Source organism: Streptopelia decaocto, assembly GCF_964273445.1.
Source record: "Streptopelia decaocto genome assembly, chromosome: 4".
NCBI lineage: Eukaryota > Metazoa > Chordata > Aves > Columbiformes > Columbidae > Streptopelia > Streptopelia decaocto.
This window is the reverse complement of record NC_138658.1, coordinates 20651238-20795416: the sequence shown is the minus strand read 5'-3', so window position 1 is coordinate 20795416 and position 144179 is coordinate 20651238. Positions and strand designations below refer to the sequence as shown.

The 144179-nt window shown below is 38.1% G+C and overlaps 2 protein-coding genes across 15 annotated transcripts; one reads left to right on the top strand and one right to left on the bottom strand.

Moving 5' to 3' along the window:
• Window positions 1-39614: 39614 nt before the first annotated feature.
• On the bottom strand, window positions 39615-79204 carry LOC309439461 (uncharacterized protein). 14 transcript variants are annotated; one of them, XR_014183993.1, is made up of 6 exons: window positions 79002-79204; window positions 78053-78145; window positions 73482-73567; window positions 69178-69290; window positions 55534-55621; window positions 39615-40233 (listed from the first exon to the last, which is right to left on the bottom strand). XR_014183993.1 is itself a non-coding variant. In XM_082052073.1 (5 exons), the coding sequence occupies exons 1-4, from the start codon at window positions 79017-79019 to the stop codon at window positions 69203-69205; spliced, it is 285 nt and encodes a 94-aa protein (XP_081908199.1). In that variant the 5' UTR covers window positions 79020-79204; the 3' UTR covers window positions 39615-40233; window positions 69178-69202. The 14 variants fall into 14 exon arrangements, 5 of the variants coding, with proteins under 5 accessions (XP_081908199.1, XP_081908200.1, XP_081908198.1 ...); XR_014183994.1 differs by having other exon boundaries at window positions 39659-40233; window positions 69178-69507; XM_082052073.1 differs by lacking the exon at window positions 55534-55621.
• Window positions 79205-112608: 33404 nt separating this feature from the next.
• On the top strand, window positions 112609-119341 carry LOC309439445 (uncharacterized protein). The gene is made up of 6 exons (XM_082052042.1): window positions 112609-112768; window positions 115125-115322; window positions 115900-115923; window positions 116528-116607; window positions 117269-117457; window positions 117898-119341. The coding sequence occupies exons 1-5, from the start codon at window positions 112723-112725 to the stop codon at window positions 117401-117403; spliced, it is 483 nt and encodes a 160-aa protein (XP_081908168.1). The 5' UTR covers window positions 112609-112722; the 3' UTR covers window positions 117404-117457; window positions 117898-119341.
• Window positions 119342-144179: the final 24838 nt, after the last annotated feature.

The following is a 144179-nucleotide window of genomic DNA, read 5'->3' as shown; positions in this document are numbered from 1 at the left end:
ATGACATGTTTACTCAGAATGGAGTATACCAATCACTATAATTGTATGTTTTCTGCTTTAATATGAAGTGTTTTCCAAGATTAAAATCAGAGTTCATAGTCAAAGTAATAGGTCTAGGCTTTAATGATTTGCAAACAGAATTATATACCTACTGTCTTTGCTTGTGAATTTGTGAACTAAGGGTCAATGTGAGGGCAAGCTGTATCTTGCTGAAACATAGACAAGTGTGACCAAAACATTAAATTTATTTCTTTTTTGAATCCTCTTGATTTATTAAGGGAGAGGACAGCAAAATAAATGAAAGTGTAGATCAGAGCCAAGATTTTAATCTTCACTGGGTGTCAGATCTGGGTAGCAAGGTAAATACTTTGTGGTTGAATGACTGTCAAGGAGTAGCTGGGGCGATTAAGTAGCTTGATGTAATGTTCATCTCAGTAATTTTGATCGTGACTGGAAGTGTTTTGGCCACAAATATGAAGAGGTGCAAAAGCCTGTTTGATGTTACAGGACATGGATAAAGAGGCTTACAATCTTTTATGTTGGAAATATTTGTCTGTCAATCATCGTCAACAGGCATTCAGATTCTGTTGGCACAGCAGTATTACAGTTGTTTCAGCTTCACTAACATGAGTTTGTTTTACATTTCAAGGGATTTAGCTAAAAATCAGTAATGAAAACATAATACATATGCCCATTTACCATGTTGGTTTGACTGGTACAGACCAAACAGCTTCTTATTTTATTGCCTTGAATGTGTAGGGTATGCTATGGGTGGGCTATTCCATGGTTAAGACAAACTAATTTTTTCCCAATTGAAGGCAATCACATTACATTTTTATGATGTAAAGCTTGAATAGGCACAGATGTCAGTTGCTTGATCTACCAGATAGTTTATCCAGGGTGCTCAAATAATAGTTTGCCTAACTTTGAGGAAACTATTTCCTAGGTTTAAACAATAAGTATACAGTCTTTCTGGAGAAACTATAGATATGATTTGAACATGTAAACAATATAGATTATATACCCCTTTACCATTTATTTTACTAGCAGAGTTTTCAGTTGTCTAACTGGAATAATATACAATTTAGATACAGAATATAAAAAATATGAAACCTCTGGTTTAATAGTGATACTAACTGTGTGCTACTAAATCTGTTTTTTTAGCCCAGTAGGCCTTTATATAGTTCAAATAGGCCTTATACTGAACACTTTGGAAAGAATGAGGAAGTTTACAGATTTTGATCCTCCATGCAAATCTGTTAGAACATTTTTCTTAGTCATAAAATATAGTGCATTTGCTGGGTCCAAGTACAAGGCACATGAGTCCCAACTGGCTAATTTGTGTGGGAGCGCAGGTCTTTCATCTACTCACCTCATTTCAGGCCACTATTTTTTCCCTTTATCCAGACAACAGCCTTTTCTGTTTCTACCATAAACGCCACTCAATGAACCAGCCACTAGGTCATGCTCAAGGGCAATGGAATCTTGTTTTCCCCTCCCAAACATCTAGCATCACCTCCACGGTGACTTCAGGTGCTGTCAGGCCAATGAAGTTGCTTCACAGATACACTTATCGTGGTTGGTATAAAGAAAATTCTTATAGATGTAAATTTATGAAACTTCTAAACATTTACAGGAGCAGGATCTAGAGGCAATTGTGGAATTTATCTTTTTTCTTCTAAAACTTCTCTCACTTAAAAAAAATATGGCTTATTTTATCTCTGTGGAATTAAACAATATTGTAAAAAGCCTCCTAAGATTCAGCTTTTCTAAAACCAACTATGGGATTGTATCACCTAATACCTTCTCCCTCATGAGGACAACAGCAATTGAAATACAAGATACTTTGTCTTTCTTTGTGCACTTTCATCAACAGAGATTATTAGTTAACTTCAAATTTTGCTTAATGAGATCTTTTCTCAGGATTATATTTCAGGGAAAAATGAAATAATATTTAATGAAGATTGTTGTCTTGGAAAACAGACAAAAATGTTCATTTTCATACTTTCAGTGTAAATATAAATTTTAATTGAAAAAATATAATCAAGAAAAAAAGTTATTAAAATGCTGCAAAACAGCAGAAGCCTCTGGGAGATCTTCACGCAGCAGAAATCGTGGATTTTTTTGGGAGCAATTCCTCAGACGCTAGTTTGAAAAAGAGTCTTTTGTATGGAAAAGATCAATAGAAAATATCATGCTGAAGCATAAATCCATTTACTTCATATGGGTGTTTGTAGCTTTTCCTACAGCCTTTCTGGAAATTAGAGAAGACATTTGCATTTAAATAAAATTCTTTTTGATGGAAGACTTTTAAATCAGGAAAATGACGCCTTAGCATTTTAAGCTTATTTGAAGTATGTTGCACATCTAAAATGACTGAGAACCATTGACTTAAATAGACATTACCTAACCCTGAAAAGTCTGTGTTTGTGGAATTTGATGAATATATGGAGAAATACATTTACTGCAGCACTCTTTCCACTGGCTTAATCAGTCCTATGGAATGACCTCACCTTGATGATTCTTTCTCCAGGAGCTTCCCTTTGAAAAATTTCCTTGCTTTTGGGCAATAGATCAATTGTGATGGTACCAGTCTCTTCCAATGACCACTGCTTAATTTTGTAGCTTGTACCAGGCATTCGTGACCTGTTCACACTAGGGGACTTTGGATGTAATCTTGGAAACAGCAGGAGAGTTGAAAAGCCAGTTAAATCCATAGTCTCTGTTGAAGGCATGGTACAGTACTTATGCTTTAGACAAATTGTGGAAGAGTGAGCCAAGAAATAAAGGCCATCTAGCAACTCAGGTACAGAGCTAGGATTAGAATTTAAGTCCATTGAATCATGATTTTAGATTCTGTTCACTATATCATACCTGTTTTCTGAGTTCTGGCTCATCTTTATCAAACCTTGTTACTGACATGCAGCTGTAGGTCTGACATGTGGCCTGTAGGTCGCTGAGCATCTGGCAATTGAAGGAATGTATGTTAGAAAGCAAGGTGAGAAAACAATTAGGTAAAGTGGTGAGTTAATCGTATTTTTATATATAGGATTGTGGAAAATGAAACTTGTGGTTGGTATTTATCATCAAAAGCTTCCATAAAGGCCCAGCTGGTTGCTAGGAATGACCATGGAATGAGTATTTGTCTGACTGCCAGCTTTTGGTTGAAGAATGGCAGAATAAAGTTGCTACCTACAGGGATATTTTACTGATCTGTATTGGAGGCTGAAGGAAAGGACTTTAAGAACACTCGAGGCTCATCCATTAAGGATATTAGACACAGGGCTACTGGGAAGATGATGCTGAGGAAAAGATCAAAGAGCATAAAACCCAGTAGCTTCTGAGAAGGAGGATTAAACTTAGATCTGCAATAAAACTTTTCTCTGCCTGAGAGGTTTAAAGGAAGATCTGCTATGAAATTAATTTAGTCATTGCTTCTTAGCTGTGAATAATAAGTAAAAGTTTATTAAATCTCTCTAAAGGGATCTACAATGACAAACTGTGACTGGAGACTGTCTTGAAATGAGGTAGGGAATAACTTAAAAACTCTTAAAAATAACAGATATTCTATAGGCATTCTTTCCATTCTCAGTAACACTGTTCATTTTGTTTAGGTTGGGGTCAGACCTTTGTGGATTGAAGCAAATTTTGCCTATGTTTTAAGTTTAAGCATAGTCTTATCTAAAATCTCAAATAGAGATAGGAAAAATCATCCTGTGTAAGTGCTTGTCTCTCTGAATCTACTAGAAATAGAGTTGAGATTGCAAATTTAGTCCAGGTGCAGTTATTAGAGTTAGGTGAGATAAATGCCACTCATAATGTAATACATTTTTAATGAGTGTCAAAGGTTTATTGTTCTCACTTACTGGATTCCAGTAGACCAGACCATGTTCTGTTTATCTGAGACCTTAGAGGCAAGATTTTTTGTGTTTACTTGTACACTCTGTGCTGAATGTATATGTGCTATTTAATAAATACTGTCTGAGTGGGATACCTTACAGTGTGTAACAGCTTAGGTGTTATTCTTAGATTCACATAAATCACTCATGAGAAAAATTAGGCAAATACATGTAATAATTGATAGAGCAGCTTGAGAATTCAAAGTTACATGAAATCAACTGAAAATTGCTGGTATTGATCTGTGACACAGCAACTGTGCACATCCATAATTTATTTCATGATAAAAGAAATGGGGCGTGCATACTCCACCTTCAGACTTTTTCATCTGTTCATAACTTGAGCATGCAATGATCGATCCAGTGAGAAATTACGATATCGTTACTGTGTTTAAGCTTAAGCCTACTGATGGTATGTCATGGTTGGGTTGTATTTTCGTCAGATAAATTTATGAGACTTGTGGAGTAAATTGCTACTGTGTTACCAAGGCCTGCAGATTTTTGCCCAAACAGATTTGACTTGGAAAAACACACGCTTTATTTGCTCTTTCTACAGCATTTCCTTAGGCCAGTTGCTGTAAAAATTTCAAACTCAATATTTAATTACTAATTCCATTATTTTAAGTGCCTTGTTTAATGTGCTCTTTTGCATTATACCAACATTGAGGTTAATTACGTTAATTTTTGCATGCAGTGCTCTAAAACAACATGCAATAGGTTCTCTAGAAACAACAGATGTGTAGAAGTAACTCTCTTCACCACCCACATTATGAGTACCACAGTCTAAATGCTTTTGCAATGAACATAAAAAAACGCTGATCATGAAAATACCATTAACGTTATTTATTTTGAAATTGACACTGCTTACTTTTCACACTAACACCCAGATTTATCTGTGTATCTCAGATAACCCAACACATACAGAAATCAGCCTAAAATGTCTTTTGCTTCACCTCTCTTCTATCCGTTTAATTTTTGGAAAAGGTGAAGAAAACATATATTGAGAAAAAGAAATCAACTAAGGAATTTTGTTTATTATGATTGGACAGCTGCAGTTGGTCCACTAAGGATCACTTTATGTTTTATTTTGATTGAGGAGATACCAGTCTGCCAACCATAATTTGTACAATGCTGCTATTGCCGTTGAAAACAGATGACCTTTTGCAGCTGACAGTGGTACTAATTAAGGTGTCATTGCTTGGCAAAGTTTTCCATCTCTGACATAATCAGTGCTGGGTTTTTTGTTTTTATTTCTGTATATTGATGTGTTGCCAATTTATCAGTTAGCCTTTGTCAAGAATTATAGTGTCCTCCCTTAACTTACGTATGGGTTAATTCTAATCTTCTTAAGTTAATCACATATTTAGTAAATGTTGCTGAATAATTTGCACATGTGTTCAAAGTTAATAATTTTGCTGAATCAGGATTATAATTTAATTTTTCATAACCAGACTTAGTTGGAGAATTAATATTTGTCCAAACCTTTTTTTTAAGCTTTCTTAGGAAAATGAAGAGACTCTTTTTTCAAATATCCATCTTTATATTCTTCGGTCTGTAGTCTTTGCCCATGTGGTTATGCATCTTGTCTAGCCTTTTTACTATCTTTTTATCCTATAAGAAGACATAGTCATGCTATTAGTCTTCAGTTTGTTTCTCATTTCATGCCTGGTTTTCCATACCAGAAGACAGACATGGAACAAAATTATGCTATCTTGTGTGAATCATAGCTACTGAATTCAGTGATCATCTTTTTCGTTGCCTATAGCTCTACTACTAATTTTAAGTATTAAAGAGAAAAGCAGAATGCCATTCTACAGCCATCATGTAGATTATGTCTTCTTTCTGGATTGTGCAAATTTATTTTGTACTGGAGAATTATTTCACTCAAACTGATGCCCATACATATGTTTAATTTAAGAAAAAAATCAATATGCCACTGAGTTTTGAAGAAAAAAGCAATATACTGGCTTCAGTTTATAAAGGCCATGATTGCTGTTCCAGCACCTCTTATCCTTTGCTGACTTTCTCCAGATAACAGGGGCATGTGAGAGAGAAGTATTTTGATGCCCGTTTGTTTTTCATCAAACAAGTCTCAAAGCTGAAAAAAAGAGCAGCCTTCTGGCCTCTCAAGAGGAAGTCAGTTAGTGACTGGAAGGATCCTGGTTCTGGAATTTGCTTAGATGGAGTTCAGATTTATTAATTTGTTAGTCATGCTCCAAAACCAATTTAAATGTACGTTATGTATATTACAAGTAATTATTTGGGGGGGAAAAAAAGGACAGTAAGATATGGCAAGCATGGTGTAAAATACTCTCTAATGGGCTTTACTAATTGTCAGCTCCAAGGTAGTACTCTTGCTATAAAACAATTGTTTGAAAAAAGGTCTAAAACATTTACAGAGCAGCAATATAGCATTGTTGCAATTCTGCGTCCCTGCCAGCTGAGAGGTAAAGCAAAAATACTCTCAGAAGTCAGAATCTCCTGAATCACTGCACTACCCTGTGATGTTTCTCTAGGAAAATATATGTTTAGAATATAAATTTTTAAGGTGTTAGTAAAGCCTGCTTATCTAATTTTTACTCCACTATTGATTTAGTGGAAGTTTTGCATATTTTTATAGGATTTAGACTTTACTATTTTGTCAAAAATTATATCTTTTTAACTAAATCTTGAAGTACTTTTCAGTTTGTTTAGTTTTTAAATTCTCACCTTTGGCGAAGTTAACAGTAAGAACTGTGAGTTCTGTATCACTAAATACTTAGCAAAATAGTAATATTTCAAATTATTATTTTAAAGAGTTATCACATAGACTTCTGCTTCTCTGTGTAGGATGCTAAGTTTTTTCAAAGTACTAGACATATTCTTTACCTGAAACATTTACAATCAAATATAAAACAGGGATGCGTGTTTTGGAGAACAAAATAGGGAAGAAACACGTGATTTACTTAAAAACATATCCTGTAGTACTTTTATTTCATCAAATCATGGAATGATTTGTGCTGGAAGGGTCCTTCAAGATGATCTAGTTCCAACCCCCCTGCCATGGGCAGGGACACCTTCCACTAGACCAGGTTGCTCAAAGCCCCGTCCAACCTGGTCTTGAACATTTCCACGGATGGGGCTTCCACAGCTTCTCTGAGCAACCAGTTCCAGTGCCTCACCTCCCTTGTAGTGAAGAAGTATTTCTAGTATTTAATCTGTCAGGCACTGGACTACATGGATTTCAACACTGAAAACTGACAAAAGACTAATGACTTAGAGGAGTACCTGTTCTTCTTTACTGTATAGAGCCTCTGCCTTTCTTGTGACTCTGTTAAATAGTATTTTGACCAAAGGTATCATAGTTCAGAATTAAAACTTATAGCTTTAATACTTCCTGAAGAAATACCTGAGGTTCTCTCTTCAGCCCTGGCCAAGGCCATTTAATGAGGCATGTACTTAAGGATGGGAGTTGCTCCACTGATGTCACTAAAATCAAGTTTACATTTACTTGCTTAACAGAACAGGCTTCTGAGGTAATGCTGATGTATTTAGTTTTGGAATTTGGGCAATTTAGATTTAGTCTGGTTTTGAGATATTAGTACTGTGATCCTGTCAAACAATCTATTTCAATACAATTATTTAAAATATATAGCTTATACAAGTGACTCACCTCTGTATTCCAGTTTTAGAGATAACTGAAACGGGACCACTGTGTCTCAGTATTGTCTGTGCAGAATTGCAATGTATTGTCAATAATTTTACAATGAAAAGTATTGATAGGAGGAATTCTATTTTTATTTGCCATCTGCTTACAATTCTTCAAGTGCCAGGACAACATATCTTGCACCTCACTTGTGCTTATTTTGAGGGGTTATTTGTTATGATGCAAAAACCAGAGCTGACACAGGAATTTAAAATCTGTGACATGCCAGCAGTTCTACAACGCACTGGATCTAGGGTTGCCAAAAAAGCACAAAAAGAAATGCTATGCAGTGGTGAGATTTCCGAAGAGAGAAAGGCTGGAAGCTTGCCAGAATACTTTCTTCAAAGGACTGCATGTCCTTGCAGGGCCTGTTGTCCTTAGTTGCAGCATGTTGCAGGGAGCATGACTCAGTAATGTATTTTCAGTTTACTGCCACATTTGTGCAACCCATCAGTTTTCAAAAGTGGCTATGATCAAATAGGAGCAAGACCAGGCCCTATGCCTTTATGTGTTTGTTCAGTTCATTTCAACTAATTCCAACAGGTTTTTGCTGCAAGACGTGTGACTTAACAAGCAAATTATTCACGCTACAGTCTTCCTTGCTTTTTCTTAGGAACATGCTGCAGTCCTCCAGTCATGTACTTTGAAGTCTAGTTATGTTTATTGAGTTTTGATGAAACTGTCTTGTAATCTTGGTTTCTATATCAAAGTACTGGACAAAAAAAAAAGGAGATGTCTGGATGTGTGTCTCAGAATTATTTAACAACATCACTGAATTCAGTCTTTAGCACTCAAAGAAAACTACAGTAATGACTGGTTTGGACAAGAACTTTTTTTTATTTGCATAATTTTGAAGAGGCATCTGGTCAAAAATAGCACTTACGAAAGAAGTCAAGTTAGCTGTGATTGAGAGTACAATGAAAATGAAATGACATATCAAGAAGGCATTGTTTACAGGAAATAATGGGTTATATCCTGGACTGTTTCTATGTGGGGAAAAAATAATATAATGAGAATGACCACAACTGTGGCTCATACATTTGCCTGGACACAAGGGGTTAAATTATGTGTTAGCAAGAGACTGATGGATTGGTCTTGCTTTCGAGCAATACCATGGTGATCTCTTCTTCTCTCTAATTAAACCAGTGTACCTCTTAAATGTTGGTTATGCACTGGCTGGGTGCTGTCTCAGGTCATGTAGTTGAAAAGTCATGGCATATCATGACAACGTATTTCTTCATTGTGGATTACAGATATTGTTGACATACAGGTTGTTGTCTTCCATATGAAGTAATAATGACTGCCACTGAGACACTGCATAGGAATTGTGAAAAATAAGTTAGATTCAATGAGACAGCTCAGAAAGAATAAAAAATAGGTTAATGATACCTGAGTCAATCAAATTCATATTCTGGATTTGATCATATTTAGTGAACAGAAACAATCCCCTATGATGTGCTTCTGCTGTTCAGGGAGTACTTTTTGTCATCTCTGACCAACCACCCCAACAGCACCATGCCCTTCCCCTTTGGCGACTACATCTCTCAACCAGCAGAACACTGAGAACAACAGTGGTTGGTGGTAAGCAGAAAAAAACACAAGTTTTTTAATGGACCCCTACCAACAACCCAAAGCAATGTACACACTGAAAATGTCTACACTTCTAAACCCCCAAATATGAGGGAAACCCAGGAATGAAGAGAGTGCTCCAGCTAGTTCCCAATTGCCATTAGATCTATCACCACTTGTTATTGCCCACCCAGTTTTCACTGTGCACTTGACAATTTCTTATTAGTATTCATAGAACTGCATGCAAAAGTCAAAACCACAGATCACTAGGATATTTATTAGGAAAGGAGACTCTTGAATAGGAAATGTGATTAAAACAATCTTCTAGCAATATATTATCTTGACCTCTGCATATGCTTTTGCCAACTTTATGATGGAGCAATGTTGAATTGAGTGGGTGGTGTAAGCTAGGAAGGATTATACAGGCCAGAAGGAACAGATCCTCTTTCTGTTGCACTCCAGATATTTCTAATTTAAGGTTTTCCATAGGACAATAGTTTTGGAATAGTACACACAGTACTTTTTTACAGGACTTAGTGGACTTCACTGAAACATATGTTCAACTTTCCCTATTTTTCAATAAAGATTTTTATGTTGTTTCTTCATCCCAGCTTCTGTAAACAGGCCCCAGATAATGTGAAGTGAATTATATATGGAGTATGTGGGAAGACCTACATAGGGTGTGTGGCAAGTCTTCTATCTGAGGCCTTTCAAAGCAGGTTCTTCCACAGGAGAAATGTGGTAGGTTGTAGGAACAGTGGATGGTGAAAGGGAACTGGCAGGCATATATTCACATGGAATATATTGTCACTCCTCTGGGTTTTCTCAATAACTTGAACCTCTGCATCTGACTCGCTTTGTTTTATGATCCCTCCTTTTGTGTTCTTCGTGTTCCTTCTTCTTCAGCCTGTCTTTGTCTGCCCACACAGTTTGTTTCTGTAATGTACTTTATCTTTCTAGTAGGTGAAAGCAATACGCTTTCCGTCCACTGTTGATATATCCTTAGTGCTTTCCCCTTGCTCTCTGCTGCTTCCTCAATTTCAGTATATTCATATGTCAATGGATAGATATACTGTGCTTTTATATTATATGCCTTAGCCCACATGTGCCATCTGATTCTTGGATTATCTTGAAGCGTGTAATGGACTTCCCTTTTGCATTCTGAGTTCTCAGATTCCTTCCCTGCATTTCTATTGCTAGGCTTTTCTAAGAATACTGAATAAAATCTGAATAAAATACTGAATAAATCCTGCTACACATTGAAACTGTGAGATGCCTTTCAGAATACCATTTGTAATTACATTTGTCATTCCACAACATTTGGCATACTGCTGCTGGTGGCCTACTTGTTGACAAGTAACAGATTTTGTGACAGGCCACACAATATACCATAAAATACTGAGTATCAACACTGGGCAATCAATCAAACTAGCTTAATAATACAGAGATTATTATTAGAGGAATACCAAGTATTCATAGGACCCTACGCAGACATGGGTGGTTTTGCAAACTCATGCTGCCATTAGACCATCCAGGCCTAGTGTTTTAATACAGGAGTAGAAAAGAACTTCTGTGTTTCTGTCTTGTCAAGGAAAATGGGGGAACCCCTAAATAAGGGAATAAAGGACAAAACTGGCTGGTCTAGCAATGAAAAAACACACCAAGTAGCCAGACTCAGAAGAGCGCTTGCACTTTGATTTATGCTTTGTAGCCACTACTGTGTGTTTGCAAAAAAAGGGCCTAGAGAGGGAAATGTTTGGACTATATTCACTTGATGTAGAAGCAGTGTGGGAACTAAGCACTTATTTTGTTAAACTGTTGTTAAAGTGGGATAGAAATCAGTTGCAGTCTCTTAGGTAAGCTTCCACACAACTAATGTATCCCCAAAAGATATCGTTTTTCAGGCAGCTAGCTGACTTGAGAGCCAGCAAGACATTTGTTTTAATCCAAACTTTATTTTCAAAGATTGTGTATTTTATAATAATGTGCTAAGAACAGCTTCTTACACTATGAAAGTTCACATGGCTCTTCTGAATGGAATGTTTGACAAACTTGTATGCTGCTATACTTGGAGTTATGTATAAATTAACCTGCATTGATTCCTTTACTGCCATTTTTGGAGTCCCATGTGTTATCACAATAGATTGTTTTAAGGTAAGCTCATACTATCTGCAATGCAGTTAATAACCGTTTTGTAAGGTGGCATATGATTTTTGCCTTGTCAAACAGTAAGTATTCAAGAGAAAGTTTTAACCTGAAAGTTGATTAATTAAAGAAAAAAAAAAGGTGGAAGGCACATGAATTTTAAGTTTGTGGGTAGAAGAGGGTGAGTGATTCATTCTGTAGTAGTCTCTGAGGAGCAAAAAAAGTGTTAACTATGGAAGAAGATAATTAAAACCCAATGTCTGTCATTTAGTCTGAACTGCAAATGTCTACAATGTTGAATCATACTCTGACTCACTTTAAAATGGAGAGAAACGTACACACTGATGGTGAACTAGTCCAAACTCTGGTGCTAGCAGCTGTATGGAAATAACCAACACCTAATTGACATTGTTAGCTGCCTTTCCCTATTTTCCGAAGATTATTCAGCAAGACCAACAGGTCAGAAGAAACAGGTTGGTCTTTGCTTATGCTACCATGCTGCACCTACTAAGTCATAGTAGGTGCAACCAAGACTTCCCAGAAACCAAGAAGCAGTTGTATTCTTCACCTTTGGTGAAAACATTCCAGAAAACAACTGTCTCTTCCAGGGAAAACTAGAGGAAGAAAAGACCACTGTTTATGGCAGCTGGAATAAAAGGAAAGAATGACTGAAGGAGAGAGAGAAGGAAATGACGAAAGACTGGCAGGGAGCGATACTTCAGGCCATGATGGCCTATGTCTTTTTACCTAGGTACCTGTAGCAGTTGTCTGGTGCAATGTAGACAAGTTCAGCCTCATAGACTGCACTCCTTTGCAGCTAGGCCACTGCCTCTAGAGGTGTTGGACTATATGAGCGTATGCCTAGGAATCTTTACTACAGTGCTAGTTTTGGTGAAATGGCCTGGTGTGCTAGGGGAATGTGAACAGTATTGGAGATACCAGTGCCCAGGTGCACAACTACTGCAGTTCTCCGTTTTTCCTCTAACAATCCAGAAGCCATATGATGACTTAGTAGGAACTAGAAACTTATTTGAAGAGCCTGTGAGAGTTACTCTTGCTTAGCTGGGGTTGTCCAACAGTTTCCAGAAGGACGATGTCTGTATTGGGTCCAATGCAAATTGCCACCTGGTACCTAAGATGTTGCTGTCTACAGCAGTCTGGCCAAGCATGAAGATGCCCAAATTCTCATTACACAGCAATCTTTTATATACCCCAGCGTGTTGTCCACACAAAGCCACAGTGGTCTACTAGAGTCTTTATTATGAGGTGCTAGAGTCCCTTTCATTGATATAATTATAGTCCCTTGGGAAATGGTAGACATACATAGGCATAAAGGTGTTAGTGACAGGTGGTGAACCCAAATGTAGCCCTGCTCATGTGGATGTAGCTGATACTATAGACAAATAAAGCTTAGTGATGTGGGAACTGTTGGTTCAAGCCGGTAAATATGAGCCTGAAGTCTGACACAGCTACTAAAAGACATACAATTGTAGCCAAGAACATCCTTTAATGACTCCATTTAGATTCAGTCATAAATCCTTTGGACACAAAACAATTTCCTAGTTTGTTGTTTGTTTGTTTGTTTTTTCTTCATAGTTCTCATGAACAGTATTCAAACAGAAGTTTTGGAGAATTGGTACCTTATGTTGGTAGCTGTGTAGCTCATTAAGATTTATGTTTCAAACCAAGCCCAGATAAATAATTGTCAGTGGTAGTTTCTGCCTGGCAGTCTTTTGATTTCAGATTCATTTAGAGGTGACCAAGAAAGATGACATTCGTACCACAGGAAATTCGAATAGTTCAACATCTTTGTTCCAAATTTGTTGGAAAAAGTGAAACACCAAATGAAACACCATTTTTGGTTCTGTGCTTAACTACGATGATTAGAGTTCTCAGTGGAAGACCTTTCTGAAATTTCAATTTTTATAAAAACTCAATGTGTTAAATGATTTGAAAACTTATCTCCTTATTTAAAATATCCCTTTCTTATATTGAAATTAAGCAAAATGCCATATCCTCATGGAATTTCTGCTACAGTTTTCAATTAAGTTAAAACAATATCTCCTAAGAAGGAAAACAAGGTCTGACTCATTTATGGGTACTTGCATGCTAGCCAAAATGTTGAGGTGTTACAAAATTTTCAAAGAATATTATATTTTCTTAAATAATTTTTTATGCCAATATGAACCTGACTTACTAAATGTTTGGCAGTTGGCATAGAAACAAGTCTGTTCTATTGCAGCTACATTCACTGAATATTATTAATATGTGTGCTAGCTTTGAATAGAAGAACACTTCAATTTATTTTTTTTTTTAAAGAAAGAGTTCTAAAAATATCAGGATGCTAGCACTGTGAGGCAGGTGTGTGCTTACTGTGACCTTGATGACACATATATTTTAGAAAGCATAAAATCTGGCTGTTAAAATATTGCTACTAGACCATCAGGTTTTTAGTGAGTGTCTTAGATTCTCATCTTATTTATGAATTAGCACTGGAAGCCCTGTTATGCTGGTCTAAAGATTTTTACCTTTTCCTGAATTGCCGTTAAAAGTGGAACTGTACTTGTCCTTACCATTTCACTGGACAGACATCTGTTAATACAGAAAGCAGAAGTCACCCCTGGGAAGGGTAATACAGGGTGTTTCAGAAAGATGGACCAAATTTCAAAGTGGTACTGATAGGGCAAGTTAAAATTTGCAAATCTCTGATTTTATTTAAAAGTCTGAACCTCTCTGGCATGACTAAATGATCCCTATAAAATACCAGTGGTGATAGTGGGGAAGAAGGTAGCAGTCCAGGCTTTCAGGGCAACCTGGATTTATACCTTGAAATAACTACCAATGCTTGGCAGTAATATTTGACAGTTAAATTACTACTGACGTCTCATCTTAGTGCCAAAAATTCTACAGTGCTTTCCCAAATGGAGATGAGGAAATTTACAGTCTACTGTTCTTGAGACTTTTTTCTCCCTTAAGATTATAGGACATGCTCTTGTCACTTTTGGCCTCTTGATTCAAAGTAATTGGACTTTGGCAATTTTACTTTTCCTCTTTCTTGGACTGCTGGGTGTTTTGCGTGCTTGCATGGTTATCCGCTGGAGGTTAGCACAGTAGGTTATTTTGTTGCTCGATGCCTGTACACTGGGGTGGCCAAACTTTTTTGACGTGCTGGCTGCACAGTGATTTACAGATTAAGGCTCTGGTCTGCAACGGTGCCAGCAAGGCTGCTGTTTTCTCTTGCTGACACATTGCACTGCTTTAAGCCACAAACTCTTTGCTTACCCTTTCAGTCTTAATATAGTTCTTATCCCACATTTCCTTTTGGTGCAAAGCACTCCCTTATTGCTGCTTTGTGCTGGGTTCCTCTCGTATCTCTGCCTCACGTAACTTGTCAAAATAACAGAACAAATAGAAGCAGCTGGCAGCGGCCTACCTGTCTTGCAAAGAGGCCACAGAAGGAGCCATTTCTGCTGCAGTATGGAAGACAAAACTGGGTCAGACATTGTCCTTAGGTTAGAGTGTGGACATCTGTGAGGAGCTGTATTTAAAACAGGTGCTCTTAAAAGAATACATCTGTGTTTTTCTCAAAGATTGCAGAGGTAGATGGGCTTGTATTTAGTGTACCAAAAAAAAAATTAAAAAAACCCACCTCAAACATGGGAGCACTGGCATGTGTACGGGTGTATCTTTGAGATTCTTGAAGGAAAACCTGACTTTATAAGAAAATGTGAAATGAGAGGTAAAGTGTCGTAGCATTTGTTTTCCTAGTTTTACTCAGTAGGTATTAAGGACAGTTTTACCAGTTCAGAGTCAAGGGTCCATCTGGTCTAGCGTTCTGCTTTCAACACAAGTGCTTATTTCAACAGTATCTTGGTTTTGTCAGCCCTAAGACAGTGTCTAGGGAAGATTAGAAGTAGGAACATATGTGATCCCTCTACTACTTTTTCAGCCACCAATAAATTTTAGTTCAGGATTTTGGAAGCCTAGTGTGACTTGCCTGTTTAGTTGCCTGCCACAGATCTTTCTCTCAAGTCTTTATCCAGTCTTTCTTTGAGTCCATGAAAACATTTTGCTTTCACACCCTTTGTCAAGGAGTTGTAAAGAATTAGTACTCCTAGCATGAAAAATAACCTCTTTTTGGTATTTTATTTGGTTGGTTTTTTTGAAGGTGGCTCCTAGATTTTTTTTTTTTTTTCCTAACAACTTACAGATCTGATTAAATGTACTCTGACTTTTAATTTATTTTACTTTGATTGTCCTAAAGGCCAAGGAGGACTGTGGGCTGTACTCATTATTACCATCATTTCTCTTGGTAGTTTTACTAAACTTGTCCTTCACCTTTCAGAATGAATCCAAATTCAGGTATCGATGTAATGAAGGCAGAGCTATTATGGGGGTTTGTAGGAATGGATTTCTTTTTAAAGTTCAATTATGGTTATGGGGAAGAATTTATTATTCGATCACTTCATTTCTTGTCAAAGGCAAGCAGAGAGGATAAGAATTTTTTACTGTTTCCAGACACCATTTTCTGTTTTTCTGAATGAAAAATGGGCAGAATGTTTGAGTATGGGCCCAAAAGAGACTGGTCGGGGCCATTCAGGCCAAGTAGTGTGCTCAGAGCCCTGCCATATCGCATGCACTATATGGCCGATGTACGCTTTTGCAGAGGTAACCCTCAAAAGATACTTTTTGGTCTTAAGTGAATTAGGAAAGGGTGAACTGATTTAGAAAAACAAACAAACCCAGTCTGTTGTTTTAAAATGTTTACAGACTAGTTCCAAGCCTTTTTCAAATGTTTGCATTGATTCAGAATTGTTTCTTTATTTTATTTTGCTTTGTCCCTTCTGTTTGGGTCTGTTGTACTGCTCTGGTGGTCTTATGTTGGTGGTAAGAAACAGTATAATATCCTCCACCATGTCTGTCAGCCTGCCTCTGCTTCTTCAGTGTTCCTGCTGAGCTTCTGGACTCTTTTAAGTTACTGTAGGAACTGCAGTAAAGTTGCTTAAATGATTTAAACCTTATGAGCAGGACACACAGGTTTTAGGGAGCATCTTCCACTCAGTCCAAATATTCAAATTCAACTTAAACTTTGTACTAGCTTGAAGTGTGTCTGGTTACAACCAGGAATAGGAATGCCTCCTTCTCCAGCAAGCAGAAGGAAAATTCCTTCAAAATATTATCGGTGGCTCTTTGGAAAGAAGATGGTGGCAGCAGTGAGACAACTGAAGGCACCAACGTACAAACACTTGTGCTTCTCATTAGGTATTGAAGGTGAAGAACAGTTTATATTTTGTTATTTTCTCTTGTGCATCCGTATGGTTGCATTAAGGCTTAGGACTGCACTAGAGTTCTCTACAGGGCCTTAAGGCATGACTAACGTAGAGACTTCAAATAAGGGCTTAAAACATTTTGTAAGCTGAAGATTGCTCAATATTTTGTCTATCCCCATTAAAAAAAAAGGTCCCTGGCTTTAGTTTATAATGTGGTCAAAACCACAAAGAATCAGTAGATAAGTAGTAGCTCGTGAGCACATTAGAAAGGGACATTTCCATCTTAGAAGTGGTTTTCAGTAGAATAATCTAAAGATATAGCCACGGCATCTAATGTGAAGAGGTGTCTGAAATGCATCCAGGAGAACACATGAGTGAATCAAATATGTGGAAGGCTAATAAAGACTCCAGGAGGTCCTGAAATTTAAAAGAAATACCAGAAGGACTGTAAACAATAAGTGTTCAACAAGTGCTGACTTAAAGCTACTGAAGATATAATAGGTTTAAGTTTACTGCTAGGAATGATGAAGTATAGAAGGTCTGGCTTTGATGTGTGGCCAGAACCACCAGTATGGTAATTCCTGCCACTTTGATGTGGGTACCTGGGCTACCGATTTTGGAATTCTGTGTGGTTTTAGTCAACCTGGTTTCTGCCAGGTCCAAAACTGGAGGGGAAATGTGTTACCCATAAAAGTCAACCACAGAAAAAGTCAACCACAGGAGAACTAGTCAAATTACATTAAGAGTCTCAACTGAACCCATGAATGTCAATACATAGCATGAAATGATGTTCTTGACATGATTTGTTGGGCCTAAGTGGAGTACTTTAACACTATTTGTAGCAAGTTTTCTGAAGGGCAACAAAAATGATGGCCTCTGACACATTGCTCACTTTGCTCTTGCTGAACTAAGGTATCTAGAGCAACCATCTTAATGGAGGCTGCTACTGCCTTGGTAGAAGGAAAGCAGTGGTTAAGGTTCCATTATTTCTCTTTGATTGTTATTTCTTTGGAGCTATCATGGGCCACAAGAAGTAATGCAAGGAACAAAAAGGTCATTATAAAATTGTGTGCTTTGCAGCATTTTGATTTGCAAGTTTCTACAGAGGTCATTCTTGAAACATATGATGCATTAAGTTGGCATAGGCTTTCTTACGCAAGTGTGTGTTCATGGATACTAGTCAGAGGAATTCTGAGTCCTGAGTAACTGTATAGTTTTAAATGCAATATGGTAAATAAAAGATCATTCAATAATGCTTACATGAAGCTGCATCAGAGCTGGCAGTTACACCTCAAGAAACAGAATCCAGAGTCATAATTGAAAGTCCTGTAAAATCACCATCTTAGTGTGCAGCAGCAGCCAAACAAACAAAAAAACAAAACAAAACAAAACCAAACAAAAGCCAATAAGTTGCTGGCATTTTCAGGAAGGATACAGAGAACAGGCCAGAGAGCCTAATTACCTAAAACCTTGATGTGCCCACATGCTGAGTACTGTGTACTTCTGATTTCTGCATTTCAAGAGGAGATAGTGGAGGTAAAAAAAGGTTCATAGGAGAGCACTTAAATGATAATGGGGATGGAGCATGTGCGTTATGAGGAGCAACAGAAACATCTAGGACTGTTCGGTTTGAAACAGAGAAGGCTGGAAAGGATTATCATCAAGGTTTACTAAGACGTGATAAGATGAATGCAAAATGTTAGTTAGCTGCTAACATGGTGATGTTAGAATTAGAAGGCACTGGTTGAAACTAACAGGAGATCCATTTAAGATATAATAGATAATGCTTTCTTACAAGGCAGATAACTAATTTTGGTATGTGTTGCCATGAAAGACTGTGGAGACAGTGTCAGTGAGTTCAAAAGGGCTTAAATGAATCTGTGAATATAAACATAAACTAAAACATAAACATACGTTTTAAACATATAAACATACACTGAGCAAATTAGACAAGGAGGTATTCTTTAACATTCCTGGTCTGGAGATTTTGGTTGTTGAGGAATAGGGAATGACCCCAGATAAAGACTAGGCTTACGTATTCTCCCTAGTTAGTATCTCCTGTTGCTGCTGTTGAGGATCCCAGGCTAAGATGGACCATGGGTCTCAGTATGACAGTATGACATTTCCCTGTTCTTATATTTTTAAATGTAGATGTTAATAAGCAATGATGGGAAACCTATTAACTGTGATTAAATTACATATTTCCCAAACTTAGTTTAATGAAGAAGTTAGATCGCTAACCAGAATGCTTCTTAGACGTCAAATAACTGAAGCTGAAAAGAGTTTTAAGAATTAAAGATGTTACATTGCAATTTTTGATATTATGTGTATACTTGCTACAGAATATTGATGATTTGCAGCAAACAAGTCATTCCCATTGCCTCCAGCTGCCACTTTTAGCTGCTTTTTTATTACTATGGTTATATTACTCTTAAGTACAGAGGAGAAAAATGCCCACAAAATAACAGAATAGTTTTGGTAGTTCTTGTGATTCCAAAGTCAGAGAGGAAAAAAACATTTGCGTATTTGAATTCCTAACCTTTTGCTCTGGAATTCTTGCACCAGGGTGTTTCATGAGTATTCTGGCTTCAGACGTGTCAGAAATATCACTGAGATAGTCTCTCTTGCAGATATTTGATACTTCCACTTCCCAATGAGGTCAGAAAGTGTGGAGAAGGATATTTTACTTCTTCGTTTCAACTAACCTAAGTCTTTGAAAGCTTGGAAATAAAACTTGGTTGTCACTCAGCACTCTGGCATTAGAATAATTGTCATTATACTTACATAGTCATAGTCCAGGTGATGCTAGGATCTAAGCATTTTTCTTTTATCCAAACTAACTTGTTAATCTTCAGTAATGGAGACCTGCAGTAGCATTATGTGATGTACAAAATAGCTGAATATACATCTGCTGGCTTTTATACTTATAAATGGTTTGTGCAATTTCTGTAAGAGAGTAATTTGAAAGATATTTTTACAATTCAGCCAGTAGTTTCCACCATGACATCTTTGTCTGTTGGAAGGAACTTCTTTGACTTTCTGAGTTTTGTACTGGACTTAAAATAAGCAAACTAAATTTTGATTGATAAAGACTAGCTTACTTCACCTGCAAATGTTCTGTAGAAAGCTTATGAGCTAAATAACATGGAGTTTGGGGATGGTAGACTATGGACATTATACTATGCAATCATTATTGCCCAGTATGTTGTGAATATCTTTGTAAAAGACAGGCACCGTGGTGTGAATATCTTTTCAAAAAGTATGTACTGTGGAAATAATGAAGTTGAATACTGCTGTTGGTAATATTGAACATTGCCTTACGGCACTGCTTACCTCATACTACTGCTGCTATTCTCTGCTCATGATGTGCAAAAGCCTGTCTTGACTTCAGTACTAGAATGCATCTATTTCTAATATTGAGCTTCATCATCCTATCTTCTAATTTATTGAGGTGTTTATTCAGGAGAAGCAAAAAGAACAAGATGAACAGTAGTAAGTGCAAGAGCCATTTCTGTCAGTCTAGTTGCTGGCTCTGCAGAATTTTTTTGTTGTTCCTACAGGATCTCTCCACTATATACAAGAAATAAGTTTCTAATTTAAAGCATTTAGGTATCTAAATTGTCAGTTTGAGGTTTCCTTTAGAGAAGTAGTTCCCAACAAGAAGCACGTTAGCTTTGCTCCTGTGCTAATTTAAAAAAAAAAAAAAGAGGGAGTTGGGGCTTTTGTGGGAAGAAATAATTTGAAAGTATTAAGAGTAGTTATTTAGTAGCATTAAAATAATGAAAAGCAGTATGATTCTTTTATTTTCTGCTACAAGAATTTCTTTCTTTTTTTTCCCCCAACTACGTGAAATTATGATTTCCTTCTTCTGGTGGAGTATGGCATTAAGTTGCCCATTCAAATCTGGAGTAATTCTTGATCACAACCTTTTGATGCATTGACACAGAAAGCAGAAAATTGTTTTATGTGTTACCTTGACATGCCAGTCTTTAAAATTATTTTATTTGGTTTGTATACAAAGATCATTTTCAAAGAAAGTTGGTGAGTTCTGTCTCTCAACTGGACTATCATCCACAGGTTTTTCCTCCTTTTTCTATTACTCCAGCAGAGTGCTGGTCTTCCCTGAAGTTATCCAGTACATGCCTGAAAGAGATTAAGGTGATCTGCAGGGGTAGGAGATATTTCATCAGAATTTATTACTGCTCAAAGCCACCATCATGTTTTCCACTTAAGTCTTTGGTGTTAAAACCCATGCAAATGGCTAATACCGTGACGAGTTAGAAATGTTGTAGGTGTTCTTCATGAACTATTCCAAGACAGACCACAAAGAACCAGCAGCTGAAAACTCAGCTAGCTCACCTTTAGTCTTTTGCCATATTGAAGCCAGGTCATAATTTGTGCTGTGCAAGGTACAGATAAACTATGGGTATGGGTCTGCATATCTTCTGCTGCTGTCAGTTAGCATAGCCTAACTTAACTGAGTGGACTTTCTCAGTTTTTGTCCACCTAAGGGAGAATATAAGATATGAAGGAGCTCTGGAAGGCAACCCAATTATAAGAACTTGAGCAATGAAAGCAAAGGAAAAATAAAGCAAAGCAAAGATGTTATGGATAGTAGTGAGTGACTGAGTCATGCAAGATCTCCAAGTGAAAAATAGTCTCTTCAAAGATGCCATGAAAGTATCACTTCAAGGTGAAAGAATGTAGATATTTGTAATTAACCATAAGTGAGCGGGGCTTCCAGCACTCTTACCTAAGTAAACACTAGAGCTTGATGGGAAATGGCTTCCTGTCATATAAAATGTTGAGATAAAAAAATTTCCTGTTCTGTATCTTTGGCAGGATAAAACAGCTGAGCTGACTCCAAAGCTGGGTTGTTACTGTGACCCAAACTAGCTCCTTTTAATTAGCCTGAGTGTTCTTATATTGTAGTACACTTAATAAGAGTTTGTTGTGAAAAGAGAAATTAAAGACCCCTGCCATGGAATGAACTGATATGTCAGATTTAATGAAGAAAATCTCTGTTCAAGGATTTCTCTGTTCTGCCTGGTAAGAGTTTCTGCTGGCTGAATACAGGAATCTCACGCCACTGAATCAGGAGCTAGCAAGTATATTGTCAGTATTGTAGCAGTAAATAACGGGGACATAAGACAGATACCCTAAGACTGCCAGGTTGCTGGGAGACTTGGCTGCAGTGTGAATCCTTCTGGTTCATACTGGTTCAAATTTGTTTGATGTTTTACATGGTAGGCAAAAACCTTTGCCACCGAGGTATTGTGTATTTAAATGAGGATACGTATTTCTTCCTCTTCAGTTTTCATCAGAAATTCCGTTCAGGGTGTGAGATACCCTCTGCCTGTTTTATCAAAACCAGTACATAGTGACTGTACCATGATTTTCAATATCACTGCTCCACTAGCCTATAGACCAACCACACTTTTATGTCTATAATTCTTTCTACTCTTTCTTTTGGGTAGTTGCAGATGAAGCATGAGACATCCTACACATTTAAAGAAATACACCATTTCTGCTTTGGTCATTGTTTTTAAAAGATTCTGTAACACCAGATTGCAGGTTCCAGTGTGAGCATGGAGTTGTTTGGTTAAAAGGGAGTATATTGGTAATTCATAGAATTAAGAAATAAGTACACACACAGACCATTAATGCACATTTGTGGCTCTTTTTTAATTAACAAGTTAATATTTATTTAACAAGTTTAACCGGAAAAAAAAAATCTTCAAAAATATTCACAGCGAGAGAAGTCCCCATTGCCATGCCATGTATCGCGTTAGCTGTCATTCATATTAGTCTCTAAGTCTGAGTTTTGATTTTCCTGGTTAACTCAAATAATGCTGAAGATAATGAGACTCACCAGTGGCACAAATAGTGCATCTTTTCAGATGTCACTTCAAGATCTGTCTTGATGTTGCTGTGCAAAATAACAGTAAGGTTCTAACTTCAGGAATATTAGCAAGATACCACCCCTGACTGTCAAGAGTCATCAGCAATGCTTTAGAAAGTTGATTGCAGATTCTAATTCAGAGGGTTTTGTCATCTCATATGCTCAATTTCCATCAGTCTGCTCTGCCATTTTGAGTGAGAATAGTGGTTTTCTATATATCAGCTGTGAACCAGGGGGAATGCTGCTATATAATTATTTGGTTCAAACCAGTAAGAGAGCACAAACATTCAATATGCATTTTGGGTTTTTTGATAGAGTGTTAATGATCTTGTCATGGGTATTTTTCTGGAATTTTCGCTGGTCATTAATTTTAGAGAAAATATTTTCCATATAAATTATTATAAACCCCGTAATTTGTAGTGATGCAGTAGCAAATTTTAGGCTGTCACCCAGTGTGTCATCTTGAAGGAATATACTATTCGCAACTGGATCTTTTTCATTCCTAGATGTTGTTGGCAGTTTCAAAAGTATTAATGTATTTAAGCCTATTTTAGGAGCAGGTGCAGAAACCTGTGAAAATCAGGCCATTTTTGTTAATCTTCTAAACAGGTATGTAGAAACTGAGGAATTTAGGTTGGTGTTGAAAATAATAAACCTGGATTTTGCAGTTGGTTGCATATCTGAATACAACTGTTTCTCTGAAGATCATGTAACGTAGCTATTCTTTATATCAGGCATCAGCTAACTTGAGGGAGTGCTCAGATGGAGGGTGAGTAAAACTGAGGGCAAGCTGTGTGTCCTTCATGTGATCATCTTTAAGATGTGAATCAGATGTTTGAATCTCCTGACTGAGCCAAGAGATTCTCTTCTCAGCTATGTTGGAAGGAAACATTAAGTCTGTCTCAACTGAAAGTCCGTCTGGAAGACCCGTGAAGGATAGTGATACTGTAATTTACCATCTTTGCTCATTAATGGTTTCCTACAGGATAACCAAAATATTTGAAAATCATTTAGTAAAAACTCTGTTCTTTCTCAGACATAGATGACTGAAAGAATGTTCTCATAAACAAGGAATTGCTGTCTGTTTCTTCGTCCGAAAATGATACTCAGTGATGAATATCTTCTTTTTCCTGGCTTAAGTCTTCTCCAAATCTGTATTAACTACCATCTGTTTTTACTGGATTCTGTATATTTTAATGAATTCTTCAAGTGCCACAAACCCAGGCTTTAATGGACAAATATTTTGAACCTGTTAATAACTAGGCTTATGCATTATACATTGCCAGTGCTTACTCACTATAGAGAAAAACACTAACTGAGAATATTAAATGTTAAATTGGATAAGAATAGTTTTATAACCCTTAAGACATGTTCTACTGCAACGCAGGCTGCAACAAAGGCAATAAATACAAAACACTTAGAAATTTTTTTAAAAGAGGTTTTTATATTAGGGTCCACTTACCTTGCCATCTTTACCAGGGGGAAAAAAAAAAAGTAGTGCTAATATCATTTTAAACATGTGAAGAGGTCTCTTTCAAATATATATCTAAATATATGTATTGCCTAGTACACTGAATATGATAGTGAAAAAAACACGTGGTGCAGCATATGAAGAAGCGCCACACCGGTCTTGGGATAGGTATAGTATGGCAAAATCTAAGTTCCTGTAATTCACTGGAATTTGAAGATTCTCATACAGGACAGGTTACCTTTCACTCATAGCAAACAGATTTTATACTGCAAAAAAGCATTCCTTTGCATATAGGTAAAGCCTCAGTCTGGCTTTTCTTGAATGAAACAGATTGCGTGTACAATTTTAAAATATTCTAATGTCTTCCTTTCCTGAAGTAACAAAGCTGTTAGTCTTTCTAGGTTAATTGAAAATGTTTACAAGTGGAGCAGTCTCCTGCACTACCTTTCATGCAGGAGTCACTTCCACAGCTCTGGAAGTACTCCCGTTTAGTAGGTTTTCAGTAGAGATGTTTCATGGTCGGAGGTATCTCCAGGACCACTGTAACTCTAGGAGGTAGTGCAAATACAGTATCACTATCATTCACTTCTCTTTAGAGCCCCCTCCACAAGAATACTAAGCAAGCGGCTGTACTAGGTATGGCTCTTTCTGTAATAGCATAAGATCTATGCATTAAATTTGTGTCAATCAATCAGTAAATATAGATGTTTGTGGTGATATTGATACCCAAAACACATGCATTTTTATGTTTTTCAGTAGTTGCATGAATCTCACAAAGATACTACAAATCTTGCTTAGGAGGGAGATGCTATTATTTGCATTTTACATACAGTGTTTCAGAGACTGAGCCATTACAACGAACAGTTTATCTGAAGTTGAATTAATAGTGCAATATCTTGCTTGGCATCAGTTGTTTGTTGAAGAAGTAGAAATTTGTCAATGGATGACCCACCTTTTTCTTTGTACTTATTCTCCTAAGTTTACTTGATATAAGCACTTCCCAGAGGCATTTCCTACTCATTGCAGTTCAGTTGAACAGTAAGCTGTAATCATTTTAACTTAAAGGAATCCTCACGCAGCATCCAGCATTATCTGTTACTTTAACATAGAGAAGACAACACTTTCTATTAATGTTTACTGTTGTTTTGACTAAAATACTGCTTCAGAATGTACTGCTCGAGAAAGTGAAATAAAGTTCACTCAGTATTGTAACATGCAAGTTAATGGAATCCTTAAATTGGATTCTGCTATCTAACCGAAGTTTTGCCTTTATGACTCACATTCTTTAAATTCATATGCTCTTGTCAAGACTAAAATAATTGGTGATAATACGCATATTTTATAAACCCAGAGATTTAAAGCAGAATCTTTCTGAAAGTTCTTGAAGAGCCCATGGGACATTTTCCAAAGATTGCTCCAAATTCTCTGTGCGTTGCTCATATAAATCACATTTGCATCAAAAAGATGCCTGAATAAAGCGAACAAACTTTGAGGCTACAAAATTTACAAACTTAGGAAATCTTAATTTCATTGCCAGGTCTATGACAAAATTCCTGTCATGTTAGTGGTGCCAAGATTTCATTCTTTTATGCTTCCTAGAGGAGTCGGGCAAACAATTTCTTTTAGGACATTGACAAAATAAGCCCCTCTTAAATTCAGGGTGTTAAAAGCTTAGTGTTTCTAAGTTTGGCTATGGATCCGGCTTTTGCACAAGTTCAGAGGATTGTTTCTAATTTAAGGTTATGTCTGCTTATAGTTTAACCATATAGTAATAACTGTAATACCTTAACAGACACTTTGAGGAACTTAGAAAAGAGGATAGAGTAATAATTGCTGGCTTGTCTTTCATGATAGTTACCAACAATTAAACAGTTTAATCACTGATCAATAATAGTGAAGACTGTTATGCTGAATGGGATTTGGTGGGATATGCGATGCTTTTGGTCAATAAAATTTTCTTGAGGTCTGTGCATCAAAATATAGCATCAATGTACATGTATATAGGATCCTAGACTGTTTTAAGTCTGAATGTCGTCTAGTCCAGTCCCCTTCTCTAAGCAGGTCTAATGACTATGTTTTATCAGGTTGCTCCATGCGTCACGTAGCAAAGCTTTGAACACATCCAAGGATAGACATTTCATAGCCTAACTAGCTTATTCCCTGCATAGCCACTGTATTTTCAATATTTTGCGACTTATATGCAATCAGAATCTCATTATTTTTTACTCTATATTCTGCAAAGAGCCTGACTCTTTTCAAAATAGCTGCCCACCAGGTAGCTGAAGGCAACGATTAGAAACCCTAAGACTTGTCTTCACAAACTCAGCTCTCAGGTTCTTCTCTAATGTCATGTGCTCCAGACTTTTGGTGGAGCCTCTATAAACTCTTCAATAAAAGAACATACTTTCTGCATTAATAGCCTTTGAAATGGGACTTTTCATCTTTAAATCATTATAAAAGAGAAGCTGTAAAATTTTCTCTATAAGATTACTTTTTATTCCCGTTTGAGAAATAATGAAGCTGAAGTAAATTACTATGTAAAGGTTGCTAATCAGGATAATGGCAGATCTGAAATTAAGCCAGAGTCCTGCTGCTTATTTTCACATCCAACAATTGAGTAAAATGTTTTCTTTTTTTGGTCCCAGAAAAACTGTCTCAGTGTCCGTGAGTTTATATTTAAGGAAATTCCAAGGCAGCTATATATATATATATGTACTAGGTTTTTGTATCACTCTTATTTTCTAGGTTTCTTTTGGTATAACTAAAAAGAGGCTAACTTCTTGCGTAGCTTTCAGCTTCTTTTCCTTTAGGTAAACCTTCCTCTGCTGCTTAATTTGGAAAACTTTTGTCCTTCTGATTCACTTTCCTATGTACAACAGTCAAGATGTGCTGCACCTACAAGGAGTCTTACAGTAAATCACAGAACTTAGGGACTTAAAAGTTACCATTCACGTGTAAAGCTGACATAAATAATTTTTCAGCTGCCTTAGGCCCTCTCCTTCACTGCAGTCCCAAAGAGATAACTGCTGTGCTAAAGAAGACCCCAGTACTACTTGCTGGCTTTAGAAGGTTCAATTCAATAGGAGGTGGCTGTATTAAAGAGCCATTTATGCTTTGTTGTCAAGGAGAGCTTGCCAGGGGACCTAAAGGATCATTAGCCTTCACTTAGCACCATACAGCGTAGCAGATGCTTCATGATGCGTGACAAGGAAAAGCTTTAATGGTGTGTCAAGATATCCCAGCCTCATCACTTTATTTTTTAGTGATCCGTTGCTGTCTAGCAATGATTTGCCATTTTATTGATAGGTGAGCTTTTACCTACATGTGCCAGTGATGACAGTAGGAAGAAACAAAAGAAGCATTTCTGATGACGTTGCATATTTTACTCCAGCTTTTAGTAACTCATTCTCCTAGGTAGAGTGATTTGGTCCTTAGACAGAAATTAAATCCAGAAATGTAAAATCCTTGAGCTTTTAAAATTCCATGTGGCTCAATAATTGTGAGTGCAGACAAGCCAGACATTTATTTTAGAAAATACCCAGAATTTTAAGGAGCATCACAATCATTGACTTCCTTTGTGCACTACAGTTACTGAAGAGTTATCCACAAATATCAGATGTGAGCTACATGAGGACCCTTTCTCAAAGCTGATATGCATGGCATCTCAGGAATAGATGGACACAAAGAGTAGTACCTGGGGTACTTGTTACACAGAATGTTCCTTTGCAGTTGTAGTCTTTTGTGATTCCTTCTATTTCAAATACACATAGCATGTGATCTGAGGAAGCACAAACTACAGCACAGACTGCCTGAAGAGATTGTAGATAAAGCTTTAAAAACACCAAAAACCCCAACAGAAAGGAAGACCTTGGAGTGAAATTGGCTGGGTAGACGATATGTGACTATCACAGGTTTTACTTGGTAAACAGGACAATTTTGTAAGAGCATTTGCTTGAATTTAGCTACTCTTTTAACCATCACGGTGGCCCTACAATGTGATTTTCCTTCCTTTCTCTTATTTAGACAACTGTGTCTTCAGTGCTATGTAAATCATCTGAGTTAATCTGAGAAGTGAAGGTTTCCAAGTAAGAGTGGCCACACCCTGAAGTCATGGCATGTGAGACAGAATGCCTTCTATTTAAGGAATTCTTCATTTCTTCCAGAGAAAATCCCTCAAAAACTCATGCCTAGACATCTTGGCCCCCTGGAGAAATGGGAATTTGTTATGTCATCTTGACACTAAAAAGTACTAATCTACATTCTAAATGTGGTTACAAAGTTTGTGTCCAGGGTGGACAAATGGATTTCACTGCCACCCAATAGCTAAGGAAGTTCTTTATCCCAGGGAGAACATCTATGTCTATTTCTTACTTGCTCCATTTGAATGAGATAAGTTTAATAGTATTTACACTGTGAGAGAATGGAAAACTCTGAAATTGGTTAGAGGAAAAAAAGGAGCAACAAAGTAAACTACAATTAAAATTCCCACTCAGGGAACACTGTTTTTAGGATGATTGGGGTTTTACTAAACAAGATTTTCAAGATTCCTGATACCTCTGTCTGACTCTTTCTGAAGAGAAATCTTTGCATAGGTATCAGGTAGTGCATGCACAGAGAGCCCAACAAGGTCATTCTGTATTCGATCAACTGCACATGTACTGCCCAGATAGTTTGTGCAGATGCAGACCAGGTCTACAGCTAAAGCTTCTCTTCTGAGCGTCGGTAAATCTCTGACAAATCATCAGAGTCGACTTTATCTGCCCAGGCAAAATTTACAGCTGGAAAAAGGATGCAATGGCTGGGAGAACTAAGATGTACGGTATCTCAACTTTAGTTTCAACATAGGAAAATAAACCAGAAATCATCACCAATTTTTTTTATAGATGCTAAAGTGGCCATGGTACCACAAAGCAATGAACTAATGAAAAGTCGTTCAGTTTTTCTTTGGAAAGATCTGTTTCTTTCAAACTGTCTTTATTTACAAAATCTAATTCAGCCTGCCTGAAAATGCTTACAGTTCATGGTACATTCTCCTGCTTCAAGGTTTCCAATCATTTTTGGTGTGGATCACCTCAAAATAAAGAAGTGGTTGTACATAGTGCTTCTTAACATGCTTGCGGTCACACAAAGTATGTTTCATCCAATTCATGATCACAGTGGGACCCTCCAATTTGCAACTGTGCAGACAGGGTCTTCTGTTTTAACAGCATTTAATTAGGATTTGGTAGATAGAAATGATGAGGGGGTAGAACTGTATTACTGAGCAGAATTTTTGTGACCTCTGCAATAAAGGTCTGTGACTTAGCTGTGCTCATGAGCCAAATTTTGCAATCTGTCAGGACAGTCCTGTCAGGATTATATTTTTCATAGCCTCTTTTTAAGGCCTTGGGTATGTGACAATTTCAAAATGAATTGTCTAAAATGAGACTCATAGAAGACTGAAACAGAGTGATTCTTTAACAATGTGTTTCAGAGCTGCATTTTATTCACATTAATTTTGATATATGTACATGTAAGTATCCTGAAATCTAAAGTGTGTGAGTGTATCAAAGGGAGGTTTCCTAACATATGTTTCCAGAGTAATGTACCCTTGTGAAGTAGAGAATTTTAAGGAAATTATGTCTTTCTCAGAGAAGGGATCACTAAAGTTACTCACATCACTATCTGGTTACTCTCGTATCAATCCAATAGTGTTTTGTTTTTTTTTTTTTAATAGGCAAAAAAATAAAATAAAAAGAACAATGGATCCTTACCTGCTATTGAAGTATCCAGCTACTCATAATCTCACTTAAAGATCCATTATGTGTTGTTTTAGGGGTGTGAAGTTCAGTAGACATACCATTTAAAGAATTAGGACTTTTAGGACATATTTTCGAGTTTCCTGACATAAATATGCCTCAATCCCATCCTCATGTTGTTTTTATTCCAATTCTGGAGTGAAATTCTGGCCTGGGTAAAACAAGTATTTTTACTGTTTAATTCACTGATGTCAGGACTCAGCTGTTATCACTTGAACCAAGACTGTCTTTCTCTAGAGCTGTTCTGTGACTGAAGCAAGTGTTCACCATGAAGTAGGACAGATCCAGTGATGTATTACGAGGTTCTGAGGGAGGAGGACAGTAGCTTCTTGCAAATACAGATACTTGAAACAAAAAATAACCACTATGTGTGAAAGAAATGAAGGAGCCATTCTTGTTATCTGTAACATAATTATAAGGTAGAAAATCTGCTCTGTAGAAAAGCAACAACAAAGAGAGGAAAAATCACCAAATCAAAAGGTAATGGGATCTGAACAGGCTACAGAGTCATATCTAACAACTGCCAGTAATGGAATGTTTGAGAATAATATTGTAGCTGTTACCTGGTAAATCATAAGAAATCAGAGAAATTAAAAGATCGAAATGTAGCAGCTCGGAGCAATGCCAAGCACCATACTGTGTGTGTTTGCCTGAACAAGGAAAATGTAGAACACTAATCCATTAAAAGCTCCCATAATGATAATAACCTAAATTAGAGCAATGATTTCTGAACTTTGGCATAAACCCTTGAGCCTAGTAGATCTCAGAATGTGGGAATGGGCTTGAGCTGCAAACTGAGCATCCAGGCTTTGAACACGTGATTTTTCTGGACCACCTCTATTTCAGCTATTGGAGTAACATGCAGGAAGCAGAGGATAGATCCCTCTAGAGTAGCATTCACTAGTGAAGTAGAAAGCAAAGCCCAAGTAGATGTATTCTGTATTTTCCTCCTCTGAGGCCTCCCATGGTAGAAGAAAACAGAGAAAGAGCATGGCTGGTACTGCATCCAGCTGACAAAGTCCCCAGGGTGTGCCATCAGATGACATATGTTTTCTTATTACCTAGGGTTTTAGCCTTTGTTTGGGTTTGATGATTTCTTTATTTGTTCGCTTTTTGCTCTGGAATGCATAAGTAGTTTTAAAACTGTTTTAAAGAAGAAGGGAATGTACAGTTTGAATTATCTGGATGTTTTTTTTCTCTTTGCAAGAAAGCCTATGGATTTTGGCATCTTAACTTAGCCTCGTCTGATGTGATCGCAAATGCAGTCAAATTTTTATTAAAATGTTTGAATCTTTCAAACATGATATTGATAACTAAAATGGAGCAAAGAGACAGTAGCATCTGGTTTTAATGAATGTGGTCTGCTTATACTTGAAAGCAAAACCATGCAGAAAAAGACTGGAAATTCTTGTTCGGAGAATCAAAGTGCAATAGTGTTTTTCAATACCTGACATCTGTATGCTTAGTATAACCTGGGTGACTTCACTCAACCAATTGTTCATATTTTTTAGATTAAAATGCTATATTTGGATCTGAAATATATTTAGTGCCATTTTTTTTAAGCTGTTTTGCACTTCTTTCCATTCCTACAATCTTAACAAAGCTCTTTGCTTTGAGCTCTATCATACCTTTTTGTCTTGGCAACCTTCTTCAACATATATCAAACTGGTTTTTATGTAGAAGTGTGTGTGTTCCCATTACTCTGTTGCAGTCTAGATAAGTAGGGCAACGCTTTGTGGAGATATTTTGTCCTATATGTATTAACATTTGAAAGAATAGAATTACCCGAAACAACCTCCTAAGCTGCAGACTCTTATAAAAGCCAACTTGAGACATACCCTGTCCTTCAAGGGAAAAAAAGTGAGGGCATTCAGCAAGGGGCCTCCCTGCCCCACTAACTTCTTCTCAAATTTATTAGCGAGATTTCAGCCCAGGACCTTCATGGATGTGCTGCACAACCTTGGAGTTTGAATGCGTTCTAGCAGAGTAGCAGTAGTAGAACAGAGTAACACAGCCTCCTGCATGTCTCCTAGGAACTCTTATTGCTTATGGGAGTTAGATAAACTTGCTTGGAAATGCAGCCTAGATGTCTGTTTAGGTTTTATACTTCAAGTTCTGCCTAGTCAAGATGAAGATGAGGATGATGAAGAATTTTTATTAGCCAACCTCTTTCTGTCGCTGTCTTGACAGCTTCACCTTCTCTTGGGTTCAGAGGAGTCACTGAAGTGCCTTAGCACAGCAATGTAAGGCTGGTTAAGCACAGGAAAGATGTGCAGACACTTTTCATACCACAGAGAAGTTTCATGCATGGCACATTCTTTTGACTGTGAAAGATATACAAGGTATTTGACAATGGTAATTTCAATTCCATTTATTCCATTTATTCCATTCCACTTATTTCAGCATAGTATTGTCCTTATACTAGTATTTAAATTAAGAGTAAAGGTTTGGAAAAGAATAAACGCTTTTGACCATAAGCATCTACCTATTGTCTATATTTTGAAGTTTTAACACTGTTTTTCACATGAAAGGCAGAGGATAAGTGTCCTGAATAGTTAGTGGTATCTACATTCTGAAAGTTTTCAGCTTTTAAAGCTGTAGTAAAAGTGGCTTTCAGTTACCACTAATAGCTTCTTTGAATCCTTTTGTTTAATCCTGAAGCTGAGAAATCAATGAGGTTGGCCAGTTTGATTAAATAGTGTTCTTAAGTCAAACTATTGTAAAGTTAGCCTTTAAAAACAAATATGCTGCATTGCCTTTGACCATTTACAGTTTTTCTTTGGCTCCACCAAGCATGTGTATGTCTAATCAGGGGATTATCAAGTAGACTAGAGAAATATAACAAAGTTCTGTTCTCTAGTAAATATTTGTATAGCACAAGCCTGGAGAAAGTCCATGTTATATTTTACTGTTGATAATTTAATAACTCTATGGCACGCCTGAAATGGTACAGTAAATGTCAAGACGTATCAAATGAGGTATCCTGTAAAATTTAATAACCTCATAATTAAGATGAGGTGTGTTCATGTGTAGGTAACACTGCCATTGGAAAATGCGTTTTGCGAATAATGTTTAGGGCATTTATTTAAGTTTTGACAGGAAATGAAGTGAAGTGAACAATGGCCATCCAGTTTATAGTTAATAACAATGACGACAGAAGTGTCAAACAGAATAACTCATGCAGAAATAGTCTAGTCTACCAAATGATCATACAACCAATCAATGGATTTCATAGAACAGTCAAAAGATCTGTGATTTCATCTTGCTACAGAAAATAGACCTTAGTGTAAACAATTGATTAACTGGATCTGTGTTGCTTGTGTTTAAGGGATAGCATACAGCATGCTGTCTGCCACAGTATTTTGTTTGTGCTGAAATTAAGCAATAATGATTGAGGCACAGAGCATTTCCTGGGGATTAATGACCGGCTGAGAAGAGTTGATGGCCCAAAGAACAGCTCCTGGCCATTAACCCCAGCCAGTCATTTTTAATCCAAAGGAAATGCCCTGCCACAAGGTCTTTATTACTCTTAGAAAACGAAAATGAAGAAAAACAAATCTGTAAGGACCTAGGTATTTGTTCTGGGTGGTGAAGTTTCAAATAATTTTGTGTGTGCAGATTTTGATAAAACAAATACCTAACCAGTTATTTAGCTGGAGTACTTGGTTCTCTCAAAGCATCTTGATATCATCTAGACCTACAGAGTTGACAAGAGGGTAACTGGAGAAACATGATCTGGTTTTCACCTTTATTAATCTTTTTCTCAGTATGGAATGCACCTTAGGTTTGATTCTCATGTGATTTAAGTGACTGGATACTTCAAGTAAGTGTCTTTAAATAGCCTGTATCATGTTAAGTATTTAGAATAAATGCTGGCAGGGCACCAAACAGACCTAGACACTGTTCTTGTAATTTTTAATCCCTTCTTTTCCTAATTTTGGATGCAATGGACCATCTGTACCTTTATAAGCAAAATAGTTGTAAATGAGAAAAGTACACAATAAATTATAATTTAGCAAGTATATGTACTGGATTTCTTGAGGTAAATTTTAGACCAAGTTCTTGGATGTTTGTTATTTCCTTTGTGTTTTCCTGAGCTGAAGAGCACTTCATACAATTTTTAAAAGATGGCTGTTCTCCAAATAGAAATTCACTCCCTTCTCTACTGCAAAGCAAGATAAGCTCTGCGCTACAGCCTTTAGGAAATCTGTAATACTTTTTTTTCTTTCAGAAATCAGACAAACAATTTATATGTATACTATAGTGATACATGTTCATTAAGTAAATTGGTCCAACATTAACATAAAACATGAACTGAATTTGTTCATATAGACAGAAATTTTGCTTTCTAGACTGTGCTGTCGTTAAGGTTAGATTCAGTTTATTCTTCATGCTTGTAGCGTTGGTGGATCTGGGGAACTTAGATCAGGTGGGACTGATCAGACCTAATGTACCTCTCATCACCTCTGAAGTGAAGAGAGAGGCTGTGGTAGAAGTTGCGGTGAGGCAGCATAGTTTCATGTCATATACTGCCTTAAGTAGGCCAGAGATTTGCTGTACAATTTTCAATTTTTTTTTGTGGAGAAATGCTGTAGCACTACTCAATACAGGAAGATTTTTTTTTTCGTGTTTTATTAAAAGACAGATTTATGTAGTCCATATAAATGTGTGGCTAAAAATCTCTGTATAGGCTTGAAAGTATGGCAATAATTTACGGAAAACAAGCTGATGAAGTAAAGGTCCACAGAGAAGGTGAGGTAAGATGCCTTTTTTAATTCCCTTGTAACTTCAATACAATCCAATTTAATTTGTTGTAAAGATGCATTGTGTGTTCTGTATGCCATTTCATTTTATATCAAAGTAATATGTATGAGGCTTTATTTTCAAAAGCGAATGTAAAACTATACTTAGCAATAGCTGTGGGAGGATGTCCTGGGGGACTGTAGTGACAGTGGCTTACTGCCAATCAGACAGAAAACTGAAATTCTATTCTTGCATTTTCATCCATATAAGTATGTATATATGGAACAGAAATCTTCTAATAAGGAGCACTTCATTCTAGCGAGCAAAGTTAGAAGTTTGTGCAACTGATAGCTTAGCCATAAAAATTTTGACTTCAACTAAGGTGTTATTTTGAGGAAAGAAGGTAATCAACCTTTGGAATACTGCATGAACAGAACAATTGTGATAAATTATCTATCAGTGGACATTTTTAAATTATACGTTTGTTTCTTCTCTTCATTTATTTTGAGAAGATAACTCTGGAGAGTCTTTGACCGGTGTTATTCATGAGATCAGACAGGACAATTTCCATGGTTGGTTGTGACCTAATAACCTGCTCCTTGCTTGTGAAATACTAAGTAAATTGCTTTCTCCCTATTCTTAAGTGTCTCCTTTTGTAAAAAAAAAAAGATCTTATAAATACTTGTATTTTATGTGGAACTCTTCAAAGAAAAATAGTCATATAATGTAGGAGTATTTTAATAAAATAACCCTTGTTGTATATGTCATTGATAGAAGGATTTAGCTATTAGTCAAACAGTGCTAAGGAAGTGTTGACTCATAAAGTGATTATAGCATTGAAGCTATGGAAAAAGACTTCCACATAAACATATTTTTCAGGTTCATACAACTTGCAGAGACTTTACTGGGACCAGGAGTCCGAGGTTACAATGTTATACCTGAAGAAGCTCATCACCTTTCATTAACATAGAAAAGAGCATGCAAATCACTGTAAAGATATTAGGACCTAATTAAAAACCTACTGAATTTACCCTGCTTGGTGGGGGGTCTCTCAGTTAAACTTACTGGGATTTGGATGAAGATTGTATTTTGGAATCTTGTCTGCATTTTAGAGACACTCCCAAACTAGTATAGATTACTGCAGAATACTTTGTGGCCCCTGCTTTATACCAACTATGAAAGGAATTACTTCTGTTCAGATACTTGACATCCCCGTTACTCCCTTTAGAACAAGAGCTATTGTAGGCATAGAAAGCTATGTAAATCTGGTTTGTAATAAATGTAGTTTAAATCAGCATGTCGTGTAGTACAACATGGAACAAATAGTATCATCTTTATAGCAAAAATTAGGCAAAAATCAAAACAGCTTACTTAATAATTTGAAGAGGAAACAACTAGCTTCACTTTAAGCTCTTCTCCCTCTACTATGTAGGATACTGTTTGTTAGGAATAAAAGTAGTGCCAAAAACAGGAAATATCTAGTGAATAATAGCTTGGCACTTGCAAACCTAGGCAGGATGTGCTATGTTTTGAAAAACATACAGATGCTAAGGTACAAGCAGCGTCATTCCACACGAAGGGCCTGATCCAGAAAGGGGGCAGAGCTCACTACTCCATACTGCCATTCTGGTGTCCTGCAATGTGCAATTTTATATATGTGGCGAGCACAGTAGACTTAAATCAGTAATATTGTGTACAGCGAGAGAAAGGCCTTGGAAAGCACCAGAGCCACTGAGTTTCTGCAGTGATTTAGTAGAGAGTGATGAAAGCAGAGGTCGGTGTTGAATCCTGCCTTACGATATTTGAGAGGTAACCACTTCCTTCTGTTAGAATGATTCTTGTTGTTCTCCACACATACTTGTGCCTTTCTTCTCTACTCTTCACTGGGAACTTCCCTTGCAAGTGAGCAATCAAGATTTTAATCCGTTTAAGCAGAGGATGAAGCTGGAACTATACCACTTTCATAGATGGAGGATTCTGCAAGTGCTGAACTGTTAATAAAAAGAAGCGGTAGCCTAACCTTTTCCCACATCTTTAAAAAAAAAAAAAAAGGCAGCTGTGGTTACTGTTGCGTGGGATTTGGAACCTGATTGAGAAAGTCTACAAACTCTGGTCTGAGATGCTGTGCTCTGTGTTAACTGGTGTGTTTAAAGGCAGGCATGAAAGTAGCAATGAAGCCACTCAGGACTTTTAAAAATGAAAACTGAGGTGCTTTTAGAGTTTGATTATATGTGGTGGTAGCTGAATAGCCTTTTCAGGATCGCCTAAATTCCTTCTAAATTTCAATTACATTTTTGACAGTTTGTTGTTGTTGTTGTGGGTGTGGTTTTGTTTGCTTGGTTTGGGTTTGGTTTTTTGTTTGTTTTTGTTTGTTTGGGGTTTGTTTTTGCATCTGGCCATGACTGTTCACTGAACAAAGATCAAAATCACACCTTGCACAGTTACCGTACGTGCCCAATACCCACTGGTTTTGACTATCCTCCTAACATCAAAGCACTAGAAAGAGCATCTTCACTGAGTTCACTGATGCTCTTCAACAGGGTGGTCTGTACGTAGTCTAAAGGTTTGCTTATTATATTAAAGCACAAGGCTTGCATCACGTGCATACAGTGTATTTCTTTTCTTAATTAAGAATTGCAACTTATTTTTGGAAAAGATGGTAAATTTAATTTATAAGGTAATGATTTTTGTCTCAGAACAAAAAGCAGTGAGTCTGAATTGTACCTATCTGTACAGAACATACTGACCTGAAACAGTTTGTCACTTTGTCTTCAAAGTAATATACCTGATTTTAAACCCATGCTGCTGTTTTCAAAATAGGTCTCATTTATGTCAGTCATGCAGACAAGTCAACCAGAACAAAAAGAGACGAACAAGTGTGAAAAACTTGTATTCTGCGTACAAGAGGCAACCTGGAAGTGTAGCCTTTGAAAGAAGAGATTTCACTGTATGGGAAAGCCGAGGCAGTCTTAAGGAGCTGCAAGTCACACACTGACCTTTGTGCACCCTGAGAAAGAGATGCATTGTGGTAATTTTAGGCTAGTGAGATAAAGACCCAAAAGTACAGATAGATTATATTAAAATACATTCCAACTGTTTATCAGGGTTAGAATAGCTGTAAGATCCTGCTAGAATTTTTCTCTCAAGTAAACTCTCTCTCTCATCATCAAATAAAACATTTACAGGGACCCAGCTTGTAGCAATAAATGTGCTCCTGTGTTCAGACATAGCTACTCTTTAGAACCATCTCAAGATACTTCTGTCTAAACTCTCATTTTCAGATTGTGATAGGCATTAGGAACACGAGACTATCTCTTTATATATATATATTCGTGTAATGTAATTCTGCAAGATGGCACACATTTACTTATGGGTTAAGATTATAATTGCATTTCAAAGCAGTTCTCTTGAAACATTCTAAAACAGATTATGTTCTTAAAAACTCTGTTCTTTACTTTGCATGTTTTAGTACCACATCCCATTAAAGCTGTGTTTGAAGTTACTAGGATTTGTTAAAAATTTGATAATGCCTAAGCAGATAAGAGATTATATGCTTTATGTATATATTTGAAGGATTTGTTCCAGCTTGGATACAGTGTATTAATTGGCCACCTACAGTGAACAGCAGTGTTTAATATTTAGAACCCTTTTCCTCATTGTTTTCCAGGCAGAAGAGCATGTAAGTATTCTTTTAACTAAATTTGCTAACTTTCTGGAACACATTTAAACAATGTGTGCTACTTGTGTCATATTACATTAACTTCACTTCTACAGACAGGTTGTATACATATGTAATAAATAGCTCCTCAGGGATCAGATCTAGATTAACTGAGAAAAACATACTCTGCTGTACGTTAAGTAATTTAGAATATCTCAGTAAACATTAGAAAAGACACGTTTGTCTCACCAGAACAGGTTAACAGTGCCTGCAGACTCAGTAATGATTGTAGAATGTTATACTATCAAGTGGAAAGTTATAATCACTTTAAATAGTCTAATATTTTTCCCTAAAGCCTCAGACTATCTGGAGTTTGATACCATGATGTCTGTACTAACACTGAATGTTTATGATACAGAAAGAAAGTAGTAAAGAAAGACAACAGTTCTGCAAGGATCTCAACAGAGTGGTTTAAAACTGAGAGAGGGAGGCTTGGAGAGAAAACTTGTTTAAGTGGCTAATCTTCTATTCCTTTTTAATTATATAGCAGTATCTGCAATTAGAGATTAAGCATGTTTTAGGCATGCTGGTTTTATTTACATATCACAAAATCCCAGTATCCTCTCTATTTCTATCAGCTCAGTTCTGCCTGGTAATTATTTCTATACAGGTATGGTAACTGTCCTATTGCTGGCTTTGGTTTTTATTCCCCCAGTGTAAATGCAATTAGCAAAGTGTTCTATGTAGGCTTATAAAGTCTATTTCAGAAGACTTCAGATGCTTAACATGGACATTCATTGCAACTCTAGAATTTACTTGTTAGATTTGCCAGGTATTGAGGAAATAACATATATACAGTACAGCAAGAAAGAAATATTATCTCATGTTAAATCAATGCATCTGATGGCTGCATCGACTGGTTGTGTAGACAGAAATTTTCTCAAGCCCTGAGAAAATAGCACTCACCACGTAGCACTTGTACAAGCTTTGGATAAAGCATATAATAAATGAAGTGCAGTAGTTTCAGGATTTAGCCTAGCTGCCTTGTCTTTGATACACAGAAGGCAATAGAAAGTAGGCTAAATTCCAAATGAGGAAGCATGTTTAGAATTCTGTCTTAATTGATCATTTAAGGACAATCTTCTTAATTGTTTAATTACATTATTTAACTGCCTTAAAGTCAGGCAAGAGGCCCACCAGCATAGAGAAATAACAAACTGTAGTAGGAGAGTGGCTGGAGCAGAGGACCATAAGCCCTGGATTCTGGAGAAGCCATTTAACACTGTTTGCTTGTCCTGAACTAGAAATAATAAATACTTCATTATACTCAATTATTGGAGATCCTAAGACAAGAATCACTGTATTACAAATAATCATTATTATTTTGTTATGTATTAGCTCTGCAACAAAAACAACCAAAGACATTTGTACATGGAGTAAAGGTAATTTAATATACATTATGTAGGAATGACTTAAAATATAAATTGCATATGAAAATGTTAAAGTAAATGAAAAGCAGTTGATGTAAATAGTCATAAACATTTTGGCTATCTGTAGAAGATGTATAATGAAGTTAAAAACCAAGGTGTCATATTTACTTAGTCACTTAGTCTGGTCTTACAGAAACAACTTGATTCATTGTACAAATACTGCTTTGGGGGAGGGAAAATAATATTAAAAGGAAGAAGCAAGAGGACTGAGAGAGGGACAGCTATTAAGTTCAGAGCATGGGAGGACTGGTGAGGTATAATCCTCTGAAACTGGTATCTTTTGGGGTCAGAATCCCCGAGTGCATTCTGTTTCAGGCAGGCCTGACTCTGCTGTTCTTTTCAATCTGTCTATAAATAACAATGGAAAAGGCATAATAATTTGTTTTTCAGTTGAGGACCTAACATAATGACAAATGTGTCAGGCTTTGAGAGAAGCTTGAAAATTGAGTTTAGTGGAATTTACCTACCAATCGTGCTTTGTACTTACCCTGTGCAGATGAGTGAATTCTGTGCTCTCCTTGTAACCTGCTCCTTTCTATCCAGGGAATAACTGGAATCCAAGATGCAAGTGTCATGTAGTGCCAATAACTTAACACACAGGTTCATCTGTAATTAAATACAGTGCTTTTATTTAAAAAGAAAAAAAAAAAGAAAAAGTGCTATTTCGAAGGAAATATAATGACATCAATTTTTTTAGAGAGTGCCGAGTTCTGTCATATAATACCAAAAATAAGAAAGTAAATTAAAAACCTACCATGAACTCGAGAATTATGTGGACACAATCCCTGTTACTTTAAAGTGAGATATAAATCCAGAGATTTCTCATGCCATCATTTTGTAAATAATTACAGTTCTGCTGAATCTGTTGTATAAAGTTTACATGGGAGGTTCAGTGCACCCTCGCTCTTGTTTAGAACATTCGGAACCACCAGAGAGATGTTGACATATGGCTGCACTGTTTTAGTGCACGAGACATCTACTACATGGGAGCATAATAAACAGGAGCATAAAGACAGGTTTGTGCAAGCAGTTTGGATTGACCTTTTTGGCAGCTGAAATCCATCTTGAGTACATGGTGCTGATGCGGACAGACATGTAAACCTCGTCTTGTTACCACAACTACTAGTTTTACAAATATACTCCAATGCTCAAAATGTATATCATTCTAAGTGAAGTGATTTTAAATAGGAGAAGGGGTGCAGCAGCAACAATTCATAATAAGACACAGCAGAAACAGTGTCTTAAGTTCGTGGCAATACCCTCATTGACAAATAAAGAGTTAGATAAGTATGTTTTACACTGATAGGATTTCTTATGATAATTTCAGGGAGATGGCTTATTTCCTGTATTTTTTCCCTAGCAAAATATTTGACCAATTGGGACAGCATTTTAGTTTTGGCATTTAAAAAGAACGATCTGCTATTCTTTCATTAGGCAGTTCTTATATCAGCATTTTCAAAATTAGGCATATTTGTATAAATACCTTTTACTGTGAATAACAGTCTCAGAACCTGGTCTACAGCAGTATTCTTAGAAACCAAATGAATCCAATTGTATTGCATTTTTGAAGAAACATTTTTTTAAAAACACCTCAACACTTTCTACCTTTTTGATAAGTATCTAACAAATAACCAAATTTAGTCTTGTTTTACTACCATTGCATACCAGAGTATGAGCCGCTGTGTATAACTCTTGTAGCATTTAGATTCAAGAATATAAAATAATAATTCATTGCTATAATAAATTTTAAGGTCTAATCTTAACTGGTGGGATGTAGGCAAATGGTAGTTCATAGCTGTGCATGCTCCTTATATCTTCAATAATTTCCTATAAAATTAATGGAAGCACAGTGCACAATACCTGTGGATATTGCCCATTGGTTCTAAATAGTTATGTAATAATTTAAGAATGCTTCTCTATTTTGTGACTATACCTACCTATATTATTGTGAATAGCATACTTTTAAGAGTTTTCCTAAATTTATGAACTTAGTAAGATCCTGAGATCAACAAGAGTAAGATGGATAAGAAATCTTGTTGTAATGATAAGGAGTGGTGAAGATGCAGAGGAAGGTAGCAAAAGAGTAATTAAGCAATTAGGCACAATGGAGAAAGAGGTTAGTGTGAGACAGTCCTTATCTTGGATATTACAAGTTCAACATGGAATAGGTATCTTTAAAACAGGAGTGGCCACATGTCATAGCCATATCCTGCAATTTATCCTTGTGTTTTTATAAGACCTCTTCTGGAAAGAGACACTGTATTTTATGTGCATGAGCTTGTGCTTATTGGAAAATAGTAATGAGAGACTTCAGAGTCCTTGAAATGTAATGTACATGGAGTCACACTTAATACAGAATTACAGAGTGAGCAACATTATTTTTGTATTGAACTATTGTTGCAGAGTCAGCTGATTTTTGTATTGTGTTGTAAAAGAATGTACTCTGTTAGTATCTTCTTCAAAAATACAGAAAACATGAACCTTTAGTGACTGCCTTACCCATTCATGCAGCACGTGGAAGCACACGCTTTCATATTTCTTCAGTACAGTTAGTAATAATATGGTTTTGTTTAGAATTTGTGGCCTAAAAGTGGAAAGGTATTTTAATATTACAAATTCACCCTGGAAATGTGAAAATGTCAGGTTTTTTTTTTTAAATCAACATAATCACAGAATGGTTGAGGTTGGAAGGGATCTCTGGAGGGCAGCGGATCCAACTCAGGGCTCCAGCAGGGCCACCCAGGGCCAGTTGCCCAGGACCGTGTCAAGACAGCTTTTGAATATCTCCAGGGATGGAGACTCCACAGCCTCTCTGGGCAACCTGTGCCAGTGCTCAGTCAGCCTCACAGTAAAAATGTGGTTTCTGATGTTCAGAGGGAAACTTGTGTCTCAGCACGTGCCCATTGCCTCTGGTCCTGTCATTGGGCACTGCTGTAAAAAGCCTGGCCCTGTCTTTGCACCCGCTCACAAGGTATTTATATACATTGATAAGACACACCCCCCGCCTCCTAAGCCTTCACTAAGCTACGCAACCCCAGCTCTCTCAGCCTTTACAGGAATGGGAGATGCTCATATCATTTTTTTATACACTTCAGTATGTTGGTTGGTTTGCGCTGCATGAAGATGTGAGTTTTAATGCACTTAGGCTGTTAATGGCATTTATTTGATCAGTGAGGGTGGAAAACTCCATATTTACTCAGGACAACTTCTGTCTTCTGGGATTTGTATGATTGTGTTTCACTGTTGATGGTACAAAAGAAACCAATAAATTGTCAGATGCTATTATTTCATTTAATTATCTTGAACCTTAAGTTCATTTGCAAAGGTAAAGTGATGGTATATGATGGGAATCAATGTGATTGTTCTGGTTATTGTATGCTGTAACCCTTGCTATCTCAAACATTTGTATATTTTCTTATCAGCACGTCTGAAGACGGAAGCCTGGTCCTATGTTGCTTGTAGCACATGTATTTTTAAGGATGAAACCATTTCCCCATCTCTTTGTTTGCAGAAGGGCAGAAATTCATGAGAATTTCTGCATTCTGGGAATGCCAGAGCTAAAAATTGGAAGCTTTGTTTGAGCTACGCTTACTCTTTCTGCACTACAGCCCTCAGGCAGCGTGCAATAGTGAGAGGGGAAGCTTGGCCTTTTCTCCTTCACCTGGACCTTTTAGGTTCCCTTCTGCTTGCCGTGAGAAAGGCTTTCTTCCCTTCCCTTACACATATTGCCTTGCCCTAGCCTGGGCTCATGTACTCATGCCAGGTTCTGGAGAGAGAATTTGGCCTCATAATGTTTGCATTGTGTTTGCATTACAAGTAAAGAGTGCTTTGTAAGGGGCCAAGTTTGAATCTGTAGCTATCCTTGTATTACACAGGCTTATGAAATGTTTTATGTTGCTAATGTTCATATACATTTGGACAAAACAAGTATATTTATATGGTTTTCATTTTAAAATTATTGAAGTGGTATCCTTGGTTCTTGCTGCTAGTAGAGTTTAATATTGCTGTCGTCACTCGAGCAAATCTCCTAGTGAGATCAACACAAGTTTTGCCCAAGAAAAAGGTTAAAAATTTGGCTTATGATGGCCAGAAGGGAGTTGTGCTTCACTCAGCTTCTTTTGGTAACTGCATCTGTTTGAAATCTCAAGTGTTAGAGATCTTTTGAGCACTCGTTTCAGGAAGGATGCTCTATATGAACTGTCTAAGAATGTTTTATACTTTTACTGGTGTGGAAAATACATGTATGAAGATGTTAAAAGCTAGCTGTTCCACTGGAATGAGTGAAATCCTAATTTTTACACAGTTCTACATTTTTCCACTGAGGGATTTTTATTTATTGTTATTCTGGTTAAAGTGGTACTTAATCCATCAGTAAGAATTCCATGATAAAATTCAGGCTGTGCCTTGGGTGACCTGTCAGAAACTATATATCTTATTGCTAGGAATCTTTTGAGACTTGGGATTTGATTTTTCTCCTGCACATATATGAGATGTCTTTGGCAAAGGTCACGCAAGTTTTAACCCACAATATTAAGTCACAAATGAAATGGATTTAAGTGGTCTTGCCCTACTCCCTTGTGAGTGCTTGCTCACATCTCAAAACCACCGTATAATTTGTCACAATTCAACATGATTATCTGTCTTTGCTCAGGAGGACTATAACAGCTAAAAAGCAAGTTATATTGCAGGTAAGGATATAGGATTACTGGTAGAGCTGGTTGAAGGAGCTTTCAAAACACTGGTCTAAGCCTATGTGACCCTAGCTGCTGCTTACTTTCTTTTATTTCCTTTGTTTTTTTTTTTTTTTTTCTTTTTCTGTTGTCCTTTGGGCTTTTTTTGGTTTGGGTGGTTTTGATTTTTGGTTTGTTGTTTTTTTTTTTTTTTCCTGGTGTGCTTTTTTTGTTGCGCTGAAAAATATCCTGGGTTGCACTAAAAAAGCCGACACAAAATAGGATAGCAAACAAAGGTTCAGCTGAGAGTGCATAAATAGACTGAGCAATTTTTGATTCAGCTGTCTTCCCTGCTCAAAAAAGTTTTTCAGCACGTAGACAGCGAAGCATGTAAATGTTATTTTCTAAATACTGCATGTCCAAATGATCTAGATGGGATTGTGGAACAGAACCATAGTTTGAAAAGCCACCCTCCCACATGGTCCCCCCGCCTGCCCCATCTGGGTTCTTTGAAAATCAGGGCATGTTCTAGTTGCCAATCAAGCTGTTATGTAAAGTCTCTCTAAAGTTCAGTGCACTTTTTAAAATATTTCGGGGTTTGGTACATTTTGAAGAAACCCTTAAGAAAGGCTCCTTAGCATAATGAGCTGTGCGTATCTTCTCCATGTTCATTAGTTGCATGCTAATGGCTGTGTTTAAAATTCCTTCTTATCGTGTTTCCTGATTGATGGGAACTTGAACCAACCTCTAGACTTCCAGACCTTGCTCAGTTGCTGTCATTTTCACTGGCAGAGTAAATCATTTCATGTGAAAAATATTATGCACTTTTTCGATTCCTTGTTCAGCCTAATATTACTGTATTATCTGTCAGCATCTGTTTTGTTTTCTGTGTGTATCTGATGAGGTCCTACATGGTATGACAGGCTCTATTTAACAGACTACCAGGATTTTTTTACCTTCTGCTGTTGCAACATAGGACAAAGGAATTCCATGGTGCTCTCTTTATTTTTCTCTGCTTTTCTTCTTCACTGTAGTTGCTTGGGTTAAAAGACAAACAAACAAACAAATCTCTGTGGTCTTCAAAGAGATCAAATTAAGGAAAAAATAAAGGGCAAATAATTTCTTAAAGCTAGGCTGTTTTGCTGTGTTTTTCTCCTGTTTTTCCTTTCCTCCTTTTTTTTTTTTTAATTCTGAAAAGAAATAGCAGGCTGTAGGCACTGCCTGTGGCTCGCTAGCCTTGCTTCTTGTGTGGTCTGTGCAGACTTTATGATTTATTCAGCTAATGGGAAAGGAGCATGACCCCCAGTGGCCACAGAAAGAGAGCTGCATGTGGGTTTAATGCTTTCACCACAAAAATGTCTGCTATGACTAAGCTGTGTGGCTGAAGTCACTGTCTGAATGGTGCTAAAAAGGAACTTAGGCATTAAGTGTGCACTATTTACTATAGATTGGCTCTTGGGATTAGGCCAAGGGTTTCTTACTCAGTTTCAAAGAATAGCATGGAAGCTGCTAGGAAAATTAGAGCTGTGCAATTTATTTTTACCAGTCTCCTCAGTGAGTGACCCAGTGAAGGATTTGCCTCATAACACTTTTTTTCATCAGTTACCCAAGAGCAATTAAAAATCTACGGATTTGTTCATGAGTTTTATGGGGCTTATTGTTTACATTTTCCCATCTCCTACTTTTATTTATGTTAACATGACTTTCTAAGACTTTTTCTTTATATATTGCGTAGAACTATAAAGGAAAACAGGTTTGAACAAAATTTAAGCATCATTGCTTGAGACTGGTTACACCACTGTTTCTGATTTAAAGGAAGAAACTGTGGGCTAGATTAGGAGTCTGTTTCTGTCCTTACTCAAGAGAATGGCAAAAACACATTTTCTTCATTGGGAAGAAATCAAAATCAGTCTGGTTTATTATGGCAACACTGCCACTAGTTTTACTCGGTTTTGCTAACTTTCAACGGCGGGTTATGGTACTCTGTATATTTTTACCTACTGGTATAGGTAACTGTCTTTACATGGATAAACTAAAAACATAGCCACCATCATCTATATTGAGAGCAAAAAAAGTTTAAGGTGTTTTATAGTCTATAGAAGGCAGTTCGAAATTCTGTGTTTCCAGCACTAATACCTTTCTTCATGCTATTTAAGAAAACCAGTGGAACATTAAAAATTAATCACGAACACCTTGCTTGTGGTTTTGTTTGTTTTCTGAAAAAAAAAAATACTGAAAAAGGTGAACATGGCTTTTATAAAGAGATCTAGAAGAAAATGGAAAAAATACAGAGCTCTAGGAACTGATGTTCCAGATTCCTTCCATCCCATAGTTAGATCTTGGTCAGCTCCATTACGTACAAGGCAATACAGTAAAACTGAAAGCAGGATTTGGCATTAGCATTCATTTTAGTTACTGAGGTGTTGGCAAGCATGTAGAGAAAGGAAAAATAAAACCAAGTACATAATGTAATATGTCCTTTTAGTATCAAATATCTGACAAAGCAAAAGTGGCCATTTTTTATCACTAAGTTTTGGAAAATGAGAAAAATTAAAATTTAACAGATTTTATGTAAAGAGCAATACCTTATGTATATGTCTTTGCATTTTGTCTCACAATTGCCTCACAATCTTTGTAGCCAAATTTTTAAAATCTACATGACAAATGTTAGGATCCTAAATCCATATTTCTGGATGCAGGCATCAATTTCTGCAAATGCTGAGAACCGACAGAACACAAGTAGTTGAACTAAAAGACTGCTGCAAGTTTTGTAGTTTTGTAATTCAGGCCATTTAAACTCATAAATATTACAGGGAAAAAAAGTCATGCAACATTTGTATTTACAGAAAGTCAAATTTGGGCATCAAATGAAAGATCATATATACTTGGGCAAATATGATGAATTATTTGGTAAAAAATATTAGTTGAAAACATCGAAGGATATTATTTTTACATTTATTAAAAGAAAATACTTCAGCTTTGCATTTTGAAACAGTATTGTGTATGTGTAGTACTTTGGTTTTAATGAATTCCAAAACATTAGTTGTATCTTGTCAAATGAAACTCCTGAAAATAAGTTGTTAATCTGAAACCGTTTTAAAAAATCCTTTTTCCCTTTAGGCAGGAACTGAAAGAAGTTATTCATACAGTTCTATTTCATAATCTTAAGACACAGAGGTTTGACATTTTTGCTTCACTCTAGTTTGAAGTTTGTCCTTCCTGTCCAGTTTTCTGGGACTTCTGACATAGGGTTAGAAATCTAAACGTGGAAGGCTTCCTGCTGTCCTTACTTTATTCTTGATTCTTGCACAACCAGGAAGAAAAAATGTGAAGAAATCAGCAGTGATGCTCTTATCTAAGCACAGAAATTTGTGAAAATGAAGCAAGGGGGTTCTGCAGTAGAGGATTAGGCCTGTTTTTAACCTTATAAATGTTTGTATTGCCTGTTTAGAAGAGGGATCTGATTTTATGCTGCCCTGTAACCCAACACGAGAATGATGTGTTGGTTGTACCATAAGAGAATTTGGAAAGTCATTGCTTTGTGTCCTACAGTGCATTTTTGCTGGGCTGCCATACCTTGTGGAGAAGTTCCCCTCTTCAGGCTTTGGGGGATGGTAGAGAACTGTGCAAGAGCAGTGGGAATAATAACACTAAAAGTCTGCTTACCTACAGCATGCAAACTGGTGTGTGTGGTGTGCAGGACAGATGCCTTGTCAGCAAGAGGCATGGGAGAGGACAGCTGGCTGTGTCTGGCGTGCAGGTGGTTCAGCTGGTATTCACACTGTCTACTGGCAAACAGATCTTTTTTTTCTTTTTTTTTTTTTTTCCTCTGGTGGAGGAGGAAGAGACAGTGGGAGGTAAAGAAAGAAGAGGGATCACCCACAGTCATTTCCCAGAATGGAAGAGGAGAGAAGCAACACATCAGCTTAACCCCTGTTTACACATTATAACTGGCTCAGCTTTCCTTTGCAAGTATAAATCAAATGGTACAGACTTGGGATGTTTTTCTCTCTCCTGTGAAGACAGCCTCTTCGTTTTTTGACTTATGAGGATTGTGTTAGTACTCCAGGAGTTCCAGGTTGCAAGCTGTAAACTTGACTCTGAGCTTTCTTGACTGAAAACCTCAACTTTCTCTTCTTTAGGGTTTCTTTTTCTCTGGGAAGTTACATAGTGACTTGTGTTGCTATGAACTGCTTTGGTGATGTCAAGCGGCTATACATTCAGTAGCTTCAGATCCTTCCTTGGGAACATCTCTTCTAAAGATAATATTTTCCAGATATCATGACAGCAGCTGCTTTCTGTGACTAAAATGTGAAGGGCATGGAGAAGTTATTTGAATTTCTGAAATTCTTAGTAGAGGTTGACAACTGGTAAAAGCTAGAGTAGCTCTTGGGATATTCTCAAATAAGTCAAAATACAGACCAACTCAGAAGTGTAGGCAGTTGTGTTCTGTGATCCGCTGGCTTGACTTCACTGTTTTGTGCAATTTAGGCTTTTGATAATGAGGTCCTAGTATAAATTACTGGAGTCTGCCTGTCCCCACGTAAATGCTACAGTTAAGAGCTGGTTTTGCTCATTTCTGCTTTTTTTTGTTTGTTTGTTTTTCTTTTTCTCCTCATATAAAAGTAGCAGTCGGGAATCAGGTTTTTCATCTATATTGGACACATGCCGTTCAGTCCTACATCTGTTCTCTGACAGTAGCCAGCTTCAGATGCCTTAAAGGGCAGTATATAGAAATGTAAATTATTATTACTGTTATTTTATTAGCTATAGTACAGTATTACTGCCAGATGCCACTTGAGAATTGAATCTGTCTTCACGTGGCATATACATTATACTGAAATCTCATCAACTTTTTTTTTTTTTTTAGTTTGACAAGGCCATGTTGGAACCATAATGTTCAGTGCTTGCTCATGGAGGCTATAGAATTGATTGTGCACGTTCATGGCATACAGAATTCATAAGGCAAAACAAAGAGATCTGAGCCGTTTAATCAGCTGGTGGCCCATTTAATCAGCTAGTGGCTCTTCCCTGTCCATTTGTGTAATCTGTACTCTGGATTTCGTGGTTCACTCTGCTAACTGCCAGCCCTCGCTGCCACACTCTCTGCATGTTCAGTTTGCTTTTGCTGTTTGTACAGTGATAGCCGTCACTTACTTAAAGAAAATGGTAACGTGCTTCTTCTGCTTGTTCTCCTTTGGTTCACATTCTGGCATTTCCCATACAGCTTGGTTTTGCTCTTGAGTTATAGGGCAGAGTTCTCTCATGATTCTCTGTTAGCGAGTCATAAGATCTGGAAGATATTGATCTGTTACTTTATGGGAACATTGTCTTTGACTCCCTTGTCACCAAAACCTAAGCTAAGATGCCTGTGCTTGCTGGAATTTCTGAAACAGTTTCAGGGTGTTTAGTATGGTTTAAGTATTATAGCCAAAGTCAGGCTCTAGCCTGTTTCTTCATCCTAGAGGTTTACTTTTCTTGTCCAGAGAGCTGCTCTATGAATATAATACAGTAGGTTTGTTGAACATTCTTAGTGGGCTGTCAGTCTCTATAGCACAGAGATTATTACATGCATCTTCTTGGACCAAGCTATTGTTAATAATATGCAACATTTAAGTCAGTGATGCGGTTGTCCAGGAGAAGGTTTTCTATTAATAAGCAATTTGGAATTTTTCCTGTCACCAGTAAATATGTTGAAATATTAAATAATGTAGATGTTTTTGCCTATCATATAATTGCTTGAATTTGTACAGGACTTCAAGAGGCAAGTGATTTGGGTTTTATTTTTGGTTTTGTCATAAAGTATTCCTGGGCATGTCACATTCTGGTTGGTATTTAATTTCTTCTTATTGAAATGTGTATATGAATATTTCCTAAACAGACAAGTGATCTGTGCGTTTTAGTTCCTTACTAGAGGCCAAACATTTGCAGATCCTCAGATGAAAATCACTCTGAAAGTCACTATGTCCATCTTTACCTAATTTAAAATTACCTTTTTCAGATTTAGATTCAATTGTCAACACTTGCAAATGCTAGATGCAGATCCTGACCCTATAATTTCTACACATAGCTTATTGCTTATTTTTTGCATTGCTTTTAAAATACATTTTCTATTCATTGCACTAACTCTTGCCTTCATCTGTATTTTTCTATATAGATATTTATCTCCCATATGGTGATTTGCCAGGTGTATTTTGCAGTCTTGGGATGGGATGATCATTTCCCCTATCTGCCCTTTTGAGACTCTGTGTTCTGCAACACAAAAGAGCAAAGCTCAGTCTGTGAATAGTAGATTACAAACAGTCTTGGGAAAAATTTTCTAAGAATTGACCTTGAAGCTACTTAGATCCTACTCTACCTAAGAAAACTGCAGCTGGGATGGAGGTTCAAAGCTCAGAAAATTCTTTGTTGTATTAATTTTTCTAATCAATACCATCTTTCTTTGCCAAAATATTTTACAAGAAATTGCATTATGTCTGTATGTCACCTGATTCTCGTATTTGTCCTCAACTCTGTATCCTTTCTCGGCTCATTGTTTTACCTGTTGCTCATGTACTTGCTGCTTGACGTTTTCTCCTGTCTGATGTAACGGCCTGCTGCTGGTCGCCATCAGAAGAGGAGCTGCTCCTGTCATCTTCCCTTCAGTCCTGCCGAGGGATTCATTCTCCCTGACATTCGGTCAAGCAGTTTGTGCCGCTGCCAGGGTGTCAGTTCAGCAAACATCAGTCATTACTGGATGGGGGAGAAATGAGTTTTCCATTTGAGCAGCTCGCTGAACTGATTCAGCCAGGGGCCTCAGGACCATTTCTTCCAAATGGAAGCGAGGGGAGGGAAAGAGCATTCAGCTCATGGGCTGGGGGTAGGGAGCAGGATTTCCCCTTTTGGCAGCCACCTGCAGCTAGACCTGATTATGTATAACGTCAAGCCACATTCTTAAACAACTCACAGTGTTTCTGATCTAGTGAGACCAGAGTGTTTGATGTGCTTAGCAGAGATCTGACTTTTCAGATAGGTCTGGCAGCAAGTACTAAAAAACAGGTGTCCTCCAGATTGGTGTATGACTTTTGTAGCCAAGAGAAGGATTCACAGAAGAGCAGCTACTAGAAAAAAATACAGTCATAAAACAAATAAGACACCATTAGTTTAAATGGGCAAAAGTCCACAAAGGAAAGGACTTGGCAGCTGATGCCAGTATTATTATTGGCTGAAAAGACATTTGAACTTTTTGGCAACAATAAATGTCAGAGTGTTGGATTTGAACAGGTGAAATTTATTATAACCTTTACACAAAAGTAGTCAGAGAAAATCATTGTGGGTGTTCAAGTCATGAGGACTATCTGCAGCAGTAGGTAGAGACTTAGAGTGTATAAAGCAGTCGTTGCTAGAAAGTATATGCAAGAACGGAGGTTTTCCTAAGAATAAGTGCTGTAGAAAATCAGTGGGAATTGGGTATCTTCTCTTTCAAAAAGCCTCTAGCCAAGCTCCCTGATATGACACTACTGAGAAAATGTGATCTTTCTCAGAGCTTCTAAATGCAGACCAGTTCAGAGCAGAGCAAGGTCACATATTTCAGGGCCTTAAGGGAAGGGGAGGACAACTACCAACAAGTAAAAACTTAAGAGAGAGATTGCTGTTGTGCTCGATAAACATGAACCTGGGGTTTACAGCAGTGATGGCAAACATCAGCTGAGACTTAAAAATTACATTTTCTTGTGCTCCATCTAAAAATTTAAGAAAACAATGGCATGTTTCCTAAGAAGAGGGATTCACCTATTTTTCTTTGTTGAAAACTGTTCTTTTCCTATGTTGTAGTGAAATGTGTCATGCATAAATCATTATTCTGCCCATTCTGCCCTGTTCAAAATGGAACTTACCAAATCAATTTCTAGATACAGAATTATATGCATTGCACTTGATATATTAGCTAATAAATATGCTGTACACCCAGTCACAAGAAGAATATTTGAAAATGTGTATGATAATAGAAGTTCATATATTGAATAGCACAATGTCAGATATTACACTAAATATATTATATTTCAGCTCAGCAGGATATACAGTTTCTGTTCTCAAGAAGATACAGTGCGCAGCTGTTTTTAACATGTTTTCTATGTTGAAATATATACTGATACATATTCCCGTCTTGTCTCTGTCCTGCCTTAGGACAACATTGGATACATGTATACCTGTGAACACGTGTGATTCTGTGAACATTGGAGAGAAAAGGTTTTAAATGAATGGACAATTTCCTATTGATTTTTTTTTCTTTAATACAGAAGACAATTGTGTATATGCAGGTGTCTAGGTACTCCTATTTGCATGTGCTTAATAAGTAGTCACACACAGTTTGTAATTTTTTTCTTTTAGTGGAAGAAAGATCATAATATATGGTTTACTTTTGAAATAGTGTTGTGGCTTTTTTTGGTTTGGGAGGGGGATGTTGGTTTGGGGTTTTTTCTTGTTATTTGTCTGTTTGTTTTTTACCATGAGAGCACTCACATGCTAGTGCAGGTTGCCCAGAGAGAATGTGGAGTCTCTGTCCTTGAAGACACTCAAAACCCAACTGGACATGGTCTTGGGCAACCTGCTGTAGGTGACCCTGCTCTGAGCACGGTGTCCTCCAGAGGTCCCTTCCAACCTCAGGAATTCTGTGGCTTTTACCTAGAAACCTATCTGTATTTTTTTGTCTAGCTGGATGTATGCACAGAGAGAAAAATATGTCAAGTGAGGTAAGGTTTTATAAAGAGTTTAATAATTTTAAAATGGCAGAAAGAAACAAAAGTCAACCATGTGCATCCTACTGAGCTGATGCTTGGTAGGCAGAGTAGCAGTGAGTGCCCGTGAGGGCAAAAGCGCATACTGGTGGGCTTGACTTTCCAGTATGGTGACAGGGTTTAAACATTATTCCTAATGAAGAAAATATTCAGCAATAATATCTTTGTTCAGTTTTTAATTTAGTTTTCTTGGTGTTTAAAGATTTTTCAAGGACATTTCTTTCAACAACATCCAGTTTTCTCAGTTTTACCAAAGAGTGAGTCTTGTTTTTCTTAAAAGCTGGAAATGCTACTGTACATGGATTACTGATATTTTCAAAGCTGTTGACAGTCTCTGACGTGCACAGATCCATTGAGTGAGTCATAAAGCCCAATCAGCTGTGTCTTTTGCTTGGTCATAGGTGAGATTTTTGTATATACTGGCTCAGTAGACTTTGAAACCTGGCCAAGACCTTTGCCAAAAACCAATCTGAATGTTGCTGCTAGAAATCTAAAAATAAGGCAACATTGAAAAATTCTTCATAATCTAAAATATATTTTCTGCTGCAAGCAGGTAAAATTATGTTGCCAAGAAGGCCCTTTCATGATTATATATTGAGATTAGTAATGGATAGAAGGCTGTCTTTTGAAACAGTATTGCAGTAGCCTTTACAAAGGCAAAGCCTTTAATTGTTTTGTTCTTTAGAATGAGTAGAATTTGCATTGGGAGACTTATAACCCTCCCCTAAGAAATCTGTGGGTCACCCTGGATTGAGGTATATCATACAATCTGAATCCTCTTTTTTTCTCCTTTCATGTCTGTAACTGTGCTACTAGGGATTTAGTTGGAAACATCTTTTTAGTTAGATGAGTTTCTTCTTTGATGACAGAGTAGGAACCTGGGTAAGCCAGGTACAGAAACAACAGTTCACGTACTTCCCAGGGGTGTGAATTTATTCACCTAGAAGTATATTTTGTTTCTTTAGAACAAATGGATGAACTGTATATTGCTTGCAAATGAAGAAGAACTTAAGCTGTCTCTATATAAGCTTCTTAGTGTTAACAGTCTCTTTGAAAGGCTACAGTTCAGAGGATCTTAGTTTTGAAACCTTTTAAATGATTTTCTGTGCTTTTATCATTTGTTGTATATCTCTCTTCCTTTTGTTTGAGTTCCAAATTTGCTTGTAAGCATTTTACACTTCGGAAAATTTATTGAAGATTAAAAGCTAAGTGCTTAGAATTAGGAATGTCATTGTGCAGTTGGCAGAGCTTTATTTCTTTGAACTATTAAATTGTGATAGACCTGATTCTTAGAGAAGTAACCCATATTTTTAAAATTTTGGGCATCTACTACATTTTTTTAAAAAAACCCTAAGCAAGCAAAGTTCTTAACACTAATTGATCTCAGTGGGAGTTAGGCCCTAATCTGCAGTCCTGCAAAGCAGCTATTTGTGTGTCTAGACAAAATTTTAGATACTTCGATATTTTAGATATTATGGCTCTGGTGCACCAGTGCACTGTAATAGAGCTATAGGTTGGTCTTACAAGGGAATGAAAGAGGATACTATTGTAAATGAAAATGAAACCGAACTTTTTCTTCAGAAGTCTTCTTGTTCTTTGAAAATGCCTTTTAATAACTGTCTGGATGTCACCTACACATACCAATAGTTTCTGGATGCCAAATACTTTTTTCAGAATAAAAATGCAGGAAATGACCAGAGGTTCAAGGTCAAGTGCAAAATAGGACAGGAGAGGGGGGACATCATTTTCGAGTGCCTCTTGGTAAAATAACCAGAGAAGACAGTAAGCCATTCATAAGGATTAAGGCTAATGGGTGAAAGTAAATTGTTTTAATTAGATTTCTGAGTTTTAATCCAAAACAAAACTTGCAAGAGGCATATTGTAGATATCAGCATTTGATCCTACCCTATTAAATACATTTTCAGCATCTCACGAAAAAGCAGCAATGGGATCGTCATCATCTCTCACCTCTCATAATATCTGTAGCACTCTTCTTAAATTATCAACTGCCTCCCTGCCTGGCATGAAACTGCCTTGATCTTGATTTACAATGGTGGTAATGCTTGTGTTTAGTCTCGTGGTTAGCCATTTAGTAAATATTTTTAAGACCACATTTAACAAAGATACAGAATGATAGTCCTTACATTTAGTGAGACTTTATCAGGTTTCAGAGTGAATAGATTCTACTTTGCTTTTCATTGATAATGGTATTGCACCTTTACCTGGTTTTGTGCAAGACATTTTGAAGGCTCTGTTTTAAGATAATGTACAGTTTCTGACATATATTGCCTGCTGTTAGCCACCCCGTTCAATCCAGTTGCCAGACTGCAAGTTCTTTACTGTGCTAGTCATTTAATTCAACATATACAAGTACAGTTGCATAGATAACAATGACCCAATCGGTTTACAGACAGGGAGTAACCATAGAATTTGGCAGAGGAGGCAAAAGAAACATGTCTTACCACTTTCTATAATGGTTCTAGATATGGCATAGGCAAAGAACAGAACTTATCTCTCCCTTCTGGTACTGCCAAGGAACTCTTTATAACTCTAAAAGAGAAGTTGTTAATGAGAACAGGAGCATGGATTTAGCAATTTTCTATACCTGGAGTTTGTCCACTAACCAAAAAGCAGCAGAAGTTTCCTGAAGTTTGCAGTCTTTGAGACTCCAGGAAAAAAAACAAGGATTTAATCATCTGCTCATCTTCTCTTCCTGTATATCATTATTCAATAACACTTGGATTAGTTTTGTTTGCTCTCAGTTCTGCCACATTTAGACCAAACTCCAAATGTGCATGTCTTCAAGTATGATAAAGATTCAGTTGAAGAAGCATGAAGTGAGTCATGAAAATTCTGAACATTTTCAATTACAGTTTTTAATGGAAGTGCCATTGCTTCTTCCAGGGCAAGTGTAGATGACAAATATTGACGGTCAGACTTGTTATCTGAACCCTACATTAATGAATTCCAGTTTTTAATTGTTGGATGTCTGTTTCTGAAAAATTTTAGAAGATTTCATTGTGGAAACAATAGCTTATGCATCTAAAAAGTTTATATATTTTGACAGCATTTTTAATGGCTTAAGGCTTTCTAATAGAACTCAGTCACTTGTAATGCATCTCACTGTCTGAGGTACATCTGCTTGGTGGGACATACAGATACTAAGTGCCCATTAACTGAACAAGAGAAGGATGATATATCCTATTAAACTTGGAGAGACACTAATGAAAATTGTGTGTGTACTCTTTCTGTCCTTATTGAATTTATAATTTGAATTTAAGATTCCCCAAAATAAGGTGATTTAAAGCTTAGCAAACACATTCTTACTGAATGTACCCTTGATCTTGCAGTTAGTTGAGTTCAAAGAGTTAAATCATCTACCTCTGTTCAGAAGACAAAGGGAAGACATTTGCTTTTAGAGTAATTTTTGTCTTTCAGCAGTATTAAAAGAAACTAAGCGAGAGAACCACTATAATTTTGGATGAGAAGGAGCTCAAGGGAAGCTTCCTTCATTTTGTTACTCTCCCTGCGAGACTCCACAACAGCTCCAACCTTCTTTTCCCTCCCAGAAGGAGAAAAGAAGCGGTGGATTCCTCAGCGTAACCTCCTCTGTTCCTTGAAGTTCAGCCACTGGTCTCATCTGTGGAAGTTTTTCCTGGCTTGCTGCTCAGACAATGAGCACTGTTTTAACCTGTCAGGAGCGGAATTGCTGGGCCTGCCGTTGGCTTGACAGCGTGCTGCTGTTTTCCGAGACTACTCTGTTCCTGGGATGCGAGGCTGACACAAATCTGTACAAGGGCTGGTTTTGTGAGTGCCCCAGCAGAACCCCCTTCAACTGCTGTCTAGTTAGTAAGGTTCAGTGAATACTCAAGGGGAGACTCCTTGGCACTGGATTTTGCCTTTTACAGGAATTGTATATTGGAATTTTTAGCATAGGATGGCTCTGTTGGACTGTGTACAGTTTAAAAAAAAAATCACTCAGCTTGCAGTTTAAGTTTTGTTTATGTTTCTGCAATGTTTAAAGCTGTTCCTTATCTGTTGAGTATGCCCTTTATCATTCGTAGGTCTGAGGGAGATAGAAGAGACCTGCTGTTTAAATTAACCCATCTCACATAGAGGAGAACAGGCTGGAGGGCCCAGACGAGCATCGCTGCTACCCAATCTTAGGGTCTGATTAGACTCTTTTGGAGGACAGTGATGAGGAGCTGAGAGCTCCTTAGCTGGCTCAGTGGAGACTAGGGAGGGCTTTGTATACATAAGCTCAGCATTATTAGTTGCATATGCATGTTCCTATTAACCTTCTAGGTCAAGCTGCCAAGTACTAGAGGCTGGGGGCAGGGGGAAAGGAATGCAGGCAGACAAGCCAGGAGCGGAGTCAAAGGTAGGCCCAGTCCTTAGGAACGATTTTGGATTGGCTACATAAAGAGTGACATTGCCTTCCTCCCCCCCAAACAATAGACGTTCTCCATATTGCAGTATTTTCAACCAGAAATGCATGTATGTATACATGTGTGTGTGTAAATACAGACTTCGTGACTGTTGAAAGTCTGAAACTTGACAGACTGTGTATATTGATGTGGTTTCGGAGGTGGAATGTCACACACAGGATACCTGCGCTCAGGAGATCATGTGCAGCCAAACTGTGACGTGCTTTAATTCATGGCAACATCAGACTGCTGACCTCACAGCCAGATCAAGACTGCCCGAAGCAGCACCCGCGGGCTGCCCCTGCGGCAGCCAGCCCTGTGGAGAAAGTGACGCACAGAATAATTCTGTGCAGTATTTGCTTTGCGTTAAGCTCTACGGCTCAAATCGGCATCTGGACCTCATTGTGTTTCACATTTACCAAACACTTAAAAAAAAAAAAAAAAAAATCTGTGCTCTGAAAATTTCACTTAACAGTACTTGGATTCTCTTCTCATGTTTGTATGTACTTACTTGGGCTTTACAGGTCTTTTAACCTCTCTTTTGGTCTGTCAGTAACAATATTTTGTCATATCTATAGTAGGACTGAAAAGATCACTCTTCCAAAAGGTGAGATTGTTTTGATATTTGCCTCACACTTACTGTTTGATTTCCTGTTTCATTGATAACTAGTGTTTCTTTTAAAGGTCATATTGTAAAGAAGATTGGGCTTACAATGCTCTTTTAATTTTTTTCCCGAACACCTTTCATTCCCAATAGGTGGAAGCTTGCAGGATTGGGCCCATGCTGTCGAATTTGCACAAAAAGCTCTATTAGATTTGCTGGGCACAATTGTGAAAACTGCTCAGTATATCCTGTTTTCTAAATGTCAGCTTTTTTTTTTTTTCCTTTCATAGTGGGTGGGCTGACTAAACAGAGAGTTTTTTACATGGTACTTTGCTGTTTTCTAAACAGAGCAGCTATGTATGCTATCTAGTTTATATACAGCTTCTTTCTTTTTTTAAAGCAGTGTACCCTTATAAATATGTTGGGTTTAAAAGAAGTTAGTCCTACAGAAAGAGCTTTGTTTGTCATATCTAAAACTTCTCTTGATTTTTTTTTTTGCATATTTTATTCGTTACTTTTCTGTGTGCCACTTTCTGTGTGTTTTGAAATAATTATGCATAGGTCCTACAATACAGTAGGGCCAATGTTTTGAAGAGTTTTTGTTCTGACACATAGCATGGAATGGAGCTAATCAAAACATAAGTGTTTACTTTGCACCACTCACTGCAGCTTTTAAGATACATATTAAACATTATTTTGGGCCTTACTACAGCATATGACTTCTAAAGCATTAACGAAAGACCATTCCAAATTAGGAAAATTAGAACAAAGAGCCATTCTAAAATAAATAATTAGAATTCTTAAAATATATCAGCATGTAAATACTTTTGGGATAATTCTGCCACTAGGTTGTTGTTTCTTTTTGGCTTGCTGGAGAGTCAAAGAAAAGCAGGCTTTTGCTGCAATTGATGCCTCTAAAGGGACTACAGATGAAATTATTATCCTAAATGAGATGCATAGCTACTGCCTAGATAATTCTACAGGCAGCACTATCAGATCAGGTTTGAGGTACTGCGTGGCAGAATTTTAGTGGAATTAAAGGCCCTTCTGAGCAAAACTTGTTCCCAGGCAGAGAAACCCGTGTAAGCTCTAGAAAAGTCATCCCAAAATTGCCACTGGGGATGTTGCCCCATCTTTTTTCACTCTCATTCTGAAAACAGTTTCTCTAGATCTCTGGGGAGCAGGGCTGCATGTGCCAAGAACTAATAAAGTGTGTGCTGGTCTCTCTTCCTACAGCTCTGCCAACACAGTTTTATATTTTTATTTCTGTTTAATTATTTTTTGTCATATTTTCTTCTGTTTGGGTTTTTTTCTGGATTATTTCTTGTCATTTTCAGTATTCCATCCATTCCTGGCAGAAGAGGGAACAACTCTTGCAATCAGCAAGAACTAGAGCAAGACTTAACTCTTTTCTAAACTTCAACCCTACCCCTACCAGGGTTCTTGACTATGATACTTGATTTGATAGTGCCTGTTAAGTAACTAATATATTAGAGTTGAAGGCAATGATAAGCAAGCAGCTAGCCAATTAGAAACTTCATAGGTTTTCTTTGGAAAAGGACTAGTTACTGCTGCATCAGCTTTCTATTTTGTTTTGTAGTACATTGTTGTTTCTGTGTCATTGCACCAAAGTGTTTTACAAGGATGGGTACTACTCTTAGATTAAACCTGGCCTTGATCCTGTGGCGATGTCATAGAATCATAAAATGGTTTGGGTTGGAAGGGACCTTTAAAATCATCTAGTTCCAACCCCCCTGCCATGGGCAGGGACACCTTCCACTAGACCAGGTTGCTCAAAGCCCTGTCCAACCTGGCCTTGAACACTCCCAGGGATGGGGCATGCACAGCTTCTCTGGGCAACCATTACCCCTTGCCCTATCACCACATAGCCTTGTAAAAACTCCCTCTCCAGCTTTCTTCTAGGTCCCCTTTATGTGCTGGAAAACTGCTATAATGTCTTCCTAGAGCCTTCTATTCTTCAGGCTGAACAATCCCAACTCTCTTAGCCTGTTTTCATAGGAGAGGTGTTCCAGCCCGCTGATCATCTTCATGACCCACTTCTGGACTTGCTCCAACAGCTCCACGTATTTGTTATGTTGGGTGCCCCAGAGCTGGACACAGTACTCCAAGTGGGGTCTCATGAGAGTGGAGCAGAGGGAGAGAGTCATCTCCCTCAACCTGCTGGTCACGCTTCTTTTGATGCAGCCCAGGATACAGTTGGTTTTCTGGGCTGCGAAACACACATTGCTGGGTCATGTTGAGCTTTTCATCAAGCAACACCCGCAAGTCCTCCTCCTCGGAGCAGCTCTGAATCCATTCTCCTCTCAGCCTGTATTTGTGCTTGGGATCGCCCCAACCCATGTGCAGGACCTTGCATTTGGTCGAGGTTTGCACGAGCCCACCTCTCCAGCCTGTCAAGATCCCTCTGGATGGCATCCCTTCCCTCCAGCGTGTTGACCACACCACGCATCTTGGTGTCATCAGCAGACTGGCTAAGGGTGTGCTCAGTCCCACTGTCCATGTTGCCAACAATGATGTTAAACAGTGCTGGTCCCAATACCAACCCCTGAGGAATGCCACCCATCACTGGTCCCCATTTGGACATCAAGCTATTTGCGTGCGACCATCCTGCGAATTTCTTATCCATCGAGTGGTCCATCCATCAAACCCAGGTCTTTCCAATTTAGAGACAAGGATGTTGTGCAGGGCAGTATCAAATGCTTTCCACAAATCCAGGTAGGTGACATCCATTGCTCTTTATTATCCACCAACACTGTAACCCTGTCATAGGAGGCCACCAAATTTGTCAGGAATAATAGAATCATTCAGTTGGAAGAGACCCTCAGGATCATCAAGTTCAACTGTAACCTAACTCTAGCACTAAACCATGTCTCTGAGAACCTCGTCTAAATGCCTTTTAAACACCTTCAGGGATGGTGACTCCACCATCTCCCTGGGCAGCCTGTTCCAACACCTGACAACCCTTTCTGTGAATAATTTTTTCCTAATATCCAATCTAAACCTGCCCTGGCACAACTTGAGGCCATTTACTCTCGTCCTGTCACTTGCTACTTGGGAGAAGAGACCAACACCCTCCATGCTACAACCTCCTTTCAGGTAGTTGTAGACAGCGATAAGGTCTCCCCTCAGCCTCCTTTTCTCCAGGCTAAACAGCCCCAGTTCCCTCAGCCGCTCCTCATCAGATTTGTGCTCCAGGCCCCTGACCAGCTTTGTCACCTCCTCTGCACTCTCCCTAGTATTTCAATGTCCTTCTTATGATGAGGGGCCCAAAACTGAACACAGGATTCAAGGTGGGGCCTCACCAGTGTCAAGTACAGTGGCACAATCACTTCTCTAGTCCTGCTGGCCACACTATTTCTGATACAAGCCAGGATGCTGTTGGCCTTTTTGGCCACCTGGGCACACTGCTGGCTCGTGTTCAGCCGGCTGTCAATCAGCACCCCCAGATCCCTCTCTGCCAGGCAGCTTTCCACCCACTCTTCCCCGAGCCTGTAGCATTGCCTGAGTTGTTGTGACCCAAGTGCAGGACCCGGCACTTGGCCTTGTTAAACCTCATATAGTTGGCCTCAGCCCAACAATCGAGCTAGTCCAGTGCCCTTAGTGAAGCCATGTTGGCTGTCACCAGTCACCTCCTTTTTCCAATCTTGGTGTTCTGGCCTTGATGTCAAATGACAGTTAAAATTAGGATCATCAAGAGTTTGTGGTTTAATGGTACAATTCTCATGTTTACTAGATGACCTTGAAGGTCCCTTCCAACCCAAACTATTCTGTGATTCTGTGTTAAATGTTCTGTTTCACTGATGGAGAAGTGTTTATCCAGGAACATGCCTTGGAGGGAAATCTTGTATTTGGTGTGATCCAGTTTAATCAGCCATTTTTGCTGTGGAAATGATCTTTGATGCTCCATTTGGTTATTTGCACTACCTCAGAAGTATTTCTGGGGAGCGATCGAATTTTATACTGAAGGGAGCAAAAAGGCAGCCTGTTACGCTTGCTTCCCAGGTCCCAGTGCCCACAAAACAGCATCACTCAGTGGGGAAGTAGGAGGTTCTAGCATTCCTTTGGACGTGTGGGAAATGGCATATGTGTTTATGTGGCCGTGGTTTCACCTTACACATGGACCACCAAGTTTTAATGACACACTTGGCCACAGGAGGTTCAAGCCACTGACCACTATGTTTATTCCAATGAGCCAACCCGTTGGCATTGGGAAACCTTTTACCCCAGTTTACACCAGGAAATATAAATCAGACAACAGATTTCTTGTCTATAGTCACATTTTCAGTATTGGCACTAGAGATTCCTAAGGAAGGCTGCTTTTTGCTTTTTTTTGCGACAGAACCTGTTAAAGGGAGCTGTCATGGAGGGTGTTTTGTCAGAAGGATGTAGCACAGAGTGAGTATGGAAAAATGAATTTAGGTAGCACATGTTTAAAGAAACTTTAGGAGTATAAGTAAAAGCAGTCTAGCTCCTCATGGTGTCCCGTTTCTAATGAATGCTTTATTCCACATCAGATTCTTGCTTTTCGAAGTAAATAAGGCTGTGTGCTGGTATTTTCTTTAGAAACCTCATGCACATTAAGACTGTTTGGGATGAGGGGAAGAAAAATTATAAGGGAACTGAGCTATTAATTTTAAAATACTCTCCATTAATGTTTTTCAAATCCATTCTTTAAATTACTGGGGAGAGAGAGGGAAGTCAGATGTTCCAGCACTTTCAGACAGACTTTTCTCTGTGCAAAGGAGGCTGAATATGGCTTCCCTCTGGTATTGATGAATCCTGAAAGACCTTTACCTATGGCAATGTTAATTACTGACAAACTCTGATGTAAGGAGGGATTAGATGAAGGCGGGACTATGTAGATCTAGTAATAAAGTGGTGTGTTATCAAAGCGTTGTAGAAAATGACCTTACAGAATCAGTTTAAGTCTGATATGTCTTGTACTAGAACTATAAAGCTTAATCTGTTCTTGATTGAGTCAACTAACTGAAATATCTAGCTGCAGGCATATGTATATTTGTTAATGAAATCAACCCTGAAAACTTGTTGTGGGATTGGTGAAAGCCTGGTTGTCTTTGGTTTGGAGTTTTAACTGTGTTGACCATGAACTACCTAAAATATAAAGACCCTCGTTTTTACTCAGCTCGACGTGATGGACATGCCCTCCTACTCTATTACGTGAACTGTGCTTATGAAGTAATGGCAAGTTTCAATTAAATGCTTCACAAGCTGTTGTTTATAATTATTTGTTTTAAAAGGTCTGAAAGATTTTACTGCCAGAATCTAGCTGTTTTAGACACTTCCACAATAATGAGGCTTTAGTTTTTTGTAGTGTGCTATCAAATTCTCTTCCCTATCATTCTTCCTCGCCTCCTATTTATATTTTATACATTCTGCCTATACAGTGCATGTATTTATTTTCTCATTCTCAGTGTATCAGCAACAATGATTGAAATATGGGCTGCCTACTATGAATGCACACACAAACACAGAAGCATTCAGTGGAGTTATCCTATTGACAAGAAACTATTTTTTTACCATTAGCACCTTCTTCCTATCCACAATTCTGCAGTGCAAGAAAAATGAGACAGCTTAGGAGGTCTGCAGTTACATTTTGTAGCACAAACTAATTAGTTACTACATGAGTTATTAGGCAATCTCCACTCCCACTAGTTGCATTTAGTAATGAGACATTCCTTGAGAAGTGCAGTGAGGATTAATTAACATTTGGTATATTGAACTTGAAAAGTATAAAGGCCCTAATTCAGCACTATTTAAGCATGTGATCAACTCCAAGCACATCTGCTTTATTTCCATCTGAATCAATGGCATTTAAGCATGTGTCTAAAGTTAAACATGTACTAAATCACTTTCCTGAGTACAAACAAACTACTGATTTAGAGCTTATAAAAGCTATGGGTTTTTTTTCCCGTGAAATCTATAGAGGCAATTCCTAATCAGACTGAAGATAAGAATCTCTCTCTAATTTCTAAAAATGATGTCCCATTTTCTTTACAAAATAACTTTCATTTGTTTCCATCAATACATTAGCTTTTACGTTCATGCTTTCTCATAAGAAATGTCTTCCATCTTTAAAAAAAAAAAATAATAATTCTGAAATAAAGGAGGTGAGCCATAAAGCTTGTCCAAAACCATCACAGATTCTCATTCATGTGCAAGGAGTATTCCAGATTATACTAGGAAAAATATCTGAAACAGAGTTTTTCAGAAAAATGTCTTCTTGTGATTCATACTCATAATGATGTTAAGTAAAGCAATCTACAAAATAGGTAGTTTGCTTAATGGCTAAATAAAAATGCAAATCTTTAGTTTTTATTAGCGCTAACTCTTCTGTCCAAAAAGACTTTGATACACAAGTCATTAATCCATGGTATCAATGATAATAAGTACGTACTTGATTCTTTAAATATTTATAATTTGTGAATAATTGTCATGTAGAACTCTGAACAGTTACTCAAAAGAGATCGCAACAAAACCTAACAGACTGATAGTGATGAGACTTGACTGTCTCTCGTATAAAAAATTCCCCACCATTGCTTTCACTGAAACTGATTTGGACAAAAGCACAGATGTTATGAGACTTTTTCTTGAACAAGTATCTAACATAAACTTCTCAAAGTCAGATATATGCTATCATTCTATGTAGGAGCAGTAACTATTTCACTAAGAACAAGCAAAATCCTCTTGACTTAATTTCACTGTCTAGGAAGTGCAAAGACTTGGTCAGCAGTTGAAATCTCTGATATCCCAGGACTTTGCAAGCTTCAATAAATCCATATAACTATTAGAAATTTCTAGAAGAGCTAAGACGGCTTTTCTTTTCTCCAGATGTTAATCCATCCCAACCAAATGGGAAATCTGGAAATGATCAATCTTCTTTGTTAGAACTCTAGTAAACATATAGCAGCTTCATTTCCAGATGGTGAAATCTGCATTCACCAGGCTTTCCACCAACCCCTCAGAGTCACCTGAATGAGGCTCTGTGTGTGCTCGCTCTGTCCCTTTCCTGCTTGTGTGTGTACCCCCCTTCACTTTTGTGAGTGTTCAATGAAGTTCTCGCTTGCAATCAGCTATACGCAAAATGTGAACTCGTTGCCCATCATCTTATCTCATGCTTTACGTGTAATATTATGCACCTGGTGAGTGATGGTTCAATCAGTTAATTCTGTTGTGCAGCTTGGACAGTGACATGTAATTCCCGGAGTGATTTTTAACCCTGAAATCCTTTTGTCCCTCTTAGTCTTTCCAATCACGAATTCTTAAACATTTTGTTTAGTTGTTTGTTTTTTAATAACATCTGCAGGGGTTACCTGCAGAATGACGTATAGAATAACCAGGGAATCAATGATGAGGGATTTGCTGTTCTTTGGCACAGCCCCATGAATCTCTCATGACAAGGGAACATGACTGAGGTGGACAAGAGCAAAGGGGATTCAAAGCCACTTCCAAAAAGGAGGTTTCAGAAGACAGCCAACTTTTACCTATACTGCGTAAGTTGACTACAGTAGAAAATGGTGTTTAACTAGAAACTAAATTAAGTAGCATTTAAGTAATACATTTTAGATATAATCTGAAGTCTTCTACTGATAAAAACACTCATCCTTAAAACATTTTTACTTCATCTGTGTTAACTAGTACTAATATCTCAGTTTAATGTCTGCGAAAAAATCAATTTGATTTTAAAGTATTTTTTCATTCCTGTTATCACCGGGTAATGTTAAAGTAATTTGAAGGTTCATCTGAAATATCTAAAGGACAAATGAGTTTCTCAGTTGTAACCAAGTTCTTCAGGTTCTTAAACAAAAATCTTTTATGAGTAATGATTGATTGAAATTATATATATCTTTCCATTTCCTGTCTCTAATGTCCTTTCATGGTAGATGATGTGCCACAACTTAAAAGTTACATTTTTCTAGAAACATGGGGCAAATATGCAACAGTATCTTAGCTATACTAGCAAATGCTATCATTATTTAACATGCTTTAAAAAGTCATGAATGCACATTCTGCTTCTATCTCATGTTTCCGGCTGTTACTGTAGCTATCAGGAAGAAAGCTTAAAATAATATTTTATTCCAAGTATTAAATGCTGTCAAGTAGTATGTTGTCAGTCATAAAATTATAAACTGGAATATAGCAAAATTACCTAATTTAATCTTGTGGCATTTCATAAATGGACAATGGCTAAATGTAGTGCTTATTCTTCTTTGTCAATCAAAGGAATAGAAAAATTGCACACTATCAGAACTTCCCAATACAGAATTTTTGCAACAAGGTGTCTAAAGTTAGACATTTGGAGTGGTATTTTTCTGATTTTAGCCATTTTTTAAGTTAAGACAACAAAGCTAAGTTAGTAGCTATCAAGATTCTCTCTATTCTGGGGTAAGATATCCATAGGACTTAACAAATTTCCATCCCACCTTAAAGGCAAAACATGGATAGATAAGATGGTTTGCATCTGAAATTACCTATTTCTTCTACTCATTGTACTAGGAGCCCAGCTGACAGATCAGGTGGCTGATTTTTCGATAGCTGGAATTAGGTGAGATTAATCCTGTTTTCATGGTCATACTTTGTTATTGAAATTATTCAATTCTTCTTCAATTTACTATTCTGCGTGGATGCAATACTTGATTCTTTTTAAGAAAAATATGTATCTCAGTTGCTTATACTCGGTGTCCTTTTTTTAAAAAAAAATTCTCATGAGTAGATGCTCTTCTGGCATGAGTTTTCAGAGCTTGCTTAGCTTACATGAGTTGATAATGATTTATGCAGGTGAGAATCTGAATGTACGTACTTGGGTGTTGACCTGCTGCCTATGAAGCAAATGTAGATTACAGTTGATGCCAGCAGACATTTACACAAGTCCGTGCATGGTTAATTTAAACACCAGACACTACTCCAGAGCATTCCAGTTGAGGTTTCAAGTTAGTATTCTGATTGCTTATTATTTTATCCAAGAAGATTTGTCTGCTTGAAATTTTTTCGTGTTTCTTTTGTCAGATAAGTGCTGTTCTGCATTCTATGAGTTAGTGAGATGTTACGAAGCCGTTCAAGCAAAGCCAGCTTCAAGCTGCCAGTGGTGCTACCGATAGTCTCCAATTTTGTTTAAATAAATATTTAAACTAAGTGAAACACCCTATTGAAATAGTAAAGTTTTATTGTGGCAGAACCAGTGGTTACTAGGAGTTGTGGAAACCCATTCAATCTAGACCACCAGCTGGATCAATGCCACACGACGATCTATTATACCAGCAGGGTGCCCTCATTAAATGACCTTTATGTCTTGTGTTAAACCAAATCCATTGCCAGTGTTAAATTACAGTAATAAATCTCTACTAAATTTCAGAATCAAAGTTCATATAATTTTTATGATAGTTCTTGTTCTAGTTATTTTTCTTTTATGCATGCCTCTGAACTTCTAGCTGTGGATGGCAACAACAGCAGCACCACCAAATATTTGGCAAAAACTTACTACATTTTTGGCCCAGCTTTAGACTTAGTTGGTTTAGTTATATTCTCAGATCAATGTTCACAGCTCCCAGGGACTTCAGTGGATATTGTATAGCTCATGTATTTGAAGACAAAGTGGAGACTAAAACATTTAGCTATTGAACTGTCCTTAACTGCAGTGAGAATATTTGCATTTGAAATAATTGCATTCCTGAAAAGTTTATATTATTGCCACTGTCCCCAGGGAGGAAACCCTGTTATATTTTCTTTCTTTGTTTTACAGTACCATACTGCTTCTGTTTAAAAATATAGTTGGGTTATTTCTGAAGTATGGCTGCCTTCTTAATGATTGCTTACCTAATTGACAATACAATATCTTTTTGTAATTTTTGATATGATTCTTCTTACACAGATGATTCCCAATCGATTTTTCAAGAGACATGCCATCATCTTTATTTCATTTGCAAAAATAAAAAGGGAATTACTTTCCTATCTGTATTAAAAAGACAAACCAAACTAAAACCAATGAACAAAACAAACATAAAATAAACAGACAAAATACCTAACAATAAAATGGACTCACTCAAATACAGATTTTGTTAGGAGCACTGAAAAATGATGATTCATAATATAATAGTATCTCAATGCACAAGCCAGAATTACTTGCACACTATGATGGGTGCTGTAAAGTGCCCAGTGAGATAGTTCCTGCAGTCTATATAGACAAGTTAAAAATTAGAGCAGCTGGACGAACCAAAATTCTAACAGACTAAAGCTCTGTCTAGACTGAGAAACTAAAGTGAGTTTAGCAGGTGAATTAGCTAACACATTTTAATGAATCCATCGTTAGTCATCTCTTGATGACCAGAATGCACAAACGGATAATATTTAAAAACTGACTGTGGTCAATGATATAGCTACTATTTTGTGACTAGTGACTATTTTTTTCTTAGAGCTGCAATTTACTGGCACTGCAATATGTGTATGTTTCCAACTAGTTCTGACATAATTAATTACATTAATTATATGCGATACTGATTTTTTTTTGCAGTTGAGATTTTTGTAAGAGCATGCATTCTGTGTGTACATTTGAACTGTCCTTTGATCAACGGGAATATGCTGGGAGAAGTATGAAAATTATAGTACAGTTGTTTAATTTAGTACAGTATGTTTAATTTAGTAAAGAGGCGGTCAATATACATCAGATTCAAAATGAAAACCAGATTAAATTGATTTGCCTGATACTTCTATTGAATTGGTTAGAGAATTTTAACAGATGAGCACATTTTTTAGGCATGCTTAGGAAGCTATAATTGAGAGATGCACAGCCGAACAATTCTGAAGCACCTGAGCGACTTAAAAGTGTAACTGTGTTTTACTAGAGCAACATAGACACTTGGGAGCCTGGTTTGCATTGGTTTTTAAGGAGACCTCTGCTCATAAGTATCCATGATTTTTTTTAAATATAATCTCTGAAGAAGGATTTTCTAATGGATCCCAGAAGAAGACACTTAAGTTTGTAGTTATGATGGTTTCTTCCAGAGTAGAATTCTTCTGAAACACGGCTGTTTGGAACTTACCAGGGAAGTTTCTTGTCATCTTGGTCTAGGAGTTCTCTTCTTCCAAACAAATGTAGTTTTGATGAAAGTCATAACTCAAGTTGAGATAATTCTTCAAATAACCATATCCAAACCTGTAGAAGATTTTAAATGTGACAGTCAAGGCCTTTCATTTGTCTTTGCTTTCAATAGTATGCCAGTGAACAGACAAGCATACTGGATGAGGTGTCGGATATATTTTTATTATCTTTTGGCGTAGTAGTTTCAGTGGCAATAGCTGAGATCAGTGCCTGAGAATTTAAGCCACTCTCCATGCATTTTTTGTTCAGGACAGTCCCTACTCTGAAGATCCTGTAACCAAAATAAAGATAGACAGAGGATTGTATTATGTACAAATGAGAAACTGGGGATTAAAGGATTTGCCAAAGCCCATAAACAAATGAGAGAAGAAACTAGATCCCTCACGGACATGGTTTGCCAACAGCAAAGCTGAAGCACATTAGTGGGCAGCAGACAGAATGTCAAGCACTGGCCATTTTGCATCTACATCTATTTTGCAGACTAATGGGATGGAATAATTAGTCCCTGTGGATCAATGGGTATATTGCCACTGATGTAAATGGAACCAAGATTTCAGGCAAGATGTCTACCTAGAACTGGCAGTCTAGTCTGAGCTTTAAAAACAGAAGTGTTTGATGTAGTGAAAATATCAGATTCCTTGTTGAAACATTCTTTTTTCCTTCCTACATTTTCACCTTAGGACAACTGATTGATTTTTACAAGAGTAGATGTAGCCAAAGTCAGACAGTTGGGCTGTTAGATAACTTTTAATTGCTTGAAACCTTTTAGTAAACCAGCCTCAGTCAGAAAGTTGCAGAACCATGAAAGTTCAGTGCAATTTTCAAGTAAGGTTGTCCTTTCACTACTAGTTTCATTTCTGCTTGCTTAGACATAACAGTAAGTTGGTGGGGTTTTTAAATTTTTTTTCCCTAAGTCAATAAAAATATAACAACTCAATAATTACATAGAATAAGTAATGCTTTTCTTAAAAATGTCTGTCAAGTGAAATGAATGATACTTCACCGGCAGTTTAGCAGAGTAACTACTACGACAGGATCAGTGTCTTGTGCTTTAAAAATAAACTTCTTTGCTCTGAGTCAACATCTGCTTTGCCTTGGCCTTCATTTAGCAGCAGGAGACCATTATCCTGTGATGACTTTCTATTCCACTGACATCTCATCTGGTGCACCGATATTCTTAGTATTTTACTCCCCTGCTGTGCCCCTTCCCCTCAGCCACACACACACAAACACTCTTTATCTCAGCCTGTAGAATACTGTGTTCTGCTGTTTCTGTGAATAGGAGATTACGCATAATGTAATCAATCAGTTGCTTCTACCACTAAGGAAAAGTGTGTCCTTCCAATTAACTTTTTATATCCTAATAAGCAAACAGGAACAGACTTGGATAGGTGCCTAAAATCATGAACAATTATCTAAACTGCCCTGACATTCAGAATTTCAGGTGGGGACTAGACCATCTGAGAAGGCAAACTTTCTTGCAAAAGTTCTAGCCTTACAGACCTAATGTGGTTATTGCCAGGAATAGAAAAATGGAACATAATATTGAAATAAGCCGCCTAAATTTTTTGAAGGCTTGACTTGTTTTAGTTTTGGGGCAAATATTTGGAAGCAAACTGGTTTTCTCAGACTTATTTGAGGTAAATGATTATTCAGATTTATTAAATCTGTTAGGTTTACAGTTTTGGGGCAGTTAATTTGTAATACTATGTCCTTTGATACAAGAGAATACGTGAAAGCAGGAATTTCTTCAGTTTTTTCACCACAAAGGAAAAGAGAAGAACATAACATCAGAATGTAACAATGCTTGTACTGGAGCAGTCCAGAGGTCTGTTTAACCTGAGATGTCAACAAGAAGATGCTTGTGTAAGAAACAGGGCACGAATTGTGTGATTCTACAGCTTTCCCACTTTTATGATGGTGCAAGGACTTGATGAACCCTGGGGGCAGGGCAGGGAGGGAAATTGCTGTTATGGTTTGCAGAGCTGCTGGAAACACTCAGTGCCTAATGGGGTGAGAAGTTTCCTCCTTCTGTGTCTTTGTCTCTTACACAGACATGCATATCCACACATGCGCTGAAGTAATGGAGCACCATTATGTGATGGGAGCATGTTGTTTTTTCGGATGCACCCAGAAAGCCCTCTGGATGAGTCAATCGAAATGCATCCAGTTTCCCCGTGTGTCTTTTTGAATGCCTGCAGTGAATACGAAAGCCAAAACCTATCCTTCAGTGTTATTATTTTTAATCTAAGTACGACTAAAAGAGAATGTGTTATATGATGAGTTTACAGGCATGGTTTGAACCTGTCACTTACCAGCAGCAAATTACATCTCTCACATTAAAATATAACCTCCTCAATACTGTTTATTATACCTGAGTATAAGCTGATTGTGATGGACTGTGATTGTCATCTGATGCAAGTAAGCAAGACAAAGATGGCTTTGTTTGGTTTTCTTTTTTTTCTTTGAGAGGTTTAAGCTAATGTGTCTGTGTATGACCAGTTTGAAACATCTTCCATTTACTTTTTTCAATGTAAAAGTATGATCCGTACATTTTCTGTCTGAATTTCTTCAAAGAACTACTGCAGGAACTTGCAAGATAGAACCGCTGTTGCTGCCTTCTGCTTCAGATTATTTAGCACATACTACAGAACCACTGTGTGTATTTTTCTTGTTCATGGGTTGTTTCACTGCCTCATACCTAAACAGCTAGAATGAACTGGCATTCAGGATTAGTAACTTACTCTAGGTGAAGTTAACATGCAAGTCTTTACAGCAATTTAAATTAGTTTCCATTGAAACAGCATTTTCCTAGTCCTGTGTTTTCACTGTATTGTAGTTTTCTACTCTTCATCTATTACCGAATGCAGTTGACATTTTTGTGGAGGTAATTAAGATGGGAAAGGAGGAAAAGAGTATGAACTTTCTCACAAGCGTGCCCTGGATCGTTGGAAATGTTTTCAGAAATGGCATTTTCATCTTGTACTTGAGTATCTTGTATACTGAGATGTGTGCAATTATGTAATAGTGTATACTCTGCCAGGTTAGCTACATACATCAGCAGAAAGACCACCCTAATCATTCCCTTTTATGCTCTACCTTGGAGTAGGTGTGGACTTAGAATGGGTATCTCCTGAGATAATAAGAGATGTGAGGGGAGAAAAAAGCTGTTGAAAAATGGTGGTTTGTATTTGAAGACGACTGAAACAATGCCACTTAATAAAAAGCTGTGTTAGAAGTCTTTGTGGAACATCCCTATTTTTTTAGTAATTTAGAGAGTATCCCAATTAAAGCGCTGTTTCTGTTCTCACTTCTTTACTATGAGAGGAAAGTAGATTAATGTGATAGTGGGAAAACAGTATTCATATTTTAGACCGTTTTCCATATTGTCTTACATTTCATTGCAATATTGAAGAATGGTTGTTTTCGGGCCTTAACCTGCATGTTTCAGAAAGGTGGGCTGCTTGAATTCAGCTTGAGGTAAGGTACTAATATTTACATCTCAGGCATCCAACATGTAAGGCTACCAAGTTTGCACCTGAGTTTTCCAGTAGAGGAATACATGCAAATACAGTTTAGAGCATTAGGAAAGTATATGTGGCAACTGTTTGCTCCAATGCATGGACACAGCAGGGAAGTGCACATGAGCAGATCTAATGTGCTTGAGAAGCAGTGCAGTTATTGTGCATGCACAAATCAAATGTACCATACAGGGACAGTAAATGTATGTCTAGAAAATTACACACCTACTTTTCATATATCGTGGAGCAGAAATGTCTGTTTGCTGTGGAAAAGCTGCTTACAAACTGCACAGTAGCACTGGCTGGACAGCCACCTATGCAGACCTCACAAAGATAAAACATCCTCAGCTTCCCCTAGAAGCAAGTTTTCAAAGCTGAAAAAAGAGGTTGTGTAGAAAAATAATAATTTGGCATAGCGTAACTTAATGTTCTTCCATTAGAAGCAAAACTGACTCAGAATTAGTCTCTGTTCTGTGCTTGTATGTAAAGGAATTATTTTCAGAAGAAATTTTCTTGCCTTATTTACTGACATCAAAGAAGATAAGCATTTATTAAGTTCATTAAGTTCATCTATTAATTTTAATGTCCCTCAACCCCACCAGTACATCGAGAATATGAAAGGAAAGACGAGGAATGCAGGGACAATATCCCAGTGCTTCAGGGGAGTTGATGCCCCCCTGTGGGAAGACACATTGGGACCCCGCTCACTGGCTCTGTCACTTACTCTGATTGTGAGGTTGTGTCCTTACAAGGAGAATGAGATTGCTTCCTGCCTTGTAAAAACGATCCTGCTTGTGTTCCGGAGAGATGCTATGAAGAAAAGATGCAAAGAGTTTAACAAGAAAACCACTGACTTGTAAGGCAGTAAAAATTGGCAGCATGATTCCTTCCCCCACTTTGGCTTGGAAGAAGTACTCTGTCAAGGCAGACTGTTGACTTAATGCCTACAACACAGGGATTGTTCTATTGGAGTAAGACTTTGAGCTATCTAGGCCAGTGCTCTGTCCTGACAAGTGACCAGTAGCAAATGCTCCACGAAGATACAAACACCCCCGCCCCCCTTAGTGGAACACTGAGGGTATTATGTTCAGAAAGGAACTTTCTATCCTCATATATTTATGGGTTAACATATTTCTTGAAGTACATTAGTTTATACTGTTCCTAAATAAAGTAAAATTTAATGTAGCTTTTGATATTTTGATTGTCCACAGACATTTCTAATCTTTCTCTTTCTTGAATTCCCTGAGAATGTAGTTATTTCTAATCAAGCAACATTGCATTCTGAGGAGGAGGACATCTTGAAAAACTCCAGCGAGCTCTTTTTCTTTCAAGGATGGGATGGGACCTCTTCAAGAGTAGGAGAGCAGGAGACAATCACTACAGGAAATTTTAAATGTTCTTCTTTTCTGTCTAAGTTTGTGAATCCTAAATTTTAAAATATGCCTGTATAGGAAAGATCCATCTATGGAGGACACTACCTATGTGGAATTAATTGTTCAAGGAATCAGGCTAGTGAGGGTCAGGGTCCCCTAAGAACAGGATACCTTGTCAGATATGTTTTGATAGCTCTTCTAGTGCCTTTGCCCTGGATTTTAGGAATGAGGCTGTCCTTACCATGACAGGAAAGCACTGGGTAGCCACTGGACTGCTCTTTGAATGCTCTGCTAAGGCCAGGTTTGCTCTCCAAATAGACAGTGAGCCTGCAAATGTGGGAGCCAGCGTGTGTAATGTATACGATGGCTCACTCTGTTATTTGGTAGTTTGGTATGCCACACAGATAATTACCTGAAGAGGTGAAGTGCATATGTATAGAAAGTGGGAAAGTCAAGAATATTCATGCTCGTGCAGTTTTTCCTGAAAGGCTTTATAAACATAGTCATTGCATCTGCACCCTTTATATGCTCCAGACACAAACTTTAAAGGTGTTATTGTGGTTTTAATTCTTTAATATTTTCAAAAGTATTAATGGAGATTTTTTTTCTCTGCAAATATAAGTAATTTTCATTAGAGTATGAATGATGAGGTAAACCAAATACCATCTGAAGTACTTGTGGTTTTATTCAAATCGATGTTTGTAAATACTTCTTGTAAAGTGTTTCTTGACCCTGTATTTGCTCAGCATTAATCCTTGAAAAAAAAAATCTTGTGTGGTCAATGAAGACATCCAGTAGAAAATGGATCTGCTGAAGTGCTTCTCTCAAAATGAAATTTGCTTTTATGACATGCTTCTTTAAACATTTTTCTTAAAATCATACAGACCCTATATATAGCCTGTTCATACAAATCTCTCTCTGCTATCTTCCATGCTCCCATTTCATCTGCCTAGTTCCTCTTCTCTGTCAATTTTTGTCTTCATGATTTTTTCCATGCATCTGGCTGAACTTAGTGTATCAGCTTTTTATTCATGTGCTTTTACTTCGTAGCTCAGTCAGCTATGTAATATGTTCTGAAAAACACAATTTCTCAGTATTTTCCAGCGCAGATTATTTTCCAGTGTTAACAGTACACTGAAGGATGTGTGTAAGCAACAGCTCTGCTGGGACACTTAATGTCCTGTCTGGTTACAGCCATATCATCCCCCCCGTCCCCGCCAGCAATCACAGAAGTTTTAGTCTTCTTCAGCAGTCGTTCTTTGATGCTTCTGGAATGCAAAGGATTCATTTCTAGTCCACACAAGATATATTGCAGAGCATATAGATGTACGGAAATCAGAGCTTAGCTGTTTTTTTGGGACTGCCAAAGTTTCACTGTAAACATGAGTTCAAACAGAGCTGCTTTCTCTAGACTTACGTTTATCCTGAAATTCACAGCTTGTTTTCATTGTGAATATGCCTGTGGGAAAGGTCTGTTATACTGTAGATAATTTTCACCGTTGCCCAGAAGTCATTGCTATATAGCTAGGTACTAGTAGACTGGGCAACACAGGCTCTTCTCTCTGGATTTTATTTGACTATGTTGGCACTGGATTCAAGCCTGGAAGGTAAACTTGATGGTTGGTGTTATGAAGGGCTGTTCCTGCTTTTGCTGAGGTTGCAACTGAGTAAATGTAGTAGTCTATAAACTATTGAAATTCATAGCAGTTCCAGCTCCTGGATGCCTATCTTTGCTATACTGAGAATTCTATCCAGTGTTGGAACAGCAGCATTCTTCAGGATCGTGGGCTGGCATCTCATGATCTTGAAGCAGCTTGTATTTGTGAACAGCCTGCCTGCTTCTGTCACTCAGCACCACGAATCTTTACTCAGGACACCCTTCTTTCACCTGAGTGTCTCTCCTGTTTGTCATGCCGTGTGTTTCATTAAGACTCAGGTCAAAACAGTCCTTTTGACAGCTTAAGTTCTTTGACTCTTTACACAAAGAATAAACATGGGCAACAGGTTTCCATCTTGGCTGAAGATGGATTTGAATCGATATGCACGATACGTTTGAATTCCAGGGAGCTCAGAGTCGTCTTCTGATTCATTAACGGCCATCATTAATCTTGATGGAGCCTCTAATGGACATAGTAATATTTGCATTTTGTCCAATCCTATTACTCAGATAACTGCCAGCAGTCAGGCAGTACTGCGTTATCCTAGAATTAACAGATAAATCTTCCCCATGTGCTAATGCCTAAGTAGCTGGAGTTTTAGTAGGACTGTTAACGTGACAAGTCTTATGATGTTAATTGGGGCAGAAAATGAAATACCTCTACTTGGTAGAAAAGAACCAATGTCCCAACTTAAGATGCAGATAAATTTCTGACTTGCTGAGAACTTAGAAAGAAATGTATATGACCATCTTTTTACTGTTGTGTGTGTCTGAGATTGCGCTATGCAGGTTGTCAAAACTGTTGTGCAAGGCATAGTATTTCAATGGGGGAAATAATAATTGCAAAGACAGATTTTTACCTTACACAGTATGAATTTATCTGAGCAGCTTACGCACACATTGGACGATCTGTAGTTCTTCTAGAAAGAGTCTGTGGATCTAAAAATTATCCTTCTTGCACAACCATGGATTTGAATTCCTTGCCCAAATATGCATGCGAATGTCAGTACATAAAGTGCATTCATGTAGCGTATAATTTTCTGTTGATGAGCACTGACAGCTTCACAGTAAAAATCCATATATAACACATAACACTTTTTAATATATGTGTACATTTGTAAAGTTTTTTTTAACTATGAATTCTTTTAAATGCAACAGGAAAACGTTTTGCTTTTAAGCTAAGTAATCTTCAGAAGAACTGGAGGTGCTGATAGAGTAATTGTGTTTATTCTTCGAGTTTCACAATTTCTGTCTTATAAACATTGTTTTGCATTATTGGGCTCCACGTTTCTCCTTCTCATCTGATGTTTTACAAATATTTTTCTAATTGCTTGAGACAGTGTGGTCCAATAAAATTACATCGACTTTCTGCTGAACTTGTTTGTCTGATCCACTGCCAAAAGTTGTAGGCAGCTAGGCAACACACTTGGTCTCACTTTCTTTCACTCCCCCTCCTCTAAGGCAGCGCTTCCAGACAGACCTCTACCCTTGAAAGAACATACATATGGGGACTTAGGGTTGTGAGACATGCATTTTACATTTCTAAGCCATCCAAATGCTTCAGCAAGGCACCGCAGCCTAGCAGATTTTTAAGACAGCTGGATCTGTTTCTTTCTATTGATTGTTATATTATTATGTTAATACAGGTAAGTCATACATTATATTTTAAAGCAGAAGTAGTTGTTTTGGGTCGGTCCCCATTCATGTTACAGTATAACAGCTACTCTCAGCCTTAATGTATTATTTCTTCATCTGATAAAGGAGAAATTACAGCTAGAAGTGTCCATAAAGTGAGGTACTGTGTTTCCTTATCACTCTGAGAGCCCACATAAAGAAGGTACAAGGGGTTATAACTGCTGACATACATAGATGTAAAATATTCTGTATTTTTACAGTGACAGAGGGAAATTCAGAGCAGAATTGCAATGCTGTGGCACTGAAAGTCTGAAAGAACTAACAGAACAATGAACCATAATTTTTGAGTCTTGATAACAGAGTGTCATGTAATGAGGAATGAATTGTAACTAGCCGTGGACTGAAAATAGACCCTTCCCCTTCATTGTCATGAACATGTTGCTGTTTATGATCAATTTGCCAGACAGTTTCTTCATGATATTACAGCTTTTCTGTTTTTTTACCCTCATATAATGAGGTGAGTCTGTAATTTCTTTCCCTTCGGTACACAGGTTTGTTGGCTTGTCTTTTGAAATGAGTACATGTACATTGTGCACCTCATTCCATGGGCATTTTGTAGCATTTGCTTACCATGTGCCATATTTTGTGTGATGGAACATGATCAGATCCAAGATGTCCTAAAATAATTGGTTGCTTGATGTCTGGAAGCATTTTAAAAAGTACCTCGAGGAAGGAGAAAGGAAAAAAAAAAGAGGCAAATAGTGCTGGTCTGCCACAGTGGAACAGATATGGTATGTGATCAGTTAGCTGCAGCCCACAGATAAACACAGACAGACAAGCCAGCAAGCATAAACAGAAACCACATTATTGTCCCACTCAGACTTCTGGCCTCATGTTTGTTAAGTGATTTCTAGAGTCTGAAAAGCAAAACAAGAATTTTCAAGTAAGGATAGCTGAATTTGACATTATTTGATATTAAGCGTCCACAGTTCTTTTTAATCTTCAGCATCAGTCTTTTTTATTAGTCTTTGTGTCCGGTTGCTTAATAAAGACATGGGGTGTGTAATGGATGGTATTTATCAATGCAACTTAATTTTTTAAGAGCTGCATAAAGCATAAGCATTGTATCTCTGGCTTGGGCAAATTACTTGACATCCTTAGTAACATAAGAACACCTAACAGTAATTTCAGAGAGAGTTTCTTGAAGCCTCCAGATGTCGGGGCTATGGAAGTGTAAAGTATTATTACAGATGTTTCTTGTAATAATAATACATCTGATAGCAGGGCAGAAAAAGGAATTAAGGGCCAAGTACTTCAGTCATTAACTGAGCTGAACTCCCACTACAGTCTATGTGAGTTTTGTTCAAATAAGGATGGAGGAATTCAAATGTAAGTAATTACTTCAAATATGGAATGATTTATGCTGCTTTCCCAGCCTTGTCTTTCTAGAATCTTGAAAATAGAGTTGGGGTATATTGACTCGCTGTACACAGAAAGAAAGCCTGACAGCATAAGGCTTGGTAGCATAAGAAAAGTTTGACACAGTCATAGATACACAAAATCAAGCAGGGTGACTTACATCTGCAAAGCAATCCATCAGAAGCGTGCCTGCAGCAGAAGGAGACGGATCCCGGCGAGCTTTACCTCAGCTGGCACCAGTACCACCATCTCCTGGGGTTACACAGCCGGTGCGGAAACTTTGCTGCTCCATTTACGGTGCTGTTGGCAAGATCAGGGAGCTCAGGGTGCCTGAACATACCCCTGTCCCACCTCTGGCTGCAGAGTAGGCACATTTTTGTTAAAGACACACCAAAGAACCAATGGATAAGGAAGCTGCTGTTTGGTTTGATAAACATATTTTCAGTGAGAGCTTCACCTTTGTGGATTGCAGGCTCTAGTTTTGTTTTTTTTTTAAAGCTGTTTATGAAATAAGGACCTTTTAATAGCCCATGTATTTGTGGAAGAACACCACAACTAACGCCTTTGTTGCAGAGCCCAGGAACATTGCTGAACACATTAAGATGCAGTTTGCTCTTACAGTATGGACAGCATTAAAATTTTTCAAATGATGTATCTCAGCACTATGAATTTCTGATAAAATTCAGACATTTAGAATGAAGCTGAAAGTTCATTAAAATATATTTAGGTATATGTTCATTGTAGAACTTGTAGGTGTGCCATCTTCTTTGTTGTGCAATAAAATCCTACAAAATACTAGTTTTTCTTGATGTAGGTTGCAGTCTGTGAGGTGTACACAGTCTTATGAAATGCTGTTGTGTAAGATAATAGGTGGAAGATTATTTTTAGGAACTTGAAACTTTTTGAAAGCCTCCGCACTGCTCCACATCTGTGTCCATGACACAAAATTGTAGTTGTTTGGCACTGGTATATCTGTTTATACACATGGAGAACACAAAGAGGACTGGCATAAACAAAATGTCATATACATTGAAATTTTGATTACCGTAAAATAATCAATCTGACATCATCACAAAAATAGAGTGCCAAAAAAAAATTAATCTGCCAACTCACGAAGGGCAAGCCTCAAATTTCTGTGGTTTGGTTCATTTATGTACTAAGAAAGTTAAACATGTTCATGAAACTTCTCAGATCCAGGCTCTGTTCCTACTTTCTCACGTACTGTTAGAGGCTCAGATCATCATGTTCCTTTCTGTTGTCCCATAGCTCCTGTTCAGGTATTCTGGGCAGGATTCACTTTGGTTATCTAAACATCAGCAGTTTAGGACCAATATATGAACTAGTTGCTTTTCTCTTTAAAATCAGTGCCAAGAAATAGACATTTCTGGTGTGTGTATCATCTAACCTGTGTAGCCTTGAAATGACATGTCTCAGACCTGATTATTCTCCACGGGCTATAAAGGGATTCTTGAGAATTGTCTCGGATGTAACAACCTATGTTCCACCCATCGCTGGCTGTCTTTCAATACTCTGGTATTGAGCAGCCCAACAGTTTAATTTCTCTTAATTTTGCCTTGAAATTATTAGCATTATTGTGGTGATGGTCAACAGCGGGCAAGCAGTTTGAAATTTAAAATTACCACTGGAACAATTTTTTTTGTAATGCTCTAATTAATGTTTAATGACATTTTGAATTTTTATTCTTTTCTATCTACTCCATGCCCTTTATCATTCAGTGCAAGAAAAGAAATTGGCTAGTGCTGCTGTATTTCTGGTTTTTGCAGAGATGTAAATAGAGACATTGTTTCGTATACTTCAGGTATTTTTTATATCAGATATTAATGCCTTATATGCCTTATTAGTTAAGTACATGGAGATTTTTGCCTACTCAGCTGTAAAGCTTTTTTTTTTTCTAATAGTAGGATCTGCAGTATTACTTTTCGGGAGGTAATATGCTCAAAATAAAATTTAGCTGACACTTGAAGATTCACTGGAATGGTGATGGAAATTGCAGTATTCTTCAAAACCTTGAAATACTTTGAAGTTTCTTACTCTGAAATTCTAAAATTTTAACCTGTATAATTATTTTGCCTGTTCATAGATGTGTGCAGACACAATCTCCTCCTTTTGGATTTCGTACTAGAGAACTTTGGGTAACTGTGTCATGGCAGGTTGCCCATGTTTTGCTTCACACTGTAAATAACCTTTTTAACAAGAACATGCCACTCTTGTTGGATTTTCTGCACATCAGAAGGGGTTCTTGAGGTCTATATTCTCAGAGCAGATTTCACTGAGTCTTTGGAAATGTCTGTAAGCATTTCCCTAGATTTTTTAAATGAAGCATTTAAACTGTTTAGTCAAATGAATTCCTTTTTCTTCTTTTGCTACCTGGCAAAGGTAGGAACCACCTCTCAGTAAATTGTAACTGTTTTTTATATTCGGTGCAATGAAATTAAGATTAGGTTCCAGACAAAACCATGTATGCGTTATGTACGCAGAAGTCTGTGTTTGTACACATTGACTCAAAATCAAACTAAAGCTTTGAGTCTTCTTCAGTTGGCACTTTAAAGTCTATGTATAGCCTACATTAAATAACAAAAGGCAGTATTTTGATGGTACTTTTGTCTTTTATTTTACCTCTATGGCTCACTGCACTTAGAATTTGGTTGCATTTATTATACAAATGCTATTGATACTGGAAAATGGGGGCTTTTTTGCCCATTTAAACCTTGACTTATCTAAAGATATTTCAGAAGCTAATCTTTTTTTCAGCACAACTGTTATTGTATTTATTTAGTGAATCTAATGCACATGCTGCTGAAAATCATAGGGGGCAGTTGAGACCTACTGGAGTTATCAGTGTTTTCCATTTTTGATGAAAATTGAAGTAATCAGCTTTTTCTTTAAAATAGTTAAAAATATATAGTTTCTCATTAAAACAAAACCCCAATAAAAAAAAAAAAAAAAAAAAAAGGCAAGCTTGAGGTGCACTAAAACGTGCATTTCATGCATTTCTATCCTACAGAATGGCATAGAAAGGAGATTGTAGTCTACGTGTAGGAGCAGGTTGCTTGCGTGGAGCTTGCCATGGAATGGCCACAGGCCCTTCAGAAGGTTGTAAGTCAGCAGGGAGAACGCTAAAGGATGAGGTGGGTGCTGCCACCAGCTGCCTGACAACAGTGCTCTGCCAGACCTCCTCAAAAACACGCCAGACCAGGCAGGAACACGATGGTCAATGACAGCCCTTTCTCACTCTCACTGTTTGCAAAGGCAGGACCTCAACTGCCACTGCGCCCTTCTGAAAGCATTCTAACAGCCGTGGCAGCCTGAACTGAAGGTGTTGTAAGCAAAATGTTTGTGCTTTCCATTTGTTCTCTGGGGTTTTAGTACTGTGATAAAAAATAAAGAAAATACTTGCTCTTCTTTCGTGGGAAGTAAGATTATGAAACTGCAAATATAATCCTGTAAATATAATCAGTCTAGAGTCGTCTGGAGATAAAAAAGATGATAAATAAGTATTAGTTTCATTCATCCTATTTCAAGATGTTAACCTACATTAGAATTCTACTTTTTTTTCCCTAACCAGCTTCTTGAGTGTAGCTGCCCCATGTAAATAATATTTTCAAAAATTACACAGGTGCTTAGAAAGCGCATCTTCAATAGAATTGCTCCTGTTGATGAATTATGGAAACCATAATATATTTATCATAAATTAGAGTTGGTAGTTTCGTGTTTCTTCTTGTGTTAGTAGTCCTTCCACTGATATGTAAAGAAACTGAAAACTTACTTTTCATTTATTACAGTGCTCAAGTAAAGTATTTCACTGCAAATAAAAGCTTTAGAACGGGTGTATATTTGTAATTTTGTCTCCCCAATTGAAATTCTGATGACTTTACATTTTTCTACTCTTAAGAAAGTATTTAGCACCATGAAGAATCATCAGATCAGGAATTTCATTTTAGGATTCATGTTTTATGTTTTCATTTTACTTTGCAGAAAGAGATTGAAATCATTCTCCAGGATGAACTTTTTAAACTGTCATTTTGCTATTCAGGCATTCAGGAAAGCTTGAGAAAATCTGCATAAGGGGGATAAGACTACAGAGTTATTTTTAAATTGCAATTTGTTGGATAAGGGACTTGAATATAATTCCAGATACACATAGGCACTAACTTGGAGGAATCTTAAATCCAAGCCTTGAATTCATGGCTAAGGCAGCGCTGTAATGTGACTTAAACAGCATTTATCTTGTCTAGGAATAGAATTTGCTAGCAGAGAACTACTACTAGATCTCTTTCTAGAATGCTGTAGCTTAGATTTGTGACAAATGTCATTTTAGGTGTATATATATACATATATATAAACACACAGGCACAGACATTTTTCCCTGACCATAGGGAATTTATCAAGATCCCATTTTCATGCTTTCACAAGATCTTTTAACTAGACAAGGAAAATTAGAGAAACATGCCAGGTCATAACCAGCTTTGTATTCTTCAAGATAATATGTTAGCAATATAATACAGAGAACCTCTGCCACGTGAACCAAGAATTCAGAACAGAAACCATCAGGCCCACAGGAGAGGTTTGTTTTATCTGAACTTGGAAGAAATGGACCTATGAAAACAAACCAATATATTTTCAATCCAAATGATCAGCTGGAGGGATTCTTGAGCAAAATACCAGAAGCAGATGTTGATGCCTTTTCTCAACGATTGCAAGCCAGTTAGTTCAGTTTCCAGTTTTCTCCCTTTATTATAAAACCTCAAGTTTTCATCCAGAAGGCAAAGGAAAGCCTTGAAGTAATTTGACACTGGTTTGGCTTTGGGTTTGTTCTTCCTGAGGATACTGAAGGAGTTACCGGTCATCTTTGTTATGTGTCATGCATTTACAGCATTTCCAGCAGATATTCTCTTTAGGATATATTTTCTTCCTCTGTAAAAGGATCCTTTCTCCACAGAGATTTGAGAATTTCATGCCACGGAGGGTGACACTCAGTCCCTGGAACAGAGGTGGCTAAGGTATCAGCTTAATCTATATGGCATGTAGTACGTTACTTGGGTTTACAAAGGAAAACTTTAAATTCTAGACTGCAAACCTTGCAGTTGGAATTGCTATGTTAATGCACTGGCTTTTCACCTTTTAAAAAATTGGTTAAAACTTATTTCACTGAAAAGTGAAAATGAGTTTAACAGCCTGGAGTGACTCTGTTTTCTCTATTATGCCATGTATTAATAGCACAGTTAGTGCAACTGGCAAGACACCACTGAAGACTAGAAACTAGAGCAACTTCTCCCTTCCCAAAAAAATTCCAAAGCCCACTCCTCAGCATTGCCCCTTCACAACAAGGAGCAAAGAAGGGATACTTGATGCAGTTTCATCCCTAAGGAAACCAGGAACCCATTAAATTAATAGGAAATACTGGCATTTTCTTCAGTGGTGTGAGATTCTACCCCACGTGTCTAAAAGAGAGAGTTTGCTGTTTTGCTCTTTGTCTTGAAAACATACAGAAAACCAAGATAACTTCTAGGGTCAAATCTACTGCAGGGGAGAGTGCAGTGGGCTTTCCCATGGCTATGTGCAGTGTAAACTCCTGTACTATGTGGTAAACTCTTGGTGAGGTGTCTGTACCGGTCAGACTGAGATTGTGTGGCAGATTGCAAACAGTTACTATTGCTTATGTGCATCTTGCTGAGTTTAGATATCCTCAGTACCCATAAGTAGACTCGAGGACTCAGCTAGGGTATGCTTCATTTGATTTAGTTCGACAGTCTGTACAAATATTCCCGTTGAGTCACATGTGTTGCTTGTGTTTCTTATGCTACAGAGAAGAGCAGAGAAATAATACAAAATAGTTATGTTAAAATAGTCAAGTTGACGTATTGGCAGAGAAAGAGATGCAGATTTTTATTACTCTGTGAAAATCTAGCAAATTCTAGAATTTCTGGTATAAAATATATGTACCATGAAATACATAGGAAGAAGAATACACCCTCATGTGTAGATAACTAAATAATATGAAGAGGCAGGAAGGTGTTATTGCGAACTCTTGCTCTGAGGCAGAAAGCAGCAGGGTCATTTTCTAAGATCATAATAGACTTTTACGATAACCAGCAACAGAATCATCCCAGACCCAGTGTAGTACTCAATGGACTCTGTCATCTCTTAAGAGCAATTTATTGTAGTGAACAGCCTGTATTACATTAACAGGATGCTACACTGATGTTTATTGCATCAAGGATGTGCAAAAGTTCCTGTAGTCTAGGAAGAAATATTGTAACTCACTCTACTTCTGAGTCTGTGGGTGGGCCATTGGAGATCCATGATTATTTTTATGTTTTGGGCACATTTCTATCTGGTTTTCCTTCTTTATTTTGGTCAAAGAACAGTACATTATCTGTGGCAATTCCTAACCACTTTAAAATAGTCTTGAAGTGGCAAATTATGAGAAATTTCATGCTCCGCAAAGTTCTTCAGGGATAAAAAAAATTTGGCCAAGTGTTTGTTTGTTTGTTTGTTTTCCCTTAAGCTTCAAACAACTTCTTAATATCAGCACCCTTCAGTTTTCTGTGTCCTTTTTATTGGAAACATGCTTACTGTTTGGGTAGATTTGGAAGTAAAATAATAACCTTTCTGAACCTTTGGTTATAAGTTCTTCTGTGGTCAGCATTCTAAGTTCAGTGGTTTTATTGTCACTCTTCAGGTCTGAATTGCTTCAGATTTTGTCTGAAAAAGATGCATTCTCTAGTGTATTTTGGGGACTACTGGGATGCTGTATTCACAGCAGCTCAAATGTATATGAACCTGTAAGTACGATAATGTTATTATAAATGAAGAAAGCAACAATGAAAATCTAGAAACATTGTTTTCCTATGAAAATGCACAGAAGTCTCCTATGGCTTCATTTCTTGGAGAAGGGCGCTGGAGGAAGCAAAGCAAACCAAACATCTGTCTATGCAGTTGGATTCCTCTGGAGTAAGTAGTAAATGATAGACATGACAGCTTGTGACTCCATCCCAGGAGCCCAGGAACTATACAGAGAGCTCTGGAAGAACTATTTTGTCTGATGGGCTAAAATACAGTCCAGACAGTGAATAAAAACTCAATACTGAATGAGGAAAACAAGGAAAAGCAATGTTACTTCCCAGAACTCATCTGTAAATAGGTCTTCACCAGGTCCCACCCTAGGAACATCCTCAGAGGAGTTTTGCCAGATGGCACAAAGAATGCAATGACTCATGTTTTTTTCTCTTTCTGTTCCTGTATCCTCCCCCAGATATTCCTGGATTGTTTCCCCTTTGCTATCCTCTTTGCCCAAATCAATGGGTCCTTTGAGAAGGAGCTGGAAGGAGGACTGGAATGTAATACTTTCACACTGTCATATGAAATGTCCTCAGCAGGGAGCTGGGGCGCTTATTTCAGAAGGGTCAGAGATGTGAAGGTGTGCTGGAGAGCAGCAGCACGAGGCTGGGAGAAACACCACTCTTTCTCTGCCTTCACCACCAAGCAAACCTCCTCTAGATTGACAAGTGTTTTGTGCCTGAAAAAATATGAGATCTGTCTGTTAGGTATTTCATCTAGAAATTAAAATGGACATAACATGGTTCCAAGGAACGCTATCCTTCTGTGCTTATGAGCACTGGTTTTTATTGAAGATCTAAACCGACTTAGCAGTCAGTTGTCTATTTGTCATCGGTTTTCATTTCCCGTGCTAGTAGAAATTTTATTTTTTTTAATGAAGAAGTGAAGGTACATATCATAGGAGCCAACTATAACATTTCTCTGAAGCTGTATTGCTCTGCTACTATACTTTTAGTTGGTTCAGGTTTCACAAACATGGATCTTGCTCAGCGTATGCTTTTGACACAATTTGCAATTTTGTACCTCAGAAATACGTTTTTTGTCTAGACAATAATTATTGATGAATGCTTTCAATTTTGGATGTTGGTATAATGCAGTAAACTACCTAATCACTTCAGACCTGACACTGTCCATCTGCAGAATTTGAAACGTCATAATTGAAGGATGCTTATTTTTAGTTGCATTATATCCTATGTACTAGGATGTCCTGTTAATTATTTAAAGAGTTGGACAATTACCTCATCAAAATCCACATGCTGAGCAATATAAATATATACAGACATCAATGAAAAATATGGGATATATGTTCAAGCAAGGGCATCTTTGCTAGCACTACTTGAATTCTGGAAGTCCCAAAAGCTCTGTAGTGCCAGCAGGGGAAGTTAGGGTTTTAGATGGCTTTAAAGTAATGCAATCATTTCTCTAACTACAAACTAACTGTCATGTTCTGAAACTTACTCTCCAGTACAATACTAAATAGAAGTGATCAAAAATTAGAATATTTAAATTTTACTAATAAAAGATTAATTTAAATGCAAAAAAGTCATATTTCTGTTACTCATTCAAGAGAAAAAAAGTTAAGTGAATCAATGGATATCTTTTTGGTAAATATATTTCTTATTTCCTCTTTTGCAATTAGTAATTTTAATCAGTTCTTACAATTTTTGGGCTCAGCTTGTTTTAATTAGGATTAAAATGGAAAGATATTTCATATAAGAATACTGTCTTCCTTTCTGATTAATTAATACCACACATTTTCAGAATATGTGAATAATAGAGTCTGCAAATATACTGTTTTTATGTTTTCTTGCAGACGGTGTAGTAGTGAGCCAGAAAATGAAATATTATGTGTCACACCACTTGATGGGATATATTTCTGTTATGGAGCTGAGTTTAAATTCAGCTTGGCATATCCATTGCTCACACTGTCATAAAAAGATCTATTTTTTTATGCTGTCTTTGTGTGAGCTAAAAAAAAAATGTCAAGTTTGAATCTGTGTGTGCACTACCTCCCCATTAATTCACTGTTTCTAGAATGGTGACTTATATTTCAGTCTTTTCTAGAAAGCTAAACTCCCATCTCTGTATAAAATGTGAGATGCTTTTAGCAAAAGGGGAGATTTTAGTTCCTTTACAACCATATTGCTTATTGAGTCCTCAAAAGTTTCCCTACGGAAAAGACTACAAAAAGTCCTTGTGAGATGCTTGCTCTATGTCAACTCTTTTTGCAATGGCCTTCTCCAAAGAGGAGCTGACATTTTCATTCTGATAGGAATGAATGAGGGGCAGAGAGAAGAAACTTAAATGCTGAGGAGAATTCCTAGCAAGCAATTTTAATGCTGTCTGTCAGAGGGATGTCCAAGCTGTTGCTGTAGAGCTTCCTGCAGTTATTGAGCAGTTTAAGCCTGTTTTCCATGCCAGACAATGCCAACTGATCAGCAACAACTGGATGATCATGGGCTGCTGGTTATTGACTTCCCTGGCTGTGGGTCGAAGCAGCAGGAGCCACCAGGGCCAGCGCTGATGGTTGTCCTGGCGTTGTGCTGCACGGCCAGCTGGGTCCCTGCCATCCGCACAGCCATCTCTGCGAAGCCATTGGCGTCTCCTGGCTGTGAACCTTTCTGTGAGCTGCCTCTCCAGTCTTTGAGGCACGTGCCTTTTAGAGCTTGAAATGTAAAAATGTAGAGTGAGGATATTCCATGTAAATTCCGTGTGAATTTTAAAGGAAATTTTCCTATAACATCAGGAGCACTCCTCAGCCTCCCCTCCCTGGCTACTGCTTGTGGCTCTCATTTCTGAACCTTCACAACACCTGGGTTTTGATGTGCCTGTTAACATCCTTGCTTATTAATGTTGTCCTTCCTTTCTGCTCTGCATTATCCCCCTATTTTCTATACTTTCATTTGATGGAAGGTGACAGGGAAAGTTCCTTTCTTTACCTTTTTTTTTTTACCTTTTTCTCTCTCTTGTTGCTGAATTTCTTTCTTTGCCATGCATCTCCACATCTTTTCTTCCCACATTTTTTCCTGGGTGCTCAGCTGCTCCTTCCTGCTTGCATCGGATAGTACGTAGGGCTGTTCTCATTGCTGGCTGGGTTTTATTTCCTGGTCTTTTCACTACAAAAAAAAAATCTATCAGGGCAGAGAGTATCTTTTTTATCCTTGCCTTCAGTAGTTCCTGGTTTATTGTAAGCTGTGAGAGAACAGTCTATCTGAAATTACGAAGGATGAAGGATCTGGAAAGTAGCAGATGTAGCAGAACAAAGAGTAGAAAAGATGAGTAATGTGGCCACAGTCACCCAGCAAAGTGCTGACAGAGAGAGGAGTAGAAACCAGGAGTCCTGGTTCTCAGTCCTGTGTCCAAAACCCTGAACCATGCAATTTTTCCACAGTGTTATCTAAAAATTTCAAAACCAGAATGACATGCTGGTGTAAAATTGATAATAGAAAACTACCAACAGGGAAGCACTATTTATAAATGAGAGAGTGGGAAGGTGCACTGTATGCTGAATGCCATAAGCAATGAGCACCAAGGAACTAAGGGAAATATTTTTATGTTTGTGTGCTGTGGAAAATTTTATTTAAACATTTAATATGTTTTCTTTGATCAATGAACTCTGATAGATTTTAAACTTCCTACATATGCCCTTTCTATGTGTCCAAAAAGAGAAGAAAGACTCAGGAGCACATTCTTTAATCTGTTGCAGTCTCACAAGCTTATGGCAGTATCACAAATACAGAGATTTCTCTAATACAATATGGGACTGTGTTTTCAAACCAAGGGGGCCTAAGTTGCACAAATAAAAAAAACAAAATGTGTCTAAGGATATTACCTTTTTACTTTCACAAACAAGATAAATAAACAGGTACAGAATGAACATTGAGTTTTATAACCTGATTCAAAGCCTACTGAAAACAAGGGAGGGCAAACATTTTCAGCAAATTGATTGAGTTTTGGATCAGGTCCCAGAATAAGTGCTATATTAAAAAAATCCACCTGGAAGATATTTGATATGTGTTAAAATCAAAATGAGTAACAATTTTCTTTTCCCTGCACTGAGTCCTTCTCTTGCTCTGTCCACAGAAGCAAAAGAACAGGTATATTTTATTTTCATGAATCCCTGAACTTCCTTTTGTATACAGTTTTGATGACCCCAGAGCAGTGGATATTGTATCCCAGGGATGTTGTTACTGTTTATTCTCTGACTCACAGTCACAGACTTTGATTCTTTTACTTAGTATGCTGCAAATTGGCTGTTCATATGTGTCTTTCACTGCCTGGATTACTTCATGCTGTTTACATAGCAAAACAAACTATATAACATCCCAGGGGCCCAATGCTGCTGCCACAGAACGCCGGTGAGTCTAATTGACAGCAGGATGTGTCTGTGCTTTATGGTAGGAGAACCAAGCCCTCATCACAGCCAGCCAAGCTGGAGCAATAAACCTCAGACTTCATATTCTCGCTCTTCCATCCTTGAGAGGCAGGAATCCCTGGTTTGCAATATCTCAGATTACCTTTAGCATGATTCCTAATATATAATAATGAAAATTAGTATCAACATTTATACCAGTTCATTTAAGCCATTAATCCCATTGAAACTGCTTTAATCAAATTTAAGGTTTAAAACCATTACTTGTTAATTTCTAAGGCTTAATGTGAGGTTGTCACCTTTTTTTTAGAATACTCTGTGCTGTGAGGGATACAAAAGTGCCTTGACTGAAATCCTTGCTCAAGTCTAGTATTTAAAGCAATTTACAGCTGGATCATTTTCTGTTATTTGCCATTCCTTCTCTGTGGAAGGTGGGGCAGTGTCGTTTGCCTCTCTGTTATTAATGAGGGAGACAGAAGATAACGCAGCACTGACTGAGCAGGCAAAAAGCAATTTAGCTCCTTTCCTTGAAGTTCCATTTGAAGATAAATTATTCTTTTCTTGAGAAGAGACTTCCTCGAGAGCAGAATCTGAAGAGAACTTCTAGGTTGAGCCCGTGGCTACTACTTAAGCTACAAAAAGGAGATGGTGGTGAACAGCAGTAGTGGTATAACTGAGTTTCTGGGTTTGGCCACTTCTCCAAGTGGCAGAGCAAGAAGTCCTTTATTCCCAGCTGGACAGGAAGTGGTAAGGACAAGAGTGGGTGCAGGAACATGCAGTAGATATCAGACTACAGGAACCATCCAGGAAAATCTGCATTAGTTGTTTGGAGGGAATCCACACCATCCCTTGTGGACCTTTAGAGGAAGGTAGAGTCACAGACTGACAGATAATCCTGCCTGACTGCACCACTGCTGTTCCATTGCCTCCGGTCCTTCCTTTTCTAAGTTGCTGTTTCCTCCCACCCACAAATTAACTCGTCTGCCCAAGACGGCTGCAAAGTTGGGAGATGTGAGATCTGTCTCCAGGAGGGAGGTCAATAATAAATAAAACAGTTACTGACCAAACCCTTTTCTACCTGACCTTACCAACTCCAGCAGTTCAGCATGCTGTACACCACAAACAGGGAGAATAGTGCAGCATGGAAATGTCACTGACTCGGCTGTGATGGATTGCTCTAACGTGCACTCTGACCTTTTACATGGAAGAAATCTTCCTTCAGCGTTCACCACTTGTTTCTTTAAAATTAAGCCAAGAATCCTATGAAAACTGACTGTTAGCTCCAACAAAAATGCCATTTACATGTAAGTGATGCTACAGAACAATTTCTTATAATAACCTCAAAATAGCAATATTAATATTGATCTTTTATTTTAGTTGCTGCTTATTGCATATTAAAAAAAAAAAAAAAAAGGCATGAGATAGTGATGTCAGTAGAGTACTGAATGTGCTCAGTATACAATACTGCTTCTCTGTTCCCCAGTAAGAACATTCCATGAAAGTCAAGTATTTAATCTCATCCTCTCTTTGCAGCTCTGGAGGCCAAGCATGTGGCATAATGATAGTGGCTTTGCTGTACAGATTAGCATGACAAACCAATTAAAACAAAGATTCCAAACCTTCTTTTTAAGCACAAGTTTACCGTGAGCTTATGCATGTGTGTTCCTCTTTACTGTCCAGTAGCATTGTTGGATGTAATGATTATCCAGACGGGTGAACTGCCCATAAATTAGGGCAGTTTCATTAGATTTAGGCAAGAGTTCAACTTGTGTTTTTATCTTTTGACAGCAGTGCTTACAGAAAGCCTTGCTTCCTTTCTCTTTTTCTCGCTGTCCTCCACCAGTCTGGCAAATGATGCTGTAGTAGCAAATACGAACAGTCAAGGCAGAGACTGAAGCAGCAAGGACTGCTTAATAATAGCCTGAAGAACACAGCTACCGAATGTGTAACAAAATGCCGTGCCTGAATGTTGTAGGTCCAATTTAGGGGCCTTGACAGTTGTGATGACGATTTTGGTATGAATTGTGTCATTAAAGATGTGTTGGATACATAGTTCATCCACTCTGCCTGGAAAGAAAAAAAGCATGGTGAAATCGTTTAACATTTCTCATCCTGTTTTTTGGCCATTGCTGTTTCTTCTGAAGAGCAGGAACTACAGGGTCTACGTATGAGCAGGCCCATCTGTTTGCTCCTGCTGCTGAACACCCAGTCTAGATTAGCAAGTGTTGTTTCGAGCAGCTGGCAATTAAACTGTACCAGTCCGCAGTAGTTTTGAGTGATGGTGTCATGATCTCATGATACATGTATGTTGCTGACTCTTTTTTTTCCTATCAGCTGTTCTCCTGTTAAGCTATGTTGGTAATGACAGAGGTGTTGGTCAGCGGTGGAAAGGAAGCAATAGAGATTTGAAGGTGGCGCTTTTTAAAAATGATAGTCTCTTCTGCTCAGAGTAACAAAGTGCGTGGAGCGAGGTAACGCATCACTCAGTGACTGGCCAGAGAAACATTCCATTAGGTTATAACTGAATGGAGAAGCTATTGCAATAATTTTATATCTTCACAAACTAAAAAATACAAGTATACTCTTTATGCTTTCTTTATTTGGCCTGTTAAGAAGAGCATAGTCTGTCAATCAAGAAAAACGCTTCCAATTGTGTAGCCTGTTAGAATCATTTCATTAATAACATGTGTTTACTACTGGGAGAAGCAGACTCAGTGTGCTAAGATTTTGTTTGTCAGTCTGTCATTGGAACCCCACTGTTAATCGCATACAATGGTTTGTGGTTATGCCACAATTTAACCCAGGTTTAAAAATACAAACTAGAGCCTTGGTGGTCTGCTGAGAGCAGCGAGTGAAGAAAAGGTATTGGTTGAACCTGCCTTGTGGGTGCTGGCTTGGAGTACTGTACGAGCTAATCAAATTTATTAACTTGAGTCATGACTAGAATGCACACACTGGTGAGTGTGGGTGGGTGCACCCAGGTTAGGCTACATTTTGGCTGCATTCTGCAAGGAGGAAGAAAAGCAACTCTTTGGCATCCTTTCCACAAAGACAAATTGGAAACAGATATCAACTAGATTTTGGGATCTCTGGCAGTCTAATAAGACAAAGGTATTTTTGTGTTGTGGCTTCTATTTATTGATGTAGGGAATAGCTTAGAAAAAATTGAAGGAGTTTCCAAAATGTGTAGCGATGGCATTCAACGGATGCGTGTCATTGTCTTATCTATTGCCCCTTGCGTGCCATTTTAATAGTAATATTAAAGGCAGAATCTCTGACTCCACAATAACAAGGGCTGAGTGTGATTGCCAGAAAAGGGAGAGGCATTTGGCTACTAAGAAAAGAATACTGGAGAGACGGTTGTGTATCTTTATATGAATCTTGACCTTCTGGCAGCACTAGAAAGAGACATAGGACTAAACCATCTTTCTTAATTATAGCTAGAGTATTATGGTCAGCTAAAATTCCTATTTACCGCAGCACTGTGGAAAGTATCATTCATAACTGTAAGACTTGTAATACTCCAATAAGAATATATTCATCTCCAGAGAGAATCGTATCCATTCCTCCATGCTACTTTACAGGCCAAGACATTTTGTAGGAACCTCTTCCAGATTTAGAGCAACGTTAGTGGTATTTTTGAATGGCAAATTTAGGATAAAATAAATCCAAGCATTCTTATTCAGATAAAATGGCATTAGCTTTGATTCTTTTATTTTATATAAAGCTTTCATAGTTTCATTTATCCTAATCACTGAAATTATAACTGGCCAAATTGCTATAATTTTGAAATGCCTAAACAGATTCATTCATTAAGGCAGTGAAAACTTTATAATTGTTTTAACTTACTATGTGCTTGGTTTTTCATATTTCTGATAGTTAGGTTGTTACTATGCATTATTCCCTCACTGTTATATTCTCTTACTGAGAAATTAAATTAAGTGGATTGAGCTTTGCTGAAGATACTTATACTAATGAAAGTACTGAAGCTTGAACATTTTAATGTATTCAGGGCAAGGCTAGACTTTAACTAACAGTGAGCTGAGACTATCCTTTGCTGATCAGCTCCTATTCCAGGTCCTCTTGCCCCATCTCTACCACTCACAATATACTCTGCGGCATAGTTTTTTTTTCTGGTTTTATGGGAACTAGTGGGGAGCTTTGAGACTGAACAGCATCTGGGACTGCTTAAACTATGGCAAGGAAGCAGAAGACAAGTGCTAATGAGAGGTGAAGAGGTGAAGGCTGAAACATCCTTACACCCAACCATAAATCTACACCTACTATAACTATTAAAGTCAGTGGGAATATTGTACGTGGTGGCCTTTTGGGATAAGACTACTCTAAACATCTTCTTTCTACCAATAACAGTGAATTAACTTTTAAAAAAACTGATGCTTGGAGCTTGTTTGCGTTTTGTCTGCATTACATCTGACTGTCCTTTCAAAGGATATTTAATTGATTTTTTTCTTTATTGTAAAGGTTCCTATATATCAGCAAACCAGATCAGTGGCAATGTGCAGGTAAATTTCAGACTTGTAAGTATTTTTGAAGGAATGTTTTTAGCAAAATGGGGAGGAAGATTGCATGGGTTAATTCTTTTGCAGATATGTAATACCGCTTCCATGTCCTGCTCTAATTTCAGTTTTTAAATTAATTTGACTTAGGTTCAGGATGGCCTGGCCTGGCATGATAACTGAAATGTAGTAGTAGTAACTCCAAGTTAGAAGTCGAACATGCACATATACTGCCTGTGGTACACTTTGCAACCAGGCTGGCATGGGCAGCATCCCTGGTGCAGGGTGACAGGGCTGACACTGAGGGAAAATCTGTGACTGTCACAAGAGTTAGCAATGGTGCTTAGATATCATGAGAATTTATTCATCAGTTCTTGAATAAAAGCCCCATAGTTGAAAACAGATGTTTTGCTGGTGAGCAATATACATGATCTCTGATACCCATTCCACCAGGGTCACTCATTGTTTCCACAACATATGTTGACCATTCCTTTCCTTTTCTTGTAAACACTATTAAACCATGACTGAGGCAATGGCTTGTAAGCAACCACAGTTAATGTCAAATTTAGTAATTTCTGTATTTTAGATCCAGTGTATCTCTGGCCAGTCATGAAACTCCCTTTGTTTCTCTACTCGGGATCAAGCTTAAGTTTTAGAGAATCTTCTAAATGAAAGAAGGAGAGGTTGAGAAAGAGAAAGGAAAGAAAGATTGTGCAGGTTTAGCCAGACTTGGAAAAATGTTGGTGTATTAATCACCACTACCCTTGACATGTGAGCTGTGTCCATTACTGCAAAAATCAGTCTTAACTTGGACTGACTCACAGAGGTGAACTAAACTGAGAAAACAACACCACCAACAAAAGCAACAAAACCCACAAAAAGCAGGAAATATTTTAACCAAATTAACATCTCAGGTTCAGCCTCAGCCACTTTATAGGCTTTAAGTTTTTTCAGTTCTTCTCTAGATTTATGTGGTAGGTACAGCCCACTGTTGTAAATGGCAGTCAGTCTGACAGTCAGTTCTGTATAGTCTGAGTTTGCATATTTCAGCAATTTAAGGTTTTTTTTCCTGTTTTCACATGTTCGCTTTTTTTTTTTAGTAAAAATAAAATAATCCTTTGTGACTGCAAATGTCTTAAGTTTGCACATTAACACTTCAAAAATCACGCGTTGCTGACACTGTGTACCTCTAAAAGATGCAAATGAATAGGTGCTTATCCTCAGTTAGCTGTAATTGTAGACAAGGATAATATATGTTCATTTACATGGTAGAATGTGTGGTAGGCTGTACTCTGTGCATATTATCTTACTCTGCACATGTGGAGTATTAGCTCAACTTCACACATTGTCACCTATTGAAACAGCAGGTTTTATTCTAGTCTGCACAGAGCGTCCTTTAGAGTTGTTTGATATCAAGGAAATAAGAATGTCTATTAGGCGACATTAAATGGTACTGTTGGAGATCGTAGTTCTAAGGGAGTTTATGTTTGTGTTTTGGAAGCTGAGCATATCTCCAGTGTCATAGACTTCACATGAAATGAATTCTCTTAGTTGTGTGTCATAACTTGGCTTTTGACAGTGGTAGGCAGAGATTAAAAAACAACATCAAGTGCTAGTAGGGAAAGACAGCATCTCCTTCCTTTCACACTATGCCATTAAGGCCTCCAGTGCCCAGAAATCCAAGGAAGTCTGATCCCCACTCAGACATTTGCACATCCTTTAGGGAGGTAACAGAGGTCTGAAGATCCTTTATCCTCTCCAAGGTGAAAAGGATTAAAACCAGTGTGGGGTTCTGAGCAAGGTGAGGGTTCAGACCATTCAAGTCACTGCTTCAGGACCCTCCTCTACATGAGAAGTTGCCCAACAAATTTTGGCAAGGAATAGTTGCCACTATAGATTTGCCAGTTGTTCATATAGCTTTGCAGCCTTACTTCTGTCGGCAGCTGTATCAAATACTCTAGAGGAATTATCTGGAAGCTGACCTTGTATGCTTTTATCTTATGTGTGTGTGTGTGTGTGTGTGTGTGTGTGTGTGTGTGTATTTATTTATTTATTTTTTATACACACACACATGCACTTATGTGTATGGAAAGCTCAGTGCAAGGCAGTTAGCAGCTGCCGTGTACTCTCACTCTAATGTGACTGTGAATAATACAAACCTTTCTAATCTTTCTAAAATCTTCTGCTAAACACAGAGCAAATAACGTATTTCAGGTTGCCTATTAAAAGAAAAGAGAATGAAATCCTTTGGTTGAAATGCAAATCAAAGCAAATATATTTAGTAGGTTATTAAATGAAATTGAGTGGGGGGAATGACAAGCATAGTTACTCTGTGGTTTTAAACTCTGTCTTATTGTAAACAGGAGTTTGTTTTTGGTGTTTTTCCTCCTCCATTTGATCTTTAGATTTGTCCTGTGTTTTGCACATTGTATTAATTTTGTAGTTAGCGTTCCTGGAAAAAGAGTGGAATGTACAGAATTTGGATTCCATCACCCGAAAAACTACGGGTCAAGGAAGTCATTCTCCCAAAGTTTCGAATATCTGTTTGTGTGGAGATGACCGAAAAAAAAAATTAAAATAAAATTTATCAGAACCAGTCTGATGCAAAAAATAGTTACCAACAGCTGCAAGGACAGATTTTCACGCGGTACTTGGTACGAAAGGTCCGTGTTCCATTTGAAACATTATCCAGTTGCAAGTGGCCAACCTTTAGAGCTTCATGAGCAGCTAACATGGTCTTTTTCTTCCACATTCGATGACATTCCCCATTTCTGAGTTTCAAGCTTTGAATTTTAGGAGCGGGGAGGTACATGAGGGAAAAAATACCAAATTTTTTAAAATGAAACGGAAGTGGTTTTAGGTTTATCATCGACTCTGCATTTCACCAAGAACGTTTTAATGTAATAAGGTCCATTCAGAGAACAGGCAAAGGGCCTTCAAAACTCAGCCTGGTGTAGAATGACAAAATATTACATGGTCTACCTGATTTGAGAGTTCCTTGCTGTTTTGAACGTTCTGCAGTTCTAGACTCAGATCTACATCTTTCATAGAATTTAGCAGTATATGTGTATTTTTATACATTTTTTCTCATGCTAATTGGATAAACAAGGCATTTGTAATATAAAGGAAGTAAGAGAATCTGGCAGTGTGACATCTGAAATTGGGTTAGCACGGCAACACATGGACATACCTAAGTGCCTGCCCACTTTAGTTTTGTCATTATTTCAGTCCGCTGTCAGTAACAGAACCTCCTTCACTTGGTCACATGCCCGGGAAGGGTTCTTCACCACCTAATACTTCTTTCAGCTTACCTCTAGGATGAGCATCCTCCATGCCTAGGAATGGCAGGCTGGTGCTCTACTGAAGGAGGTGTCCTTTGATTAAAGAGAATGAATAGATTCATCTAGTTTTGCCTCTGTAATCTTTAAATTGTTAATGTGTCCCTGTTTAACATGCAAAGAAGTACCAACAAAGCAGTTAATTGCCACAGAGCATAAGGAATATTTACATGGGACCTGCCAGGGCTTTTGTATGTAAGTTCTCTTTTATTGGAGATACATAAGTGTTCTGTGGCCAGTACATATTAAAGTATGTGTCAGGGGTAAAATGCTTATGTGTTCTTCTCTTTTTGCTCCGACTACCTTTTTCTTGTATCAGAATAATTTACCATACATAGAAAGGTGGTTCCATGCTGTCCCTATAGCCCCAGTCTGTCCTGAGAGTTTGCACACACAGAGCAATGTTTGACTAATAATTCTAATTTATAAACCATCAACAATCCTAAAAACAGATTAGCCAGCAAGGACTTTTTGTGACAAATACCATGGCACTTTTCCATGCCGAACCACATAAAAGGACTCCGGGTCAGAAAAATGCATTCATTTAGGATCAAGTCTAGCAGAAGTCCCACGATTGCCAATGGAACAAGAATAACACCCCTGTTGCCAGACTTTTTCTAGGCAGTGGGTGGCCATGGATAGAGTGCTGTCCCTTCCCCCACCAACATAGTCTCTGTGTTACAAGTTCATTTCTTTTGAAGTCCAGCAACTACACAGGCTCAGGATAGCTGGCTATCAGCCTGGACTTGCATTCCTGCCTTGACTGCAGGGTCTCTGACAGCAAAGGTAGCTGTGATGGTTAACTTCACTCCTGGTATGGCACAAGTCTGGTGGAAAACCTTAACAACTTTGGAGATGTACGCTGAGGTCCATGAACAAAGCACACAGGGAGCTCTGAGCCACCTCTGTCACCTCCCTGATGCTGCAGGGCTATGTGCTCCGGTCTCAAGTCTGAGCAATTTCTATGTGCTGAAAGTTACCCTGACATATTCAGCAAACCAGAGCTCTTAAGAAACGGGAGCAGCCAGGTTCCTCTGAGCCAACGCGCTGATGGGTGCAGCCTCTTTGAGCACAGACCTGGGCCCAAGGGAGGGGAGCTACTTATAGCCTCTAGAGACAGCCACAAATGTCCAATTGAACTACCTAACTCTGCAAGGTCTGCAAAGCAGGTGGAGCAAGGCTAAGGATTTGAGAAATACATTGATCCCCTGCCGAAAACAGTGAGGGTTTCAGCTACTTAGAGGAAAGAATCTGGAAACTGATGAACTTGGCCCATCTGTTGGGTTCACTGATCTGAACAGATATTCTCCTAATCAGAATGATGTTTTCCATCTGAATGGAGCTTTCTCATCAAGCAGATATCTTTAGGGGAAAAAAAAAAAATGAACAACTGAATAACTGAAATAGAAACATAATTTTGGAAGATGATAAAAGTTAAGAAAATGGGAAGCGACTAGAGGCATAAAATATTATATTTGCCAGGTCCAATATTTACTTCCTCTAGTTCCAGAGCTGTATGATGGGTGGATGAAGGCAAATGTGCCTTATTTATAGTAGATTTATGTAAATACAGAAGAGCTTTTCCAGGACCTACATATATTCACCAAATGTGAAAACTGTAGTAAATTATTACAGTAAAAATGTCAGAAGCTGCTCTGAAATCAGCAAAGAAAAAAGCCTGGGTTCTTCAAACCCAGCTACATAGCCCCATTTTATATGCTAATACCCTTACCCTCTGCTGGTACCCACATCCACAAAGTTTTGTGATGAACTTAGTAGCATATCCTGAATATCAACACCCCTTGATGTTTTACATTAAAGGGTAAATTTAAGGCCCTCTCTCATGTCTCTTGATGCCAACTTCTGTCTTTCATGGGCATATTTGTAAAATACGTGCTGCAGTTCAGTGATGACTCTTCAGTCAAGCTAATTCAGACTTCTGCCAAAAGGGCTGGCCCATCCATCCCTTCCTGTGTTTGCTGTCTTGTGCCAGCACCAGCATTTGTGCCAATATAACACACACTTCCCCAGCTGCAGGGTACACGCAATGGGGAACTGATCCAGGTGAAAGCTGACATGTTTTCGTTGTAGAGTGATTGTAGAGCTGTATCTCTTAATCCAGTACCTAACTAATTTTCTTCACAGATACCAGCCTGAATGCACTAAGCAAAAAAACAACATTTGTTTAAATAAGTCCAGTTCAGACTTACTGCATCAATACTGTGGGCAGTAAAGACCATATCTGATACGTGTTGATGCTGCATTGCAAAGGTGAGTTGCCCAAAAGAAGCTGAAAGCAATTAGATTTGCCCCATGGTGAATTCCCCATACAAGCACAGTTCTCAGCTATTGCTGGTGCTTCATCCTCCTTCCCATGTGTGTCTGGCAAAGATACCCTGGGTTGGGCACAGGCATGGCAGTATTTTAGGTGTGTGACATTATGCTCTGCTCAGCTGATGTTTGCTGTGAGTGGGTGAGAGAAGGAGGAAGAACAGAGAAAAGAAAAAAGCCCATGAGCAGAAGCTGTAGGAGCTCACAAGAAAAGACCCTCCACCAAGTTCTGTGTCCCAGATCTGCTGCCTGACTCACAAAGCTTCACACAACCCCCTGACAATCTTCCCCGCTGAGCTGAGCTGTCTTCCCTGCTTACCTTTGATCATAAGTAGTGCATTAACTTGTATATTGCTGTATTCTTCTTCTGTGTCTTGCTAATACAAGGATGTATAAGATGTGGGCTAGATTGGCACATGCCCTCACATTCCTTTCAAAAGGATGTAAAAAAATTAGAATGTAGCTAGAAGTCTCAATCTAAATTGATTTTTCTTTTCGTTAACACTGTCAAGGAGTTGCAACATGTAGGGTATTGTAGACCAAAGTTTATAGCGCTGCATTTAACCACACCTTTCACATAGCTCGTAAAACAGATTTCCAATAGCTGTAATTTTAAATTTGTCTCCTTGGATGTGGTGGAAAATGTGACTTTCATGCTTTTCTGTAAGTTTACAGCATCATAAACAACACACAGATCTGAAGTGTTTTAAGTACATCACTATGCTATTTTAAACAAAGTAGTGAAAATATGTAGCATATAGTGTCCAGTTGTTTTTACATCTTTGAAGGGCAGGATTTCTGCCTGCCTGATTTTTGATTTTGTGTAACATTAAAAATTCTTTACGTACTGCACTTCAAAGTAAAAAGAGTTCAAAGTTAGATGAAACCTCGGTGAAGAAAGCAAGCATGAAAAAACCCAGTGTGGTATTGCTACTTAATGCAGGTTTCAGGGTTTATAGAGTTCCGATAGACTTTCCACCAAAATTTGAATCTGTGATAGGCTTAATATCCAAAATCTTATGAAATCTTTTGACAAAACAATCTTTGAGTTGATATTTAACATGGGAGTAGTTTTAAACATGCCAAAAAGACTTTGTCAGTCTCCATAATCACAGTATGTTTATTACACTGTACCAGTTCAACACTTTTATGAAATGAATCATTGCTAAAAAACCTGCTTCTTATTTAGGATTATATTAGTATCATGCATAATATAAATAGCTGATAGAGTGTATAAACTTTATGGTTGTTAAATTTAACTACCGATCTGATAAAAAAATATTTTAAGCAAATTTCCATCTTTTAGGGGTTAAAAGTTGGATGTATTTTCTCTAAGGAATGGCTGTGTTCTAGGATAAATTTTTGAGCATTTCTGAGCCTTTTCACATGCACAAGGACTTGGGGTATTTTGTCATAAGCGTCACTCATAGAAACAGTAAGTCCTGAATGTATTAAAAGATGGTGTGGTCTCCTAGTCAAATAACGCAACTGGTGTTCTTGAACGTTCTGCTTCAGTGAACCCTTCACACACCACACATGGAACCAGTAAAGGAGTACTGTTTCTTTCATGAAATGGGCCATGCTGTTTCGTTTGAAACAACATGTGTTTCTGCTGGGTGTTCTGTGGTTCTGTCTCAACAACATTACTCAGAGCTCAAATACAGCAGGTATCAGCCAAGGAACTCTCAAGTATCAGAGGGACGAATAAATCATATTTTCAAGAAACACCCATCCCTTTCAAGGAGATACACAGCTATACATCTGAGGCGTATTGCACTTGAAAGAAATAGTTTAATCTTCTTGCTCTTCCAAAAATCGAAATGCCGAAGGACTTCCAGTAACAACTTAAATGAAAGTCACAGGAGAGGGATTGAGGCCTCTGTCTGTATTGCTGAAGATCATAAAACCAATCCCTCTCCCCGTCTCTGTACCACTGGTGACCTCTAGTGCCCAAGGAAGAGAACAGGTATTCAAAGTTTCTGCAAAGCATTTGCAAGAACATGAAATACAGTCGCGTCCTTTTTTTCGGTGCTAAAAATTCTGACATCAGCTTTCAGTTTGCAATGCTTCCCATACAAAGTAATACTATAGCAACTTAGTGTATTAGGGGAGGTGAAAAGATTTATGCTAATTGTAAGACTGCAGAAAATTATACTTGTAAAAATGGATTTTGTGCAAGAATATTCACATTTCATTCATCTATTTCAGGCATTTGTCACTTCTTCACTCTCTGAAAGGGAACGAAAGTTACGTTGGAAATGTCCTGCTTTAGCCAGAAACTCAACATGTCCATCAAGCTATGCATGAGGCTTGAGTAGGTAATGTTATTAGCCAGCTGGAATTTAGCTGGGAAAATGGGATACTTAAGTACCCCCTTGTAAAAATAATGGTCAAAGACCACAATGGTTCAGAGCCTGAGACTTTATTTATTATGACGTCTTTTTTTATTATAGCATGCTGTGGTGTGAGATCAGGCTATTGTTCACCATGGGAAGACATAAAGATAAGAAAATCTGTCTCATGTTTTTGCTTCACAACAATATTGTTGAATGGAAATCAAAATGCAAAGCAATTGTGAACCTCACAGCTGTGTGGTCAGCTAGGGAAGCAGTGGGCAGCTAGAAAGGTCCAGGCACTCTGTGTCACTTAGGCAAAGTGCCTTGGTAGATATAACTTCTAAAGGATGTATAGATCTCTCCCTTGAAGTGAATCTCTGTACTTCACTGAAACTTTAAGTAATGGCAAATTTTCTTTGGCCAATGTTAACTTGGTGACGTGCAAATAACAGATAATTCATGTTTAACAGTCTTAAGTGTATTAAACTATGCTCTAAGAGAAGCAGTACTAGAAAATTATACATAAAGGAGTTAGTAGCTGAATGTATATGTGGATACTGTTGAGGTATATATTTTAATAGAAACAAGATAAAGTAAAAGAAGGGATGCTTACAGCAGGGCTAAGAATCTCAGATCTCTCCTTCCAGGACTACCCTAACAAGCAGCAAAGAGAGTTTTGCTGCTGCATCCTGCCCACTGTTCTTAAGCACTTTGCTGCACTGTAATCCAATTTTAAAAGAAAGACTCACAGTAGTCTCCTTGTTGGTGATAAAGAACACCAGCAATGTGAACTTGAGTCTTCTCGTGTTGATAAAGGAATTGAATCTCTGAGTGCTCTGGAATGTAACCTGTTACAGAAGAGGTGGGCAGTTGGCCTCTTCTCTGATTACATTTTAGAAGATAAGGATCCTGAGGTGGATTCTTAATTGAAGATCCTGGATGAACTGAAGGCCTCTTCCTGCAGCACTGTGTTGAGTCTCTAAGCTACAGAGAGGCTCAGCCATTGCTGTTGCAGAATGAGCATTTCCTATGAGATGGTAACGCACAGATCAGCATGCAGGCCCTGTAGGTTGCCACTCCAACTTGCCTTCATCTCGCAGACATCTTCTGCAGGTTTCTGGTGTTTTCTCCTAAAACCCTTAGCTGATTCAGTTGTTTATTGGGTCTGTCATGAGAGGGCTAATGACCTAGGGTCGAAGAACTTTAGCATTATAGTTATTGAACATCACTTGAGTAAAAGCATATGTATGTATGTGTGTGAGAAGAAAAGAAGGTGTGTACAGAAGCTAAGTCTTCCCTGTAGTATAAACTGTGCCAAATCCACTTACACAAACAGAGACATAAGTGCAATCTTAAAATCTGTGTGTTGGCTGGCAAAGCCAATTACATGACTTCATTTCTGATGTAATTTCATGACTGTGGGCAGTGAACACAAGGTACCAAGCTACAACCGTTTAAGCTTTCTGCAGCTTACATAATACCTTACCGGACAGTTGCTTGCTGCATACGAATTGCAGCAAAACTTTGGAACTGGGAAACTTCTTTATTATGATAAAGGCATAGTCAACAGCTTGAATCTTGATTCAGATGTAAGCAGAACATTCTTAAGGTAAACAATTTTATTGTGTTGTCATGTTGGCTGTCTAGCAGTGGTCCTCTGACTATGATCTGCAAGGTGATAGTGATCCAGAGCGCTGCAAATGTTACCTGAGGAGCACAAGAAGCACGCATTTGGAAGAAGTACAGTGGCACAAGTTACTACTAGTGTATATGGATTCACGTGTCACAGAAATGAGAGTGCATTGCTGTAGTTAGCCCCTTTGCCCCTGAGAGCCTGTTTGTCATCCCTGCTTGTCATACACAATTTACCTGTCATGCCTGGCATAACCCAATGAAGATGAAACCTGTAGCAGTCCCCAGTCTTCATGAGAGTCTGTGAAAAAACAAATCTGTGGATTATCGATCTATTATAGGAGTAGGAGATTCTCCTGCTTATTCTTACAGGAGTTTATTACTAAACCTTCTGTAAGGGCTTGACTCAGTTGCCCACCATGCATAGTATGACTTGCCATATCTTACAGTACCCTAATACTCTAGAAGGCACTTGTCTGCCATATGTCCCATGTCATACCTAGCAGCCATATACAGCTGAATCTGAAGCCTGGGAACTTAGTTTGAGAGCTAAGTGACTGTTATAAACTTTTAAAAAAATCCTGTGCAGGTAGTAAATGTGTACTGCTGTTGTTTTAAAGAAAGTCAAAGCACTGTTCTGGTGGGAGCATCACTGTTCAAGCCCTGCAGGCTGTGGATACCTTAGACCTATTCTGACAATGGCAGCCTCTTTTGAAGATTCAGAGGGGATACTTCCTGCTTTTAAAATTGTGTTAGTGGCTGGATCATCTATAGTCTGAGCCTGAATGAGAGTAAAATTCACAAGAGAACTCATTATGAGTATAAGGAAATAGGATCTACTAGTTCTAGTTCAGGGGTGTCAACCTCATTTTCACCGGGGGCCACATCAACCTCGTGGTTGCCTTCAAAGGACCGAACGTAATTTTAGGACTGTATAAATGTAACTACTCCCACAGTACAATTCTGCAGTACAGTTCCACTAGAACAATTGTTTTACATATTTTCAAGTGGAATCCAATCTCCTTCCAAGTGCAATTTGACAAAAAAAAAAACCAAGTAAAAGTGAACCATTTTAGGGGATGTAGAAAATGAGTCAGTCAGCATTCTCAACCAGCATAAAAATGAGGTTTCCAAGTATGTTCAAACTGTATTTACTTATATTAAAATGTATAGCTATCCTCCTGCTTGACCAGAAAGATGAAGGTATTCAGTTGTAAGAATTTGCAAGGTAAAATAAGATAAACATTTTAGATAAAATTTCCTTCTTCCTAATTTAAATCATAATTCAAATTTGTAATTTAAATCAGTTTAGTCGGAGCTGCCTTCAGTAAACCACGGGTCAGCAGAAGGAACACAATGTGGAATGTAATTCCTGCTCTGCCTCTCTATGGCTGAGAGAAATACAGACCCAGTGCTGGACTTGGAAGACCAGCATGAGCACAAATGAGGAACATCCTTTCAGGTGGTCTCTGTCACATCTTATTCTTCTGAATAACTAAGTGCCTAAAACTTTGAAACAGCTTTCAAACCATCAAGAGCTGTGTAGGCCTGCTAAACTTTGTTTTTAGTATTCTATTTACTTGTACAATTGAGAAAAACAAATCAGGTGCAAAACTCCAATTTTAAATAGGTTAAATTTAAGAATGTTGCAACCATCAAAAAATGAAATGCTTTACTCTCTAAACATTCCTACTAAACATCTGGGAAATCTTAGCTTAAAAATAGTGCAGCATGCACAATGGAAAATCCTTGAGAGTGATGACAGCTCTGATTTCATATGTATTTATAATCCTGCACTTGGTTTATTTTCTTGGGATTTCTGAATTTGACAGAGACAGATATCTGAAAATAACTCACATGCTAGCTGTCAGCCTCTCCTTAAAATGTGTGGTCAATAGATCAAGGGAACTAAAACACAAGGGGCTCAATGTTATTCTCCGTTACAAAATGCAGAGCGGATGAAGCATTTTATAGTTCCTGAATGAAATGCTCATATGTGAAAAAATAAATAGCCGACAGTCTCTCACTTCAGCAACTTGTATATGGTGTTGAATTTAAGCTACTACCTGCAGTCTGTGAATGAAGGACTATGCCACTGTAAAACAAACATGGAAACACGAAAATGAGAGCTGTATGAGACATTTGCTACAGGTGGCAAACTTCGTCTGGTTTAAGGGTCAGTTTTTCACCAGGCCTGTGAAAGATCCTTCCTCAATAAAGGGGATCGTTTTGTGGAATAACTTCTAGGGAATTTAATAATATACAGATCAATCTCCTCCATTCCTGTAGGTGTTATGGGGAATCCATAGTTTTGGCAGGTAGGAGAAACAGGACAGACGTAAATGAAACTAAAAATGCTTTGAGATAGAAATTTTGCTTTTCATGGGTCTGCATTATCTAGTATGAAGAGGACAGTTTCTTCAAATTAAACTACATTTGGTGCCCTGGTACAGACAACTGGGATAATGAGTTAATGTAAAAGGCCAATGTGTTACTTTCCATTCACCAAGCAAAGATAATAAGATGAATTTTTAAGTTCTCCAAATATGAGGTGGAAGACATCAGTCATTTCTTCTTGCTATCCCCAATACTGGGATTCCTTGTGTGCTGTCAGTAGTTATGCCAAGGTAAGCAGGAAGGGGAATGAACTATTTACCTCCATTTTCTATATCCGCTAGGCACTGCATAAATTTTCAAGAGAGAACCTACCAGTAAGTTGCTGTGGATCAGATTAGACAAAATTTCTTCCACATGTGACAACCATGTTGTTCATTAACCACCTAGCTTCAAGAAGTCTGTTCCATGAAGTTATCTGGCAGCTCATTGCTCGGGGGGTTAAGTTCTGCTTCTTCAATTGAATAATTCTAAGGAAAACTCAGCAAGGATCTCCCTGGAGCTCCTCCTTAGCCTCACTTGGAAAAAGAACCATAAGTGTGGGTGTACATGTATATATGTATGAGCACCAGAAAAAGAGATCAGTAGACTATAATGACTTAATCTGCAGCAACAATGATTTTGAGTCACCTTATAGGAAATATCTTGTTACAAGTGTTTATTGGTTTAGGAGGTATGCCACTTATTATTTTGTAAGTAAATAGAAGATGTGTTGTGAGTAGATCATTAAATGTGATAGTTTCTAATTTAATGGTTATTATTTTTCCCAATCATAATTTTCTGTTCATACCAATCTTCTACTTCGCATCATTCACCGCTCCCAGCCACATACAGTAGTGTAGACATGAAAATCAATGTGTGTGACCCATGATGCACAATCTACTATTTGCAATCATATTACACTTGAGATGTTTCTAAATACCTGGAGGGTTCTGCACTATTGAAAAAAGTAACAATCACATTCCGTAAGTAGGACTTAACCTACTACGTAGCATGCAAAGCAGTACTGGTAACACCGAGTCATGTGAGTGCTTCCTAGTGCATATTTTTTAAAAAATTAACTTTAAGCTTTAAGAGGTCTGTTTAGAACATAGAAAGAATCACACATTGATTTGTTTTGACATAACATGGCATTACCACAAGGTACATGGCAAATGAGAGAGGTTTCTTCAGCTTGCAACTTGGACTTTCTTGTTGGCAGTGTTAGTCTGCAAAAATCCAGAATTTTAGAACTTCAGGATGTATGTTTTTTAAAAGCTGTAACACGCCATTGAATGATCACATGACACTGAAGTAATTGGAAAAATATTTAATTTTTCAGACATTTTACAAGTTACTCTGTAAGCATAATTTCATACTATTCTCCAGTACTTGTTGCCAGGACCATTTATTACCAAAGACAGTTGATTTCTACAGCATATAGAAGCCAGCCTCTTTATGCACAACTTTGGAGACAAGCTTTCTGCCCTACAGTGTTAGAAGTTTTTATTTCATGTTTAACAGAATTACTGCTAGAGGCTAACAGGCTCTAGAAATAGAAAAGGCAACTTTTCTAGTAGTAACATACTATATTTAGTTGCTTTTTGTTCTTCATACATGATGGTACTCTTACCTTTTACAATTTTGTTCCTCAGGAGCAGTAGCTAATGCAACTCCACTGATGGTAATGGCTCATCATTTCCTCCAGGGCAGGATTGCACCAGCTGGCAATATGTCAGTCACTGGAGATAACTCTTTGTTACTGATAATGTACTTATGTGAAGAGTTAAGTGTACTGATTTGTGTTCTTCCTTGCATTACCTTAGCTCAATTGTACGTTGACCCAGTGAGCTGCCTTAACCTGAACCTCAGGGTGCTGAGAGTTTGCTGCCACCGTGAATAGGGTCTGTTTTCTTGGCTAATTATTTCTCTGTTGTTTGTATCTATATTTGCTGTCGCTCCAGGAATTCTGAGGTACCTATATTTGAATGTGTGAGGACAAGAACATGACTGCAAATGGAGCTGAGAAGAGTTGGAGAAGGGTTCCAGATATTTAGGCAACTCATTAGGGAGAACTGGGCTGACAAAATCTTAATTATGCACTTTCATCTGAGTTGCTTACAGGTGGCTTTCTGAATTTTCTCTCCAATTTCTGCTTTGTTTCTTAAATCACTGTTTGTCATGCAGGGCATCTATTGCTGCTCTATCACTTTTTAGATCTAGAAGGCTGGATTTACTTTAGCATTCTTGCTAGCAGTGACAGTGACAGCAGATTTCAGAAATGCAATGTAAGGCAACTGAAGCAGAGAGATTGACAAGTGTGAAGATTAAGAGCATTCTATAGAGAATATGGGCTCTAAGAGAGATGGAGGAACTGATATAAGGATCAAGATCATAAAATCACACTAGAAGCAAAATTCATTTGTTCTTCAGCAGTCAATAACCACTCAATGACAATTCCACTGACATTTTGGCTGTTGCTTTTCTGTGCGGAAGATCTGTATGTGATGCCACTTTCAGGGGAGACTCATGATCCCTGCAAGGGAGAAAGGAATGTATTATGCATTAACAGCCTGCTCAGTATTTCGTCTCTGTACCTGAGAACAGAATTACAGCTGAATCTGAACTCACTGGCCTGGAATCAGGTCAGAGTCGTCCTAAACACTTGTTCAGGCAGCTGCACTTGAATCCAGATGTCTGTAGACTGTGTGTCTGGTATATAGAGTCAGAGATGTGAAGCTCAAGCATTTCTTAAGCAAGCATTGTTTCCTGGTCAAGCACCTGTACAGCATGGCACTGCACATTCTAGGAGACTATGTGGAATTCCGTGGTGGCCATCAAGTATTTTTTTTAGACAGATAACACATAATAACTACTGCCCACTTTTTTAATTTAAAAAATAATCCATTGTTCCCATGATTTCTACTAAGAATAAATAAAATTTGGCATGCATGGCCAAATGCAGATATCAATAATTTCTGCAAAGCGATTGTTTGATTTGCCATAGGTTTTGTATCATGCTTGATTTCAGAGATACATGACTTAGTTTAAGCACCTTACTTTGTTTTTTAAATGCGGAGTGCTACAAATGCAGGTCTGCAGTATTGCTCACCCACAGATTCCAGGATTTCAGGGCTCACTTCAGTCTCCAGATGATGAAGGGCTAGAAACCTGGGAAGGATGCCTTCTCAGTTAAAACTTCTAACCTTGTTTCATGCATATGATACATCTGGGAACTCTAAAAATCCTGGCTGTGGGGCTACCTATCATCAGGCTGCTTTGAGCTTGTCTTCTGTGCATTCCCATGTCCCAAAGAATCCCCATGTATGTCTGCCATGCAGTGGCATACCCTGGGAGCACAGCTTTCTAGGCAGGGAGAAATGTAATGGTTTTCTGTCAAAGTTTCATTGGAACTGAGCCATCCCCAAAATTATTTCAAAATCAAAACATTCTAAAACATTCTAACAAAAATAGGATTTTTTTTTTTCCAAACAATTCAAATAGGAGCAAACAAAGCACATCTCAAAAGCTAGGAGAGGAGCTAATAGGGAAAGAACCTGTACCTGTGGCAAAATATCTAATTGATTGCTATAAAGCTTGAGGGGAAATGGAGATACAGTATCCACCAACTATATAATTACCTGGCCATCTAACTGGCCTTTCCAAAGCCAGTGTGGAAGAGGAAGTAGTTAGAAAAAACAGACTCAGACATACATATATCTCTTTTTTCCCCTCTTTTGTAACACTGTGTAGATCTTGTATCATTCAGCAAAGTGTAGGTGATCTAGTAGGCATGATGTTTATTGGTTACGAATTCAGTACAATGCACAGTGATCCTAAAGCATTAAATATATTTCTCCTTTAAACCTTTGATCTCTGTAAAGAGATGGAAATGTCTCATACACACACCTCCAGTCCTTCCTTCTGAAAGTGCTTATATGACAGGCGGTAATTCAGGAAAGGTTGGGAAATAATAAGGATCAGTACTTCTTGGTTAAGTCAGGTTGCCTAGATGAGGAGTCTCTCCTAAAAAGGAGGTCTGGGTGTTTTGTCACCACTTTCTAAAGTGTACACTGAAAAGAGATTTTGTCAGTAGTGAGACATTTTTGTCAGAGAACAGTGGACTTAAGAGGTTTATGCTTTGAAGCCAGAGGAAACAGAAGTCCTGTCAATACAGAGCTGACAGTTGTGGGTTACGGAGCTCCTCTGTGGTCCGAGGGAAGCTTTCTGTTACCTTTAGTTGCAAATGAGCATCCTACACATTTTATATACCCCCTTCCTCTCCTGTGGGTAGCTGCATTCATTATTTGCACCTTTGTCCTCCTCAGTGTTTATAAGTGAGGAGTGTCTGGAGGTGGAAAAGGTAGGCAGAGTGGACAACTTTTAGACAGGTTAAACAGATGGTCAGGCTTCAGGCAAAAGAGGCCAGTCTAGGATCCATCTGAACTGAGGGACAAGCTTTGGCACTTCAGAAACTCACAGTTCCCTTTTGGGGCTCTCCCTCTGAATTGCCTCTTTCCATTGGCTGTAGAAGGAGCTGGTTCTCCAGCTGTGTACTAAATTTGCATGAATACTTTTTCTGATGTACACAGGAGATGCATAAAGATATTAATTTCTTACTCCGTGAAAAATATTCATAAGATATTATTAGAAAGGACATAAAACATCGTTGTTACTGGAGATATTCTTCAAACAAAGTCTTAGAAGAAAACGGCTGTTATAATTTGGGAGCAGTCTTTCAAAGAAAAAGGATGCATAATGAAAGTGGTTTCTTGTGCTGATTAGCAACAGACTTGGAGGGCAGAAAGCTCTGTGCCAGCATTTCTTACTGCAAAGGTCTGCTATGACCTGATAAAGAAATGTTCAGAAAAAAAGATAAGGATGCATGCACAGAAAAAAAGCTGTTAATGTAACACCCTTGCAAGCATTATTCTGTCTTGTGGAATGGAGGTGTCTGTCCAAATGTTTGTTACCCCTGTTTGTTTGGCTTTAGCACCATTTGGCGATCTTATTGATATGGAGAGACTGTAAAAAGTAGTGGGGTTTTTGGTTAATATTTGCTGAGACAGCAACTTGTCACTCGGGAAAGTCTAACTGTTATGTTTTTCCATGTGTGGAGGTTCATGGCAGCAGAACATCCAGGAAAAGCCTTCTAACAATGAGTGGTAGTACAGAGAGTCCATAGAGACACAAGTATTCCATGTTGTACTGTTGTGTACTTCGAAAGAAATAGTTTCAGAAGAGGAAGAGGGTGAAATTTTTGACAGCGGGATGATATATTGCCAAGCAAAGTCCCTTTGCTTGACAAATGTATTTCCTTTTTACCTAAATTATCAACAGTTAACTCAGCATCATCTGTGGTACACCCTTGGATGAAGCACAAACCTGTGTCAGACCACCTGGAATACTGACCAACAATTCCAAGATGCACTTGGGAAGCAGTTATGGAAGGCATAATACTGTTTCCTAAAAGGGTCCTCAATAACTAGGGGTGTGACTTATCATGACACTTTATAGGCTGGAAATGGTTTTTCTTTTAATACTTATTTTTATGGTGCACTGAATATTTAGGAATATATTATAACCTGTGACTAGTGCAAAAGAAAATGGTTGTCTTTTGTGATTAACAGGCATTTCACATCCCTGTGCCCAGGCTTTTCCATCTGTGAAAGGATACATTTTCCATGCATACAGAGAGCTTTGAGATCTGCACAAAGTCTCTGTGTAGTTGTGAGATCTGAAAATATCCTCATCATAACTAGAAAGTTTTAGTAAATGCGCGGTTCAGAACTTGGTTTACCTATGAACAGAACTTGTCATTTAGCTGTTGCTTTCGTAATTTTTGTGCTCCCTGCACTTTGTAATAAGTAAATACTTTTCAGTACATCCAAAGCTCCTGGCGTTAAACAACCTCTGTGACATCTAAGCACTTGTAACTGCTGTTTTAGGAAATGGTCTGGTTTGGCCAATAAGCAGCTGAGGAAATGATAAATGCAGCAGGGACGGGCTTTTGAGGGCTCTTGCTTTGGGGGGTGACAACCACAACTGTGGGGACAGTGACAGGAGGAGCTCAGGTTTGTTTTCTGTCATTTTTGTGCGGTGCTGGATACAAAGGGGAAAAATGACAATGTATAAGACAATACCTACATTCATTCTGTTGTTTACAGGTGAGTGAACATCTTTTTTTTTTTTCTCAGCTATTGCTATCTCTTCAATATTTGCAATTACTTTTTGAAGATATTCCTAAGTCTGTTCTAAATGTTAGTTCACATGACTTGATCTGTAAATCATTGTACAATCATTGAATGACTTTTCTCTTTTCGTTAGTATATTGTACCACATGAATGATTACTTTAGTTACGTCTCTATCAGTAAGATATAACTCACTAAAAATCATACAGTTATTTTGCCATATTAATATCTGTAGCACCCCTAATAATAAAACTTCAAGAATAAGTCAGGTTATTATATTTTAAAGAAATCTTCTGCAGGTACAGAAAGACACATGTGCCAATGAAAGGCAAGAGTTCTTGCAACATTAGTCATCTTATATTCATTAATGAACGACAAAAATAAATGTTAATATCGATAATGATTAGTATTCTGAAAATCAGTAGTAGAACTAGAGAAATGGCAGCGTATAGAGATCATCCCCTTTTTCTGTCAGCACTGCTAGTTACAGGTAAAGCAGCAGGATCTCAGTGATGCTGCAAAGAAAGCAAAAAATTGAATGATTTCTGGCCATATAACCTTAAGAACCAAGACTTCCTAATCATCCCACAAAGACTTTGTAAATTTACAGAGTAGTAGTAAGGAGGTGATATCTCACTCTGCAAGTTCTACAGCCTTCCCAACTGCACCATTTGCACTATTAGGGCTGACAGGACTCCAGTGCCTTGTATAATTTCTGTCTAAAGAAAATGTTTAATACTCAAAATTTGTGACTGGATATGATATAACAGAGACCTCTTACATCATTTTTGTCTAATATTAGACAAAAGTGAAAGGATTTTTATATTTAGCAGTTAGCATATTTGACTAGCTGGATCACTTTCATACATTTTCACTAGAACATTGTTTCCCTGTAAAAAGAAAAATAATTGGTCTAAATTGGTGCAACAACATAAGGCGCTTTTTTCTTTACACCTCTGTCCCACTAAAGGCAGCAACAGAGGAAGAATTTATAATAAGAAGGTGCTAAAAGTTGGAGGGGTTTGGCTAATGGACCTTCTTATCGTGAATGTACACATGCTTTCAAGATCACAAGCCTGGCTGAGAATTTATGCCATTCAAGGGAGTTCATGGAGATATGTGTATCAGCAGGCCCACTCTGTAGAGCTGTGCTCTGCTTGGCAGGGTCCTATGAAAGCCTCACAGTGACAAAGCAGGTTTTTCTCCTACCCACTGAGCAACTTAAACCCATTGCTGTTCTCAACGAGAGAGGCAGCATCTGCCTGTAAACACTGTTCTTTGTTGCAGCATCACGGCTGCATCTGTTTGCTCCCTTCCAGAGAACCTGTTGCTGTTATGCCTGGACATGATGCCATAATTCTAGGAAGAGCTTTATTAGATAATGAGGTCTCAGGCGACACCAGAATTATTTAAGATGTTTTATGGTGTCGATTTTTTAAAACTTGTATGTCCGTGAAACTCACGTGGCACAGCGTTGTCCCCCTGTGCTGTTTCAGAGTCAGTTGTTTCCCATGTGGCACCTTCTGGAACTTCACTGGCTGAACTTGCCTCTGTGGAATAAGTCTTATTTTGTTTTTCATGTCACAACTGAGACTGTCTAAGAAAGCATCTGCTTAATGCTCCAATAACTTAACAAAAGGTATAGCTTTCCTCTCTTCCTGTCATTCAGAAAAAGTTCAGCAAAAGTATTTTTCAACCCTCCCAAAACCTTTTTTTTTTCATTAATTTGCAATTGAAGATGAGGAGGAATGTGAAAGAAAGAGTGTTTTCATTTGCTAACTAAAGCAAGCTAGTGAGTGTCATCATCTGTATTAAAGTCATTGCTTCTCATCTGAAAAGCATATAAGGCAAGATGAAAAGCGAGAATGAGAGTAAATACCAATAAACAACATCCCAGATGAATTTAGCTGCTGTATCCTGTCAAGCCCCATGAAAGCAAATGAAAACAGTTTTGCTAATTTGCACAGAGTGCCCACATCTAATAAAGGCTATAGCTCTGCTAATATTCCTTTATGGGTTTCATTTTCTTACTCCAAAGCAATGAAACAGTATCTGAGAAGAATACATATATAATTTTTGATTTTTAAGCTGAGTAAATGACAGTCTTGTTTTTTTCAAAACTTTTTCTGAGAAATGTCTTAGAAATTTCAATGTGAAATGTTCATACTGAAAAGTCAGATGGAGGGAAACATCACACATGTAAAATAGCAGGCAAGGTTATAAAATTATGAGCATTTGAAAGCAGGATTTTTTAACAGAAGTTATCAAACAACCTTAATAATAGATGGTATGACATACTTCAGCAATTTTGGGGTTTTTTTTCTATTTTAGGATGCCTTCATACCAATATGAATGTTGCTGCAGACACCCCACCACCAGGTACTTCCTTACCTACTGCCAAAGCCACACAAGCTCCTCAATCGGAAACACCACCACATAAGAGCAATCGCGATAGTTCCTTACCTGCTCCCAAATCCAAACAAGCTCCTGGATTGAAAACACCACCACATGAGAGCAATCCCGTTCCAGGTCTGTTTTTTAATTTATTGCTTCCTCCAAATCCTGAGTCAGTTCTTCCGTCGGTTTGCAGACCCAGGTCTTGTCAATTCGCTGTTCTATTTTTCCTGTTGTTTTCCATCCAGTGACTCTTTCTATCCAAAAGCATTAAAAAAAATCGCAAACACAAACCGATTTAGCAGAAATATATAATCCTTCCTCATTCAGTATGGTGGGCTCTGAAGAAAGCTGCTGTTCTGACTTGGGCTTAGTTAGACTAATTATAAATATACGTAAATCCACAGCTCTCTGAGTATACGAGTGCGCTCCAGCACACAAAGCCTTACCCACCAAACAGACCAAGCATGTATGAAGGAGTGTAAACAGAAATCAGCGTACAAGTATGATGAATGTAGGTACAGAGTAGTTAATGCTGCACCTTGTTATTTTGGCAAGAGATAATGAGCTAGTTTCCTTCTAACACCTGACTATAAAATCAGTGTTTTGTAATCGCTAAAAAAAAAAAAGTAGGGAAAACAGCTTTAGCTTCCTAACACATAGTTGTACTGTTTTCTCATGTTTCTAATTTTCATTCTTTCCCTTCTAACAGAAGAACAGCTGTCATCTCTGATAGGTAGGTTGAAAACTTCGGTATGTATACTCCTGCTTAAATATTTCTTTTCTTTACCTAAGTTTTGAGCTTTTTACTTCTTTTACTGCACTTGGTTATATTAAAAAAAAACAACCTATGTATGGACTTGCTTACGTTAGCCTGAAACCTCTGTTTTTATGGAAAAGTATTAAAGACACTCCTTAACTGCAAATCATGGTGTTTCTTTGGTGATTTGAGTTACAAGAATATCACTCTACTAGACTAAATAGTAGTAATTTACTTTCTTATTACCATAATTTGGGGCTTTTTCTTTCAATAAAATCTGTAGTGCAAATAATACTGTGAGCAGCAATAACTGTTGGTATATTAAGATTGGAGATGAGTATGGCACATACTTTGCACTGCCAAAAACAATTGACTGTAATGAGCTGTAATAGGCAGGGTTCATTTCTGTACAAATCCAGACTTGAATGAGATTTTTATTTGTAGGAAAAATAAATAGCTAGATTTTAACGTCACATATAACCATTTTGTACTGCATTATTATCCATCATGAATGTAGGTATTATTTTTTCATTTTCTCAATGGCTTAGAGTAATTATTACCTTCCTTTTTCCTCTTCTAGTGGCAGGAATCAGCATGACTGTTGTGTTCCTTTTCATTCTTGTAATTATTGGTGCTTGTTATGTATGGAAAAAATCAAAGGTAAGTAAGTGCAAGTTTTTACCTTTGGATATTTGTTTATGTGTGTATATTTATCTGTGTATGTTATAGAATATATAGTGTCGGCTTCCCAATTTTTTCACTCTTCACTCAGATTTATTGTGTTCATTTGCACTGGAGCTGCTTTTCCACTAGGATTTTTTGCCATGGATGGCATTCTTAAATTAGTCATCTTGTAATCAAGGTTTAATCTACCTTATCTGTGCCTCCCTTCCTGGGTCATATCTGCTCACATTTTAGTTGGCATAGTTTCTGGTTTGCAGTTTTATTTTCCCTTTAGCGACAGTTTTTGTCATTAAAGATCCTGCATCAGAGATGACTATTGAACAGTTCAAGTGAGTTTTTGCTGTCTGAGTTCCTTTGAATACTATAATTATTTTGCAACTGCAGTCTTATCTGTAAAATGTTAATATTGTTAAGAAATTAAAATATTAGGTTACTTATCTAATAATTAGAATAAATACAGTAACACTATAGGTTCAGGTATGTGAAGATAGCCTACTGTATTAATGAAACAAATTCATATAAGGAAAAGTATCAGCAGAACAAATACTAATATTATATTAACATTACCGATTTTGTTCTTTTCTGTAGCTCACATGCATACTGCAGTGATAATAACATATTTGTATTTCTTGCACAGGGAAGTTTGGTTGAAAACAATTCTGACCCCTCTGGTGAACCTGGAGTGGCCTTAAAAGATTTTCAACACTTGAAAACCAACACGAGTGGCCTTTTGGAAGCACATTACGCTGACAGTGGAAGCGCTGTTGCATGACCCTTTGGTCTGTGCACCTGTATGGCAAAGCTGCATATACCATGGGACTTCGGGTAAGTAATTTTCCCTTTTTCGGTGAGCCTTTCAAATCACTTCAAAATAATTTCAAATGTCAGTTAACAAGAAAATCCTGTTACCAACAGAGTCTCAGTCAATGCTATTAAGTAAAGCATGAAAACTGGGGGAAACATTAAAACCAGGGAGGTTCTGAAATGCCTCCTGACGTGACATGCATTGCCTGTAGCGTAACAAGAGAAAGGTCAAACCGCTGCAAAGCCTCAAGCCTTATAATCTCTTTCCTCTTTCCAATACCGTAACTAAATCCAATTCTGAGAACTGTGTGATACTACGGGCTCTGGGAAACTTAATCATTGGTATTTATGGCCTTTGCTGTGTATTTAATCTGTTATATATTGAAATGAGGTATATTTCTATCCTACTCTTCTTCCAGTAATATTTTTCTATGTTTTTCTTTTCTTATGTCATTTTTAGAGAGAAAAGAAGAAAGGAAAATCCTCTGTTGTAGCTATTTAAACAGCACTCCCCGAAGAGCTCTACCTTCATAAAAGTTCAATTCTTGAAATTAAAGAGATCCTAATTACAGAAAACGGCACACTTAGGCTATGTCTGTTCCAATAAATCAAACCTGCACAGGAACATTGCTACTGTTGAGATGAGCTGGTATAGCCCATGTTTATACTTGCATGTGTGTGAAATGCCTATTGGGAATGGTTCCTGGAGGGCTCTAGCTTCCAAAATTTAGCTAGGGTCAAAAACCAATTTACCAGCATCAACAGTAATATTCCAGTGCCTGAGAGTTTCCTAGGCTGTGTTTAATTTACTGGTCTATATACACAATGATATTGTTTAAGGCTATTTTTAAACTACTACTGCATTTTTGATTTAGATACTCATTCATTGACATTTACTAGCAGTCATTAATCAAAGCAGGCCACTGCACAATTTCGTTTATTTGCTGTGCTGTTTTTTCTGTTGTATTGTAGCTGTATAAAAGGCCAGTGGCTATGTAAGGCTCATTGCTAAAAGCTTGTTATGGTACCTTAGACTGAACTGTGTTGCACTCTCTCACTAGGTAGATGCTCTCATAGAATGGAGTAACAGAATAGTCTCACACCCTGACCTGAAGCCAAAGCTCAGAAATCACTAGTGCAATATACATTCATATCCTTGCCTATGACATTGCAAGTATGTGTAAATTAATCTGTGTGAAAACCTGTGTTGCGAGAAGGCTGCCACTAGTACCTAGAGAAATTCCACAACCTGAACAAGCTTCTCGGGCCAGTCATTTTCCTCAGTAATAGAAGAGAAGAATGCTGTCAGCTTTCAATTTCAGATACTGACTGACATTCTATGCAAATAAAAGCAGTTTCTTGCTGGGGTCTGCACTTACCTCATGAAAACCAAAGAGGTATTTTCAGCTGACTTCCATGAAAGAGAAATTCACTATCTATGCAAAAGAATATTTAAAAGTTCATCACTTTTTCCATTGCTCAGTAGATAAAGATATCTTCTTCATTTCCATGTGCTTATTCTGAGTTTAAGATGAGGTAACTATATGAATTATATCTGCAGTGATATTTATTAGGGGTGGGTGATTGTGCTATATCTGCTTCTTGTGTGTTTTTTTTAATGTACATTTGTTTTCCTTCCATTAAACAGACGTTCAGTAAGAGCTTGAATGCTTTTTTAGATTCTAGATCAAGAGTGCCTTTGGAAACAAACTAATTGAATGCAGAGGAAGTAAGAAAAACAAACATTTGCCAGGAATAATGAATATGAACCATGTTTACAGTACTTTTTAATTGATGTCTGAGACCACTATGTGAATGATTCTGCTTTTGGAAATGTTTTCAGAGTGGTTGTGTTTTGTCTGAACTTTTACAGAATTTCTGTACTAAAATAGTATTTACTATTTGCTATTTGGTGTTCACATTTTGTTATTGCGCTGTTCAAAATGTTTGTGATTGCTGAAGTAATCAAAAAAATATTCCTCTGGCTTGGGTGACCGGTCCCACAAGAGTGGATGCTGACTACTTAGCAGTTAAACTACCTGTGAAGTTGGAATTATTTGTGTAAATGAAGTCTGTGCAGCATATGGCCTGACACATGCGCTCACCAAGCAGTTTGTTTGGCTCGCTGCACTGTGGTTACATTGCGGTGCTGATCAGCTGAGAGACTGACAGGCGTTATGGGCTGATGGGGTAGGTGGCAGCAGCAGCTTGCTGGGAAGCAGTGGGGAGATAATGTTGAAAAGCAGGTTCAGACAGCAAGGCAGCAGAAAAGTGAAAAGAACAGTGTTCTGTGGCTCTGATTTGGAAATGGATGATATGGGAAAGCTAGAGGGGATTGGCGTGAGGTGGGGGAGGTGAAGTGTTTATTAAAAGGGAAAGGGAAAAGTGGGAGGAAATCAGGAAAGCCCTGATTTGCGGAAGCTGGGGGCATGGAAATCAGACCAGCAGTACATGCTACCTATGATTTGATGGCCATTATATTAATTTGATTGGTAAGCCTATTTTAAGTTAGTTTACTCATACTTTTTTTCCCAGTATAAAAAATATGAGAATTGTCTCAGTTTGCAGGAGGTTTTAGATCAGATGGGAGATAAATCTTTTTGAGTACAAGAAGGAAAAAGCAAACTACTCAAACTGCTGTTGGAACCTTTTAAAAACAGATTGCACAAAGTACCCCTGTTCCCAGCACAATAAGAAGGTTGTACTAAACAGTCTCTGCAGGTCTCTTCAAGCTCCTTTCCGATTTCTAACAGATACCACAGCTAGCTAGCTGTGTTTACGCAATAGCCAGCTCCATTTGTGAATAACTTGCAAAAAGTGGAAATGCTGAGAACCCACCAAGCCCAGTACCCTGCAGCCAGCAACACTACTAACAGGTGCCTAAAACCAGGTGAGCGTAATAACCTTCCTCCCTTTGCATTCAGACCCTTCCAACTTTACTGCATTTTCAGCAGTATAGACTTGACCTGTACAACATGCTGAAGACATGTGTTCCACAACTCAAGATCTCTTTTCTCTCTCTCTCTGTTTTGTTGGTTTTTTTTTTTTTTAATCTGCTGTCTAATAGGCATATTCATTGTCCTCTTCGTCTTTTTACTATGTACAAAGCCAGTGGACAGTTACGCTCTCACTTTTCCATGTCATTCATGATATTACAGCCCTCTAGCATAACAGCTTTGTTCCCGAAAGTGACAGTGCTGCTTATACTGGATTGATTTAAAGTTCAGCACTTTAGAAATGTGCGAGCACTTCTACTTTTAATAACTAGAGGCTGAAAATTGCAAGCTTACTGTACTTTCTGAGGTAACAATTTTAATTTTTACAGTTTCTACAAATTGTTTAAAAGTTAGTGTCTGTACTTACAGTGGAGAACACAAGTTAGAGGCGAAAAAAGTATGCTGCTTCAGTTCGAGTACGTTTTGCTAAAGAACATTGACAGTATTTTATATATTAACTCATATTGGTTATGTATCATCCCTGTTTTTATACAAATTAGCCATCTTGGTCAATCCAAAAACTTACTTTTGCATCACATAACAATGAAGACAAATTGAAGGATTCTCCCATAGTTTGCATTACCCTGTATCTCATAAACAGAGGAAAACATTTACAATATCATTAAAATCGAAAGCCTGGCAGTGAAAACTTAGACATTTGTAACCCTTAAACCCTTTCTTATGCAAAGTCATCCTTTAGGCCTTTAACATTTTATTTGTGTCTACTAGTGTTTTCTATTCCCCTTTCCCTGCTAGAAGCAGACCCAGCAGCAGCCAGACTGTTTCCCTGTCTAAAGAGGTCTAATCTATAAATGAAACCAGGCAGAATATTGTAGATGGTAAATGTGAGACAAGGTGAGAAGGGACTGCAGGGCCCAGGGTATTATTAGCAATTTGTGTGCCTGTCTTTAGGCAGACAATAGATGTGATCACCAACAGGCCATTTCACGCCATCTCAAAAAAGACCATGGAAGCACCTTGCAGTGAATTGTCAAAAATCGGTAGGACTGCTTCTGTTCTTCAGCAGTCCTTGCCAAGGCGCAAAGCATTAAATAGACACACACACAAACACAAGAAGTATCTGTCTGCCTCATAGCCATTCCTGCGAGCAAGCTTCGAACCAGGCTGGGTGGCTGGAAGCCTCCGTGTTGGAGACAAACCTGACGCTTCTTGTTGGTAGCACTTGTTCTTTTGATAGAAAGAAATGGGTCCATTGACAGGATTTCAAACCAGTTGTTTTCAAAACACTGAGTTTTGCTCTCAGACATCACTCTATACATGTTTTAATAGTATTTGACTAATCAACACTGGCTTTCTATTCCTTCCTGTGTGTGCTCAAGTACAGTAGAGAGAAGCGCTGGAGAAGGGTGTCTGCCTACAAGAGTAGGAAAGGGTGTATCCTAGTGTGTGCCATTGATAGGGTTGGTGTGAGATCCCCCTGCAAAGATGTGTTCTCCTGTGCCCCTCCCTTGGCCTCAGTTAACCTATGAACACCCTGTTTTTCACTTTACGCTAGACAGAGCCTTTTTTTATGTTTGGTTTTGGTTTTTTTTTTTTGCATACAAAGGATGTTTTGAACAAGAAGCAACAGAGGTGCTTTTGCCAGGTTTGTGCCATGAAAAGAACTCCAGACAAGGAGAATTTTTCCTGAAATCTGTAGCTGATGAGGCGTCCTTTTCAATAGCTGTAGTATAGCCTTAGTAAGTGGAATGCCTGTGCTAGTTTTAGTGGAATGACTTCATATGTATTTCAGGTATACCTGGCAGCATATTTGTACCTCCATTTAAACAAAACAAGAAATTTCTGGAGCAATGTTGCCTTAAAATTTTCAGCCAGCTGACTGTTGTATTTGTTAGCTACCTCCAGCAGTAATTTGGAAAGATTAATATTTCAGACTGAGTAGATAAACATAGGTATGTGTAAGTAATGTAGAAAAATTTCTGTGTTTCACACACTCTGGTTAACATAGTCGTTACGTATGCTGTCATTAATTTACTGAGGAGGTAGCCTCCAGTTGTCAGAATTATGCTGAGTTGACCCGTGGTACATGGATTTTGACGAACTTAATGAAGTCTGTTCCACAACAAACATTACCAGGGATGACACTGTATGATTGCTCTCTGAGTGAAAAAATAGATTATTCTGGATCTCTACCAAAATGAGAGATGAGGTGTAGGATGCTATGTGCTGTGTGAAACTGCGGATGATGCCAGTAAAGGTTCAAGAATACATTAGCCCTAGAAGCTATGCTGTGATTAAATTCTGGAAAATCCTGGGTTCTGAGAAAGACCATTAAGGAAAATAGGTGAGCACCTTAAAAAGACTGTCCAAGCACGGCACTGTGCATGTATAGGGATGCTTTGGTGGTGTCTCTTATTGCTGTTGCAGGGTGATTGGGGATAACGGAACGTGCTGCTTGTTCATTAAAAAATTCCCCTTGAGGGTAGAGTCACATGCACTGTTAGGATTAGGGAGTTTTGTGCACATGAACACGTACACTTGGAGTCAAAGAGTCACAGAACGGCTGAGGTTGGAAGGGACCTTTGGAAACTGAAGTTGTGCAAACATTTTTTTATTTGTTTTTTTAAATAAAAGATAACATCAATAAAAAGTCAACTCTGTGAAACAAAGTCCAACTCCCTCTCTTCTAAACAAAATATAAGTGACTCAAAGTATGCAGCAGAATCAAATCTCTTTAGTGAGTAAGTGACTGTAACAGGCTTTCAGATGCATAGTTACTCTGGAATAGTAGTGAACTACAATAATCTACTGTTATCAAACAGTAAATAGCAGTATTCGAAGTGTGAATCACAAAGTGTAAACTAGCCGTTGTTTTATAGGAAAAGATAGATAGGTAGATAGGTAGATAGGTAGATAAGTAGATAGGTAGGTAGGTAGGTAGATAGATAGATAGATAGATAGATAGATAGAGAGATAGAGAGATAGATAGATAGATAGATAGATAGATAGATAGATTGCACGAGGACCACGTCTTCGTCTAGCACAGGTTTTGTAATGTTCTGCAACACTAGTGGCTGACATTGACTGATGTTAAACAACTGTGTGTCCTTTGCAGAAGTCACCCATACTGCTTTGTGCCTCTAGGTTGGCAAGCCCTAAGCATTCAGGAGGTTTTGGCAGAAGTATTGCAGATGACTTCTGAAATTAATTTTCACTGTAACTGTAGGCCAAACTGTACGAAATTTTCTCACATCAGCAATCCACTGGAGTTATCAAGACCATTCATGTGAGCAATTTATTGACCTTCATTTCTCTTGCTTAGTGCTATATATATTGCGTTGCAATTTTCTGCTCCCATACAACTTCTTTACAACTAAAACTCTAGTTTTAGATCTCATTTGTGTTAACAAAGGTATTCCTTTTAAAGTTTAATCCAGTTAGGCATATTCTTTTAAGGAATTTCAGAGTTGCATGTTATTCTGAGATTGCAAAGTGTCTTCTGTGGTAAAAAGTCAATCTCAGATTCTCACTTAGAACAGGTCAGCACAGATACAGTGAATATTGTTGTCTGAATAATAGAAAAAAAAAATACCATTCTTCAGTACAGTTTTGCAATTTCAGCAGCAGATGGCTCAGATAAGAAGGGTCTGGGTATATGAATAGTGACATTGTTATTCATCCATCAGCCTCATTACACCTGGGCACTCTGTGCCCTGTTATAGGCATACTGTTGTAACTCGAGAACACATTTTGATCAAGATGTATAATCCTGGCATTAAAAAAGTACATTTTAAGATGGGATTATTGTGGGGATTATTAACATGGCATCCCAAATTCTGATTCTACTGTGATTAGAAGGAGAATGTATTGCCCACAACCGCACTTTGAATCTTAGCATCTTGAGACATTCTAGTGACTCAGAAGGCTGGATTTGCTTTCTTACCTGCATATTGAATTTCAAGACTGATGATAGATCTTGATGATAGAAAAATAGTCAGTAATCATCAGAAATATTCTCATAATAATAATAATAATAATTACATTGCAAAAAGCTTTGAAAAAAACGGAAGTATCGACTTTGAAGTACTAGATTCAGTACTAGACAGAGGAGGTTATGGCTAGCTTTAATGTAGTAGCTGAGCTGGAATGGAATCAGGGAACATACACAATTGTAATTAGGGGATAGCATGTTTGAGGTTTTCAAAGAAAATGACAAATATATTCTGTTCAGGATTTGCCTTTGTCATACAATCAGGCACAATGTAGACCCAGGGGGTGGGAGGAGCGGGAAGCTGTGTTTTAAAAGATGCCTACCTGGTATTTTCAGATCTTATTAAACCCTCTAAGTTTCTATTCAAAACTTATTTATAATATTTTTGTTTAAGAAGCTGAATCAGTTTCTGGAATTTGTAGTGGCTGATGTTTCCAAGTGTTTGCTTTCAGACATGCATTTGCAGGAACGCCCTGTATGTATGAAAAGCAATGAATGAATTAGGAATAACAGAGAAAGACTGAGGGGTGGATTGCCATCCCAGAAAGGAGAAGGTGGCCACCAGCTGCAGTACCTGGAGCCAGGACCAATAAGGGGCATGCTTTTTTCCCTATACATATGTATTTGCTAGGAAGACAACTGAGAAAATTAAGCAGGTTTGTGTGTGCTGATATTTGCAACACAATTGGATTGCATGCTAGTGGGGAAAATAGTTGAAAATCTGACTTCAGGTGAAAATGATCCAGAACATTGATAGATGTTTTGGCACCTTTTTGTGGCCTAGTGGTTCAGCTCCTCAGCCAAGTTCAGGCTTTCAGTTTGGTGCTGGCTGTACCCATGCCAGCTGAGGCCACCAGTTTCTCACCAATAATAAATTCATGGCAAAATCGCAACTTGTATGCCATGCTGAACTGTCTGCTCTTCTCTTGTGAGCAGAGTTCTGAAATGCACAAAAAGCGTGTCTTGTGAGTGCAGCTCTCTTCTGCCTGAATGATCTGCTTGCCCATACAAACATAACAAAAAGTCATAGATTAGTAGTGGAAAGATATCTGGAATCCAAAATAAAGGTGGTTGCTTTAATACTTGCCAGTCATGGAAGTGTTTGTGGGGTTTAGCAACAAAGCCCTTCACTTACATCCAGGTAAAACAGAGCAATGCAGTGTGTTCAAGAGGTTATGGCAGGTACAGTTCTCCATATCCCATAAAATGGCTTAAATTGGCAACTTTAGATATGACTGTGCAAAACTAACAGCTTGGCTTTAGAGGAGGAAACAAGCAAGGATGAAAAATCTGTGCTTTCCATCTTCATGGTTCCAGACCCTGTTACTTCGTGGGTAATGAAGGGCGTTCACAGAGAATGCAAAAAGTGAGATGCAAGTGTGAATGGAGCCTAGAAGAAACGTCTTGGAAGAAAGTAATGAACTATATGACAATATTGTAATCCCCGTCACTGCTCTTCTACAAAATGTTTGTATTGGATTCAGGTACTCAAACTACTGAACAAACGGATGTCTGAGCCCAACCTACATGGACTTCATTGATGTTACAGTTAATGAGTTCTGTTCAATGCTGTGTTCTGGACAAAATCCAGCCAATTAAGGAAAAAAATTGGTCAGGGAGTTCATCCATATTCATCAGGGAATGAGTTTTATAATGCTCTTCTCCGGCTAGATCCTTCATTCTCTGCCCTTTACATTGGTGCAAGTGAGGGAAAAACACCAGGAACTTTCTCCTACTGTTTTTTCACCCAAGCTCAAGAAATGAGGCAGCACCTCTGCACTGGGGATGCATTGCATGTGGGTGCAAGATTGTGCACTGTACAACTGAGATGCTACATATCAGTCCTAGGCGATGTCTGATGGCAGGATCTGTCTTTTTGAGAAAATATCTACTTTTCACAGAATCTTTGGCTTCCTGTCTGTAAGAAATATTAGGTATGCTTTAATGACAACTCCAGACTAGTGGAGGCTGGCGCTAAGTATTTTGCAGCTATGTAGATTATGCCAAATTAAAAGAACAAAATCCACAATACTGGAGCTGAATGTGAGGTTAGAGGTAGATGTGGTTGGGACAAGTATTAACTGAAGGAAGTGGATAAAGCAGCAGGCCATTGAATACTAGGGTTAGCTTGGCTTTTACTATAAAAAAAATTATCAGTTGGAAACACAGCTAAAAATGTCACTGCTGTATGTACTCACTGCAGCTCAGAATGAGCTGTCAGTGGAAAATACGATCCCTTGTGCTTTTCACCACACAGAATCCTGGAACCCTCCGAGGTGGTGGGGAGAGACAGAACAATGCAATTTTTCTGTAGTCACACAAAGTGTATGACCAAAAAGCTTTCTGCATATAAATAATACAGATACGGATGCCCCCCTTTGCTAAGATGTAAGAAATCAAAAGGCACAGTTCGGAAATGCTACAGCAAAAAGCTGTGTTTTCAATTTGAAGTAAGAGCTGGGAGCATGTGAAAAATAAATGAAATTGAGAGATTAAGCAAGACTATGGGATAAATATTCTGGTTAAGCGGTAAAGGCTTCAGTGACAATGTAAGATGCCTGGGGCAGGGGGAGGGGAAGAAATGGGTCTAGGAAGTCCAGAAGAGTATAAGAATGAAATAGCAAAAAGAGTACAAAAAGACCAGTGACTGGAAGAAGAGATGGGGAATAGAGATTTGAAGGCTGAAAGCTGCCTTCAGGAGTAAGCAACCAACAACAATGGGGTCTGGGAAGAAGAGATTTCCAAAGTGAGGGAACACAATTGGAGGTGAAGGCTTGCAAGGCTGAAGGTTTAACATCCATGAAAGGGGAAAGGAAATGCTGGGATTTAGAAAGGGAGTGAAATCAAGTAACTGAACATTTATCCTTGGAAAACTAAAGATGAGTGCAAACTGAAATAACAAGTATTGATTTGAAGTGTCCAAATGTTAGAAAGGAGCAATGTGTGTCAGAATAAGAGCTTGTACGTGACTCCAGTACTGGAAACAAGGACTGTCTTTATAATGGGAAAACCAAACCTGTAGTTTGAAGTCATCCAGAACTCAGGGTATTTAGGCCCAAATATTGATAATGTAAACATTCTGCTTTAAAGATAAAATAAAATAAAATAAAATAAAATAAAATAAAATAAAATAAAATAAAATAAAATAAAATAAAATAAAATAAAATAAAATAGTGCCTTCAGCAGCTTTGCAAACACAGCTGTTAGGCACAGGTTTCAGTTATATTTAAGTCAGTACATTGGTACCAGCTTGCTGGTTAGAGGATCGGGCATAGATTTCTTCTTACTTCCCAGACAATGCTGTTACCCGCTAGACTATTATGCAGAAAAGCAAAATTATATTAGAACTGGCACTGGTGTTACCCATTGGCATTATATTTTCTATTATTTTTAAGAGTTATTTCACTGGCATCTATCTTCAGGAGGTCAAACAGTCTGAATCCCAAGTAGTAGAAGTCACGTCGTATTTCTTATTGCATTCCTACGTAATCAGTGGAGGAACTTTTGGAGGTCTTCAGAGGAGCCACTTTTGTCTAAAGAAATTTTAGTAAATATGGCCAGGTAGTCTAGAATGACATTTTCTGTCTCTTTTCCTCATTTTTCACTCACCTCCTGTCTTGGTGCCTTAATTAAATGTGAAGTAATATCAACTAGGTCATTGCCTCTCCTTTAGTGAAAGCAGATTAGAGTAGAAGTTGGCAAAAACATCTATATGTCTAAGCTATTTAAATAACTGTATGAAAAACTGGGGTGTCGAGACATGCAGCTGTTCAACTAGATGTCTGAGTATTAGGCTAGGTTTGAAAATACCTGAGTTCGGTGTGCAGCCACATTTACCAATGTGATTTTTCATGTGTGTGGTCAGATGCCAGTTTCTGCTTCAGTAATATATAAGAAGGTTTCTCAATGTTTCCATTGTTGTTCCAGTCAATTCTTAGAATTCTTTCAAATTGTTCCATCTTGCTTTAGGAAGGTATGATGAGTACAGCAGTTGATTCATAATTAGTTTCCATTGTTAGTGTTTGTTCACTAACATGCTCCTTGTAGATGATGTTTCTCTCATTTAGCAAACAATAGCAGGCCCCCTACTAAGGGATGCTTTGAGATATACAAGTGAAAAACACTAATAACAACTAGATAATACTAATTTTATGTATTAGAATATTTCCCTCAAAAATAACCCACTTATATGTGCTCTGAGACAGTGGCTCCTGCTCTCTTATACTGCTTGATAGCCTTATCAGTAAGCACAAAGAATACCACCATAAAACATGCATCTATTTTGGCACACAGATTCAGCCACAATAGAGAGGAAAGGGGATTTTAAAGGCAACAAAAGATTTCATCTTTTACATGAAGAGACACTTCATAAATGTTATAGAAAGTTTCATTTCTGCATTTCCTTATTTTTAACCAAACATTTTCACTTTTATCTGGAAAAGGAAAGTGAAAAATGCCATAAACCAGACTACACGAAGTTTTAAAATGATGGAAAGTAAGATGTAGAAAAGTTGCTTTTGTTCTATCTTAACCAATTTTTTGTTTCATTTCACTTCATTAATTCAGATTGTTTCACTTTCTGACATGAAAAATAGCTCGATTTCTTCTGCTGCTCCCAAAATTTTAACGTCACTGAGAGACTCTTCTGTCATACTTTAGGATCATGAAAATATTTGAAGACATGCAAACACATGCTCTGTGTGTGCTTTAGGTGATGACTGCTTTAGAACGTGTAGTGAGTATGAGACAATGATACATAATTGCAGCTGATTTTTCTGATTGTCAGGTTTTAGCAGCTTATTTTAGGCATATTGCTGTGGTTTTGATAGATTTCATTGGAAGATTACATGCTAGTACAACAGCTTTTTGATCAAAATTACTTGGTTGGAATAGCATTTGGGACTTAAATAGGCTAAAGAAGAACTCAAATTTCAAGGCCAGGTCAGACAATCTCATAAATCTGCAGCTATCACTCATTAAGAGACTGAAATGATAAAGACCACACAAATTGTTTCATGAAAGATCTTCAAGCAAAGCTTATTTTTTTTTCCCTTTGGAGAACTGCGATTTCTTCCTTTTAATGAAATGCTTGTCTAGAGCACTTGTCTTTCTCCTTTTCTCCCATAAAACAAAAAATTACCCTTTCTTTTCCAGCTGTAACCTACTCTGCATATCTAAACATATGCACATTCTGAAGAATTATTGCACTCCTACCAAGGTATAAAAAAAATAATCTTTCAGCTATTGAAGCACTGGAATGTCAGCAAATCCAAGAAGGGAAGACTTTGCATCCAACGAGGCTGGTTGCAGCTGTGCTGGAATTCTCCCACAATACAGGGAAAATGATCACTTGTTAGAAGCAAATCTGAAGCTACATCTTTAGTTCTATATTTTATTTAATCCGAAGTGCTTTAACAGTTGTACAACACGAAGAACATTAAGTTTTTATACATACACAGATGAGAATGTGGAGCAATTTGGGTTTTTTTTCTATCTGACCTCAGTGATTAGCAGGTGGACAGCATCTGATTTTTGTATATTTAAAAAAAATCTGGAGATGTTTAGTCTAGCCATGTAAAGCCTTACAAAAAAATTCCCTCATTTTCAAAAAACATTTGTGTATGAAAATGTGATGCTTCTGTATAAGAGCTGGTTTGGGGTTAGGCAGAGTAATTTGGCTTATAGCTGCCAATTGAAACATCAAGGGTTTAGAAAAAAAAGTGTATTTAATCTGCCATGATTTTCAGAGAAGCATCTGCAGTTTGTTTTATTGTTGTATTTACATATATTCAACCTCTTTCATCGGCAAGTACATCTTTCTTTTATAACTAAAACTGGCGTATAAGTTTACATATACAATATACAGACTAGTCTAGATAAGAAGCATTACAGACAATTTGGACCGGAGATAAGTGGATCTGAAAAGATTATTATAGAAACATCTAGGTATAGGTAAAGTCCCAGAAGATGGATGGGGTACATATTTTCACTTAGTACAGAAAGCTGAGTGACAGTCTGTGTATCTGAGTGCTTTGTAAATAGTTTGGACCTCTGCTGTAGTTTGCAAAACTGTAGACAATCCCTCCATCACAGACACACCCAGAAGATCACCAACATTGCTGGAACCAGGGCCAGGAATCACATGCTTGTCCTGCCTGTGCCCTAGCTCACTTTCTAGTTAGCTTTATCTTCCTTCCCCTCTCCCCCCCCTCCCTTTTTTTTTATTAAAAAAAAAATCTCCCCAAACATTTGTATGCTGAGGAGACAGCCCCTTGGCAATCAGCCTGATTGCTGCCAGCTGTGGTACCTGGGGCCCTGCCCCAAAAATCCCAGGTGGCTTTTTGCAGAGCTTGCTGCTGCATCCCACAGCGTTAGGTGAGTTCTTGCTTCCCTTCTTTTGTGTAGAAAATGGTTAGGAGCTCCCCAGGAACAGGCTGGGATGGGTCAGGCAGGCAGGCCTGGGGGGAGGCAGGAGGGCCGCCATTACAGAGGGGGGCTAGGAGGAGTCCGCCATTACAGGGGGGTGACAGACTTAATGCTGCACCTCCTCCTGAGGGTGAGGAGTGTGTTGTGTGGCCAAAGATGGAAAGCTTGCAGTGGGGGGTGGTTGTGGGAAGCTTCAGGGGCTGCTGGAAGAGGCTGTGGGGGAAGCTTTGGGCTAGCACGCTGGGGTGGTAGACGTGTCGCATCGCACCCCGTCAGCCCTGGGGCTGAAGCCGCCTGTGTGAAACTGAGCTGTCTGTGGAGTGTTGACCTCCACACTGTTTGTACACAGCCTCGTGTGCCTCCTGGTTGGTAAAGGTGTGAGATGGTACAGCTCATCAGTGGTAGAAGCATCTAGAACATGTGAATTTTTTACTTTTTGCATAACCCCAGTGCATTTCTTTGTCTCCTGGTGGTGTCCACTATGGCATGGTGCAATAAGGCCGGAGTGGTGTGAGGGGGGAAGAAACCAGAGAGCCTTTTGTAGAAAATATCCTGTTTTTTTCCACCTAACTCAATGGCTTACCTTTATTAGCTTGGATCATTTATTTGAATTATTTTTAAGATGAACTGACATAACTGGACTCTAGTTCAGTAAATCTCAAATATCTCAGTCAGACATGTGGAACAAAATCATTTATCTAGAAAGCAGCGTTTTATGTGCTAACATGAGCATGGAGAGCTGTGGAAGGAAAATATGAATTCTGATACTTGATCTGCTTGAAATCTTGCAAGTACAGCTGTGGGGTATTTCAAATAACTGCCTTACTGAGGGAAACCATCTTACATTATTCAAGCCCTACCTGATTTGAATTTATGACTGTCTAAATATGCTCTGTGGCTGAATTACAAGGCATGTGTGTGTGCATATTAAACCGGGTGACTGTGGGAAGCAAGTAACAGTGACCTACAGCTTAAAGAATGATTAAAACCAAGAGCTGATATGACCAATGGACTATAATAGATGTAAGTAGTTTGAGTGCTTGTCATCTATCCACATGATGCTAATGTTGGCAGCCTGTTGAAAGTGATGGGTGGGAAACTAGTGCAAAGTGCTGATTTATTTTATGCTAATGGGGAAAAGTCCATATTGTTCAAATTAAATCCTAAAGCAGAAACAAATCATCCAGCCAAGCCAATCCTATGGAGTTTCATTGGAACAGTTAGTGGTCTCTTTTGTGACCTCAAAGTTGTAAAAATTAATGTTAGGGGGCTGCTGTTTTCAAGTGCTTCTGGCTGCTGAAAGCAGCTGAGATTCTCCTATAGATGGTTATTTAAGTTAAAAGCCGAATGGAGAGATCATAGCAATTAGTGCATGTTGGCTTCTAACTGCATGAGAGTGAATAATGCGGGAGAAGTGATCCAGGACTGTGTCTGTATGTGTGCTTTTTCCCACCAGAGTACCAGCAGTTCTACTCAAAAAAAAACAAAAGGGGAGGGGAGAGAGTAATAAAAAGAGCAGGGGAAAAACCTCTTGCTGCTTCACTTGAACAGAATAAAGGAGATTATGCAAAAGTAAACTAAAGTGGGAGAAAAGAAAAAATACTTAAGAGGGAAGAACAGCCTACTTCAGGGCTCTCTGACTGGGTCTGGAGTACGGTGCTGTTCATACTTCTGCCACAAACTGCCTCCCCACAGGCTCATTGCAGACTTGTTGCAGGGAATAAAGCTCTCCCGCTTTTTCCAGTGTAGTTTGAGCCCTAGTAAAGCATAATAGGACTTCAGCATTTTTACTTATAAACCGAAGGGCAAAATTATTTATCATCTTGGAGTTTTAGAATTTCATGTCGAAAAATTGAGAGGCAGGAGGCTTATGAATTCACATTTTAGCTACTTACTAAGGGAACTTATCTGCATAAGAGAGATAGAACTATACCGTAGCATAACTCCAGTTTCACTAAAACTCTTAAAACATTGTGCAATGAGAGACACTTTTATCATCACTCTTGAGCAAACTTGAATTTCCATTTTTCCAGAGGTTTCCAGCTGCTCACTGGAATGACTTAGAGCAATGAGATGGTGTTTGAAGACAGTGCTCAGAGAACTGATCTCGCATTTCAAGTCAAGAAATGCCTTTGGAGAGGGGTCAAGTACAACACCAGCATTTTTTCCCCACACGTCTTTTTCTTAGGGAACATGCAAAACAGTGGCAGAATGTGTCTGTTTCATGGCCATTGTTGAAGTGGACATTCAGCTTTTGCCTTTGCCAGATGGAGTAATGTAAGTTTGGCTTACGTTCTTTAGTGACTTCACATTAGCGCCTTGGGACTAATAATCTGTAAATTAGTGTTTATTCCATTGGTGCTCCAGCGTAGACATTTATCTGTGGAAAGTTAAAGATAAGGGGTTTTTTCCTATGCTGCTGTTGTAACCTTAAAAATTAGGAGCCCACAACTAATGAATCCAGAACAGAGACACTGCTACTGTTGTGTGAAGAGTGACTAGGAGACCGTTCTCAATAGTCTTCAAGTGGTCATGGTGATCAGGGAAGATCCCTGAGGACTGTAAGAAAGAAGTGTCACCCCTGCCTTCAAGAATGGCAAGAAGGAGGATGTGAGGACCTACAGGTGGGTCAGTCTCTCCTTGATCCTGGGGAGGTGATGGAACAACTAATCCTGGAAGCAGCTTCCAAACATAAGGACAAGATGGTTATCAGGAGTAGCCAGCAAGGATTTATGAAGGAGAAGTCATCCTTCTCCAGCCTGATAGCTTTCTCCAATGTGATGGCTGGTTTGGAGGAAGTGAGAGCAGTGGATGTTGTATACTTTGACTTTGGCAAAGTTATTGACACGTGTCTCCTGTGACATCCTTATAGATGAGCTGATGAAGTACAGACTAATGAGCTAGATTGAAAACTGACTGAGCTTCTGACCTGGAAGAGTTGTGATCAGCAGCATCAAGTCCAACTGGAGGCCAGTCGTCAGTTTGATACCCCAGGGATCAATACTAGGGCTGTGTCGGTGCAGAGTAGAAAACTGTGACATGTTCCACCACTTGATGGCATCTGACAACTCTGTATATGTGCACAAGGCTGTTGAAAGGATGCAGAAACTGAATTGATGCCTGGGGACACAGCCAAACTACCTCAGGATTTACCAATATAAATTATTTCAAGTAAAGGTTACTAAGATCACAGGGGGAAGCAAACTTTGTGTGGAAGAAAGTCTCAAGCTGATTGTAAACTCCTGAAAGAACAGAACAAATTGATGCCAGCCAGCTGTGAGAGCTGGTGACAAAGACAAGAGGCTGTGGAGCTGACCCTTGACACCAGCAGTTGCAATTGCCTGGCATGAAACCTCCTGCACTGCCAGCAACAGAAAGACTGACAATAACTGCTGGTGCCAGCAGGGGGTTGAGGAGAAGCCAAGCTGAGCAGCAATTCCATCAGAATTTGCTTATTCAAAGACCAGATGAAGTGCAAACCAAACGTGGGAGCTCAGCATAGCAGTGTGCACCAGAACTGAGGGGTTTGCGCCACGTAATGTAGGAAAGAAGAGTGTTGGAGGACGTGGCTACTTCACAGCCTGGTGCTCAGGTACAGCTACAAACACCAGTATCACAAACAGCTGTTCTGTAGTGATTGGAAACAATGGGATAATTAATTTTTCTCATGAAAACTGATGATGAAATAATAGCTTAGTTACTTCTCCTCTTGATTATAATGCTCTTTCCAGCCTCTTTTCTATGGTGTATGTTAGTACAGAATTACAGAACCTTGACTGTCTTATGCTATTTAGTGGCTTTCTCTGGCAGTCTCAGTATGAATTTTCAGCTCTACATGTGTGGGTCAAACCCATATTTCTTATTCCTCCTAGACCACCAAAATGCTGCATTTCCGTAATACTTACAGTTCTCCAACATATGTACTATTACTGGCTCCTTTAGGAAAAATAATATCAGAACAATTTTTAGCAAGCTCAGATTTAATTTTATACTGAACTTACTACACCATAGCTTGTACTTGGACCACACTGTCCTTGGTGCTTACCTTTTTCTTCAGGCTATCATTTCCTTGAATAATTCTGGGAAGTCTCTTAATTTAGGAAAATATGTGGTTGTTTACAGTGGAAGAATGTAGCATAATACTCAGATGAAAGTGTAGTGAAGTGTTTGCACAAAATCTGCGAAAAGCAGTCCCTGAGGTTGACAATTTTGACCAGCTCTTGTTTCCTTGATATCTGAGGTATGGGTTCATGCACAGCTGTATGTGTTTTGGACTACAGAAATTATTGTCTTCAGTGCTTTCTGCAGTGGTAGAAATACTGAAATCTTGCAGACACACATCAGTGATTTTAAGTTATGATCAATCTAAAATATATGGAAACTTTCTTTGCATTGCTAGCAGCACAGCTACCTAGGAACAACTTTTCCTTATGAAATGCAAGCTCCCGTAATTGTTCAAGATGTTAATATAATATACAGAGAATATGTGGCTAAATTCACCTTTCTGCAACTTTTTGATTGGGAGTACTTGAGCATACTACCTTAGTGTTGCATTAACGCTGTCTTTTATTGCAATTCACGATTGATATTCAGTAGTATGTTCTAGAGGTATAATAGAAAAAAGGTAATTCAATCATAAATTAAAATCAGCTATGCCTATAACTGGATTCCAGTTATTTATAAATGAGATTGAGATGTATATTTGTGTATATACATGCAGTATGTTGACTATGAGATAAATGATACATTTAGAGAATAACAGCTCTACCAGTGTTTTTGCTTGCTCTGTTGGGATAACGCTAACTAGTTGGGTTGTCTGTGGTGGTCCCCAGCCTGAGTGCTCAGGGGTGCTGGTGTGGCAGGACAGTTCAGAGGCGGCGGGTAGGGCCGTTGCTCGCAGGCTCATAATGCTGCCTTCTGAAGAGTCTTGATTTCTGCAGAACTGCTTCTGTAGAGTATGACATTTTCTGGAGGTACTTTGTGTGATTTGTGTTAAGTCATAGTTTGAGTGCTGACTATATAAAAGTATGAAGTCCTTTGTCTCTCCCAAAGTGCACCGAAAAGACTTTGTTGATGTCAGTGAATTTTGTATTAGGTCCCTATATGCAAAGTCACCTGCTCTTCTGATGCACAAGCTAATGGCATTCATTGAGGAGACAGGTATGTCCTGTCAGCTTTTTGATAGACCTCTGTAAGCACTGTCAAATTTGCATATGGATAGAATATATAGAAATATGTTTAGAGAAAGCAAATCTGCACCATATTGCACATCATCTGTGCAGCTGATCCACTAGGCCTGTAGAACTTTTTAAAAATACTAAACACAATATATGGCAAGTATAAGTGACAAAACCAATAATCCTATATTTACACATTCCTTTATATTTTTTCAGTAATTCATAGAAAGAAGGAGAGTAACGGTTGAAAAACACTAGCTTTTAAAAATTATTTTATTAAAATAAATTAAGTCACGGAATGACATAGTCAACAACACCCTCCAAATGTGTTTATTAAGCCTGAAAAAGCCTTTGTAGAATGAAGTTGGAACAAGCCACACTGGGGGGCACTGTTGGCTGCTGCAATCACTGTCAGGTCTTGTTAACCCACAATGGTTTCTGCAGCCTGGATTTTGGAAAGGCTGAGTGTGACATTAGCATCAGTTGTTTTTTGGAAACCTAAATATACAGATATGTCCCTCACATGCTTAGATCTCATGTACAAGAATTTTTTTTTTTCTTCCCTTCAGGAGGAACTTGCAGTGTGAGCGTTGTCTGTGTTCATGGCAGTATCCAAAAGATTTCTGTGAAATGTAGCATATCCTGTTTATTTTGTAGTTTCTCTCGCCCGCTTCAACATATTTGTAATATAGCTCACAGATGGCATAAAGAGTGTGCTTCCTTTTGCACATTATTTGGAGGAGCGTTTTACCACATATCCTCATATGCTAGAAGGGTTGTAATAATACAATCCCACATAAAAGGGAAAAGCTATTATTTGTTCTAACTGGAATGTGTTGTTTTGATAAACATCAACTGTCTGAGAAGCAGCTGAAAAAAACAAAAGTGTTGATGAAAGACTAGTAATAATAAGAGAACTTAATCAGCTGAGTGCCTCTCCTCCTCATGTTTCTTTACAAGACCAAATTGTAACACGTATCGTGTTCTTAGTTGACTGTCTTAATATCTTGTTGTATTGTTTTGTCCAAACAAATGTCTTAGCTTAGTTCTGAAGTTTTAAAAATTCCAGCCTTACATGTAAGTTACAAGGGTACAAGCCAAGTCTTTTTCTTAATATATAAGCTCATATTTGAGTGGGAATGTTAGTGTTTAGGAGAAGAGGATTTTAGTAACCACTTTAAAAGATTCAGAGATCAAACAAACAAAATCACTCAAAATTTGTGTTGACTACTGCAGGACTAAGCACTTTCTTCACTTCCACTCTTATAGTCTTACTAAATAATAAGCCCATGCCAAAGAGATGGATAAACTTTTTTCATTGTGTGTGTCCTTTGTGTGTACCAGAGTAATGGCAGAACAGTACTCACATAAATTCTGAAATCCATAGTCATACCTCAAAGCACTTTAAAAAGCAGGATATTTCTTCTCAGTAAGAAATTAAAGTGTTCTTATCTCTTGCATTCTCCAGGTTGTAAAATGACTTACGCTCAACACTTATAACCTCAGTAATTAGCAGGAATAAAGAGGTGCAAAAAGCAAGACATTTCTATTATTTATGTAAAGAGGTTGAGAATAATATTCTCAGTAGCAATATTAATTCTTCCTACTAACATTTTGCAGCACTGTGATTAGTGATATAGTAATATGCACATGTATATATAAACCTAGCAGCCAGTACTACTTGCACATTCTCATAGCTGTGATGTTGGTGGTTCATTTTCACCCTTGGTAGCATTATATTAGTATGTCAGTGCCAAGATCAATTTCTCCCAGCAGCAGAATTCTCTGTAAACAGAGTTAAATAGAATCTGTTGTAAATCAAGCTTTTTTTAGAAATAATTTGTCTAATTGTGATTTTTCTACCCTTTGTCAAGTCAGAATATTTTGAGAGCCATCAAGTGAGCGCTGAAAATATGGTGAAGATTTTCTAGGTAGTACTTTACACACTACTAGTGCACAGAATTTTTTGGTAGCAATTATCACCATAAGAGGCAGAGATCTATTTATTTTTCAATAGCTGGGTAACTAATATGCAGAGCTCAGGAGCTTTTTCATGTTTCTGTTCTCCTTTTGCTTTCAGTTGGCATCATAGCACAAGACCTTAAAAGATGTGTATCTGTTGAAGCTGTGGAACAATGCACAGCTGTGCCGTACTAATCTCTGCCCCCTGTGCATGACCCTGCTCTGTCCTGAAGCCACAGTGCTGCACCTGGGACTGCTGGTGGTGGTTGTTGGCAGCGTGGCAGCACGCCGCTTTCTCTAGAGCTGTCTGTGCGAGACGGGGCTTGCTTGATCTGTGGGTGACCTCAGATCACTTCAGATCTTGCAACACTTCAGTTAACACAAGCAAAACCCACTTCTCTAAGTCTGCTGTGCTGCAGATATTTCATATTTGGATTATAAAGGCTAAACTGTTTTTAAGGCTAGGTAAAGCCTCATGCAGTTACCTTGGTGTCTAGGGATGTTGTTTACTCGTGTAATCTAAGTAGGCATCTTCAGGGTACCTTAGAGAGTACCTTCTAAAATAGAAATCTTCTGGTGCTTTGGATCTGAAATAGCAGATTCCTTGAGCATCTTCAAAGTATGAAGTACAACGTTGAATCTACAATGTATGCAGCTCAAAAGGGGTAAGTAAGTAGCAAGACAGTAAGTAGCAGAGCTGCAAATTTAACAAGGGTTAACCAGGGTTAACACATTACTTTTAGGGGGGAAAAGTCATCTGATCTTTTATGATTGCGAACTGGGACTAGTATTTTAAAAATTCTCATCTGTTCCGGTCTTACAGAAAGGATTGGGTCACCACAGAATATGTATGTGGAGACCTTCTCTTAAACTGGAAGTGCAAATGGTGGTGCTAATGTCCACCCTTACCTTTTTAAGCTTTTTAATTGCTTGTCCAGAAAATAGGATGGTGAGGTACTACACCTAAGAGATGTAAAATGCATAGATCAGACCCCAAACAGTGGAGTTTACCACCAGGTTATTCACGGCTCTCTGTCTTCCTTACATAAAACTGCATTTCCTACTTATGCTCCTTTGGAAGTAATTTCTGTTCTCTTCACACAAACCCAGGTAGAACAAAGCTCACAAACCCAAGTATAACATAACCCTGATCCTAGGGTCTGGTCAGGAAATACAAGCTGCTTTCACTTAAATGAGGCCATAAATAGTTTGAATTCCTTTGAAGCAGTATGCATCAGGTGTTTTATCTTTGTCCTTGTTTCAATCTTGTTTTTTAGTTCAGCTGCATAGATACTAATCTATCATAAACAGGACATCATGCATTCAGAGTCTGCCATTGTCTCTTTTGCTCTTTTGTGTGGGATCCAAATGTCCTTCTTTTAATAGTGCTGGGCTTAGCTGCCTATGCATCCTGCTGCTTTGCATTAATGTACCTTTGAAAATAAGAGAACATAGTAAGGATTGTTACAACACTGTTTGGTGGAATTCTTTTCCATTTCTATATGCTGTAACACTTAAGATCCTGATAGGATGAAAATTTCGTACCCATGGAGATAAATTTCAATGGACATCTGAACTGCAAACTTTTTTTTAATCTATTTTACTCTTAGTGCTTCACTTGAATAATTAGGCATGGATTCGTGAAGGAAATAGGATGCAGTCATTAATGGCAATCTGGGTGTCTGCTGATTTCCAGAACAAGTGAAAAAGAGTGAGAAGAAATCGAAGGCTTCAGTAAACAGAGATCTTAGCTTCTAGGGGAATTCAAGCTTTCTGGCTAAAATTAAGAGCACACTTGAAGTTTTTTCCATATTGAAACATCTCTCTATTCCCTCTGCCTGTTTTATGCAATGATCTGTAGTCTGCTCTTTAATTATTATGTGCAATACTATGTGTATTACTACCTTTTTTATGGTTACTGGTTGTGCTACAAATCAGAAATAAGCCTTCACACTAAGCAAGTTTTGGGAAAATCTATTTGATCCTTTACAAGCCTAGCTGTAAGCGATGAAAGGATCGAACATTCTCAGACATCAAATGGTCCAGGACAACCTTCTCTTCCTTATTTGGAGACGTGGCTTTCTTTTTGTAGCCAAATAAGCATCAAAGGATCACAAACTTGGAAACTCCAAGTTATGTAGGATTATGTAGAATGACTGCAGTGAACCCTTTTATTGTGAGAATTGGTGTGGTACTCCTTATGCAGCTCCCAGTTCAGTATTTCTTATAGACAGAAACACTAGTAGGTGAAACATTATGGGGTTCATTATGTGTAATTTTATAGGTTGTAACTAAAACCATTGACACTCAATAGAAATTTTCAATACAGTGCCCTTTGTTATATATTATATTGAATATCGTATGTATATCCAAGATAGTTCGGTCATGGTTATGTTTCTGTTAACAATTATGAAGGGCGAAATAACATTTCTATTACTGTATAGTTCAACAAATAAGCTTCACAGAGAGTCCGAATTCTAATCCAAGAAATATTTCAACATAAGCAAGGAACAATTGCAAAATACTGCTGAGCCAGCCAGCACGGAAAGAGTGCATGCCAGCAAAGGAACAAATGAAACCCTGCTATGTATATTGCTATATGAACCATTGGGAACATCATGATGCTGGGTGTTCCTAATGGGGTGCCAGAAATCTTTATTCTTTCATGGTGGTCAGGGGAAGATGCAGACAACTGCCTTACTGACTTAGTACAACTAAAATAATTTTTTTTTTTTTTCTCCTCTGGATAAACTGGAGAACATATATTTTGCAGAAGCAAGAGGAGAAGGAGGAAAATCAGCATGGGAACCAACAGCATCTTTATCTATATAACTCCCTTTTGAAGGAAGGGAACCCCTTAAATTAAGCCAGGGCCTCCAAGTAATTTCCAATGCAAACGAACTACAGCTCAAAGCAAATAAAAATTTTTTCTTTAAAAAGTCCTCTAGATTTTAGTGAGATTGTTATGTTTGTAGGAACAGGTGAGCTGATGTGAGAAGAAAACAGCTCTGTATTGCAACTTCAGGGTTTGTGTCTCCCAGTGCAGTACACCTGAGAACTGAGAGGTTTAGGGGATTATAGCAGTGTTGCCAAAACTTCAGTGCAGACAAAATAAACGTAAGAGTTTTACTCTGTGGAGTTTCAGAATCCAAAATGTAGACAGGTCCCAGAGGAAGTTGCAGAGACTGCTTTGAAAACTCCATTCTAGTAAACATAAATGTTATGCATGCCTAAATATAATGCTCCTTCTCGAGTCACTTTAGAAACGTCTGCTATTCTACTCTCTCTAAGACCATTTACAAGTTCTGTTAAATTGTCAGTAATTTTTTTAACAGGCCTCTTTCTTGCTCTCCAAAGGCCTCTGAGTTAAAGTGCCAGTGAACATGCTTTAGGGCAAGCGCTATTGGAAATGTCTAATGCAGCAGACACTTTCTGGGCAGAACTGCTTCTGAAGCAGAGCAGTGATTAAGCAGCTGAACTTTTGATCCAAGTCTGTTGCTTGGGCGCATGTAAATGTTACTTCTAACCTGTAGGATATGGAAAGAGATGAAATATGTTTGGTAGGAGGAAATACAAAGTTCAAGAGTTGAAATCAGAATCTTACTGTTAGCATAGCTAAGCTCTCATGTAGACTGAAATATCTGACTTTGCAGGTGATTTGCCAAAAGAGTAGGTATTTGTTTTCCTCTTTCCTGTAAATTAGGATGTCCTCCATATGTTTGTTACAGCTGTTAGAAATGTCTTACAGGGAAATTAAGAAAAATCTGTACTGTGCTTAAACCTAAAGGGAGTGGGAAAATCTTCAGATAGAGTAACCTGAACTCCCTCAAATCAAGAATGGAGGTTGATGGCAGATAGATAAAGGGAGCAAAATCCAAAACAGATTTTGAAGCATTAACTTGGCCCGCTTGTAACTATCTCTTCAGAGACTTTAGGCAAATGTACATGCTTTGAAAAACTTTGGTAATGTTTATGGAGCTTTTCATGACAATAAATCAGTTAACTGCTTCCTGAATTGGATTAGGAACAATGATTGATCTGTATATGCAGCTGGTCAGAGACAAACTGAAATAATGGAATCATGTAACTCTTAGCCATGAAGAAGCACACAATACAGTGAATTAAAATGCAGGAGAGGGTCTGAGTAATCATACAATTGAACAGCTATTCATATGGCTAGAAATCCAGACTGTAGGGGAGAATGAAACGCTTGCTATTGTCATCTTAAAACAGGGAAGTAAGAGAGATCTCCAAGCGTGGAAGTTATGTTCTTGTATGCTAAATTCCCAATGCTTGATGGCTGGACTGTAGCTGTGGCAATAAGTAAAAATTACATTTCTGCAACAATATAACGTCTTTCAGGCCCATGTTCTTATATTGCCATATGGATGATGTGGTTCTGCATTTATAGAACATTTGCAAACTCGAAACACGTTCTTCTGAACACCAATCAGGCAAGCAGCCTTAAAATAGGCATCTCATTATGCCTAACCTTCACGCTTTCTAAGGATGAGAATTATTTCTTGCAATCTCGAAAGTATTGTGAATTCTCATTCATACTATACCCCACAGGGATTTTCATGATTTTTTTTTTTTGTTTTGATATCTTTCTCTCTGTGCTGCAGAGAGTCTTGAAAACCTTCTCTCCAGTTGGTACAACTGGAGCAGGACTGGGTTTGGGCTTATGCAATATCTTGCCCCATGGCTTATGCATAGTTGGGTATTGTTTCACCCCAGGAGCTAAATTTCCCTGCAAATGTCCAGTGAAGAATGAAGGTGTGGGGTGGAGGGGAGAAGACAGGACAGGGCCAGCCAAATATAGTTGAGGCAACTCTAGCTTAAGCTGGAAAACAGAATCTTGAGAGTCATTCATGGATTTTGTTCAAGTGGCTAAAGAGATGGGTGTGGTAATGGACCCATGAAATGAGTTAGTGGATTAGCTGTGTTCTCACCTGTCATTCTGTTCTGTGACAAGGTGGTTTTCAGCTTTGTGATGGAGCTAATTGTTGAAAGGTGGCAAAGAGTTGGTAGGACTTTGATCCAGAAATGCTCAAAGCTTCTCTATTATGCGTTGGTGAGAGTGTGGTACAGAGACATGGCACAGGCACTGTTTTCACTTTGTGCTCCTTGTCACAGCAATCAGAGTTCTAAGTTCTGGGTTTGAATATGTGAGCTGCTTGTTTAGAAATTAGTTTGATGATTGCATTTTTTTGCTTCTTTTGTTATTCAACAGTACAAAAGGAAAGAGCTAGAGCTATTTAGTCAGCTGTAGATTACTAGGGAGTGCCTTGCAGGCTGCCTTTTGAAGAATGAGTGCCACTGTGTTGCTGCTGTAAGTTTGCTTATATTTAGATCTGAGAAATGTGTGGTGCTAGGCAGCATTCTATAGCAATCAAAACTACAGTTATAACAAAAAGTAACAAGCAAAATGCAAACCAGAAATCCCTGTTAGAAACATCTATCAATAGACTAAACCAAGTCCAGCCTAAGCCTGAAGCAAAACCAAATTAGAACATGAATTTTTCTTGAAGTCCTATGAACATGTCCTTAAAGTTTCCCATGAGGTTTGGGAATGCTGTTTTGTTATGGATAACTAAAGAAAGTCTAGATTTCCAGTGCTGGTTTTAGCCTATCAGACAAGCATGAGCTGACCATTAACTACCATGCAGTCATATTCTCTATAACTTGCCCATTGTGTTCCCATCCCAGTATCCTTGGAGAAAAATGTTAAGTGCAGATACTCTATCTCAGAGGCTACAGAGATTTAAATGTAAAAAAAAAATCACCACTGCTTCAACAAGCAGTATCTGGAGGCTAGGGATGTATAACAGCTTGCAAAACTCATTTTGGCCCAAGAAGCTCTGCTGTGGGTTGGTTATTCATCTTACATCTGTTTGTGCCAGAAAACCTAGTGCTGTGCATTAGCTTCAAGGCAAGATGCTTCAATCCTGACAAGTTTTCTAGCAGCTTCAGGCAACCAAAGAAAGAGACGGCTGCTTGTTCACTGTGAAGTTTGGGTTGGACTAGATGATCTCCAGGGGTCCATTCCAGCCCTAACCGTACTGTGATTGTGTGAGTGGGTTACATTGTCCCCAGACAAGGGAGACCGTGTAAATATCAAGAGAGAGAAGCAGCATCTAAGCTGGCTAGTCTTCCTGTTCGTGAGATAAACACAGCAAAGAAAGGAAGTTGCTATGGGTGTGTTGGTTTTCAAATAATCTTGGTGTCTTT

Bases quoted from the DNA above. Each gene is read 5' to 3' on its own strand.
- LOC309439461 (XM_082052070.1), bottom strand. The intron at 73,568-78,052 runs GTAAGCAAATGC...TTTTCTTCATAG, and splicing joins CACACAAAATATGGCACATG to CATCTCTCCGGAACACAAGC. The intron at 69,508-73,481 runs GTAAGTGACAGA...TTTTGGTTACAG, and splicing joins GACACAACCTCACAATCAGA to GATCTTCAGAGTAGGGACTG.
- LOC309439445 (XM_082052042.1), top strand. From the start codon at position 112,723: ATGACAATGTATAAGACAATACCTACATTCATTCTGTTGTTTACAG. The intron at 112,769-115,124 runs GTGAGTGAACAT...TTTCTATTTTAG, and splicing joins ATTCATTCTGTTGTTTACAG to GATGCCTTCATACCAATATG. The intron at 115,323-115,899 runs GTCTGTTTTTTA...CCCTTCTAACAG, and splicing joins TGAGAGCAATCCCGTTCCAG to AAGAACAGCTGTCATCTCTG.